The sequence below is a fragment of the Dermacentor variabilis genome, chromosome 2, assembly GCF_050947875.1.
Source record: "Dermacentor variabilis isolate Ectoservices chromosome 2, ASM5094787v1, whole genome shotgun sequence".
In the NCBI taxonomy this organism is placed as follows: domain Eukaryota; kingdom Metazoa; phylum Arthropoda; class Arachnida; order Ixodida; family Ixodidae; genus Dermacentor; species Dermacentor variabilis.
This window is the reverse complement of record NC_134569.1, coordinates 118,225,534-118,361,113: the sequence shown is the minus strand read 5'-3', so window position 1 is coordinate 118,361,113 and position 135,580 is coordinate 118,225,534. Positions and strand designations below refer to the sequence as shown.

The window sequence follows — 135,580 nt, the reverse complement described above, 5'->3', positions numbered from 1 at the left end:
TTTTTTGTTAGTATGATGATGAAGTTATCAGACTAGTCGCACCCAGTAAATATGTCATTTGACTTAGCGGAACCTTGTCATTAATTATGGTGAGCTCCAGTGAAATAATTTTGATGACTTGCAACTGTTGCTAACGCCAGTGTTCTTCGCTTCTGCACAAGGCAAAAAAAAAAAAAATCCTGTTGTGGATTGTCTGCTGCGAAAGTGAGGAGAAATGGCAAAAAAGCTCAGGGTCAAATTCTTTTTAATTTAAATTAAATTATGAGGTTTTACGTGCCGAAACCACTTTCTGATTATGAGGCACGCCGTAATGAAGGACACCGGAAATTTCGACCACCTGGGGTTCTTTAAGATGCACCTAAATCTAAGTACACGGGTGTTTTCGCATTTCGCCCCCATCGAAATGCGGCCGCCGTGGCAGTGATTCGATCCCGCCACCTCGTGCTCAGCAGCCCGACACCATAGCCACTGGGCAACCACGGCGGGTTAGATTCTTTTTGAAGTCTGACAACGAAAATTCAGGAAAAGCGATCATTTTGCATGAACTTTGCGACAACTTGAAGTGTAGTTTGGGGGTTGTTGCATTGCCAACTGAAAAAGGGTACTAGCGGAGAAATGCTGTCGAAATTTAAATGAAATAAACGAGTCTCGCGGTAACGTTAAATCGGGTCTTAGCGAGCTTGAATAGTTTATTTACTCAGAAGTGGCCAGCAACTTATGCCGCAACTGTGTCTTCGGCTCCTCCAGAAATAATATATTGATAAATGATTCAGGCACGTACTGAGGGGAGGGCTCGGAGGAGCCCGCACCCCCCGCCCCCTTCGAAATTGAGTGGCATAACTCCCCCCTCCCCCTCCTCCAACTTTCACTCGACCACTCCTCAGACACATTCCTAAAACGCCGGCAAATCAATCTTGAGACTTGACAGCTATTCGGCGGCCAACATTTTGCTGCCTTTTCGAACCTTGTGGATGGTAGTAGTTATCGCCATCTCCTGGGGTGTGAAGGCCAGTTTTCTCATCGATTCGGTGCCCGCGCGATTAACTCGAGATGCGTTCAGTTGTCACCATCTATTGCAACGGTCACCCGCATCTCTGTTGCTTCATTAGTTCAACCTTCTTTGTTTAAACTGATCCAAGGGCCAGGAAAGGAATTAAATTCGTGGTCAGCTGGTTTGTATGCTCGTGGAATGAGTTGCGGCCGTAGAAAACGCTAGTTGCATTTAACTTTCCCTTTTGCTTCACTATTTCCACGAGTGACGGCTCGCCGCGATGCTGGCAGATCCTCGGAACCATATACCCGTGATATGAGTTAGATAAGGTGGGAAACAAAATCATACAAAACTGTGTCCACCATGAAACCCTGCAATAACCGTTAAATCCCTAAGCAATATGAATGTCACCCGTTACCTCGTCTGGTTTTTCCCTAATTGTACAGCACTTTTCATGCAAAATTGGAAAATGGGAACAGGAGTTGCAAGGGTTGGAGAAATTAAGCGACCTACTACGGAAGACAGCCGAGACAACATCCAAACAGCAAGGAAAATCGAAAATTAACAAAATTAACCGTTGTTTGTGAAAATATTCATGGATCAACATCTTTTTATTTAAAAAGGGAGGTAGAGACAACGCCGCCAGAAGTTGAGAATGATTTCGTGTGTTTTGAATGACGCTCCTACAGTTATCAGTCGAACCGCCTGACGTAGCCACTTCTCTGCTGTGCTTATGTGGGTGTTTTTCTAACTTTACGCGGTGGGCGCAGTACGTCTAGGACCGCACTGTCCTGCGCTCTCCGTGGTTGTACATAAATGGCGGCCACGAGTCGTTACGCAACTTCTCAAATAACAATGCGAGTCGGCTTTGGCACTTAACTTGGCAGAGCAGTAAACGACGGATTCAAATGAACTGTGATTATTCCGCAAATATATATTTCTCTGTCATTCTTTCAGAGGTAACTCAAAAAACACTAGTAGAAATTTTTATTTTACACTTTCGCTTGCTTACTTGTTGTTGGCAGTGTTCTTCCTTCGCTTCTTTCCTGCGCCGAGTAGCAGATCAGAATATTGATTCAGGCCGACCTCTGAGCTTTTCTCTAATAATAAATACCTCTTTCTTGCGCTAGTCCTTTTAATGTGGTTCCTTGTTTGACAAGTAAAGGAGAGGCTACCTCACAGGCGTACCTGTGAGATACACCCTTCTCTTTTTCGGGTTTACATGTGTTTATAGCGAATGGTGGGCATTATTCATATTTGTGCTAGTAAAGGTACCCCCCTAAAGAAGATCCTGGGTACGTGCCTGAAGTGACTATATGATGATAACAGGAAATGACACAGTCAAGAGTTGTTTTTCAATACTGGCCGAAGCGCCATGCCTCACGTAGAAGTGACCAAGTTCGAAGCGCGCTTCTCACAGCCATAAAACTAACTTTTCAGGTCAGAGATAGAAACTCTATCACACTACCGTCTCAGAACCGCTCCACTTTAGTGCGTGCTCAATCCACATACTTCTCGCACTGATCGAGCCGACGTTTGAATTAAGCAGCATAAAAAATGACGCGCGATTGTAGAGGGTTTACGCATTTACCATGACTATTTCATAATTAAACAGTGCGTTAGCAGCCGAGCCCAACTAAGAAACCATTCGCTTAAGAGAAGCTTCAGTTTTAGCTATCGAGGCCAACTCATATTTCCATGGTCATGCAGATTAGATATGTAAAACACAGAAATGCTTTCATGAGACAGATATTGAAATTATTTGAATTAAATTTCTTGCATTTTAGGGACAAAAAACTTGGAGGACGCTTAAGCTTCGCCTTTAAGAGTGGAACGCGATATCATTCAAATATCTAAGTCAGCTTCTCGCACTTCCCGGTAACTTCAGCTTATGTAACCGTAATGTTTACCTGGAAACGGTGGTGGCGACCGCTATGCACGAAGACAAGCTTTCTGGTTGAAACGCGGCCTCTTGCGTGAGCCGATTGCGGAGGTAGTGCACTACCACGCCAAAAAAATTGCATCTTTTTATGGTTTCTGTTATCGTTTAGCACTTCTAATGTTGTTACGGGGAGAAAAGACGTTTGACAATATATTTACAAGATATATACAATGGGCAGAAGAGGGGCATACAAGTTGGAGCCCGTGAACGCGAATATCGGCGATCGTCGTCTTCGTCAGTCCTGCATCGTTCGCTACTGCAGCGCCTCGTAGCATGACCCCCGGCGGCGAAGGCGCTGTCCCGGCGCTGGCCAAGTTTGAGTGATATCACTTCAGTCGAGAGACGTGAACGATGTCAGAGGAGGATCGCGGTGTGGAGGTATCGAGAGGTTGTAACTCGCAGGTCACGTCTGTCACTTCACGCAAGACACGGTATTGGCCTGAGTAGGGCGAAATCAGCTTCTCACAAAGTCCAACTCGCCGTGCTGGTTTCCAAAGAAGCACGATTTCAGGGTTGGAGTGGGCATCGCGGTGACGAGCGTCATATATGCGTCATTGCTTTTCTCGGGAAGTGGTCAGACGCAGGCGTGCAATCTCGTGTGCCTCGGTAGCTCTAGATATGGCATCTCAGGCGTATTCTTACCTAGTATCGAGAACGCCTGAGGGGATCGTGTCAAACGATAGTATAGGGTCTCGTCCATACAAGAGAAAAAATGGAGAGAAAGCAGTAGAATCACTGCGGGCCGTATTGTAGGCGAATGTGACGAACGGCAGAGCGGCATCCCAGTCACGGTGGTTGATGGAGACGTACATAGCGAGCATTTTTGTGATAGTTCTATTAAGCCACTCTGTGAGGCTGTTGGTCTGAGTGTGATACGCCGTTTTAAACTTGTGCTTTGTAGCGCAGGTGTGCAAGACGTCCTGGACAACCTGTGAGAGAAAGTAGCGGCCCCCGTCGGTAAGGGGTTGTCGGGGAGTGCTGTGGTGAAGTATCACCGCGTCGAGAAGGAAGTCAGCGAGGTCGGCTGCACAACTGGTAGGGAGAGCCCGCGTGATCGTGTACCGGGTGGTGTAGTCCGTAGCAACTGCTATCCAATTGTTCCCACTAAGCGATAGAGGAAAAGGGCCAAGGATATCAAGACCAACTTGAAAGAATGGCGCAGATGGTATTTCAATGGGCTGAATACGGCCAGCTGGTAGGTCTGCTGGTTATTTTTTTTTTGGGTGCTGACAAGATTTACAGGAGGCGACGTAACGGCAAACGGACCGATAAATACCGGGCCAAAAGAAACGACACCGAACACGGTCATATGAGACTCCCAGATGATTAGTGGCTGGGACTTCATGCAACTGTGCGAGCACAGTCTCATGCATATGCTTGGGAACGACCAGTAGCAGTCCAGGGCCATCAGGGAGCATGTTGTAACGGTACAATATGCCACCTAGCAGCACAAACATATACGTTGGCAGGTCCGTCAGGCTGAGAATGATGTATCTCAGGGAAGGGTGCGTCGTTGCTCATCGGCGATGTCACCAAACGCGGTAAGCGCGAGGACGCAAGTTGATTCGCCGGTCTCCGGCTGGTCTGGTGGGTCTACTGGATGACGTGACAAGCAATCAGCGTCCTCATGGAGTCGGCCTGTTTTATACACCCCTCTGTAAGAGCCGTAGAGCTCTGTGGAGCCGTAGAGCTCATCGACCGACACGTCCTGCTGGATATTTTAAAGACGAAAGCCAGCATAGGGCGTGGTGATCGGTGATAACCGTGAAAGGCCGTCTATGGAGGCAGGGGCGAAATTTAGCTACTGCCCAAACGAGGGCACTGCCCAAACGAGGGCGAGGCATTCACGTTCGGTGATCGCGTAATTGCGTTCAGCTGGCGATAGAAGCCGGCTAGCGTACGCAATGAAACGGTCGCAACCGAGCTATCGCTGTGCCAAAACAGCGCCGATACCATGGCCGCTGGCGTCGGTGGGAACCTCCGTTGGGGCGGACGCGTCAAAGTGGCCGAGAATCGGTGGCGACGTGAGTGACGTAGGCAGCTCAGCGAATGCACTAGCTTGATCGGGATTCCAGACAAAAGTCGCGTCTTAAGAAGTTCTCTTATAGGGCGTGCGATTTCAGCAACATTTATCATGAATCTGCGTAAGTAGGAGCGGAGGCCTACAAAGCTTCGAACGTCGGTTGCACAGGTGGGCGCAGCGAAATCCTTGACCGCGCGAACTTTCTCCGGATCGGGACGAACACCGGAAGAGTCGACGAGGTGTCCGAACACGGCAAGTTGCCGGCTGCCGAAGTGACATTTCGTCGAATTGAGCTGGTCTCGCCTTGTGGAACACTGAAAGAACTGTCGAAAGACGCTCGAGGTGTGTGTCAAAAGACGGCGAAAAGACAATGACATCATCGAGGTAGCACAAGCAGATTGACCACCAAGGAGGGCGTCCATCACTCTTTCGAATGTGGCGGGTGCACTGCATAGCCGAATGGCATCACCTTAAACTGATAAAGCCCATCAGGTGTAATAAATGCCCTCTTTTCATGATCCATGTCGTCAACTGCAATGTCAATACCCGGAACGAAGGTCTATCGAAGAAACATACTGGGAACCGCAGAGATAGTCAAGGGCGTCATCTATCCGAGGTAAGGGGTACATGCCTTTTTTTGTTACTCTGTTAAGAGTCCCGTAGTCCATAGAGAAGCGCCAGCTGTTGCCCTTCTTTCTAACGAGCACTACAGGTGATGCCCATAAGCTTGAAGAGGGTTCGATGATATCACGGGCAAGCATTTTGTCAAGTTCATTTGTATAACTTGGCGGTCAGCGGGGGAGACCGGATAGGGACGTCAGTGTATGGGTTCGGCATCGCTGGTGTGAATCCGATGCTTGACAACAGTTGTTTGGCCCAGTGGTCGGTCACTGAGATAAAAAAAATATCCTGGCACGACATGAGCAGGTCCCGACGCGCGTGTACGTGTTGGGCCGCAAGGTCAATGGCGATCATCTTCGTTATATTATCTAACATCTTGGTGTTCGAATCAATAGCAGCAGGAGGCGGTGCAGCAGGCTCAGTCAAGACGGAAACGTGATAGTCGCAGGCTGAAGCTAGGGTTGCAAGAGAGATACCCTGGGGTATCACTTGAGGGCATAGTCCAAAATTCACAATAGGGTGACATGCGGTATTGCCCTTCATACTGATGACCGAGTGCGGGAACATGACATTCTGCGAACAGAGGATGGTAGCGTTAGGCGACACAATGTAATCGCCGTCATCCACAGGAGGATCAGGAGAGACGTCGATGTACGTCACGGCTTGCTGTGGTAGACGGATGTAATTCTTGGAGCACAGCCGACTCGGCGCAGGATCAGAAGGCTCAACGACACGACACATACTTTAAGAACTTGTTTGTATAAATTTCCCCGAGGAAAGTATTCCATTTTGCATCCTTTCCCCACCAACATACTCACGACGAAAGTACTGGGGCCGATGTAGGATACATTGTCGCAAACATAATTAAGTTCTGCTGAAAACTTCGCGCAAAATTCGCGAAATCGTAAAAATTGTCCAAATTCGTAAAATTTACGAGAAATTCGGGAGCCTTGGCAGGTATGCATCAGGCTTCCGCACTGGGCCAACCACTTTCGGAATCAACCATCGAGCACGTAATTTTCTTTCTCCCTTGAGCGTGCTCGGCGAGACAGCCGATGATGACGACTCACCAAATCGCATCGCGGGTGGTAGGCAACGAAAACTTGGATTTAAAACACATAACTAGCCGCTTCCAGACAATAACCGCGGTGCTTTGAAACGTACTGTACATGAGGACTAGTGTTTTTGACTTGGTGTCCTGGCGCTTAGGAAGCGACAAAGCATTTGAGAGCAAGAGTGGCGCAGGCATGTGCAGCGAACTTCACGCTCGCGATCGGTCTCACTGGCAGTGACAAGAAAAGCAGGTGTGACGGCTCATGATAGCGACAAGCGGACTGAAGAACGCAAAATCAGAGCTTCCCTTTCACTAACCTCAGCGGCCGCGGACTATGTTTCAAGCACCTTTTCTCCATACGCACTGTGTTTGAGAGCATCGCGATCGCAACGAGGTTGACAGGGTTCTTCTTTTTTCTCTCTCTCTCTCGCGAGCTTCTTCTAGTGCGCGGAATAATTATTGCGTAATAGGCAGCAGTAGAACTTTTCTGAATCGGGTGTTTTCTAAAATGCTGTGTAGAACTATCTAATTGGAAGCTTCGCTCTAAATTTCACACTTGCGAAGTTGGTTAACCAATCTTCCCTAGCTATGCGGTTAGACAAAATGCAAAACTAGTGTGGCTTGACCCTTACGGTTGCCGAGAAACATTCTCTTACTCGCGTACTTCTATAACGCAGTGGTGTATTTTAACATCCTGGCTCAGGTTACCTGGGACACACTGCACACATACAATTTTATGTTCACATAGCGCAACTTGCTGTGACTGGCGTCTGGCACAGCGCCCGTGCTGATACAGTGTAGTTGAGCAAAAACCTGTTTGACGGGGCACTTCAATTAGTTAGATGGTGCAGGTGAGTAAATGAAGCTTTAAACGAGTGAGTCAGTGAATACGCGTCAAGGCAATACCTAGGTAACAACACTAGTGCTGCCGCATGACGTACCCTTGGGCAGAAGTCAATAAAGTCTAACAGCCATTTATGACGCGGAATGGCGTTAAAAGCAAGGTTTAAGGGCATTTCTGTTCGCCCTCTTTTCAAGTATTAAAGCCCATTTCGCCATGAAGTCAGATTATTTCGTTTTCTGTTCTTTTCGCCATGTTTGTGTTCTACGCTGTGGTAAAATTTGCTTTGAACATATAAGAATGGCATTTTCGAAACGCATGATACTTCTTCCGACGTTTAGAACGAATTCCAGTCATTCCGTATAAATGTCGCTCATATGACAAGAGATCTTACATCATGTCAAAACCAGGGTGCTGGCTTCTCTGCTCTAAACCTCTACTCACAGCAAAGCCACCTTTACAGTGAAAGCCAGCCAGTCTAGAAATTCCGTGGATTCATTTTGCAACATAAAAAAGTTGGTTGTCTACCTCAGTTTACTCAGCAGCAAGTTGCCAGCAGTTGTTTTGTGTATGATGGCAACGCATTCTTTTTTCACACCTCCAAGTTGAGAAATACGGAAATGGAGGAATTTCTGTATGTTTGAAACAAAAGTAGTGAGTATGGTCTGCCTAATTCCTCCAAGTTTGGGGGGAAAGAAATGTAGCTGAAGTCTTTTCATGGCGAAAAAGATAGCGAATATTTGCTTTTTTGTCGATGTAGTAGCATAGCGTATTATATAGATTTAAAACTACAAAATGGACGTTCAGGCCAGCTGGGGTAAACTCACGTTTCCTGGAAACGAGCTAGGCACAAGAACAAATTGTGCTATACGGTGATAATCTAGAGTCGTCTTGCGTAATAGTGCTGTTCTTGACGTAAAACTCCATTAAAATTAGTCACAGGAGGTCGCTTGCTAAAACCACGTCTAACGAAAACGTGTTATACTATTATCGCCTATATCTTTGAAAACCGACCTACGCGCCTTACTTTGATATTGCTGTGCAGAGAAAAGAAGCCATTACTCGATCATGTATGTATATATCATGCCCAAATTGCGTTCTTGTCGTGCCATGAAGGAGCTAACCTTAGCCACATCCTCGGCGTTCAGATTTAGGCATAGCTCAAGAGTACGTCTATTCATCCGAGCGTGAGTGGTCACGTTTGAAAGAGACTCAAAACGTGCTCATCGGGAGATATAAGGCTTACAAGTGTGCCTTTTATTACAGAAATGTGGCGATTGCTCGGTCGGATATGGCACCCCCGCGTTCGACACGTAGGGTCTAGAAATGGCGCGAAGGCTCGGGAAGCAAGGCAGAGGTATGCCAAATCGTGCCCACGCACTTTGACCTCGGCGCGCCCACTACGAATAGGGAGAGAACACGATTGCAGAATTAGACCATAAGACCCCCCTTAGATGTAGCCTAAGCTAGGCATGTAATCTTTCTAATACGTGAACAAATGTAACTTGTGTATTTGGTTACGTCATTTTAGAGGTTACACCCTCTGCAGCGCGCACAAGATGTTTCTCGTACCCCCTGCGGAGGCGTCCTTGGTACAGCCTATCCGACTTTGGTTGCTAGGCTGGTTTGTTTAATAGCATCTGGGATTGTGGTGCCTCTCGTGCATGCGCCTATAACTCATTTCTTAGTGATTTGTGTCTTGATGACCAGCTAGTTTATTTATTTTTGGTTGTTCTTATTAAACTTCTTTTTCCATGTGCAGTTGAGCCCTTATTTTATTATGCTTTCGGTTGTTTACATTGCATGTTGTTCTAATGCCGCGCTGCTTTCCAGGAGAGAGACAGAGAGAAAGCAAGGAGAGGAAAGCCAGGCAGGTAAACAGATGAGCGCCCGGTTTGCTACCCTACACTGGGGTTGAGAAAAAAGGTGAATAGAAAGAGGAAAACAAGGAGAGAGTGTCCACTGCGCGCATGCAGTGGGATACAGCGCGCGCGCAGTGGGATACACAGCAGGACAACAATCGGTCACTGAAGCCGCTGTTCCTCAAAAACTGCAATAGCGCACGAATAGCTTTCTGCGTCATCGACGGATGTGGCCACGATCAAATAATTTTTGTTTCAGAAAATGTTTTGCTAGAGTCCAGTCGGCTTAGTGTGGTCTGTAAAGAGATGCGCTGGACGTCGCACTGAGGTCAAGTGCACAGCAGGTTTTCGATATATTCTTCAGAACCACAGCTGTCACACATTGGTGTACCGGTCGTTCCAACACCGAAATAATACGCGTTCGTAAATGCCACAACAGGCCATAGGAGGTAGATCAGTAATGAATACCCGCGGGATGGGCTAACTGGTATTTGAAGCCGTAACAAAGGATCCAGAGTACGGCATACAATCGGATACACTCGGAGAGCTCCACAAAGCTAGCGTCCTCGTGCAAAAAAGCAAACGAGTTTATCTTGCAGCGTCCATCCTTGCCAGTGGAATTTAATTAGTCTGCGGCTGCCTCCGTGGGCACACCGGACCCAGAAGCCACTGAAATATGACATGGTGCCCTTTTTCCAGAGCACGATGTTTACTTTATCTTATTTCAGATATCATCTGCTCATATATACTGTGACGTAAAATAGAGTTCACGCTCTGAAGCGCGGCTTTTGAGTCACAAAACACGATCTGTTTCTCTGATGATTGTTCAGTGATATAGTTCACAGCGGTGCGGACTGCCTCAAGTTCTGCCGCCGTATACATATACTATATGGGTTATGTCTGACACCTTTACTTTCACTGTTACCTGTTTTGCTAGAGATGAGCAATGCATTTGTGTTTCCGGAACGTTGTTCCCAACAATAGCCGGTGTGCTGAAGTAGACTTGACCAGAGTGCTGTCTGAGGCGTCTTGGCTCAGACAAATGTAACCCGTACCAACACGTCACCTTAACGATGACTAGCAGGAGAAGAGGAAGAGAGAATCATTATGCAAAAAAAAGGGGGGGGGGTGAGGCGTGCAGACAGGACACAAGAGAAGTGGACAACACGAACGCCGACTAGCAACTGAAGGGAACACTGAGGCGAAAAAAGAAAGAAGACACAAAACTCATCTGCGCAATCTCTGGAATGGTATCACCACGTGTCAGTCGGGTACATGAGTCGGTGTACGTGAGAGATAACCGCTAAGGCACTTAATCTCTTCCTTATGTAAATTAATCGAAGGCTGACTCCCGCACACACTTACACCATTATAGATATGCCATGCCTCTACCATAAGACGCGTAACTTCATTGTAACTCTGGCGTGCAGTTACAATCTTGGCAATGAAGGGAAAGATTAGAAGGTGATGCACCGGTTAACGACCTTTTATTATGTTCCATTAGCCTCTGATTGATACACCGCCCCGTTTGTCCTACGTAGTACTGGGCACAGCTAAAGGGAACTTTGTAGACCGCACCCATACGGCAATCAGTAAAACTGTTGTTCTTATTGTGCTTCACTGGACAAATATCTGGGTTTTTTTTGCGTTTTACTTGCTCCTTTTTATTACTCTGCATGGCAGCGTATATCTTACCTAACTTATTGGCAGCAGTGAAAGCAACATTAACATTATATCTATTCGCAACTTTTTTAAGCCTGTGCAATACTGAATGAACGTACGGAATAGCCATTACTCTGGTTTTTTTTTTTTTTGCTATTACTGCGTTCTGTAATAATGTCCGTTCCACTCGAAACCGACTCCTTTAGGCGAGTGGCCACTGCTACGCTAGGATAACCTGCTTCTAATAGGCGCCGGACCTGTGCATTAAAACTGGCGCTCATTTTGGGCATGCAGGATCTGGTGAGAGAAGACTTAAGGCACGACATGGCAATTCCGTTTTTTACTACTTTGGAATGCTTGGACCGAAAGTTTAACAAAGGCTTCGAAGATCTTGGGGAGTACTGTCAACAAACGTGATTTTATTCGAAGACCAAGGAAATGTCTAGAAATTGAGTTACGCGTCGCTGAGGAAATTCCTTCGTAAACTTTAATCCTCCTCCATAAAGTTTAAATTGTACACTTACTGAGGTAGCAGCGGAATCGAATTCTTCCCTATTGCAGAAAATCATGCAATCATTAATTTAACGAAACATCTTGATAACGCAATCACCTAAGGCTTTCTCTAAGCAGTTGTCAACCTTACTCAGGCAAATATAGCTAAGAATAGGGTCAACCTTTGAGCCAATACATATGCCTGATTTCTGTATAGTCGGCGTTCCGTGTTGTCCACTTCTCTTCTCTTGTGCCCTGTCTTCACGCCTCGCCCCCCCCCCCCCTTTTTTTTTTGCATAATGAATCCGCACCAACTAGCTCAGCTTTCTGTCGTTCTAAGGAAGAGAGAAGTAAACTTTATCACAGGCGTATTAGTTAATGAGACTTTGGCAGAGGAGCTAGCGTGGAGGCCATGTGGCCGCGACGTGGTTAGCCTACTCTGCCAGCATGACTTGGCATTTTGGGTGATCAGCATTGATCGTTCGCTCCCAGGCCTCGAGCATGGGAGCTTGCCGAAGGATCGTTCTTGGGGGGGAGGTGGGGAGGGGTGTGTGATGGGCGCCCCCAAAGTATGGGATCGTGGTGAGAAGAGGAAGAAGACATGCCACGCACACAAAAAACATTGTTCCAAACGGCATGTCGGCCGCATGAGTTCCCTCTAGTTTATATAACGTCATTTTGGTTCAACTTTATCACCTTGAAACCTACTATTTGCACGGCAGTTGGGTGCCAGCCACGGGTCAATTATAGCAGCCATCCATAAGTTCATTAATGCATTCGGATGGTTGCGCTTTTAGTTGTGGCAATCATGACGTCCTTTTCTTTTTGTCTTGTGTGCCAAATTCAAGTTCATTGTCGTTGTGTCACGTCATGCTTAATATAAAAAAAAAAAGATAAGTATTTTTTTGGCTGCATGTGGTTCATATCCTCCTCTGTCAGCGTCAATTCGCCTTGTGGGTATTTTCAGGCATAAGAACAACGGTGGCAGCCTCACTAGCTGCCGCACGCTTTGCTACGCTGATAACAAAATAATTGTGCTAAAGCCAAACTACTCTGTACTAATAGAGCCTCTAGCGCAAATAATAATCTCGCCAATAATAAAGCGAATTATATCAAGTTACCTTTTTCCTCCCATAATAACAAGATGAGTGCTGTATTCTAGGACTTGAACACCGGTGTATCTTTACGGAATGTAGTATTTAGGGCATGGACATGAAAACACCGTGTTGATGTGCGTGTTCGTGCCTTTCTAACTTCTATAAATTTGTTTAGTTTCCTTGCGGAGTGGATTAGGGTTCTAATTTTGGCTACGCCAAAGTGTGCAAAATGGCTGCTGCTGTGATTTCCTTTCTGGCTGGTCACAAGAGAAGAGCAAGAAGTCTGCTAGAAGCAGGCAAACTCTTTGCGTGTTGTACAGTAAATGCCAGCCAAATCCTGCACTGGAAAGCGCAAAGGATGTTGAGAAGGCAGCAGCTGTTGGGATTCAGCAGTCACAGTGCTTCCGACTAGTTGAAACACGATATTCGAAGCTCCCAAATTTCTGATGCCGCCAGCCTCTTGACAACATCCCAGTGGTGCCTGTTAATTCCTCGGTGATAAGCTGTTGCGTTTGCATCCCCCAATGCGCGGGAATTAGTGTAACCCAGCACTTCCACGATCCAGCGTTTTCTTTGTCTGTTATATGCGTCTTTATACTTTCTTGTTTTTCTGCACACCTCGCTAATCGCGCTAAAGCTGTTCAGATGTCGACTGCTTACAGTGGTCTTTCTTGTTTTTCCTTTCCACTCGCACTCGCGCGAACGCACACACACGTCGATCCCCCTCTCCCCACGCACACACACTGAGATAGAAGTTCAGAATATTCTTGTGCAGAGGGAGCAATTAACCGCCTGGTTCGCTTAACACAACCTTAATTTCTTTGTTTCGCCCGCCTGTTTATTCCACAAAGAATCGTAAGTACTCACCCCCCCCCCCCTCCCGCACTATGGGCACGCCCCTTCCAAAACCGGGGAAAAAAAAGAAACAGTCGATTTTATCAGTGAGGCTTCAGTGGCATGCAGTTTTCACTATACGACGCATAAACCGCTCCATATGCTGTTGCTCCCGTGAAACCTGTTGCGATCTCTTAAAACAGATCACGCAACTGTTTCCTTAATTGAGAAAATCGGCCTGTTTCGTAAAGCATCGCCACTCGCGGGCGGCATATACTTATGAATCGTTCAGAATACGTTCTGCAGCGACAGTGATAAATTGGCCTTTGTCTATGAAATGAATTCACTGCGGTAAGCTTTCAACGTTCTTCAAGAGAACGGCTTGCGCGTAGTCGCACCAAAAAAGATTTTGAATGTAAGGTATTGCTGTCTTGAAGGATGGAAGGAAATTTCTGTTGTCCACACTGCAACTGTCTACCTTAGCAGCTGAACGGTGGCCTGCAGAGGGGAAGGAAATGTCAGGGAAAAGTGATAAATGAGAAGGTGCATAAGAGATATAAAAATGCTATATTTAGAACTGTACACTGCTAAGCCTCTAGCGTTCCCCATTAGATCGCGTGTTGTGCCGCACGGAGTACTTGTTTCACGGTACCGCGCCCCGTCTGCGTCGGTAGAGAATCCTGAACTGCTCTAGAAAGTCACAGAGAGTTCTGTGACCTGTTTCCTGCGAGCGCGAGGAGCCGCTTGTCCGGAGGAGCTCTCCAACCAGCTTCAACCACTGATTTTTACTATATAGAGAGAGCAATTTTAGTGAAGATCAGTGGCTTCGCAACGTTGCCCGAGGCCAACGTTCGGAGCAAGTGTTCGTGAATCAGTTAGCGTTCGAGTACACTTTGCGATGCGTGCAAAGGTATGTGAACAGTTTGTCCCAGTTTACGCCATATAGTGGCTATACGTTCCAGGTAATGCTATGTAAGACGTAAACTCCGCTCACGGAGTTACAAGTAACATCACCCTAAAATCAAGGTTTCAAAAGTTCCCGCCTATTACAGACGGCGCTACTTGTCATGCCGGATTCAGTTGGTTTGTTTACTACGCCACAGCTCCACGTGCGTTGTTCGCTTCGCTGCTTTTCGTGCGCGCGCCAGCGCCAGTCGCTCGTGAACTTCCTTGTAAAAATGGCGGATACCGCTTCAAAAATGGTACTTCGTACAACCTTTAAATATACTACGTTATGGGACAATGTGTCTAGTTTTCGTCCGTGACCGTCTTGTGTCCTAACGTGACGTCCTGTGTTTGTCGGGGTATTGGTTACAGAAACTGTCGATACGGGTTTTCCTTTGATTCGCCGAGTTACAGTAAGTATGCATGATAAACCTCTGACCGATCAGCTGTAAACGTTGCATGACTGTGTACTTGCTCTATCGCACGCTTTACCCTTGGCATGAAGATAAATCGCATCAGTACATTTACTACCATGGTGTAGCGCTGCTAACAAGCCCTCGTTGCATTCGTAGGTGGTGCTGCGAGAGAATGCTGCTCCCAATATCGGTGGCCTTGCTCTCGGTCGAAAGCTTTGCGAGATTATCTGAGGTGTGTCAGCTCTTACCAGATTTTTTATTGTGTTCTGCTAACCTCTTTGATTTTATTTCGAACGCTATTTTCCTGCTGGAATTTTGAGCGACGTTGGAAAAAAAATTTTGTCGTAACGGAGAGGGATCTTGCTGATGCAAGAGACCGGGGATTTCAAGCATTGAAAACCTTCTTTATCGTGGTCGGTTTTGTGCTTGTGTTACTGGCGTCAGAAGGTTACGGGACGCGGGTGGTACTAAAAAAGCTGAATTCCATGTCCGCGGATTTGTGTTACTCCGATTTGAAATCTGTAGGGGAGAGGTGGCAGGAACGGGACAGTTCTTGTTCGAAGTTCTTGCTCAGATTATTTGACACATAGATACAGGCTTAACTGCTCTAAATTTGCATCAGAAATTTGCTTACAATAACACAAACTTTATCTTCCAAGGTGTTCTGAAAGTTTGCAGAAAAATATTGACGAGCAATGAAATGTAACCCATTCCACCCTTCCTGTTGGGAGGAGTGGGACATCCTCGCTAAAGGAATGAGTCACATTACATATGACCCTAAATGTTGCCTCCTCGGCCTTATTTGTGGGCAAGTCAACACTGCACCAACAAGGACCTTTGCCTTTTGCAGCCCCGGCCATTTGTCTCTCTGACAGCTTTAGCGTAATGTCCTTGCTTAACACTGAACATCTGTCCAGAAGGGCAGGAAAGAAGAATGTCCATGTTTGCTTTTTCTTTCATGACCTTTGCAACTATATCCATGTCATCAATGCTCGTCCTTGCCCTCGAAAAAGGATGACTTATCTTTTTCTTAAATATCATAAAAGTATGTACAACCTTACAAAAGATCGTGTTTTTAACCTGCTCTGGGGCCTCTTGATGGTCTGTTGCTGATGTGCTTTGTGGCTCATTGTCAGCGGTTAAGGCACTCTCCAACTCAGTTTCTTCTGACGTCATGGAAACGGACTTGTCACTTGATGTGCTAGTTGTCTCTCAAACGTCTAGGTTCCCTTGCAGCACCTTACCTTTATTGCTATTCTTTATCCAGTTAATTTATCCCTTTGTTTACGTGCTTACATCTGGTAATTGTGTTCTAAAACTGATATGGAGAATGAATAGGTACTTAGAAAATTAATTTGCAATGAAAATAACCAAAACACGTCACACAGTTCAGGAGAGGTGGGGTAGACATCCTGCTAATCTCTGCATCATGCTGCCTCTTGCTCACAAGGGTACAGGACAGAGCAAAATCACTTTTCATGTGGAACATTCTTTGATTAACGCAGTGGCAGAAAACACTCCAGAAATACATGTTTTGAAGGTTTTGATTCATCCCTACACATGCCCTGCTGTGTTGGCTTTAGAGTGTTAACAAAACTGCAAATGATTTTCTGCTGTTGAAAAGGCAATTTTTCATTCACTTGCACTTCTCCACACTGAAGCGAGGACAAATTACTATAGAAATTATAAATATTTCGGCGCTATCTATGACAGGCTTCTTCAACTGCATAGCTCAAATGGTGTCTTGAACTATGTTTATATTGCTACGCGAAGGACGAGTCAGTAAGACGAACAACTATTTACAGGTTATATTTACAACTGCAGTTACAGCGCTGACCGGTTGGATTCACAGGGCGAGCCCAGTTAGTTCTTCCTTCTCTTTTCTCGAGTGATGGTGCCCACGTGCCTCATTCAAACAATCAAGTACCACACGTGGGTAGCATAACCCCTCGGCGGCAGAAGTGACGTCCTGGAGCGTCTAAATGCCATCACTGGGAGGGTGATACTGCTTCAGTTGTGTAACGTGCACGGTATCACTGGACTGGGACGCAGATGGGGCGTCAGGGGCGATCTCGTACGTGACGGGAGTCACGGGACGAAGCACTCGGTATGGGCCTGTGTAACGAGACAGCAGTTTTTCTGACAGGCCGACCTGATGCGACGGAGATCATAGAAGCACCAAAGAACCAGGTGGGAAGTGCACATCTCGGTGTCGCCGGTCGTACAAATGCCTTTGACTCTCTTGGGATTTCAGAAGGCAGTCACGGGCAATTTCCCTTGTGTGGGCACAGCGGGTGATGGTGTCAAGTGCATATTCACTGGTTGGTGCTGCGTGAACAGGGAGGGTTGTGTCGAGGGGCAGTGCTGGTTCTCTGCCGAACAGAAAGAAAAATGGGGAATAACTGGCTGTGTCATGGTGCGAGGAATTATAAGCATATGTGACAAACGTTAGAGCGAGGTCCCAGTCAGTGTGGTCTGAAGAGAGATATTTCACGAGCATGTCTGTGACAGTGTGATTGAGATGCTCTGTGAGGCCATTTGTTTGTGGATGGTATGACGTGGATAGCTTGTGCCTCATGGCACAGGACTGCAGGATGTCCGCGATAACTTTTGATGGGAATGTCCAGCCACGGTCTGTGAAAAGTTGTTGCTGAGCTCCATGTAATAAAATCACGTCGCATAGAATAAAATCGGTGACATCTGTGGCGCAGCTTGTAGGAAGCGCTCGGGTGAAGACGTAGCGCATACATGGCCACAGCGATCCACCTGTTTCTAGAGGTAGAAAGAGGAAAAGGGCCAAGTAAGTCCAAACCAACCCGAAAGAATGGTTCCGTGGGAATGTCGAGTGGTTGAAAGTACCCAGCAGAGAGCGTTGATGGTGTCTTGCGTTGCTGGCATTTCTCACATGCAGCTACATATCTTTGAACGGAGCGAGGAAGCCCTGGCCAAAAGAAGTGTCGGCGGATCCGGTCGTAGGTACGTGACACATCCAGGTGACCGGCAGTGGGGACGTTGTGAAGTTCGTAGAGAATAGCTGGGCGAAGGTGTTTAGGGATCACAAATAAATATGGGCGGAACACTGAAACAGTCCTGCGGGTAATCAGGAGGATCTGGAGACGCGTCAGCTGCAAAAGCAGTGACGTGGTTGTCTGTCACTGACCTGAGCGTGGCCACCGCTACGCCTTCAGGTAACGCTTGCTTCGTCAAGCCAAAATTGATAATGGGAAGACACGTCTGATTAGCGGCAAGGGTTACGACGGAGTGTGGCACAGAGATGTCGTGCGCCAGGAGGACATCACGAATAGGTGCGACGACATAATCGCCATCAGGCACGGTTGCCGTTGAGGCCAATTCGATGAAGGTGTGGAGGTAAGCGAGCAAATGCTGTAGTGTAGAGGGTGTTTGGTTGTTCGGGGCGAACGTCTGAAAGAAGAGGAAGCTCGAGGCACAGCGTACCGGTGGAACAGTCGATGAGGGCAGAATGCGTCCTCAGAAAGTCGAGCCGGAAGATTAGGTCATGAGGGCAACTGGTCAGCACGGTAAACAAGACTGGAACTTGGCGGCCAGCAATTCCTATGTAAACAGTCCACATACCCCTGACGGCAACAGTGGCGTCATTGGCGACGCGTATGGCTCGAGTGATGGCAGGCGTAAGAACTTTTTTGACACGACGACATAGGTTAGCACTCCTTATGCACACTTGGGCTCCAGTATCAATTAATGCTCTAAACGGAACACCATCTCCGTCTACTACAGTTAGGTTCGTGTTGGTGAAGACCGCCGATGGAGAATTTGGACAGGACGAACACGATGCAGCACTACCTCCAAGAGCTGCATGGCCTAGTCTTCCGTCCGTCGGTATGGCGAGGAAAAGCAGCGAGGTTGTGGTGACAGGGAGCGACGGTGTTGAGGCGACGGCGATCGCACGGAGGAGTGGCCGTCAGGGGCATCAGAAGTAGGGTACAGAGGGCAAGGTGAGTAATGGCGAGCGTCGGCGTATGGGCAAGGAGCAGGGAATGAGCTACAGTACGGCGGCATCCAGGTGGTGCGGCAGTGTCAGGATACATGACCAACGCAGTGGCAGCGGAAGAAGATCGGTTTGTCGTCTGGGGTTCGCCATTCAGCAGGATTGCTTGGTCTGGGAGTGAAATACGGGTCATTACAGGTTGTGGACATGGGAATGGGTGCCGAATCAGGTCGGGAGACAAGGAAGGTAGTAGGAATGCCAAGGTTTGCAATTTCTTGCCGCACAACTGCTTGAATAACGGAAATAGTAGGGGCTGCTTGGTTGAAGGTACCGTCCAGGGGGTCATGGATAAAGGGGGGCCGGACTCGCCTCTTCAATCTCACGGCGAACAATATGTGTGATGTTCTCTTGAAATGATCATGTGGCGGTAAGAGCACAGCAAGAGGACGTGACAGGGGTGTTTGGGAGCCGTGAAAACTGTGGGACGACACGGCGGCTTTTGGCTACCTCGAAGCGGCGGCATTCTTTGACGATGGCTTCGACGGTAGAAACGTCGTTATAGACGAGCAAATTGAAGGCATCGTCCGCGATGCCTTTTGGGATATGGTCTACCTTGTTAACCTCAGTCATGTGCTCGTCGACTTTCCGGCAAAGCACGAGCACTTCCTGTATGTAGGAGACGTATGATTCGGTTGACGACTGGACACGGCTGGCGAGCTCTTTTTACGCAGCCTGTTGATGACCTGACAGGTTGCCAAATAGCTCGTGAAGCTGCTCTTTGGAGATGTCCCAGCTGGAGAGCTCGATTTCATTGGTGTGAAACCAGACACGCGGTGTCCCGTCCAAATAAAAGATCACATTGGCAAGCATGATAGCAGGGTCCCAGTGGTGGCTTTGGCTAACACGCTCGTACATGCTGAGCCAATCGTCGACGTTAACATCATTTTGGGCAAAGAATGTCCCAGGATCACGGAGACTAGGAATCGTAACGTACGTTGTGGTTGGCGCCGCAAGTGTAGGTGGCGACGGGGTGGTTCCATCGCAAGCCATGGCTTAGAAGATGACGGTGTGGCCGCTTTGGAGCTTCGTGGCGAGGACGGGGAACATTCCACCTCCACCACAATGTTACGCAGAGGACAAGTAAATAAGACAAGCAACTATTTACAGGTCATATTTACAACAGCAGTTCCAGCGCTGACCGGTTAGATTCACAGAGCGAGCCCAGTTTGTTCTTCCTCCTCTTTTCCCGAGTGACGGCGCCCACGCACTTCGTTCAAACAATCAAATACCACATGCGTGTAGCAATATGTTTATATTTGGGTTGACACAGGCATCCAACCATCCCTCTCTTCCTGCCTCTCACGTACTAGTGTGTGCAGTTTGTAGGTTCAACTTTCTCACGGAACCTACGCCACGTAAAGATTTAATGCCGGCGATACAAATTCCCTGACGGGGAACTGTGGAACGACCATTTGTCGCCACTTAGATGAAATAAATTCTCCTGTTAGTACCACTTTCATGAATCAAGATTGCGATTACATTTGTTTGATATTAAGCAGGTGTCAACTCTCATCATTTATCCATGGCTGTCAATATCTGCATGTGATATAATGGTGTTGTGGCATTTTGGAGTTCTGGTTCACTCATGCAAACATGCAGAAAATATTGTAGGAAAACTGTGCTGCAGCAAACACTTCTGCGTCTTCTTTCAGGTTACAGTTTATTTAGGAATGCTGCTATTCATAATCTTTCTCATATGGAGGTGCTTTAAGAAAGCTCCTGTCTACGAGGTGCCAGCATGGGACATCACCAAGGGACACCGTTGGTCTGTAACGGACATCCTTAGCCGCACAGGATACTGTAGCGTCTGTGAGAATCTCATTGTGGATGGCCTCTTCTGCGACTGCTGTGGCATGTGCGTGGATCACTGCTGTCGGGGTGCGGCTGACAAAAATTTCGGATGCAAGGTTCTGTCCTGTGGCGGCGATTCCATCAATCATCATTGGGTAAAAGGTATGTTATGTTCAGATGTGGTTTAACGTTTCTAGCTCCACATTTTGTTGCACTTTCAGTCATTGTTTACATATTGTTGCTATTGTGAGTGCATTTATATAATTCTTAGCTTGATAGAATGGCAGAGCATCTTCTTGGTACTTTTTACAACAGGATTCGCAGTGGCTACATGCGGGACTTGCCTGATAACTGCACTCTGTTTCAGTAGTTCCTTGCAGCAGAGCCAAGGCTACAAGATTTGCTATTGCAGATTTGAGCAACGAGATCAGCTATAGTTTAGAACCTGTCGCTACAAGTGATCTTGTAGGCAGGTGTTTACTAAGAAGCTTCTCTGCAAGTTGCAGCTATGGTATATTGTGCACTTTTGCTTTGTTTTTGAATAAAATGTTTATTGAGGCTTGATACTGATGATAGAGTTCTCCACTTGTTCGAATGATATCTTGCAAGGAACAAAATAATTCTTGTAATGGTGCCATATAGATATTAATTTGCATATTAAAAGTACAGACATTTACTTTCTTTGACAGAGGTTAAATTCATACGTGTGATCGGGACAGCCACAACACTGTGGAGGAGTCCTTCCTGGGTAGTGCTTCGTGCTTCACAAAAATGAAATGACACTCGCAGACTCACTTGTGTGGTATCGTTCCAAGCTGCTATCTTAATGAAAGAAATGAAAAAGTCGGCATTGAACACGCTTGGAATTGTGTGAAGTGGGCGTGCTAAATGTACATGAATTCTAATTAAGAAAACAGTTGCACTTACGAATGTCAGTGAGTGCACCATGTACAAGTGGGTGTTAAAAGAGGGGTTAAGAGGTGGCGCCATGATTCTGTGCGACACTTGCCCGGGTGCTCCATCTGAATTCTCTGCTTCTGTGTTTCTGCAATGCTTTGTGATGCGTTACTACCTGCATTATGGCTGAGACCTGCTCAAAGAGGGCACCACAGTCTTGTAAGAAGTAGTAAGAAGTGCTGACAGCGTGTTTTCTCTTTAGTTCTTGTAAGTGTGAGTGCCTGTGTGCCCTAATGTGTCTTTTTATTTTTGATTATTGTTCTTATTTCAAATCAATTTTAGCTTTTGCTTGTACGTGAAAGGAAATAGCTAGAGATGGTGCTGCTTCCAACCTATCCAGTTAAGCCCCATTTAACACTACATACCTAAGTCCACCAGCAAGTTATGCAGTAGGAAAGTACAATAAAATTTTTCGGACTGAATTTGAAAAATGTTATTGCAGAATAATTAACTTGTTATTATCAGTGATTGGCTACAGTTTGCCAGTTATAAATGCAGGCATCGTGAGGAGCAGGCACTGTATTTTCACAGTAGCGTTACTAGTCCTGTGTTCATCAAATCCATTCTCGGGGTAAACATGTTGCTTTGGAAACAGTGGAGAACTGACCTATTGGTACAGCTTAACTTAAATATTTTGCTTTTAGTGTTCCTTCAAGGGCATTCAGGACACCTCTGGTTCTTATCTCACTGAACGTGCACAGGCAATACCTCTCCAAACAGCCGGTGTACGGTGTGCGACGAGCTGTGCGGACTGGAGGCAGCCCTGACTGACTTCCGGTGCTGCTGGTGTCAGCGGACGGTGCACACCGGGTGCACGGGCAAGCTTGCTGAGGTGTGCGACCTGGGGCGGCACCGGGCATGTGTGGTGCCACCATACTGCGTTCGACTGCGCATGGTTGGCTGGAAAGGGAGGCGTCATCTGGTTGTGCGCGGCGTCAGCCCTCCGAGCTACAGCCCCTGGAGCCCGCTCATTGTAGTGGCCAATCGTCGCAGTGGCAACAATGATGGCGAGCATGTGCTCAGTGCCTTCCGTGGCATCCTCAATCCAGCACAGGTCATTAGCAGTTGCTTGATATGGAAAGTTGACATCCATTTGAAAGGGAACATTGAAACTTTATTGTGAACTTGAATGTATGCTCTGAATTACCATATGGAGAAAGCAGACAGTGAAGCCAGATAAAACATAGGGGAAATTATTCATGTTTAATTGAAACATAAAGATAATAAAGAAAAGAAAAATGAAAGTGGACCAAGAACTTCCCACAAGTGGGAGAAGAACCCACATCTTCCCTATTACGCATGCTGTACTTTATCAATTCGGCTGTTGTAATGGCCATCTGCCCGCCCACTTTCTTGGATGTTTGTGTATGTGTACAAGATTAGCCCTGGGATTGTTAGCCGCCACTGCTCATGGCCATGGCAGCAGATGTGAAGTGTCCTTTTAACCATTGGTGTCACATAACAGATAACTTCCCCTGTGTTTTTTCTAGCTTCATTGTCTGGTTTTCTCCATGCAGTTCTAATCAAAAAGCAAATCTGACCCCTCAATTCCCCTTATTCTTCTCACTAAAAGTTTATAGTATTTTGAGCAAGCACTGTCCATTAATTTTCTGTTTTTTTTTTCTTTTTTTGAGGTGAAAGGAAGGTCAAGATTTAGGCCACTAAACAGTCCCTAAGGTAGCGGCTTTGCCTTGTTAGTAATCTATATGAGCTGTATATGTGGCATGTTGCTAACAAGAATTTCCGAAAAGGCAACAGGACACTTCTGTTACCTCTTTATTCACCCTTATCTGCAATGTGCTATGTTCATTGCTCATATGGCCCACAAAAGTTGGAACTCCAGTGCCACAGGTAACAGCAGTAGCTGTTTCTCAGCTTGGCTTTAGCAACAACCTTTTTTTTGTCATTTGTTACTGCGACCTGTTGCTATAATTACCATGTTGTGTTAACCTTGTGCAAAACTAAAAGCCGGGCATTGCTTTAACTATAATTCTTTACCATTACTATTTGTCAACATTGTATGTTTTGAAGAAGGTTAGACAGCCTCTGTGCAAGCACCTGATGCAACCACATAGGTTGTGTTCGGTGCACCTGGTGACATCTTAAGAATTTATGACAAGCTCAATCCAGAAAGCCACTCGTGCCTGCTAATTGTGCTTTCGTGCTCCAGAACATAGTTGCTGAAAGGTGTCACTATTGAAGGAAGTTGGTTTTCACAATAATGTCACACAAATGAGTTACTGCAATGATGCATCTGTCCAAATTCTTCTTGTGTTGAACCACACTGTATTTGCGGCTGCATTCTAAGGTTGTTGTTCCTGAACCGCTGTTATGAGTTGTAGTATTCAGCCATTGAAAACAGTTGGTGGATAAATGCTATCATGATTAAGTGATTCTGTGAATTCTTTGTGCAGGTGGTGGACTTGAATGATTTGCCACCAGAATCGGCACTCGAGTGGTGCCACCTGATCAAAGGTCACACATGTCGGATCATTGTGGCTGGGGGTGATGGCACAATCAACTGGATTTTTACTGTCATAGACAGGCTGAAGCTAGAGGTATGTTCTCATTGCATTTGCTGTGACTGCATGACCGGCATTTGATCATCCTTTATGAGGTACAGTGTCAGTAGCAGGCAAAACTTGTGTGGTGTACCACCGGTTGCGAAATATGCACTGAGAAATTTGAAAAATGGCAACATTTCCTTGGCATATGGTAAATGGGCCTCAGGGTTATTTTTTCTGGCTTACAATGTGCCATGGAACTTGGAGCTTAATGAAGGACAGCTTTTCTTTAGCATTGTTACATGGAAGTGCATGCTAACCCCCTCCCCCCCCCCACACACACCTTGAAACTTTGCAGATGTGTCTGCTGAATCTTTACGAATTTAATGTTGACAGGCAGGCAGTGGCACGTTTCAACACCACAAAGCCGTTAATTGGACGTTTGCCACAAAAAATGCACCCGCCCATCCATCAGCGCCTATTCAGACGTCAGTGCAGCATGGATACTGACCCTTGACGGGTCCCACAAAAGGCCGCAACCCCACCATTACGTGGCAGCCTGAGCTAAGGATGAAAGGGTGGCCCCATCCAATGCTACCAAACAATGACGGCGAGCCTGGATTCACAAGTTGCGATCTTGCCTTTGGAGGCAGAGTTACTGCGGAGTGTTGCGAGCATGGGCGTGGTATCGCAACAGAGTCGATGATTGTGATTTGCTGCTGGACACACTTCAGATTTCCTAGGCGAGCCTACTAGGGAAGACAACAATATTAAAAGCTGAGACTTTTCGAGCAGTGGACAGAGGGTCCTGATGTGAATTCGGATGTTTAACTTGCTCCTGCATGGAGTGGGCTTCCGTAACTGGAGCCCTAGCCGTAGCTGTAGGTCTGTAGCAGTCAATGGGCTTGGTGGATTCCTTGCCCTAACGCCACCCTAGGCTGCAACAGCAGATATGTGTGAATGAAAGCTTGATTTACAAGATGCAAAATAGGAACCCAACTGGCAATGCCACATTGAAGTTATTGCTGCAGCATTCTGTTATGCCAGAGATTTCAGCAGAAGAAAGAAGCTGAAACCCCATACGATTTCAACTTTTGGTGTCATTGCATCTGCCTTTTACCACACATCTAAGTGACTGGCCATGGTAGCTCTGTAGCTATGACATTCTGCAGCTGAGATCAAGGTCATGCTTTACACAGTCGAAGCCCACAATAACGAAATTCTGAGAATGAAATTCTCGCCACAACACAATATTTTTGTGTGCCTGGCAAATGACCATAGGTTCAATGCTTTTTGTATCTTTCAAAGACGAAACATCACTAAACTGAAATCCTGCATCAACAAAATCTGCCACTACATTAGATCCAATATTGTCTACACAAAAGTACGCAAAATTACTTTAGTACCAAGCTTTGGGGCATGTTGAAGAACCCTTTGTCGGAGACCTCTGCTATGGTGTTTCTAGCCCCTGTGTTACTTGGGGACATTAAATTCCAGTTCAGTCAAACCTCTTAAGTGCACAAGTAATTCCATGTGGTAGGGAGAAGTGACGCCATTGCATTGCTTGGGGTTTGCAGCCTCTTCCTCCTCTCTGCGTCCTGCCACTGGGCACTGGCAATGACTTTGCACGGGTCTTTGGCTGGGGCGAGGGCTACAGCTCATCAGACATCAATGTCATCGACGTCGTGGACAGCATTAACCAAGCTAAAGTGGAGAACATTGACCGGTATGTGAATATTATGCAGAAAGTAGAAGAACGTTGCCAAGGTTGGTGGTATTTTGGAGAGTCTTTCAGATAGAGGCTGACAAGATTAAATTAGAACTTGAAAAATGAAAGAAGTAGTTTGATGTTGCCTGTAGACAAGTTGAATCTTAAAGTACATTTAGGTACTTAAGTGACAGTTACCATAGCAACTACAATGACGATTGTTAAGATAATTTTGCTGCTCAATTGCCATGTTTATCCTCTTGGTGAATCACCATGAACTCATGTTAAAATGTTTAACATAATGCAGTGTGGAGCCGATTACTGCAGTGGGCACCTGCACAGGTCTTGGCATATTTTGATGAAAGCATGCGTCATGGCAATGAATCAATCATTGCTCTATGTTAAAGGCCTTAGTTAAATATAGTAAATACTGTATTTACTCAAATCTAATGCGCACTTCTTTTCTGATAAAACAGGTCCAAAAATTGCATGTGCGTTAGAATAGAGTACGACCCTAAATGTGCGTTACCATATCGCCATTGGCATTTCAAAATGGCCGTCTCGTACACGCTTCAAGCCTAGCTGCCGTAGCTTTCTCCACGTGCTGCAGTAGGGGTGCTTAGGCATTGCTTCCTTTGGCCTAAGTTATTGCACCGTCCATCTTCTCATTTTCTGCGTTTGCTCTACCATCATGGAAGTGCCAACTGCAAAAACATCCAGAGTTCATCACGATGCCACAATTAAGAGGAAAGTGATCATGTGTGCAGAGACAGATGGAAATCAGGCCGCATCACGGGCATTCAGAGTTCCTGAAACTAGCGTGCGGGACTGGTGCAAACAGGAAGGGCGTTTTACACCGGCGGCAGCTACGTAAGGCGCGGCTGCATGGCTCCTATCTTGAAAGTGATTTGCGGCGGAGACAAGAGTCTATGCATCTAGGTGCACCGCACTGTGTTCTCGTCGCTCAGTTCACTTTGAAGGGAGAGGCTGAACAAATGTCAATTCCCTTGCTCCTGCTACTGCACTTCGTCGCTCCAGCATTTTGATAAAGAGTTTCCGCTGTCATTGAGTGAGACGTGTTCACGTTTGCTTGTGTGTGCGTGACACCATGCTTGTTAATTTAGCTAGTAAGTGAATGTTTAAAGGTTTGTATGGCTGATAAAACTACTATACTTACTTTTCGTATAGCTGTCTACTAATTTGCTATTGTAATTGATGCTTTGCCTTTCGGGTGAAACTGACTTTTTTTATTTATCGCAACTTTAGTGCATTGGGAGTAAGTCTTTGTTTTTTACAAATGAGAGAAAGTTGTATTTCTGCATGAAAGCATGAGGTGCGCGGTACTGTAAAGGAGTTTTCTTTTTTTTAGGTCATGGCATACGGGTACGCGTTACAATTGAGGGCACTTTACAATTGAGTAAATACGGCATGGTTTCTTTATGACATTGTTAATTTCAGTGAGAATCGTTACACCGTCCTCTGTTTTCAGTAGTTTCTCCTTGCATTCTGTTCATGCAAATGTATGTTACTTCCCATGAGAATGTCTCTATTGAACAAATATGTTGTTTTTTGTACATTATATAACTACACTCTTAAACATAGTCTAGCTTCTTATTACGGTTTCTTAGACAGGCCTAATTTATGTAGTAAATATGTTATCTGCATAGCTGATACGCAACTGTCATTAATATATAACTGAAGAGCCTCACCTCTGGGCCTGCCATTGCATGCGTAAGTAAAAAACCAAAGTACAGTTGAACCCGACTATATCGAACCCGTTTACATCGAATTATTCTATATATCGAACAATTCCTGGACACGATATAGTTACAATGAGTATATATCGCAAAAATTACGCTTACATCGAACAAAAATAGCAGCGACACCCGATATATCGAACGTCAAGCGGCGGAAAGTGCCCCCGGAAGTTGGCTTTCCCTCGCGGTGGCGGAGAAAATCCGGCTGCGCAGCTCCATCCAACCGCTCTCCCTACCGTGACCGCGCCCGACCGCGCTGCCTCGGACAAGCCGTCGGCACCCTCCCTGCAAAAAATGACCCTGGCCCGCCCACAGCGCTTGCTCAGACAGCCAATCAGATGCTCTTGTGCCCTCGTCATGCAAGATGGCGAAAGTGCGACTTGTCTCGCTAATTTTGTGTGCGCCTTGTAGGCCTCCCGCAGTGTTGCCGTGATGAAGTGGAAGAATTTGCCTTTCGTCGTGAAGCTCGCAATCATAAATCGTGTCGAACGCGGTGAGAAGTCGGATGTCCCCGCAGAGCACAAGATTCCGAGGAGCACTCTCGGCACGATCTTAAAGAATAAGGGGGAGATTAGGGCTAAAGCGTCCAAACTCGCAACCCGGTGCCCGTGGCGCCCGACCCGTACGCACGGCCGTGTACGAGTGGTTAATCTGAAATTGCTTCAGCCGTGCCGACTTCCGCGTGCTCGGTGATGACCGTAAATTCTGATGAATGCGACGAAGCCGTTGGCAGTGTTGCCGAAGTTTGGAGCGAACTGTGAGAATTTCCGGAAGCTGTTGACGAATCAACGGTGGATGAGTTTGTGAGCGCAATTTATGTGTCGCGACCACGTGAGAGCCCGAAAACGAAGACTACATTGCCAACATCGTACCGAGCACAAGTGAAAGTGGGCACAATGAGGAAAGCAACGACGGTCCTTGGCCCACATCCTCCGAAGTGATTGGTGCGCTCGCACTAGTCCGGTGCTTCTGCGCGAATGCGGAAAGTTGCGGCCTCAGCTGCTCCGACTCCTTAATGTGGAAAAGTGCGTGCGTCGCAGGCAGCGAAATTGCCAAAGCAGAAGAAAATGCAGGACTATTTCGTGCGAAACTAAGCTAGTTTAATCAATAAAGTGATTTTATAAATGGTATGTGCTTTTATGACATCCAATTATTTAGCAGGCTTATATCGAATTATGCTCTATATCGAACTGATAGGCGTTTTTTTGCGAGTTCGATATAGCCGGGTTCGACTGTAGTACTGACGCCGTGCCTGCGTGTGGCCTTCGACGTTAATGGTTCGGCACATTATTTTTAATCTTATAGGGCATTGCTCTTGATGAGGAACTCATGATAATAGATCGAATATTTTTTTTTTCCATGCCGCTCCATGCACTGTAATGCAGTGTGTGCAGTCCGTACAGCTGCTGTAGGCATTGGCTCTAGCCATTGTGCTCCATAAAGGCGTCTTGATGCAAACGAAATGTCTGATGCACAAAAGCTTGTTTTTTTTTTTTTTCACACAAATGCTAGAAGTCATGCACACTGCAGAATGGTCTTCAGTATACTGGTTGCAACAGTAACCCCAAATGCCTGTGTTGCAGTGCGTGCAGCGCAGCTCCTTGCGTGCATCAAAATGCTTGTGGTGTGCTTTTATTTTATACGAGATGGAAACTGGCATAGTGCAGTAGAAAACTAGCCTCTAACGAAACTGCACCATGCTGGCACCAAAGCACCTCAGTGTGCCCCTTGTATCCATTATAACCACTGTGTCGGAATGAAAAATAAAACTAAAAATGAAAAAAAAATGATAGGTTTTACGAAACCACAACCGAAATGTTATTTATTATTTTGTTTCGGAGTGAAACTAAAATATCTTTTTATCAGATTTTGGTTCAAGGGGAAAGTCGGCAACCTGAAACAACTGCCATGAAGCATTGTCAGAATTAGCGCTTATCTTAGGGGTCTGCGTAAGTGCGTATCTCAGGCAGAGATAGTGCAAGCGATAGCCGGTTGAGCGCTCTGCTAAGCTACTGCTCAGTGCCCTAGCAGATCAACGTCATGGCAAAACCCAAAGCTTGTGGGCTGAAGAGCTTATTGTTTAGTTTTCTGTGGGTACAATGCTTTGTTACCAAAGTTTTATCACTCGTTTAAGTTTAAGTTCGCTTTATCAGAAAAGGCATTGTCAAATTTTGACAAGTATACTCGATGATGTGCCACTTCTGAAATCATGCCCAGTGCCTTGACTCAAGACACTGAGCATGATCTTAGAATTCATAATTTACTTATTGAGAAAAATAAATACTATGTTTTTATCATTACATTGCTTTGAAAATTTGTGTGTAGAGCAATACCATTATGAACCTTTCAGGATAATTTTTTTTTTCATTCTGGAGCAGAGCCGCAACAGAGTTTTTTTTCAGTGGAACGGAGCTAAAGCCAGAACGAAAAGCATTTCATTCCAACACCCCGGTTATAACACATTTGAATGCCTTTACAACCACTTACAACAACTGGTTCTAAAACGAAATGACTTGCATAACGAAATATTTCAGATGTTCCAGCTAAATTCCCATCTGCCATGTGTATTGTGAACACCTCTATAGTAAAGACCACTACAGCGAATGTGCCTTTACAATAAAAGAATATAGGCGTCTCTGAGGGCTGATTTGTTGCTTTACAACGAATGTGCATAGCGGTATCACCATATCGCTCCGTAGCCACCACTAAGTGGTAGTGCGTAAAGGAAGCTCCACCGGGCCGAAGAGTCCAGATATTACAGTAATGGTAGCCGTTCTCCCCTCCTCCTACTTTCAACTGACGGGTTGACCTGCTCGGAACTAATGAATAACACCCTTGAAGCTATGAAGAACAGAATGGGGAGGTGAAGGCCAATGAAGGCAACAGTGATGAAGAGCCTGCAGACTACCGTAAAAACCCACGTATAACATGAACCCGCATGCAGTACGAGGTAAAATTTTTGGGATGCAAAATGGAAAAAAAAGTTTTATCCACGTATATTGCGAGTTAGGAAAACTGGAGGAAAGCATTTACTTAAATTGTACTCCGCACTTCAATCGCTGTCTTCCTCAGCTGTGCTCTCTTTGGATAGTTCCTTGTCGGACATATCTTCCCAGAGGTACTGATCCTCTGTGCCATTGAGTGCGTTCGAGATGCCGCACTTCTTGAATGCGCGACACACGAGGTCCTCTGGTATGCTGGCCCATGTGTCCACAGTCCACTTGCATTGCGTGGCTAGCGAAGCCCGCTTCAGCCGCCCGGTCGGCGTCACTACAGGCTCACCTGAGCGCATCCAATCTGCATAACACCACTTGACTGCATCCTTGAACAGCTTGTTCACGCAAACGTCTAAGGGCTGCAGCTGACAACAGTGCGCCGGGCCGCCTACACCAGACGGACTTTATCCAGTCGAGCACAAGATTCTCTTTCATCCAGCCTTTCTCATGGCTTCTCATGACTGCATTTTTTGGCAGCTCCTCACCTTTAGGCACTGTCTTGTGCTTGAAGACGACATTGGGAGGGAGCTTGCCTCCATCTGCCGTGCACGACCACATGACGGTAACTCGCATTTTCTCATTGCCAGTGGACGGGACATAAAATTGTTTAGAGCCCTTTTTGTTCATGGTGAGGGGCGATGGCATGTCCAGATAAACCAGCATTTGATTTGCCCTAGCTGGAAGTTCTTGGACTGGCAACGATTCTGGCAGCTTTTGCGAAGTCGAAGTTCGGTGGCTTAAGGAAAATCCAGTATGGCACATGTAGCGATAAATCCAGTGCTTGCTCGCTTTGAAGGCGGAGCTCAGTAGCCCTTTTTCTTTTACAAGCTCTTTAGGTTTTGCCTGCATAAACTCCATGCTTACAGCTAATGAACGAGAAGAAAGGGGGTTAACCGAGGGGCCCGATTTTTATTAGTCATATCATAAGAAGCCAACAAGCACTGACACCAAAGACAACACAGAGGAAATTACATGTGCTTAATAAATGAAATAAAGAGACGATAAATTATTGGAAATTAAAGTGGATGAAAAAACAACTTGCCGCAGGTGGGAACCGAACCCACAACCTTCGCATTTCGCGTGCGATGCTCTACCAATTGAGCTACCGCGGCGCTGTTTGCCCGTCCACTTTCTTGGGTATTTATGTGTCCTAGTAGAACCCTGGGAGTGTTAGCCAGCGCCACTACTCACAGACCTTGGCGGCGGATGTGGAACGTGCTTCTTGCCGCAGGTGTCACGAGAACGTCACGGACACATAAATACTCAAGAAAGTAGATGGGGAAACAGCGCCGCGGTAGCTCAATTGGTAGAGCATCGCACGCAAAATGCGAAGGTTGTGGGTTCGGTTCCCACCTGCGGCAAGTTGTTTTTTCATCCACTTTAATTTCCAATAATTTATCGTCTCTTTATTTCATTTATTAAGCACATGTAATTTCCTCTGTGTTGTCTTTGGTGTCAGTGCTTGTTGGCTTCTTATGATATGCTTACAGCTAGGTGCACGGCCTACGAACTCAGTCAGGGCGAATTTGATGTCTGGGAATGTCTCGCTCTTAGGGCTGCGAAAGCTTCTTTGCCTTCCGCTGCACGCGAAAGGGGCTTCCTTCTCTTGATGCCATCTGCGAATGCTTCCCTCGTTGACGCCAAACTTCCTCCCGGCTACACTGTTGCCGATGTCCTGTGTGGGTAAAATAACCTTTCTCTTGAAAGCAGCCGAGTACTGTTTTTGTGGTACAAACGTCTTGGTCCTTCAATGAGGAATAAAAAAGATGTACTTCGTTTTGCACATGTGCAGCCAAGGTGCGCACTCAACAATAAAAAAACAATGCTGTAGTCACGCAGCAATAACGAAACCAAAACTTCTAGCCCAAATTTCTGACTGATATTTTCGTTTCGATACGCATATAGTACGAGGTGAAAATAAGGGATGCTAATAATAGGAAAAAAACTGTATTTATGCAGGTTTTTACGATCACCAAGAATGTTGACAAGACAGGCAATCATGGCACTTGACTCTCTGCAGATTCACCTTGCGTTACTCCTGAATTTCACTGCTGAGCAAGCCACAAACCTTGTTTCCATAGCGTTGCCTGCAGTAGCACATTTCGTTGAACGATATATGAAGAAGAAAATTAGCTATTTATTTCACTAACTAGAAGGTTAGAGCACTTTGTTATAAAACTGTTTGTGTGGTGTTTAAATGGCCAATATCGTCATCTGTTGGCAACAAAAGCCGACCAGGCAGGCTCCGCTTAATTCGGAAGTGGCTCTCAGCTTACAGAACCCTGCTCACTTCTCACAAACTGCCCTCGCAAGCATGAAGGAAAAGGGCTCAGCACGGAAATCTTGGGCCCGCAAGTTGCGCAGTGATTAGTTTTGCGCACCTCTGTCATGTAAGTCTTTTGAGCTAGCTACCATAGTGCGGGTGTGACGTGCTATGGCTTCAGTAAATCCAAAGTCCAATGCAAAATTCTTCACTAAAATGAGAAATTGTAGAAGTGAATGGGAAAACAAGATGGGGTCGGATTTGTTCTGATCGTGCGTGGAACCCTGAAATGCCGTTCTCAGAGCCCAGTTTGAGAACTTCAGCCGAAGAGAATATATGTCACATGGTAAGAGCTCGCTTACTACGTGATGCCTGTGGTTAAAAGGGTGCATCCACTGCAGTAGGTGTTAGAGGGTGCTGTGGCGCACACTCCCGAGAATATCCAAGTACAGTGAAATTTTAATAATTCAAAATATTTTCTTTCGTTTGGATGAATAATTTGGACTGCTCTGTTGTTCCCAGCAAAGGCCTGTGTATTTGACTAGAGAAAAGCTTCCAAGAATTTGAACTCTCAAAACCATGCAGCAGTTATTTTGAACAAAATCTCTCACTCCCATACACTGCTCTTCGGACAAGGCCAAGCCAAAGGCAAAGGTTCTATGCGTCTAGCTACCATGATGTTGCGTGCCCTAAAAACGATGAAGGATCTTTGAGACGCCGAGACTCAACCAGAGCAAGCAGAGCAGTGTGTGCCATTCTTTCCCATCAGGCTTAAAAGGTGCAGGAAAGATTAAGCACGCACTTGCATATGCATCTTCCCTCCTTCCCCTAGAGCACACTTGATCATGCTCCTGTGCACTTTGCTCCCTCCTCCACCCTCCCTACTAGTGTGTGCTTTATCATGTTACTGTGCACTCACCTACGCCCCCCTCCCAGCATGTGCTTGATCATGTCATCTCCAACATTGGGCAGGCAGTGGCATGCGCGAGTCAACCCGCTATCCTTCTTGGTTCACCTTTACACATTTTCCCTTGTACCCACAGCAAATGGTGCACAAGGCATGATCTTATCACACTTGGACTTTATACGGAACCTAGGCTTCTTCCGGCACATGTCGCATGCTGATGGAGGAAAGATAAGGCGTTTTCAATGTGAGCTCAGTGGCAGTTTTGGTTTTGCATGCTGTAGTGCACAATTGATCAGACCTTATACAGTAAACTTCTGTTATTCGGCTCCAGTTAATTCGATGTTTTGGTTCATTCAATTCAACCTAACGTCCCAGCCGGTGCCCATACATTTATTTTTATCTGCCCGAACTTCCGCTATTTCGATCTCAAAGTTGGATTTTGCCATGTAATTGGAACTTCACTGGTCATTTTCGCCTCAGTACAGCTGTATTATGCAGTGAAGCTTACAAAAAAAAAAAAACATGCAGGAGGGTCACTGCCACAACACATAGTACATGCACCGTCTCCGGTCACAGTATGAGCACCTAGACGTCTAATAAGCATATTGGCAGCCATTCAGAGCTGTCTCTGACGTTGCTGTGGTGATTTGAGCTCTTGTTTTGCTCACCATGCATGTCTCATATATGAGACCATTAGCGGGGCCTAGTAGGCATACCTTAATTATATGCGTGCACATGCACCATGCACTGATAAGCGTAGAAAGATCGTCTGTGTTTTGGGAAAGCTAGTGAAAAGGAAGGCATTAAATGAAATATTTGAAAAAGTCGAGCGGATATTTAAAGCCAACAAAAGAATGGGGGTCTATATAAAACTCTGAAAGCCTGCCATTCAACTTATTAAGAGTCTTGGTGCTCGTACTTTGACAGGAGATAGCACATGTGCGGGTGTCAATTAAGGAACACATGCTATGTCCCGTAATAGTGGCACCGTTCCTTGCTTAGTATGCTTCACTGCATAACACACTGTATTCGTTGCAGATGCTGTATTCCGCACATGTAATGCGGAATATGCAGGTTCAGCTCTCACCTACTGCAACTTGTCTTTTTGTCCACTTTCATTTCTCTTTACCTTATTATTTCTACATTTTAATTAAACATAACAAATGATTTCCTCTTTGCTTGCTCTGGCTTCATTGTCCATTTTCATAAAGTGTTCTTTTAATGTTTATATGCAATCTACTAAATTTGTTCTGAGTGTTAGTGTTACAAGTGGTATCGACTGCATAATGTGACCTGACATTGTACACTGTTAGTTAAACAGAAATTATGTTCTCAGAATACTCACAAATGTATGCGTCTAAGCACTTTGAGCTATCATTTATCTCTGCTAAGCTGCTGCTTACGTACTGTAGGCAGTGGAACCTGATAAATGTTTAAACAACCATCACACTGTGCTGCCACTGTTGCATCGCACTGCCCTACTACACACCATAGCTGTGTGGGGAAGTCTGCTTCCCTATGTATTCATTGTTACATTGTTCATGTGCTTCATGTCAGAGGCACATGTCACCTGCCATGGTTGCTTAGTGGCTTTGGTGTTGCACTGCTAAGCATGCGGTCGCGGGATCGAATCCCGGCCACAGTGGCCGCATTTCGATGGGCGCGAAATGGAAAAACACCTGAGCATATAGATTTAGGTGCACGTCAACCCTCTCACTACCACAAAAAAAAAAAAAGATGAAAATTTTACCAAATTTACCAGAAACTTTTTCTTCCAGTTTGTAGAGACATTACTTCTGAATAAAACGGCACCATTATTTCAATTTAGTGAGTTTCCTTTATTTCACAAATTGCATAAAAAGATAGCCTGAAGAAGGCTTCACTGCAGGGCTCTATTGTCTTGCAAAAAGCATTTTGCAGGGCTCGATAAACTATGAAAAATGATAATACAAAGAAAAAATAACATAAACAATGCAACGACATGCACATGAATATTGGCTACTTTTCTACTGTTCCTAAACCAGTTGATAGGCTGTCTTCGTATGGTAGACTCACGGGCAGCCGCAAGGTCCTCCGGTCCATCGACAGAATCGTCATCATCAGACTCCTCAGATGAGAACACATCACTTTCCGTTCCCGTACAAAACTCTACAGAGCTGTTGTCTAATGAGGAGTCGTCAAAATACGTTCTTTCACGCATGCTTCCATTGCCTCGTTTTGCGGAGGTAGCCATGCTTTACGTGATGATGTCACAGGCGGCAATATAATGAAAGTCAGGACACAGATGGCACAACATGGACAAATGTGGCCATCTAGCATCAGGAATTGCAACAAGATGCAATAGCATGGGTATAGTCATCACAGGTTCACTGTGTGACAAATTTTTGTTTATGGTGGTTATAGTCGTCATTGATTACATTGGTACAAAATTTCAATGACTGTACTGGCAAACGGAATGGAAACGGTTAACCCCAGGTGGCCAAGTTATTCCGGAGCCTCCCATTACGGCATGCCTCATAATCAGATCATGGTTTTGGCATGTAAAACTCCATAATCTAATCTGGAGGCCCATGTTACTGTGCACAGAAACACAAAGCAGCAGTGTCTTTTGCACGCTTTTGAATCTAGTGTGAGGTTCATTTTTAGACATTATAGAAAAAGAAACCCTCATTGTCATTTGTGGAAATGCATTATGTGTTTTTTCATAGCAAGCTTATGTGGAACTCTGTGCGGAATTAAAGAGAGCATTTTATACTTATCCCATTAATAAAAAAGGAAATAGCCTCTTTACAAGCTAGTTGATGCTTACGGCACTCACAATGAGCTTTTTGCTTGTTTTTAGGTGGAGAGTCCACATATCTCCCCACCGGCGATTGGGATTTGCACCACCATGTCAAGCAAGTAGTTTTATTCTGTAGTTCTGCAGTTTTGTATATACTGTAGAAGTATTCAAATACATTTTTCATGTTATTACAGATACAGCAAGTAACTGCTGCATTTGAATGTTCTCACTGCATTTTTTATTCACTAGCAAGTCCCATCAGAGGTATTCCTGCTCTGCAGTATCAAATATATAGAGATTTGCTTTATAATTTAGAGTGCATGTTCTTGTGAAAAATTGATGCAGGCAAATAAAGCTCTGCCAAATCAAGTTTATTTATTCATTTTTTTTTAATATCTCAATGGTCCTATCAAAGGGACATTACATGAGGGTTGGGTATAAAAAGAGCTCGATCTACAGCAGCGATATTTATGATGGAAATTGGTCTGCTTCCTCAGTAGAACTTTTGAAGTGCGAGAGATTGTTAATTAGTGCTATTTCACTTGGAAGGTCATTCCAGTCCCGCGCAATGCACAGAAGGAAAGATGGCAGAAATGTGGTGGTGTGGGTACGGGGCGTTATCATGGGGGTGGGATGACCTTTGTGATAGCCTCAGTGTACTGGTTGAATGAGCTGGTTGTCATGTGGGGTGGAACAAAAGAATTTGTAATCTGAAGGAAAACAATAAAAGACTGAGGCATGAAAAACTATATAAGGGCAAAAAAAGTATACAGCTCAGTCTCAACCTATACTGCGACAATGGAACTTGGTCAGAAGGTTAATTGGCTGCATACATGTTGACCATGCGAGTTTTTGTTGCTCCTAAAATTCTCATGGGATTTCAGTACTCTTTAAACCTCAGAGTCATTAAAGAAGGCGTGGCAGGTGCCTAAATGGGCTAGAAAGGATGCGAGCGAAATTATTACAAGCAAGCTGTGTGTTCTATCTTTTTAGTTAGACCCAATTAAAGAAAAAGAAGAGCATAGTGCAGTTCAGTCTGTTGACATGGATTACCCAAAGACGTTGGTATTAGCACAATAACTTGCAATGTTGAGGTGGGCAGTTAAAGACATTCACTAGTTAGCTTTCTAACTATTCACTTTAGGGACATGTGCGATTGCGGAACTGAAGACGAGCAGTAGTGAAGTCATGTTGGCCTAGTAGAAATCAAAAAATTAGCATCACTTTCGAGATATCGTGAGTACTCTGTGCAATACATCGGTATTCCAGGTGAACGGTTCCCAAAAGTGTAGTTCAAGCAGTAAAAAATGCCATTGCATGTTTTAGCAAATTTTTGGGACAAATTTGGCTCCGGTTAACCTGATTTTTTGGTTAATCTGATCCTGACCAAAGGTCCCAGCAACCATGCATTCTATGGGCGCAAACTTTCATTATTTCGATGCTAAAATGGGTCTTTGACCCCAATGACCTGTTTAGTTGCAGTGCCTGTCTCAGCAGAGCTTAGAGTACAGTGAATGTGTTGAACACCAATCAATCTCCTTTCGAAAACACCTATTTTTGGCCTGTCCTAGGAAGACTTTCATTCAATATCACAGCTCACAATATCTGATTATGGTATTTACCCGATTATAATGTATGCCCCCGTCTTTTTTTTCTTTTTTTTTAATTTGGCGGAAAATTTCTTGTGCAGTGCAATCAGAGACGAAACCAAAACTGCCTTCGAAGCATTCATATTCTTACTGCATTACATGGATGTATTGCGGCGAAACGAACTTTAGGAAACCAGCCACCATTGTGCGACACATAAACCCTTGACCACTTTCCTTGCTAAAAATATCGTGCATGCATTAGATTTATGCCTTTTTTAGGTTTTTAGGGGCTTTAATGTCGTTTTTATTTTAGTTTATTTTGTACTCATAGGAAATGGGCATGGATTTGATTTGGGGGTGTGTTAGAATCGGGCATATAGTACTGCCAAATGAATTAGCGCTTTGTTCTTGCATTTTTTTCTGAGTCTTATTTACATCTTAAGTCTACCTAACAAATAATTTGACCTATTTTATTGGTCCCGTCGGTGTTGAATTAATAGAATTCGACGTTATCTTAAAAGTGATGCAAAGTATTAGAATAGTTCTGCTAAGCAGGCATGACTTCACTACAGCTTGGCTGTAGTGAAGTCATGCGCCCTCAAGGGAATGATTAAAGAGTTAATTAGTGAGTATTCTTAATGAACCAACTGGACATTGCAGTTTGTCACACAAGTAACACCTGCCTCTTCCAAAAGTATACTTAAATAGACGGAACAGTGCTATCTGTCGTTTGGGATCTTCTTAAAATCTGTTTCTGATGAAAAAAAAGAAGAAAAAAAAAAAAACAGGTGGTATATCTCGCTTCTGCATGCATGCTTCTTAACTTTCCACATGAGTTGAGCATTGAGATATAGATCTTTGTTCATTCTGTGGCAGATAAGAGTCTGCACAGTCAGTTGACAAGTGATTGCAGAGGCAATACCTTCCCACTTCTCTATGTTTAAAATAAAATATTGCATGTAGTTTAAGTTCCCTTTCAACATATAAACTGGAGAGCAGTATTCCATTATTGATGCCTTCACACTTCTATTTCGATTTCTGGAATTTCTTATGCATTTCTCATCCTGGTTAAGCCTTTGTTAAAAAGAACCCACGAAATTGAATTATTATGCCATCGCACGCAGCATCATGTTGACAGCACCGCTAGCTGCTGCGCCAGTATATCTCCCCTAGCAGCATGTGCTGATCACAGAGCTGCTACTTCTTGCAGAAATGTACAGTGAAACCTCGTTAAGCTGTAGTTGACTGGAGCTCGGAAAAAGTACGTGTATGACGGTAGTACTGCTTAACCGAAATAGCATGAGATCGCCCACTTACCTGTCATAAACGAAACTCAGAGAGAGTGCGATGAAAGGGGAAAAATACATGCAGTAGTTATTCACTTCACGCGACAAAAGTGTTATTCTCGTTTGATGTCACGGTGGCCTAGCAGCAACCACAGCAGCCTCAAACTTACTGAAGCTGCGAGCCAGCGACACAACTTCTCAGCAAGCACTCGCAAAGCAGATTCCCCGTTGGCGTTACATATTCTTCGTGAACATGCACAGTAGCGCTGCAGAAGTCGCAGGGTGCCTTTTTCATTGCGGGGTGCTGTTCTCGTCGCGATGATTGCATTCGTGAGGCTGACTTAATGTGTAGCTTCTGCCACTGTCGGGCCTGAATCGCCCGTGCTGTCACTTTCCGTGCTGTCCTCATCACTGTCGCTAGTCGACACTTTGGCAACGATAAAAAGCCGAACCTCGTAGCCGACATCTCTTCGCGGCCACAGCAGTGCTGCCGAGCAACTTCTTCGCATTCCAAATGCCACACACCGTAGTCAACAGCAGATCCCGGTCGCGTGCCAGCACTGACTTCTTTGTGTCACGTTCGATAGCACGAACCATAGTCATGAACAATGTCTAATTTTTCTTCTATGCTGAGCACCCGGCGTCTTCTTTATCCGAACTTCGGCATGACGCGAGTCCTTGGTTGCACGACGCCACAACGCTCTCTAGCATGGCCTCCAACGCACAGGGTGCTTGGAGGTCGTTGTTCCGATCTCTGAGGCTTGTTGTTCTGCTGGGCCGCCTGATGGAAACGACGCACTGTTTGCGCGATGAAAAGTGGAAACTCTACGTGTTAACTGACACGTACGCAATAAGCTGGTACGGTTTATGCGGATACAAAACACATTATTAACCCGCCCTGGTTGCTCAGTGGCTATGGTGTTGGGCTGCTGAGCACGAGGTCGCGGGATCGAATCCCAGCCACGGCAGCTGCATTTCGATGAGGGCGAAATGCAAAAACACCCATGTACTTAGATTTAGGTGCACGTTAAAGAACCCCAGGTGGTCGAAATTCCCGGAGTCCTCCACTACGGCGTGCCTCATAATCAGAAAGTTGTTTTTGCACGTAAAACTCCATAATTTAATTTGAAACATTATGTTCAATGGCCACTGAGTCGAGGATTTGACTTAACTACTTTTAAAACGTAACTACTGTTTAAGCGGGTACGGTTTAACGAGGTTTTACTGTACCACACTTTAGAACCTCCCCATTCTAGCCACCCAAACGTTATCACAGGCAACTAGGCAAAAACTTGTTCTGTCACTTTCTTGTGGTGACAGTGGTGGTGACGTTGTCTTTGAAAGTAGGCTTTTGAATGGCTGTTACCCATGCTACTTTTGGGGGCTGTTCAAACACAATGAATGCTTGCACTTTGTTTGGTCATAAACATTTTCTTAGTGTCAAAGCTCACAGGCGTAGCTCTTGAGTGATATCTTTTTCTCTGTTGGGGGCGGTGGTGGTTTTTAAAGTACACCCATCACAGTTGACTGTGGTGCATATTTTGATGCATTAAGTTCTATTGGAGACTGATGTGGAAGAAAACTTATTTGTTTGTTGTGTAGGGATTTGATTGTATGCAGAAACCCCTTCATTTGAGTAAAACCTAGCAGTCACTTTTTGGATGTGCTTCCTTCTTTCATATTGCCTGGGATTGCAATTTTCTTGCAGGAAATGTACATGACCAACTATTTCTCTGTTGGCGTTGATGCCCTGGTTACCCTCAACTTCCATAAGACACGGCAGTCCTGGCTCTACTTTTGGAAAAATCGCCTTTTCAACAAGGTAAACAAAAGGCGATGGCACTGTTGCTATGTTGACTGGGAATTTTGCGATTAGTACGCCATGACCATTTCATGAAATGTCGTGCCGATTTGGTGTGAGACATTTGGTGGTGTGTTTGATAAAGTACTATCAATGCCGAAAACTTACAGGGGACAGGTTCCAAGACAAAGCTCAGTTTTGCTAGCCTGGGCATGAGGCCCGTATTTTCAGAGCATCGCATTGCTTGGATGCTCTGCAGACTAAACCCCAAATCAGTGGCTACATTCTCAAGCTATTCAGCAATTCAGGTTTTCTTGCATACCCTGTGAACTCCTGTGCTGGTACATTCTGGCACATACGAATTCCTGAAAATGCAGCATAAGAAAATTGAAAAACAAAGTGCACGAGTTAGGAATCAATGTAAGGAATATGTGCTTGGACTGTACTCATAAACATATTCATCTGGTGATTGTAAAAATTGACAGGCTGTGGCACTTCAAGGACAGAGGTGATGTAAAGTGCTTTATTCTTGCAGCTTTAAAGACAACCTCAGCAAAAAAAAAAAGGAAAAATTCACATGTGCAGCCCATATATATACAGTAGAACCTCGTTCGTAAGCTTTAGAAAAAGAAAAAAATTCTAGCAAAAACACACTAACTTGGAAAATGTGGGATCTGGTGTCACTAAACAATTTGACATACTCAACTGTAATTGACATCTATGTAATGCAGAACAACGTTGCGATAGTCATTGTAGCACAAGACGTTGATGTGTGTCGAGCTGGCGGTGGTTGATTGACCCGATGCGCACTTTGTCATTTTTCTATTGTGTAGTGTTAATGTGGCTATGGGAAACTGAAACAAAATTGAGCTATTCGCTGATGGCAGAATACGATGCCACCAGAGCAAAACGTGATGCTCACTTTGCAGCACCTGCAGCAGGAATTGTGGCGCATTTCGGTTATCACCTATTAAAAGCATGCAGTACGCCTCCAATGGCGCTATGCCACATATGCTGTGGCACAGATCGGTGAAGATGTTTATTGCAATAAAGTTGGTGTTGATGGCTGTGAATGCGGCTGGTGACAGACCCTGGAGGTGATTTGCTGGTAATTGAATAGGAAATTGGGTGCGGGCCGGTATTTTCACGTGACACAGGCAGGTGAGTACTGCGAGGAAGCTTCTGGGGGGGGGGGGGGGGAGGTGACTACAGTTCGTGATCGCATGTGCGTTCTTGTTTACATGTGATCCAGTGGTAGGAAAATGTGTTGTGCGATCGTAGTTTGGCAATGTACTGAATGTTAGTGCCAAGAAATGTATTTTCCAGGAACGCATCAACCAATAAAAGAGAAGCGTTACTGCATTGGGTCATTTCCTGTGTGCTTGATTGTGAACGTTGGTGCTGGGACATCATAAAAAATGGGATTGTATCAACGAGGTTAAACTGTACAGTACGACCTTGTTATTATGTACCTGGCAGTAACGCGGAATAGCTAAGCTCCAACTAGTAAGTATAAATTTGCATCTCTTGTGCTACTATGAACAAAAATAGAAATGCGACACCATAGTACATGCTGTCTAAAATATGCACTAAGAGGCTTTATAGCAAAGCTTTCTTTAGATACTCTACCAGGTTTACTTGGTGGTTTTCTGGCGCATCTCAAGCATTGTGTACACAACGTATAGTACAAGAAGTTCATGCAAGAACACATCACTCATGCCAAGCGATGCACTCACATGGAAGTCTGGCGTCTCTCAAACACAGTGCACACAGCACACACAACCCATACAAAACTACTCAAGCCGAACGCATCGCTCGTTAACTCACGCCAAGCAACATGCTCACATGGAAGTCTGGTATCTCTCGTGCTCACTGTACACAATGCATGCATCATGCAGTATGCTAACTTGTGACACTATATACTAGAGGTGTATGAATACTGGGGATGTATTCTGTAAGAGCCCACTTCGTGGACATATCCATTTCGTCTGCTGCTGAAGTGCTGATTGGCTGTGGTGCTTGGTTGCTGCGGACGCAGAGCGCAGCCCTGCCAATAAGAACTTCAACAGCAGACGAAATGGACATGTCCACCAGGTGGAATCTTACAGAATACTTAACCTGGAATATCACTGAGTTGAACTGAATAACAAACGTTCGAATAATTTGGTTCGCGAATTGAATATATGCTATTAGATTTTTCGAATATTCTATATACACTTGGACCCACTTATAACAATATTTAAGTGCCGCGAAAATTCCATTGTTATAACCGATAATTGTTATAAACAGGTTGCATGAAAAGATCAAAATAGGGGGATGGCAGAGCTTATGTGAAAAAACTATATAGGCGGTGTTGCAATGCCTGTTTCTCGAAGCTTGACTGACGTTACAATTGGGTAGTGTGGCGCTATCGGCGGGCTGCAGGCGTCCGGTAGACCATGGCGACCAGGCAAGGACCAGACGATTTCTAGTGCGAAATGTGCACTGTTTATTCAATATGTTGGTGAAGGATAAGATGAAGAGAAAGATGAAGTTAAAAGTACATTGCGGGGCCCCTCAAATAGGCCCCCTAAAACCGTAAACGGGATCTTGCTCACTTCAACGTCATGTGACAGGCACTGAGTGTAGTAGTGGATGGGCTGCTGATCCCTGTCCCATGTGATGTTTGCACGTACTTCCCTCCATTGGCGGCGACACGCGGGTCAGGGACCGTCGTAGGCGGCTGATCTTTTCTTCTAGGTGACGTTGGTTCACAGAAAGCGTTCCCCCTTGGAGTTAGACAGTTCGTGGAAAGGGTTCTCCCCTTGGTCGCACACACAACGAGGCCTGTCATCACTGCGGGGCGCCTGCCAGATCGGCATCCACACGAGACAACCACAGCAAATTAGGAATCCATCTTCCGTTTCGGTTGAGCTGGGTCTTTCGAGCATCCTTCTGCCCAGGGTGTTACATGCCAACCGTCACAGCGGGGAGGCCAGTGCCGCTCCCCACCACCTTCCGCTGCGTGGCTGCTGATTGTATTAACTTGTTTAACTGCTACCTCCGATCGTGTGTAACAAGTCGCGGCTGTCGACGTTAAAGAATGGCACTGCTATAACAGCTGCAAAGAGGTGTCACGGGTGGCAAGCGATATGTGAGCACTGCCGAGGCATCGCCTTGGTTGCCCCAAAAGGGGCCTTTTAAATATTGCGAGAAGGCTGTTGCGGCAGCCTGTCAGCTTGAGAAACCCAGAAGAAATGCTGAGGAGAGATCGCCACGAGCATCTCACCACATACTTCTTGCTGGCTTGCATGAGAAAAGCCAATGTTCGTCAGCCATGCGTGCCTTACGCAACGCTTGCTGACATCCTTCTCCAAGGCATCCAAGAGCTCCACGTAGTGCAGCGGAAGGTTCCTTGCAAAAACTAAGCCCTGGTGGGACTGAATCATCTGCAGGGCTTCCTCTGAGGACATCGTTGTGGCAGCCTGTCCTACCACGTTGTCGCTGCCATCGCTATCTGATGCAAGCACATTCACGACAATCGTCTCATCGGTTAGAAGCACTTAGTTTCCAAACCTATAGCTGTGCGCTTTGTTTTCACCGGCAACATTGTGCATTGCCAATGTTCAGTGAGCGGATCAGCCACATTCCGTTTTGGCGGCGAGTCAAGCGAAGGTGACAAGACGCGTGGCCAGGAATGACTCCGACGCAGCCAACAAAGACTAATGCAAGCGATTAAGCTGTTTGCAGAACTGCGCTGAATGACGAGACAGTGAGAAACTTGCAAGGAATCTGCTTATGGCACAGTTGGCACGCTCCATTTGTGTTTGAGAAGGTGGGGCGGCATAGGGCTATGGGTGCAACCCATTTGTGTTCGGAGGGGTGGAAGGGCGACGGGAGAGAGCTGTGCAGAGGTGGCTGGAAAATGAGCGTGCGGCGGCTGTTGGAACAGCGACCCATCATGCAGCGGCTCGAATTTCTCGTTTTCCTTTTTTCTTTTGAAGGATTTCGCATTTCAATACCTTTCGGCTCGGACACCCAACAGCCAGACTTCATCGTTATAACAGATAATGCGGCATGGAGGTGTTGTAGTATGTGGGCTATTTCGCCATAGAAAACATACAAAAGACGACAGTGCAGCAGCTTCTCATTGTTCTAACCGATATATTGTTAAAACTGGTAATAAGTGGGTTCGACTGTATTCGATGTAGAGACCTGTGCAGTGCCACATGTTGCATGTGCCGTGGAGCCCCTTGTCCTTGATGCCATGCAAGCTAGTGTTTCGCTTTGTTTCCAGTGCAAAAGAAGAGCAGAGCGAGCTGCGGCTGGGCCAGCCGGTCTGCTGCAGTAGTGGACTTCGTGAATGCTAGCGCTCCTTGATGTCAACCCGTTGCAGGAATCGCGCACAACAGCGCTGCGTTCTGTTGGTACAAGACACGTTCGGGTCGACAGGGCCGATCAATATGATAACGCGGTGCGGAAAGAGGGAACGGCAACAAAAGCTGTGCATATTTCGTTAAGTTCGAAGATTGGGATGGTTAGCTGCTGAAAGGCATGCAGGATGTGTTGGATATCTGCCAACGAACTCCACGCCGAAGAACTCCATGCCGTTTTAAGCCGTCAATGTAACCTGTACGTGTGATCTCGGGACCGATCACCGATGAGCCACCCGTGCGAACATATTAGTGGCAAGAAGCACTCCAGGACGGCTTGTGGCCCATTATCATATTGGCCTAAAGCACTGCTTCATTGGGCGTGGGTGATTAAAGTTACGGTTTGGTGCTGAATCGATGCAGATCTGTTCACAGCAGCTGTGCGACACTCAAGAAAGCTGACAAATCGCCTCGCAAGCGAAAGTGAATGCACAATGTGGCAACAAAGTTCTTGATGGCTGCCATTTTTACGACACACCCTACTGCGGCCTCTTGTTCCTGATGCCGCTCGCGAATGCTCATGGGTGTCTTTTTATAGCTTTGAGCAACCCGTCACAAGGGTAGCGTTGGATTTACGTAGCGGGTGCGAAAATGTCATGACCCAATTGCATGAATTTGCGCAGACAACTGGTGAAGAAAGTGAGGAAGGGGAAGGGGCTGGTGGGCATCGCGCAATCTTGCCGTGCCCCTCCAGATTTCTAATCTTTAACAGATGGCAAATCACACTGAACCTGACAATGAAGCGGAGTGGACGGCACCTGTTCTTTACTGTCGGCACCGGCTACACGCGGAGCGGGGACGCGAGTCATGTTATGGCTGGTCCTTTCGTCTGTCGCGCAGATTGGCCTTGGGATAACCCACCTGCCATAAAGTTGGCATAGCCTTTTTGTCGTTCCGAGGAAAAACTGGAAAGCAAAACTTTCTATGCAATTGATAAATGATTGCTGCAAAACACTGGCCAACTATTAAACTGAGAACGTCTTTGGTATTCAGTACAACGGAATGTAACTGATTTATTAGTTGCAGGAGGAGAAAAAGCATTTGATTCTTTTCAATATAAGTTTATTGATAAAAAAATTTTCTAGCTGTAATCAATGCTGGCACACTAATTTAATGTTTCCTTTAACAAGAGCAGGTCATACTGGATAAATTGATTTCTATGTACTTAAGTTACTGATACTAGCTTGCTTCTTTGTTATGCAATGCCACGAGACTCCCAAACATGTGCAGCACCATAGTTTCTTGCCCAAAATTTGTAAGCATTAGAATTTTTGAAAAATTTGGTGATATTCTATATTCAATTTGCTATTTGGGTTTTTTTTCTTCATTCGATCTGATATTCAATTCGAAATCTACTATTTGGTATTCGCACACCCCGCTATACACTTGAGCATCAGCATATTCATTGCGCCAAGCATTGCGCTCTCATGAAAGTGTTGTGTTGGTGAGACCACCAGATGCCTAGGCAGATGAATGCCAAAGGAGAACGTCTGTGCTGTGCAGTGTAGAAAACATCAGGCAACAGCATCAGGCATCAATGTTGATGTAAGCACTTCGAAAGCTTCGAATTTTCACGGTTCTACACGGGCGTCGTACCTCAGAACAGTGTGTGTGGGCTACATATGTGCTCAGCCGCGCTGGCATCCAAAGACTCTGCCGAAGGGGTCACTGAAGTCTCCAGGCCTTTTCTCAGGCGAAAAAACCACGCAAAGCAATTGGAAGCGAGGTGAACATACATCAGCATTTTAATTCTTTAGGCATAGGCTATCCATACCGTTAGAAATAATTGTTTTTGGGCTACCTTCTTCTCTTTAAAAACATAATAAACTTTGTCCTGTGTATACAGTAAAAGCTCATTAATTCATCTTCTTTGGCGATGCTACAAAAATTCAAATTGTACAAAATTCGAACTAATGAAAGTCAGAGAAAAAAAATTTGAATTAAGTTGTGAATTAACAGGCTTCTGCTGTATATTTATATAAACCTGGCTCGCCCATAATCGAGAGTAGATGTAAGCATGAAATGGTTATAGGCAAAGCAGATTGGTTGGAGACGATACTAGCCACAATATTAAAATGGGTATAGTGCATGTTTGCAACGGCACGCCCCACGCCACCACACCACACCATATTGCGTACTGGTCCATATGGGCGTAATTGTTCTCTGTCGCAAACAGTGACAGGAAAGAGTTGCTGCCGGATGGCATCTTTTGCTGCCTGTAGTGCTGCCGCCTATAACTGCTTTTCTTTTCCAACAGTGCAGCACACTCAGCGTCTGTTGCTACTTTTTATTTTTGTCGCATCGAAGTGGTTTGCTGCAAATGTGTGGCCTTATGTAGGTGGCCATGGTCCATGGTGGTGCTGTCACCTTCGTGAATGGCCGCATATTCTTGTCTGTCAGCACAGTTGAGCAGTCTTCTGCTCTGGTGTATTCTTCTGCTAAGCAATTCGTTTCTGGAAAACGCTTCCTATCTCTCCTTTCATTGGGCTGCATTTGCTCGGCTTAAGCATTTGTGACGGCGACCTCATAGAAATGAAGAAAGATGTAGAAGTGTATTATGCGGCCACAACGTGACACAGGCCTGAAAGGTTACTGAGCCGAAATGAGCCTGTTTTGAACTGAACCTCATTGCAAGTCTCGTATTGGCCAAACAACCATCCACGGTACGCCGGATGCTGCTTGCTTGGCCACGCAGTGTGGTACCATCTCTCGAGGGGGCGCAAAGCCTGTGCCACGGAACTCACAGACCGCTGGTGTTGAAAAGTGCACAGGCAACCCTGTTTTAGTGTTAAAGATGACAATCAAGTGCTCTGTATCTGTCTGCCTTTTGAATGTTGCTATTGGAGAGGACAAATTAAACTTCAGTGTACTAGAAGTTACAGTTTGAGTGATATTGTGAACAAACATTAGGAAGAAATTGGAAGCAATATTTTTGTAACTTGTTTGGGCAGTAATCTGTGTATGTAATGGGGTCCTGGACAAAGGGTTGGGTGCCAGAGACCGCATTTTATTTATTTATGACTGTGCCCAGATTATCTCATTTTGTTCTCGCAACAATGCCCAGATGTTCCCGTTTTGTTCTCACTTCATTCTTGTCTTTAGTGCCTGGATAATGGCTCTGGATTTTGGCTCGAAGTCTTTTAAAGGTTGTCGACAATGGGAGGTAAAAGCATTTCATGCTTAAAATATTGGGTCTGTGCATGGTGTTCGCAGTGGGAATTACAAAAAAAAAAACATGTTGAAGGGAATAAATATGGATGGAGTAGATGCCACTGGTGCTTCTAATGCATTTCTCGTCATATAAGGCGAAAGTATGAATGAAAAGGCTTGCACTTCACCGCCAACAATGATGCGGTCAGCGTTTAGCCACAATAAAATTTTGAGTGAATAGGTAGAGGCAACTCGAAAGAAACCTCAAATGATGTAACAGAACTGCGGTAATAACACTTCAAGTGGGGGAGGGTGAAGGAAGAGGTAGGCTTCGGCATCGCTGGGGGGGGGGGGGGGGGGACGGAGTGCTCTGCTTCCTCCGGGAAGCTTTGGAGGAGGCTTGGGCCCCGTAGCACCGTCCCCCCCCCTTGCCCTCCCCCGTAGTCAGCACCTATGCTACCACATTCTCCCAGGTAATTCTGTTTCTCTTTAGTAAAGGTTGCCACACCCTTTAGCGTAGTGATATGCAATACTGTGGTTATAACCTCTGCAAGAAGTTATTAAAAGAAGATTGAGGTTCACAAGAAGATGAGGTCTTGAAATGAGCAGCGGGAATCAAACAAGTGATGCCTCTCGTTGGTCCCAGGGAGGCATCCTTTGTTCAGCCACTATATTAATCTTTGTAAGAAGATGTGGCCTGTAGGCTGTAGGCACTTAGTGGGCATAAAAAATGAGAGCTGTACTGAAACAGTTTGTCCTGCATACAAATGTGCAAATTTGTACATGCAGTTCCTGTACATCACGTATGGCACCCGTGACTTGCTTGAAAAAAAGTGCCGGGACCTTCCGCGCAAGGTGCGCCTTTGGCTGGATGGAGAGCCCAAAAATCTGGAGCATCTGGAGGCTATCACCGTGCTCAACATCCCTTGCTGGGGTGCAGGTGTACGACCATGGCACATGGGTGCAGGAGGTCAGCTGGCTCAGCCTCAGAGGTATGCACAGGCCCTGTGCTTGCTATATTTGTGGACAACTTCCTGTCGCCATGAAGGGACAGCTGTGGGAGGGCCTTCTAGGAGTGTACGCTTATTTATCACATTTACCACTCTTCTTTCCAGTCAGACGTCTGCAGTTAGCACTTCGAGATTATATTGAAATTATAATTTTTACTATTAAGCCTATATATAACAAGAACCTTAGCACAAGTGGGGGACCAAACATTGCTTCGCGTAAGACAATTTTCACAGTGCATGGGATCTTCTTATTGAAGAAAACTGAAAAGAATGATCCATTTTCATAAGGGCAGAAGATTTCCTGGACTAAAAGCAGCTATCTGCAACTTACAAGGTCCAGAAAATCTGTCTGCTTTGCAGTGTGACAGTTGTATAATGCAAAATGTCATTAACCTTTGAATTATAATGGTGTGTCATATTTCACGAATCCCGGTCATGGCGGCCGCATTTCGATGGGGGCGAATTCGAAAACACCCGTGTACTTAGATTTAGGTGCACGTTAAAGAACCCCAGGTGGTTGAAATCTCCAGAGTCCTCCACTACGGCGTGCCTCATAATCAGAAAGCGGTTTTGGCACGTTAAACCCCATAATTTAATTTCAATATTTCACGAATGCAAAGTTTTAACAAAATTGTCTTGCACCAGTGTGGTTAATTGACCTTACAAAGCCTGTACACCATTTCAGATCACAGAAAATTATAAGTTTTTAACATTTGTTTCTGGCCATGGAGAGTATACAGTCAAATCTCGTTACTGCTAATCCCACATTAACGAATTTCTCAAATTTATAAATATTAAGAAAATTCCTGCCAGACTGCAGATATCTTCAATGTAAAAATATTTCAGAACTACGAATTTTGATACAGTGCACATTTCAGAATAACGCACATAGTTTATTTTCCCCTTTATAACCGAACAACATCAGTATTACAAATTCGGCTAAAAGTAACAGCGCCGCAACTCTCAGGTGAAACATAAACTGCGAGTGCAGTAGCTACCATCATCACCATGTCGAGTGCCAACTGCTTCTCCTCAAGCTTCACCAAGAACTTCACGACAAAGGTTTGGTGATATTCGCGCGAGATCCAACGATGAATGCAGCTAGCGATGGGGCCAACAAGAAGCGAAAGCAGTTTTCGCTGCAGGACAAATTGGACGTATTGCACGAAATCGACGCAGAGCAAAAGCAAATCGACATGTGCAGACAGCGTGGCATTGCCCCATCGACCGTCGCAACCACATTGAAAGGCCGAGACAAGATTGTCAAGCTTCACTGGGAATCACAGTTCGCTCCTACGAGGAAACGGCTGTGACTGGGAAACTTCAAAATGTGGACCAAGCTGTTCTCGCGTAATTCAAACATGCCAGACTGCAAAACGTTCCCGTGTCTGGCCCAATGCTCCAAGAAAAAGACAGTGAATTTGCCGATGCACTTGAAATAACTGGGTTCGATGCCAGTGCAGGTTGGCTTTTTCGTTTCCGCGAAAGGAACGGAATAACTTGGCAGGTAGTCTTGGGCGAGAAAAATGCTGCTGACAGAGAAGGCGTGGATTCCTGGCACAATGATTGTTTGCTAGAGGTGGCTGAATCGTACTCTGAAGGCAATATTTTCAACATGGATGAGACCGCATGTTTTTATCAGCTCCGGCCAGACCGGACGATGTGCACTTCAAAGGGCAGCAGTGCAAAGGAGGGAAGAAATCACATCTTCGCATGACAATCCTGCTCTGTTGCAATGCAACAGGCACGAAGAAAACTTAACTGCTCATCATCGGCACGTACGGGAAGCCTCGCTGCAGGAAGAACGTCATGTCGTTACCGTACGACTACCATGCCAACAAACGAGCCTGGATGACTAGAGAGCTCTTTTCCGAGTGGCTCATCAAACTCAATGACCAAATGAAGAGGGACGACCGAAGGATTCTACTGGTTGTCTACGACTGCTCTTCTCACATTGTGAATGTTCGCTTGATGCACGTTCGCTTGGAGTTTCTGCCGCCAAGCAACATGTCCTTGCTGCAGCCCCTAGACCAGGGCATTATTAAGAGTGGGAAAGTAGAATTTTGTAAGTGCCTTGTGCAGCGGTTGATTATCAACCTCTGCCTAAAGCAGCTGACTGCAATCAACATTCGTCAGGCAGCAGAAATGCTCACAGGAGCTTGGTGGAACTTGAAGGCGTCCATCATTAGCAACTGCTGGCGAAACGCTGGGCTTGTCAAAGCGGCTGTGCAGCTTGAAGATGACCTGGAGGTGACCGACGACAACTCAGAAGACCTGTGGACCGAGGTTGCGGAACTGCTGCTCGCCGTCTCTTCCTTTGACAACTACGTGGAGAGCGACAGCGCAGCACTAACAGCGGTGAACCTGACAACCAAAGAGATCGTTAACTGCGATTGCGATGTCTCCAGTGACGATGACGACCCGAAGGAAGATGACTGTGGGTCACCGAACACGGAAGATGAGATCGCGTCGAACAATGATGTTTTAGTGCACATGGACAAAGTCCGCACTTTCATAGCTCGGTGTAATGACGTACCCGATGAGGTATTGTGCAAAGTGGAAGATGTAGACGCATTCCTGATTGGTCGTGCAAGCTGCATGCGCCAGAAGAAAATTGCCGATTTCTGCAAATAAAGCAGCTTTGAAGTGAGTGAAACATTTTATTTGAGAGTACCTATGCTTTGAGAGTATGCTTGTCTGCACACGCGTCTCCTGCCAAGGTACGTCATTCTTCATTCCTAGGTTTGTTCAATAGCTTATAACCGCAAGCCTTTCATTGCAACAATATTTCAAAATAAAAAAACGATTTTCAGTGGTCCTGCGTGATTCGTTATATCGAAGTTCGTGACTGTATTTGATATGAACAAAAGAGGGAAATTATAGTTCATGAAAAAATTAATTACTACAGTAATTATATAGTAATTGATTTTCTGAACAAAACACCCTTCAGCATTCAAAAATGCTAATATGTGCTCTACATGGGGTTTACAGTGTTTAAATCAGAATTTTTGGGCATCAAATTCAGCATATCAAAAATGATATGTTGTGCCTTGTGGGGTTAAAACAAGCTGGAATGCATTTGGTGCTTTAGGCATCACATAACATGCATAAAATGAAGCTTTGTGCATTGGCAAGGGCACACTTATTTGAACATTGTGACCCCTCATATGAAGTAAATGCTTACTTCTTCAGGTATGATGATGGTCTCGTCGAAGTAATAGGCCTCTACTCATCCTTTCACGTGGCACAGCTTCAGGTCGGTATATCTGAACCTGTACGACTTGGGCAAGCAAAGGAAGTCAAGGTGAGTCATGTTCATTGTTTCACACCTGCCCTCATGTGCAACTGTCTACAGTGAGGTCTTATACAGTCGAAAACCTGCCACAACAAAATTGACAAGGCATAAATAATTTTGTTGTCGCAGAAATTTGTTACAAACCACAAAACATGTGGTCTAGTGGCACAGAATGAACTTCCAAAAGTCTGTAATTTTGGCTTGTTCGTGCTTGCTAGCAGTTAGCACTGCGATGTGGCTTCTGCATTCTGTCAGGTGAGCTATTGTGATGTTGACATAGTACATTCTGATGAAATTTCATGTTGTCTGAAAGGCGCTTATACATGATACGCTACTGGAATGGGCACCAACTCTGTGGCAGCAGCTTCACTGTCTGCTGAAGTCATTGCAAGCAATTTTGATAATTTCTAAGGATGGTGTAGGAGTTGGCCTTGACAATCAAGTTGGGTGCCGGCACGGTGATTGCATGCTGGCAAATTAGCCGGTTCTCTTAAACTTTCTGGAACACTGGAAACATCTGACACAGTGCTAGCTTAGCAGCTTGGCAGTTTAAAAGCTTGGAAGCTTTACCTACTTTATAATATTTTTCAGCTTATAACTCAACACCGCGTATAACCCGCACCCCTGATTACAATTGCCAGAAAAGGAAAAAAAGAATAGTGCACATGCTTCACTCGTTGTCTGCACAAACGGTGCTGAAAAATTCTCCTATCAAACCCACTTGACTATATGCATGGGCATTAATGGAATGTGGCTATGTAGGCTTTTTATAAATGTTTTTATTTTTTAACAAATCGCCAAGCATCGCGGCATGCGATGGGCTTGTCGATGCCATGTCACGCATTCTGTAAGCATGATTCTTTTTCTCTACGGGGGCGAACCAAGGGCGCTGGTGACATTTTCGTGTGGAGAAATGATGCAGGCTAAATAAGCCACAGCTGCACAGCCACTGAGGCTGGTTACGATGCCCGCACAGATTAGTCTCCCAGCTTTTTCGCTTCCAGTAGTTCTTTGTGCAGCCCGTGACTGCAAACTGTTCACCTGACATAGCAAACTGTGTGCTGAAAATTAGCTAGACTGGTTCTGAAATGCTTGACGTCCTGTCCACACAAGGTAGTGCAATTGCCTCAATGGCAGATTGTGCAAGCTAGATAGGAGGAAAGCAGCTCTGCAATGTATGCAGTGACATTCAGTGGGCTGGGTTGGAGATTAGTTTCCTTCTCGCCATAAAAAAAAAGGTGTATAGTGCTCCTTTTCTTCAAGAAAGCAAGTTAAAATAGTGCCTGTGCATTACAATCGGATACAAAACTCAAATTGCATTTGCTGCATTGTTAAGAGCCTACTGATAGCGCTAGCATCATTGCCACTGTCATTGAAACATAGTGAAAAAAGTGTTCTCTGCACTGGTTTAATTATGAAAAATAATTCAAAGGTAAAATTATTTTGTATGCTAAGCTAGTCACAAAGCTGCCATGTGACATGTTCTCATTGTGTCGGAGTCTTGCATGTCTTGCAGGATGAACAGGTGAAAGTTGTTAGTCTAGGTGTTAGACACCATCTTGGTGATGGTTATGGTGTAGTTCAAGAAATGCAGAATATCAGATGTAGTGGATCACCGGGTGGATAGAAGTTTTGACCCATTGTGATAAAGAACTGCCTTAAAATGACGACAATGTACAGGAAGCATAAATATATTGCTGTTCTGTAAAAGTAAATGTCATAGTAAAGGTATTTGTAATTGTCAGATTCAGAGGCATGATAAATTTTTTTCTTGTTATACAATCATGTGCACATTTGGATCCACCTTGTTTTCTACTGTGACCCTATTGAAACTAAGCGTGTAATACATTCAGGGAGTTCATTGGAATTGGTTAAAAGCCTATTATGCCTCCTCTTTCAATTTGACACGCCAGACCGGCTGGAACACTGCAGAAAGTGCGAGCACAGGCTAGGTGATAAATCAAAGCTGTGATTAACTTTTGGCAATATTGGTCTCAGCTTTGGACAGCAATGTCACAACAGGTATGAGGATTACTACCATAAAAATTAGTGCGAAAGAGGAGGATACCAACAGATGTCACACTTGGTGAGCACATTTCATAGCATAATGGTTTGTTAGAACCTAACTGTTTCACTAATAACTTCATTCAGTGCCTCGTTTGTGCTTCTTGATATCATAACATGCGAACAGCTTGGAGGTTGGCAGCCTCACCTTTGATATTCAGAGTAACTTGTGAAGTGTAGCAGCTTAAAGGCGTATTCACACCGAAGGCGGGGCGGGCAAAGTGGGCAGGCGTAAAGCGGAAAGCGTCGAAAACCTCCTCGCCGAGCGGGAAAAGCAGGCGGAAAACGAGGCAGGCAGCCCGGTCACTCTCGGACTCTCGTGATTCAAGTCAAGAAAATTCATGATAAGAGGGTAGATGACATGTTCCATGATTTTGCAGGGGACGCTTGTTAGGGAGATGGGTGGTAGTTAAGAGGCGAGTTTCTATTACCTGATTTGTGGACTGGAATGACCTTCCAAATTTTCCAGTCATCTGGAATGAAACCTGAAGAAAGAGACTGGGCAAATATCAAAGACAAATATGCTGCAGAAATAAGCTTAGTGTTTTTTTAAGTTTTTGAGTTAATTTTGTCTATGCTGGAAGATGATGAACACTTGATTTTGTCAATGATCGCACAAATACCGTCTACATTGAAAGCAATGGCTGGCATTAACGAGTTTATACTAAGTGATGACAAAACGGGAGGCGCATTAGATTCGTTTGTGAACACAGAAGCAAAGGCCGAATTAAACATTGGCGCAATCGGAATCATTAATAATTTCGTTCGATTCGTTAGTTATCTTAATAGTGCACGTATCGCTATTGTTTATAACTCCAAAATTGCCTCTGCTTATTGATTAATAGGTTTGGTAGATTATTGTGATAAAAGGAGTGTTTAGCGTGACGCAGTGCGTCAACGTAGCTCTGTAATATTCATGTAGCTTCACAATATTGTTCGGCTTCATAACAGGTGCAAAGCCTGTCCTGTGCATGTTTCTTTCAAGTTCCTTGTTTTTTTTCTGCTGACCTGTTACATGTCCAAGAATGCACCAACCAGGCCAAACAAGAGCTTTACTGCACCTTGGAATCTTTGTGAAGTAAAGAATTTGTGATGTGCTTAAATACTATGACTTTGTTCTATGCGAACTTCTTAACTTTAGTCCAATGTGATGTGTAACCTCATGCAATGTTGATTCCTCACACTTTCCTCATTATTACCACATCATATTTATGAGCAGCACCGTACCATGCAAAGTTTGTGCACTGCACAACCTAGGTCAATATGCAAACAGGAGTGGAAGCGAATTCATACTGTGAGACGTCAGACCAGTGATCTTGAGGAGAGGAATTGTGAAGAGAGGAGCAGGCAGGCAAAAATGTGGCACATGAAAACACATCAATGTTTTACACAGACTGTGCGACAGCAGCACATACTTTGTGGCACAAGAATGGGGAAGCTACAACATTATATTTAGTACTCATGCACTACACGTAACGCATAGTAAGTATACCACACTGTATGTAGTGCTTTTAAATACATTGTTGAAGTACGTGGATTGGAGGTGTTTCATTGCAGTATACTGAAGATCAACAAGCAATGTAAATTAATACCAGAGTGTGTACACATACGTTTGCGTGTCAGTGCAAACACATGGCACAATACTGATAGACAGACATACAAACTGACCAACATGAAATTGTAGCAGGCTAGGCAAAAGAAACTTTGCTTTAAATATGTGCGCTGCATCTGTGCATGTGCGTGCAACAGTAGTTTCATAGCTATGCCCACATTACCTGGTCGAGTGGCAACCTGTGCCGTGCAAGGTGACCAGAGCTCCATTGTCGGCACTGTCAGCCCTCCAGTTCCCATCAATCAGGTTGCCTTGCCAGTCCTCAGTGTCGGTGGTACCCGGTGGACAGTACATGGCTTTTGAGTCTGGTGATTCCTTCAAAAGGAAGTTGTGCAGTACTACACATGCGGACACTATCCTCCTGATGTTGTCTTCCTTCGCCTTAAAAGGCCGGCGAAGGATCCGCCATCTCTGTGTTAATATACCGAAGGCATTTTCTACAACTCTGCGAGCCCTGCTTAACCTGTAATTAAATATTCTTTTCTGCTGCAACCCCTCAAATTGTGTGATTACACTGCTGTCTGCACTGCAGGCTTGTGCTGTTGCAGTAGATGAGCTCCCTAACAGAAGAGGGTGAAGAACTGTAGGAAAACAGGTGTTTTAGAATAGAGCAGACTCACCAAGATAGCAGGATTTCAGAGCTACAATGACCTGCACTTTTATTCTAACATTTTAGTAGCATTGCACTGAAATGCTACGTATTGGCTCAAATGTTTCAGGATCTCGTTTTCAAGATCCATTTACAAAGAATGCAAATCACCGTTCAGTGTATTGTGTTTTGCTTCCTTACAACTTTCTCTGATGCAAAGGTCTCCCGTGATGCAAAGGTCTCCCATTTAACGTGGCAGCATGCACAATCTCACTTGAGAACTCAAACTATATGTTATGCTATAGAGTGCCTACATATGTAGTGAAAGGGCCACTACATGTCAACATATTTTGGAAGTCTCTTAGTGCCATCAATGTTATATATATCAGCTAAATAAGGATGTGCCAGCTACATGTCTCAAAGAAGACATTTTATGATCTGCACTGCAAATTGTGAATATTGCAAGGCAGCAAACCATTACAGTTACGTAAACTAATGCTGGTCATGGCTACAAAACTTGTATGCATTGTGTTGACAACATCACCACTCACTTTTTTTTAATATGGCCTCATCATGTACGTCTTCAAAGGGAAGGCTTCATCGCCGATGAAAAAATAAGGAATGTCGCCTATCATTCCAAGACTTGCGCATGCAAGAACACCAAGAGTGCCGTCAATAATTTTCGTTTGTAGGTTGCTCCTGCTAAAGATGCCACCATCTGATTCACTTCCATGGTGGCCGATTTCAGCATACAGGAAGCTAGAATGAAAACAAGTATGCAGAAACATATCATTGATACGTAAGAGATCTGTCATTCATCAGTATAAGAAAAACTAAATTGTACAAAATTGACAAACAATGATGTAGTATGCAGGATCCGTTACCAAGGTTTCTAACTGTTCCTGGGTACTTTGCACAATAAATGAATTGAAATGAATAATAGTGTATGCAGAAAAGTGGTAGAATAAAGGTCATATTGCTGTACCATTATTATCCCTCTATTTTAGCTTCAGTTTTGTCTCACGGGCTGTTCCCATTTGCTGCATTCTCGCAGATACTGATGTCTATCTGGCGTATAACCTCTCAAAGGTTGACTTCTTGACACTCGTTGATTTATTGCACACAGGGTTGCGACTACAGCTGCTCACAGGTGGGCACTGATATGTACAAATGCTGCCGCCTTGGCTGCACATTTCCTGTCTTGAAACTCACGAAAACTGATTGCCTCTGTAAATCATATTCATTCCAGTGCATATACTATTCTTATTCTAAGTTTCTTTATTAATTTTATTCTTATTATTCAGGGATAAACAATACATCTTTACCTCAAAAATTATTTTCTATAAAAAATTATGCTATTTTTTTCCAAGACAGCTCTCTTCGAAGATTTCAAATCTGGACCCGCATTTGGTGAAAGAATTGCCCCACAAAGGCTGAACAACTATCAGATAACTTGCACAGAATTTTTTATTTAATGCACGATTTCACATAGCTTCAATTCTCACCACCTTGGATACTGAAGTGCAAAAAAATAGCGAAGAAGCATTGTGCATAACTATATCAGTGAGAAATGCCGGGGACACCATTTGGCATCAAAGTAACACCAAACAGTATTCAATTGTGGTCATACTGGTTAGTTAAAGCTTAGAAGAACAAACAAAACAACATTTCTATAAACTAGGCTTCTTGCTCAAACTGTTAATAAGCGAGATGGTACGATTGATTAAACGTACCTGTAGTTGGCGTCACTCAATGCGAGTATCGACTTGCTGAGCAAATTTTCGTAGTTTCAGTCTCTGCTTCCAGAGTTTGCCGGACACTCAACATTTGTGTGTTTTCCGTTTATCGCACCCAGGCAATGTGGCATGTTCCACTTGTCTTCAAAGTCCCTCGCAACCTGTGGTAAGCGGTGCAAAAGGCAAGAAATTGAAATCTAGTTAGTCCTTTGGAGACGCGGTACAAAAATTAATTTTTCATTATAAATAACTTTCCTACCAAATGTTGCAATTATTTGTGCAATACAGTCAGTGTGCAGCAATATCTACAGCAACATTAAGCATGCATAGACGACAACGAATAGGTTACCTTTAGTTTTTCATCCGGTGTGGACGGCTGAGCGACGTAAATCGGCCCGAGGACGTCCGAAGTGGCCTGGCATACTTTGGCGACAATCATGCAAGCCGTAGAGCGGCCAGATGGAAAATTGAAAGATGAGGAGCGCAGTGTCTCCCCTGCAGCCAGGAACCTGAGCCAAAAGACACGTTGAAAAACACGAAAGTGTATGCATGGTCCCGCTCGGTCACCGTGTAAGAAAACACTTGCTTAGAAACTAGAAATAACAAAAAGCCCTAAATTAATAGCGCTGAAGCCTTAACTGACAGCTAGCACTAGCCAGTGCTCTGGAGGAATTGCCCTTCGGTAGTTTGTGTCAGCTTTCTGTATCCTTGGTTTCAGGAGTTGTAATAACGTGTCGAAGGAGCACGGGGGCATCCTTAAATAACTGCAGAAAAAGCATGTGTTGCGTTACGTACAACTGATTCGCTCAAGAGTACATGTGCGTGCCTGAACTAAAACACTACAGTAAATCACAGGAGTGCAGAATGGAGACTCTCTCTGTAGTATTCCACATCCCACGAACGAAGATGGGGCAGCAAAGCATTGGCATGACCCATTTTCTCTCATTCTTGCAAGGCGGGGCGAACCCACCAGCGGCGTTGGCGGGCTGTCTTCCTTCGAGCGTTCTGCTGCTTGTCTTGAACAGCTGCTACGAGCAGAATGCAAACTATTTCGTCTTCTTCGTCCGAGCTGATCATTCTTCACAAGTGGTTAGCAAGCGAGAGCAGCAAAAACGCGCAAACAGCTGGTTTGTCGAAAGCGGTGCAAGCTCTCGGGGCGTTTGTGAAAGCGCGAGGCTCCGTGAGTGGCGGCACGGGCAGCTAGGCCAGGCGGGCGGTCTGAACAGCTCCTCGCGTGCGCCGCCACGCCGCGTTGAAAACCCGCATGCTTTTTGCTGCTCCCCGCTTTCCCGCTTGGCCGGTGTGAATGCACCTTAATTCTTTTCATACCGTGCCCATTGGGCATCATTAGCCTGCTAACGATGGTTTGAAATGCTGCTTTATAGACATTCTGTGTTGCTCACGGACACACTGCCTTATCGTACTTGAATGAGCAGAACTATAGTTTTGTCTTCTAAACAGTTCGCTTTTTCCCCCCAGGCTGTGATTTTTGAATATGCTTCGATGTTTTTGCGATCGTCAAAGTAGAAAGCAAAAATGACCGCCCACTATCGATGGTTTGAAACGGCGCTTTCAAGACCTTCTGCACTGCTCACGAACACACTATGCTACTGTATGTGAACGAGAACTATATTTTTGTTATCTAAGCAGTTAGCTTCCCCCCCCCCCCTCCAGTCAGTGATTTTTGAACGTGCTCCAAAGTTCTTGCGAGCGTCAAAGTAGAAAGCGAAAATGACTGCCCACTACCGATGGTTTGAAATGCCGCTTTTGAGACCTTTTGCGTCGCTCACAGACACTCTATGCCATAGGAAGTGAAAGAGGAGAACCATAGTTTTGTTTTCTAAGCAGTTTGCTTTTTCCCTGCTAGCAGTTAATTTTTGAACACTCTCTGAAGTTTCACAATTGTCAAATTAGAAAGCAAAAATGGCTGCCTACAGGAATGGTGCGCTCGCTTCGAAAGATAGCAGATCTCGCGATTACGTTCCATCAGCGGCTTATTTTATCAATGGATTGAGCAACAGTGAGTCTGAGGCTGCTGCCTTTTTGTTAGACTCTGACTCTGGGAGCGATGACGACGCAAGCCAGCCCAAAACATCGGTGACTGCAGCGCATCGTGCCAAACTGTAGTGCTTGTACTTAAATTTTTGTAGTGGAATAACTGTTCAATGAAAAATTTTGATTTTTTTTTTTTCAGAGGTAGTGCCTATTTGATGGCAATACATTTTGTATATCTCATAATTTTTGTTACATTTTTGTCTTAGTAGATACAAGCATGCCTTTACAAACTTTGTTCATATTTATCCCACAATCTTGAGTTTGGCAATTTATACCTTTTTTATGACGTACATCTCGTTGGAGAAGTATGGGAGAGGCCTTTGCCCTGCAGTGGGCGTAGCCAGGCTGATGATGATGACATCTCGTTAATAAAACTTTTACGCCTAAAAGTGCATTCATTCTGCATTTTGTTTATGTACGTATTACATAAAATATTAAGTACAGTAGTTCCTTCAGGGAAAGAGAAATCTGGTGTTACCTACAAATAACACCTATTTTCTCAATGGTAGGGAAAGAGTTAAACACCACAGAAACACATGCTACACCACAGCAACACGTGCTAATTTTGTGCTGCGACCAGTGCATTTCTCCTCTGGACTGTCATCTGTTTCACATGCTGTGAACAAAGACTCCACCACAGGTGGCACTGCTAACTAAAGGGCTGGTGACACCATACTATGGAGACACAGTTGGTCCAATATGAAGGCATAGCTGGTCTAATATGGGCCTATAGCTGGCTCTCTATGCTGCACACGAAGTGCTCAAGATCAGATCACTTTGGGTTACTTTGGCTTGAATCGGCAATGTTGTGATCTGGCAACATTGTAAACTTACCAAATGCGATATCGTGTGCTTGCGCACCACCTGTGCTATCCTCATTCATGAAACACTGCACGTGTGACTGTCCCCATGACAAACTGATCAATGCACACCAAATTGGTGTGGAATCGGTATCTTATGCTGTATGTCTATATACATCTTTAATATGAGTGTTCCATATGTGCAAATTATCTAGATTTTTTATTTAAGTACCATATTAAAAAGGTTTCACTGTAAAATGCACCATTGGGTGCTGTCATGTTTACTTATAATTCAATTTTCAAAGGTTGTTTACTTTTCACAGTTTTAAAACCAAAAATGGTGAACAGAAGTAGCTGCAATTTTATTGACTATTGAGCTAACCAGTGTTAACCTGTCAGGTGTGAATATTGCTTCTTTTGCTCTGGGCAGTTGGAGTTGCTGGAACATCTTCCTGTGCAAGTGGACGGCGAACCCTGGGAACAGGGTCCTGCCACCCTGCTCATCACATTCCACTGCCAGGCAGCTGTGCTTGTGAACCAGGGTGAACCCCAGTCATGAGCATGCAACCTCACAGATGGAAGTGTTGGTGTCTGGGAGAAGCATGGCACTTCTTGCTCACCAGACCATGCTACCAACATGTTGGGTTAGCTTCTGCAACCTGCGCTGCTTCATTGCAAGACTTTCGACGCCTATGCTCCCATTCTAGTATATGTTCGTTAATGTATTTAGACGTTTTCATGTGCTACGCGGTGACGTGAAATTGTTGATTATGGGAAGTAACTGCTGGTGGACGCAAGTGTCTGGTTGTGAGCAACATTCTGCCTCATTATTTTTTGCTGGAGGCACATCATTCCAAGTGCTGATTTGTTTTACGGTAATTTAATTTTGTGGTCTTGTGAATGTTTCTTTTCGCCCTGCAATACTCAGCTTTGTGAAATCTAAAGCCTCTTTTGTTGCCACCTGGTTACAGGGTGGTTCGCAGAGCCAGAGCATTTGCTTTTATGAACGTATTTGTTTTTTTTTCATTTTAGCTATTGCGGAATAATTTCGAATCGAAACATACAGAATAAGTTTAATGGTCTTTACATGTTTACATGTTACAGCTCAGGGCTGTTTGAGGCTGGATAAACAGAGAAGAACAAATATAATGACAGTGGGATGAGCTAATAATTTGTGTTTTTAGTATCATATGCATGGAGGGCCTTGGCCAACGTAATACCAGAACTAAGCGCACACTTTTCCATGAGTCTAGTATACGTTCATGTGCCCCACTGGGCGTGTATTGAGTAGTTACATTCGCTTATGATACATGTTTCTCGAGTTATCACTGAATGGTGTACAGTAAAAGCAAGTGTCAAATATATGAAATATGTGCAGGTGCTCGTTGTTGCTGCTGACGGAAATTTTGGTTAGTTATGCTAGTATTTTGGCTGAGGTTGAACAGCCTGAATAAAACAAGGACAATAAGAAACAAATACCACAGACAAGCGATAATTCAACCTCCCGCTGTTCAACCTCAGTTCTAAATTTCAACCAACTAGCCCTCATCAAGATCTTATTAATGCAAATATGTTGGCTGGCATCGACAAGATTTGCATGCAGTAAATGTAGCCGCAGTGTAACAGAGTCAACAATACGCTTATTGCACCCTTTGTTTGTAAAGGATGACGAAGTTGCTATTTATTGTTGCTAATAAGTGTTCATTTGATTGTGATGCTGTTCATCGGTTTTGTTGAGCAGTTAGATGTGTGAAATTATACACAGCATCTTTTATATTGCTGTTAACATTTGCATGCAAAGTTATTTGTACATGTTGTTCATCGAAGTGGTAATATGCTACTATGTATTATTTTAATCATCACATTATGTGTTGAACACCATGTACTGCAGTGCAGTTTTGTTAATTTGCTATGTGAGGAATTGTGTATTCTCATATAGTTCCCTTGTACTTGTAAAAAAAAAATGAATTGCAATTTATGTTTGTTTGTACTTTCAATAGGCAAGCACTCAGGCCAATACTGTTGACATGCCTTTTGTTGAAGCCCTATCACAAGGCCGTTATAATTCTTATCGGGCATACCTGTATACCATAGGTAATTGTTCGAAAATTGCATTTGAAATCAAAGTAGTTTAATGTGACATTATGAGGGATGGACGAATAGTGAACTTGAGGTTCAAAGCGAACTTGAAGCAAATAGCGATTTGATCGAATAATTTCTAATCGAATATATCACTTATTATAAAGAAAAAGGAGCAATTTTATCATGACCCGACTTATCTACACAATTTTTTTTTAAGAATTATAACTCATTTAGGCACAACATACTGCTTTTCTTTACTGCATTCACAAGTGTTCGTGCAAAAATGCTAGCTGCTCCCCATGGTCTGGAAGCAGCAGTTTCTGTCGACTGCTAACATTTCTTTCTGTTGAAAACAGCCTCTCAGTCCTTGCCTGTGTGGCAGGAATCGAGAGGTACTTTTGTGCCACCTTCATCCGGCTGCCATGGCTCTTCCAACACTTCAAAGGGTTTTCTCACCATGGAAGCGCAGGAGCACCGAGTAGCCTGCCACTTGGCAAGGAACACTTTCAAGTGCACTGTTTTGCACTATGCTAGAGCTCAATGAAGAAAGAAGACTCCACAGTGTGTTAATTGGAGGCTTCTCCATCTCTGGGCTAGCTAAGAACTTATTTGCTGCAGTCACAAGTGCAGCTTTTGCCAACTTTTGAAGCGAAAAGCTTCACTACGCTAGTCAACACCGCGCTTTGCGCGAGCCGGCGTGTCTCGGAATTGGCTCCGTAAGCGTGTTCGGAGTCGGTGCAGGTGGCCACCGCCGGCTCCGTTGCCTGACCTTTCGCTGCTGCTGTGCGTGACGTCACACGCGGCGCGCGCTATGTTTCATCGTTTGACGTTCGCCGCAAGTGCATGTTTATCGGGGAGGCCGACTATATTACCGCTTGCCAGAGAATAGGCGTGCGCATTCAACATGGAAGGAGAAGAGAGTAATACTACTGATACAGAGAGCTGTGTTTATGGCTGTACAGAAATCGTAAGACAATGTGCCCAACAGTGATGAATAAAGAAGTCTAATGATCCTTCATAACTTATGGTATATATCATTGATAAGCAATTTGCATAACTACACAAGGCACACGTATAGCATAGCCATAAGCTAATCAAAGCATATTCATAAGTTAAACCGTCAGCATAACAATAGGCTAAATCATAAAGCATGACGATAAGCTAATCCGTAAGCATATCCATAACTTAAACCATAAGCATATCCATAACTTAAACCGTAAGCATATCCATAGGCTAAATCATAAAGCATAACCATAATCTAAACAAACCATAAGCATCACCGAATTTTTTCGCTTCGAGATATCCAGGTTTAACCTTAGCTAAGCCCCAGCCAATTTTTTTTACTCTCCAATGTAGCAAATGTCTTTGTTACGAGGGCCAACCAGCATTGCGTTTGCTGGAATATGTGCCATTTTAAGCCAGGAAACCTCGTTCCAAGACTGCGCAGAAGGCTCTTTGCAAATCATGCTGCTTCATGACCTTCAGACACGTGCAGCACCACTTGTGTACAGTGCACAAGAGGTATCAATTGGGAAAGTGTAGGATAGTGGTCTGTGTATAGTTCGATCGTTGCTTGGTCTAGGGGCTGCACTGCTTTTACAGCCGCAACGATTAATTTCCATTCTTTGGAACTCAAGTTGTACATGTCAGATTCACAAAGCTCAACTGAAATTGGGGCACAGGGCTTGAGGAGCCTTTCCAATCATGGCGCACTCGCTGTTCCTGCATGTGGGGATGTCTTGAATCACTTCATGCTGGGCCATGTGCATGTTCTTTTGGACGTCCATAAGCATTGACCCACAATCGGTCGATACTTTGCACAAAGCTGGGGAAAGCTTGCGACTTCCGTTTTGATAATCTATTTTTGACTCTGTAAAAACGTACAGCCTTCGAGATTTAGTTGTTGTAGGATAGCCATTACATATAAAGCATAGCCTCCAAGACTTGCCCTGTCTGTCCGTGGCTTCTGGCTAACTATTTGGGAGCACCGAACGAATAACTTGAAAAATTCAAACACTACCTGAATTCAAATCGAAGTGAATAACGAATAGAGAACAATTTGATTTTGAATATTCAATGACACTGTATACTATTCGCCCATCCCTAGACATCATTGAATGCACACTTAAAGTACATGTTTACACATACTTAATTTTGAAAGTTTGTTACCAGGCACTTGAGTGCAACTTTCAAACAGATGTTTTGTGAAAGCCCATATTATATCTTCTGTTAAATGTCACACCTCACATATTTGTGTTTGTCAGGCTAATACTACATATTGAAAAACGCTGCTGTGCTACTGTTAGTAGCAGTAATATCCTGACAATTGGATTTATATGCCAAGTTATTGCACTAGGTGCATGTGTTCAGTTCTTGCAGGTTGAAAATGGGCTAATATTACACTGTATAAGGTGACTGCATACCATTGCATCTGTACTTTGTGCGACATGGAGGTGACATTTTGCCTTGTATAACAATGCCCCTGTATACTGCTGTGTATGTCATAAATTCTAAGTTGTCACATATTGGAATGAGCAGCCTAAATATGTGTGACATTTTTATTCGGCGAGTTCAAGGCAGATGACCAGGGCATGTAATAAAAAAGGCACTTGCAAAATCTGCTTGATCAATATCGTCGTTAATTGACAAGAATTAGTAGATGTGGCCATTGAAGGATATGTAGGGAATTTTGTCTGTGAAACTTGAATCGCCTGGAATGAAACACAAGTCCTATACACATCCATAATTGGAATAACTCAGTGGTTTCGGGGAATATTTAACAGGATTGGTTACTATTATTTATATTGTCATGTAGTGACGATGAAAGACAGTAGGAAAACTGCAAATAACGAAACCAATATTTTTATCGGTCGGACCTGTGTTAGAAAAACAAATAACAGTCAAGCACAGCGATAGCGGCGAGCACAGTCGACGATCAACGAAAATCTAATCTGCATGTCAAGTGCCTTGGCTTTTATACAAGACTTGTCCAAAGTTCCAGCGTAATCACTGGTGCCTGTGTGCCTTCCAGAAACTACTACACAATTCATGTAGCACATGCAATCTGATTATATGAGCTTCAGCGAGAACATTCACAGAAGATTAATGCTAACGTTCGAGTAAGTTCCACATCATGCAGGCGCGACTTGCACTGAGCGATAACTTTAAGTAGTCCCCAAGAAAAGGATGAATAAGTACACGTTCCAAATGCCTCCCTCTTAAAAAGCTTTGTCCCAATGCTACAAACATGAGAGCAAAAACTAAAGCACACACACACTAATGAAAAATAACCAACAAATAAAAACTATGTAATACGTTGGTAAAATACATAATAAAAGTACAGTCGACTCCCGATAATTCGAAGCCGCTTAATTGGAATTTTCGGTTAACTAGAAGTGAAGTGCTGGTCCCGTCAGTTTTGCATGTAATCCTATAGAAGAAATCGCTCGATAATTCGAAGTCCTCATCCAGTAATATTGTTTAATTGGAAGTTAATTTTCAGCCGGGATCCTCGAGGTGACCGTCATTCTTTGGTAGAATGTGCAATTTTTCAAGTGTTGCAATAGTTCCGTGCTCCGCGTTGGTGTCATCGCCACCGCAGCCGCCCGCAACGCCATCCTTATCGGAGCGGCGCGATTATTCATTGCTACGGCTGCCGTGGCCTCCGCGATCAACTCCGGCGGGAGGCGAAGCGACTCCCGCCGGAGGCCACGCGCGGCTGCCACGCGGGTGCCATAGGTGCACGCAGCGCTGCATACTGGCAGTGGTGAGATTGTGCGAGATTAGTCTTGCAGCGTGTGCAGCGTTACGTCGAGGCGTGTGTTGGTCGAGCGCCTTTGTGTGGGAAGCTCGTAGGCTAGGTTGTTCCACGAGTGATTCGGAATTGACTGTACCTAGTAGCGCAGTTTATAGCCAAGGCAAACCGTGGCTCTTATCGCACGCTCGACCTGGCAACGAAAGTCGAGGTTTTGAAGGAAGTTGAGAAGGGAGGTGCCGCCAAACAAGACATAGCGCGGAAGTACGGGATCAAGCCGAACACGCTCTCTAACTACATCAAGAACAAGCGCACAATAATGGATGCATTTGAGAACGACAAGTTCAAGACTTCTCGAAAGCGAATGCGCACCGGCGCTTACCCAGAGTTGGAGAAGGCTCTGCTGGTTTGGATTAGGGAGGCCAGGAGCAACAAACTTCCTCTCAGTGGAGACATCGTTGCGATGAAAGCCCGAACGCTTGCAGCAATGTTGGGGATCGAGGACTTCATTTCGTCAGATGGATGGCTGACGCGCTTTAAAGATTGCCATCACCTGGTTTTCAAGAGCCTGTGTGGTGAAAAGGCGTCCGTTAACCAGGAAACATGCGCCACATGGAAGAACGGAAAGCTGCGTGAATATCTCTTCGAATACAGACCGGAAGACATCTTCAATGCAGATGAGACTGTACTCTTCTATCGGCTTCTACCAGAGAAGACCCTGACATTCAAGGACGATGACTGTGCTGGGTGCAAACGCAGCAAGGAGAGAGTGTCGGTGCTGATCGCGGCAAACATGACTGGCACGGAACGATGTCGGTTACTTGTGATCGGGAAAGCCACGAAGCCGAGATGTTTTGAAGGCGTGAAGACGCTGCCTGTGGACTATGAGGTGAACAAAAAAGCGTGGATGACGGCCGAAATCTTCAAGAGCTGGATAAGCAAATTGGACCGCAAGTTTGCTGCTTTGAACCGCAAGGTGTTGTTCCTTGTCGATCACTGCCGTGCTCACGGGAATGTGCCAGCCTTGAGTGCAATACGCCTCGCATTTTTGCCTGCAAACAAAACGGCCGTTTTGCAGCCAATGGACCAAGGCATCATCAAGAATGTTAAAGTCCTGTACAGGCGGCACCTCCTCGAGCGCATGATTTTGTGTATGGATAGCTCCACAAAGTACGAGGTGAGCCTGCTTAGTGCCATCCACATGTTGGCGCGAGCATGGGATCGTGTGAAGCAAGAAACAATCGCAAACTGCTTCAGGGCTTGCGGTTTTGTGGCAGCTTCTTCGGAGGATGCCTCTGAAATTTCAGCGGAGGAAGCGTCAACAAGTGAGCTTGACGGCACTGATTTTGGTGATGCTCTCGGGGACGTCAATTTTGAAAATTATGTCGCCGTAGAGAAGGCGGTCGAAACGTGCGGTGCGCTGACGGATAGCGAAATTGTAGAGATTATTCAGCCCCAGGAAGCGACCCAGGAAAGCGACGATGACATTGAAGGCGAGCCGCAACCTAAGGCTGCCGATGTAGCTGCGGGCCTTGCTCTTGCGGAGCGCTTCTTTGCCGCTAAAGGTAACGCAGAAGAAGCGTTCCGCCACATCTACAGCCTGCAGAACTTGCTTTCAGCAGCGCGATTCGGCAAGAAGAAGCAAAGCAAGATGACCGACTATTTTTCTTAGAGAAAATACTCGATTCGCCACAAATAAAGTGCTGTTTTTTGTGTTTTGTGCTTAATTGGAAGTTCGTTTAATTCGAAGTTTTTTGCGGTCCCCGTGAACTTTGTATTAACGGGAGTCGACTGTACATAACTCGTCGAAAGTTCCAGGGTTGTCACTGGTGCTCGCATGGCTTTCAAAAACTACACAATTCATGTCGCACATGCAGCCTGATTATACAAGGTTCAGCAAGCACATACGCAATAGATAAAATCAATGATAACATTCAAGTAAGTTCCAAAATCATGCAGGCTCGTCTTGCACTGAGCGATAACATTAAGTTTTTAGCTGGTGAAATGCAGTTCCTGAGAACAAGATAAATAAGGACGTGTGTCGACACACTCTAGCAGCTTGCCGATGCTACATGTTTGCTTGCTTATGGGAAATGTGAAAGTCACATTGTCGTATAAATCATGCATCAGAGTAGAACAATATCCTTTTGAGATGTCATTTAATTACATCTGCTGATAATTTAAGTTTTGCATGTTTCTTGCATCAGCATTTTTAAAACAAACACCAGCAATCCACAATATATTTTTAAAATTTTACATTAGCTTTTGTTGAGAGTGTAAACACGGGCTCCGTGTCTTGAACTTCGAACATATCTGAGGCGCAGGAAAAATGGCCCAATTTTCTAATGCTGTATACCCAGAACAAAAACTGGCATTAAAAAAAAATTGCTTAGTGTCACTTACTTTGCAGCTTATGTAAGCAACAGACTTTAAATGTTTTTCTTTTTTTTTGGTGCTTGTGGCTCTTGGATGCTACTTTATACATAGATACAGTGCCCTGTCGGAGAAAAGTGTTAAAGGTAAGACTTCAATAATTTCAGTACTGTGTAAACATGGAGCACACTATCCACAACTTATTATAGTTACCGTTTTATTTATTTATTTATTTATTTATTTCACGATACCTTACAGGCCCATTGAAGGGCATCAAGTAAGGGGGGAAACATGACAGAAAACTTGACATTACATGACAGAAAAATAGCAAAGTGCAACATCATTATAGTACAGTATTAACACTCAATGAATTCAGGTTATCACGGAATGTTTCACGATTGGAGATGGATGCAATGGTATCCGGGAGACCGTACTATGAAAGAGGTGACAAATAAATATATGTATATATACGTATTGTTGATCCGAAGCGGCCAAATATCGCCTTCAACTGTGCATGTCGGTTATCCGTAGGACAACTAGACAGCTGATTCATGTCAGCCTAATCAGGCTAAACTCTCATCCTGCACTCGGCTGCATATATTGCATAGAGCTCCTATCCTGCATAGAGCACCACACTCGTGCTCCCATTTATGGTGAAGATTCTCCCAGCTTTCCTACGCAGTGCAGGGGATGCGTATATGTCACGAAAGTTACGACATTCTAGTACACCAATGTCTTCAAACTTCTGCTTGAGTGTTGTGAAGGCCTGTAGCTCGATCAGTTCAATCTGTATGGAAACCACGCCTTCTGCTTGCACCGAGAACGGCAGCAGGGAAAGCTTGTTACATTTTAAGGAGGCCAGCCATGTCCCGGAATCGGCCTTCGAATTCTTTTTTGTAGATAGCTGAGCAGTGCACGAAAGCGTCTTGAACTGACGAACACATGAACTGACGATGGTTCAGTGCTTTCAACTGAACAAAGTTCACCGTGGTAGACACAGTGTTCTTCATTTGCAGAGATGCGCTGTAGTGCTTCTTGGTGCAGAATGCAGTGGACGCCAGCAGAATTTATGTTTAGTGCTGCAAGCTGTGTTCGGCTCACCGCACGAGTCCATTCCTGTGTCTAACCATTGATGGGGCACCATCAATTGTGAGGAAGACAAGCTTCTCCCATAGCAGTTCTGCCCACTTGACCCTTTCTTCAAGCACCGACGAAATGTCAGCATCAGTGGTTATTCCTTTCATTGACACCAATTCAGCAGTTTCTCTGTGAAGTTAGGACTTCTGTCAACACCTGCGCTAAAAACGGCACGAGAGCGATTTCAGTAATGTGGGTACTCTTATGCTGAGTGATTGCAAACGCGACAAACACTCAGCACAACTTTTTAAGACCTCTTTCAATGTTCACGCTTATTTCATTAACACGTTCAGCAACAGCATTTGTAAAAGGCTAATCTTCTATGAGGTCAGAACCGTTTAGAAATTATTCTGTTTTGAGTTACCCATCGTGATCAGCAAAGCACAGCTATCGCAGATAAATCAAGAAAGTTTTTAGGCATGTAAGATCCACTGGGCTGAAATTCTCTGCCATAAGACAGCCTCACAGCCTGTAGAGTTATCTGACTGAGCTAACTTGTATGCTCTGTTATCGTAGGTCAGAAGTTCGAATCTTTGACTTTGTTTTTTCTTTTTTTTAAAAATTCTGAACGTGATAATTTGGAATTCACAATCTCCGGTACTCGAACGTCTCCAGGCTTGGAGTGGGTGTCAGGCTTGGCACCTGACATCGGCTAAAACGACGGAGAACCAGTGGGGCTATACTAATCGAACTAGGAAGGCCCACTAAGCTTCAACAAAGACACTCCTTCACCAGAATAGGAATTGGCCTCCCTGGTGCAGTATTCGGCCACTACCTCCCTCCTGACTCCTGCAATTAACACATGGTACTCAGTCCCCAGCAGCTGCAGAGCACCTGACCAAGGCGGTGGCCAGACCCGTAACGCAGCAGAGGGTGCTAAGAATCTCGGGGACACGGACAGGCCACCAATGGAAATTGACCCTTGCAACCTTTTAACACCCGAACTCTTTCGAATGAGGCTAACTTAGCAGGATTCTTTGAGGAGCTATAAGACAATGTTTGGGATATCATTGGCCTTAGTGAGGTTAGAAGAACTGGTGAGGCTTATACAGTGCTAACGGCCACATCCTCCGCTATAGAGATCTCTCAGATTGGAAGTTATACGGGGTGGGATTCCCAATACATAAGGACATAGCAGGCAACATTGACGAATTCTACAGCATTAGTGAGAGGGTAGCAGTAGTCTTAAAACTTGATAAGAGGTGTAGATTAAAGGTGGTACAAGCCTACACTCCAACCTCCAGTCAAGATGATGATGAAGTAGATCAGGTTTGTGAAGACATGGAGTTAGCCACGAGAAGAGTGCAAAGTCGGTACACTGTAGCAATGGGCAACTTCAATACAAAAGTGGGGGAAAATTAGGCTGGTGAACAAGAAATTGGCAACTACAGCATCGGCTCTGGAAACACTAGAGGAGAGATCGTAGAATTCACGGAAAGGAATAAGCTATGAATAATGAACACCTTCAGAAAGCATAGCAACAAAAAGTTGACCTGGAAAAGCCAAGGAATGAAATCGATTTAATGTTTTCTGCCAATCCCAGCATAGAACAGGATGTAGAAGTGTTATGTAGGGCAAAATGCAGTGATCATAGGTTAGTAAGGTCTAGGATTCACCTGAATTTGAAGAGAGAAAGAGTAAAATTGGCCAAGAAGAAAGAGGCCAACCTAGACGCTGTAAGGATAGAAGCGGACGAATTCAGTCTGGTACTTGCAAACAAATATGGAGCCTTAGAACAGCGAGGTGTAGATGACGTAGAGGTAATGAATGAAACCATAACTAGGCTGGTTTCAGAAACAGCACTTGAAGCGCCAGGCAATGCATCAAGGAAACCAGCAGGTAAGCTCTCCCAAGCAACGAAAGACCTAATAAAGAAACAACGAAGAATGAAACAGTCCAACTCGAGAGATCAGATGGACTTGGCAGAATTGTCAAAACTGATCGATGAGCAGAAAAAGTGTATTGGAAATTATAATGTAAGAAAGACTGAGGAAGCAGTAATAAATGGACACAGCATAAAATTGGCGAGAAGAAAATTTGGCACAGGACAAGCAAAGGTGTATGCACTGAAAGATAGGGCTATATCATCAGCAATTTCAACAATATCGTAAAAGCAACAGAAGAATTGTATACTAACCTGTACAATACTCTGAGCGGCCAGAACACTTCCTTTGAAAGTAGTAATAAACAGATTACAGAGGCCCCTTCTATAACTTGCAATGGAGTTAGAAGGGCCTTAAAAGACATGAAACGATGAAAGGCGGCAGGAGAAGATAGAACATCAGTCGATTTAATCAGATATGGAGGAGACATAATGCTTGAAAAACTGGCGGCCCTTTAAGTGAACTATCTATCGACTTCAAGGGTCTTAGACAACTGGAAGAATGCCAACACTCTACTAATCCAGAAAAATAGAGACGTTAAAGAATTGAAAAATTATAGACCCATTAGCTTACTTCCAGTATTGTATGAAATATTCACGAAGATAAGTTCCAATAGGATAAGGGTAACACTTCAGTCAACCAAGGGAACAGGCTGGCTTCAGGAAGGGATACTGTACAATGGATCACATTCATGTAATCAATCAGGTAATCGAGAAGTCTACCTGCCGTGGTAGCTCAGTGGCTATGGTGTTGGGCTGCTGAGCACGAGGTCGCGGGATTGAATCCCGGCCACAGCGGCCACATCTCGATGGAGGGTGAAAACACCCGTGTACTTAGATTTAGGTGCGGGTTAAAGGACCCCAGGTGGTCAAAATTTCCAGAGTCCTCCACTGCAGCGTGCCTCGTAATCAGAACTTGGTTTTGGGACTTAAAATCTCATAATTTAATTTTTAAATCGAGAAATCTGCAGAGTACAATCAACCTCTCTAATGGCTTTCATAGATTATGAAAAGGCATTTGATTCAGTAGAGATACCAGCAGTCATAGAGGCACTACGTAATAAAGGAGTAGAGGGGGCTTACGTAAATATTTTGAAAAATATAGACAAAGATTCCACAGCTGCTCTAATTCTCCACAAGAAAAGTAGGAAACTACTTATAAAGAGGTCGGAAAGGAGACACAATCTCAATGTTATTCACTGCGTGCTTGGAAGAAGTATTCAAGCTATTAAATTGGGACGGCTTAGGGGTAAGGATCAACGGTGAATATCTCTGCAACCTTCGGTTTGCGCATGACATTGTCCTATTCAGCAACACTGGTACGAGTAGCAACAAATGATCAAGGACCTTAACAGAGAGAGTGTAAGAGTGGGGTTGAAGATTAATATGCAGAAAACAAAGATAATGATCAATAGCCTGGCAAGGGAACAAGAGTTCAGGATTTCCAGTCAGCCTGTAGAGTATGCGAAGGAATATGTTTACCTAGGACAATTACTCACAGGGGACACTGATCATGAGAAGGAAATTTACAGAAGAATAAAATTGGGTTGGAGCACATACGGCAGACAAACTCGGATCCTTACTGGAAGCTTACCATTATCTCTAAAAACAAAGGTGTACAATCAATGCATTCTACCGGTGCTAACATATGGGGCAGAAACTTCGAGACTGACAAAGAAGCTCGAAAACAAGTTAAAGACCGCACAAAGAGCGATGGAATGAAGAATAATAGGCATAACGTTAGGAGACAGGAAGTAAGCGGTGTGGATCAGAGAACAAACAGGCATAGCCGATATTCAAATCAACATTAAGAGAAAGAAATGGAGCTGGGCAGGTCCTCTAATGCGTACCATGTAGGTTAGATAACCGGTGGACCGTTATGGTTACAGAAGGGGTGCCAAGAGAAGGGAAATGCAGTCGAGGATGGCAAAAGACTAGGTGGGGTGATGAAATTAAGAAATTCGCAGGCGCAAATTGGAATTGGTGTAGCACAGGGATAAATAGGTTGAGGATGATGACAATTAAAATTCTAAAAAGTTCTATTCATGCTGTGACATCGTGTGATATCGTCGGCCTTAGTGAGATTAGAAGAACTGGTGAGGTTTATACATTGCTGAATAACGGATGTGTTCTCTGCTATAGAGGTCTCCTGGATAAGAAGCAATACGGGGTAGGATTCCTAATCCATAACGACATAGGAGCAAACATTGACGAATTCTACAGCATTAATGAAAGGGCAGCTGTAGTCGTAATCAAACTTAATAGGTATAGATTAAGGGTAGTACAAGCCTGCGCTCCAACATTCAGACACGATGATGAGGAAATAGATCAGTTTTATGAAGATGTTGAATTAGCGATGAGAAAAGTGTAAACTCAATATACTGTTGTAATGGGCGACTTCAATGCGAAAGTGGGGAAAAAGCAGGCTGGTGAACAAGCAATTGGCAACTACGGAGTCGATTATAGGAACGCTAGAGGAGAGATGCTGGTAGAATTCGCAGAAAGGAATAAGCTTCGAATAATGAACACCTTTGTCAGGAAGCATAGCAACAGAAAGTGGACCTGGAAAAGCCCTAATGGTCGAACAAGAAATGAAATTGACTTCATACTTTCTGCTGATCCCAGCATAGTGCAGGATGTAGAAGATATGGGTAGGGTAAGGTGCAGTGATCATAGGTTAGTGAGGGCTAGGATTCACCTCAATTTGAAGAGAGAAAGAGCTAAATTGGTCAAGAAGAAACGGGTCAACCTAGAGGCAGTAAGGGTAAAAGCAGACAAATTCAGGCTGGTACTTGCAAACAAATATGCAGCCTTAGAACAGAGAGATGATGATGACATAGAGCTAATGAATGAAATCGTAACTAGGTTGGCTTCAGAGGCAGCAAGTGAAGTGGGAGGCGAGGCAACCAGTAGGCAAGCTCTCCCAAGTAACAAAGGACCTAAAAAGAAACGAAAAAAATGAAAGTGTCCAACTCAAGAGATAGGATAGACTTCGCGAAACTGTCAAAACTGATCAACAAGGCAAAAATAAGGGATATTCAAAACTATAACGTGAAAAGACTGAAGAAGCTGTAAAAAATGGACGCAGCCTGAAATTGGTGCAAAAGAAACTTGGCATAGGACAAACCAAGATGTATGCACTGAAAGATAAGCAGGGTAATATCATCAGCAATCTCGAAGATATTGTAAAAGCAGAAGAAGAATTCTATACTGACTTTTACAGTGCCCGGAGGAGTCGGGATACCTCAGAAACAGTATTGAACAGGATACAGGAACACCTCCTATAACTAGCGACGAGGTCAGAAGGACCTTGCAAGACATGAAACGAGGAAGAGCGGCAGGAGAAGATGGAATAACAGTCGATTTAATCGAAGGTGGAGGAGACATAATGCTTTAAAAACTGGCAGCTTTTTATATGAAGTGTCTATCGACTGCAAGGTTCCCAGAAAACGAATGAAAACATTATAATCACTAAAAGGGAGACGTTAAAGAATTGAAAAATTATAGGCCCATTAGCTTACTCCCAGTATTATATAAAATATTTACCAAAATAATCTTTAATAAAATAAAGGCAACATCGGACTTTAGTTAACCAAGGGAACAGGCTGGCTTAAGGAAGGGATACTCTACAATGGATCACATCCATGTGATCAATGAGGTTATCGAGGAATCCGCAGAGTAAAATAAGCCTCTCTATTTGGATTTCATAGATTACGAAAAAGTATTTGATTCAGTAGAGGTACCCGGAGCCACAGAGACATTACGTAATCAAGGAGTACAAAACGCTTACATAAATAGCTTGAAAAATATCTACTGAGCTTCTACAGCTGCCTTAACTCTACACAATAAAAGCAGGAAGATACCTATAAAGAAAATGGTCAGACAGGGAGACACAATCTCTCCAATGCTATTCACTGCGTGCTTAGAAGTATTCAAGCTATTAAACTGGGAAGGCTTAGGAGTAAAGATAGACGGCGAATATCTCAGCAACCTTCGGTTTGCCGATGACATTGTTCTATTCAGCAACAATGCAGACGAGTTACAACAAATGATTGAGGACCTTAACAGAGAGAGTGTAAGAGTGGGGTTGAAGTTTAATATGCAGAAAAAAAAGATAATGATAAAAAGCCGGGCAAAGGAGCAAGAGTTCAGGATCGCAAGTCAGCCTCTAGAGTCGGTGAAGGAATACGTTTACCTTGGTCAATTAATCACAGGGAACCCTGATCATGAGAAGGAAATTCACAGAATAAAAATGGGTTGGATTGCATATGGCAGACATTGTCAGCTCCTGACTGGAAGCTTACCATTATGATTGAAAAGGAATGTGTATAATCAGTGCATTTTACCAGTGCTGACATATGGGGCAGAGACTTGGAGACTGACAAAGAAGCTTGAGAACAAGTTAAGGACTGCACGAAGAGTGATGAAATGAAGATTGCTAGGCATAACGTTAAGAGACAGAAAGAGCGGTTTGGATCAGAGAGCAAACAGGTATAGACGATATTGTAATTGACATCGAGAGGAAAAAATGGAGCTGGGCAGGTCATGTAATGTGCCGGTTAGATAACCGTTGGACCATTAGGGTTACAGAATGGGTACCAAAAGAAGGAAAACGCAATCGAGGACAACAGAAGACTAGGTGGAGCGATGAAATTAGGAAATTCGTCGGCGCTAGTTGGAATCGGTTGGCGCAGGACAGGGGTAATTGGAGATCGCAGGGAGAGGCTTTCGTCCTGCAGTGGGCAAAGCAGGCTGATGATGATGATGATGCTGTGACAAACAGCATCCCATACTTCTAGCAGGCACTCATTTATGAAGGCACCCTCTGTAAGTGTATTAGAAGGTTTAGCTGTAGGCCATGAAATAAGAAAGCTTGCTCTCATTGTGTCGTCATTTGTGTGGGCTGTTTTCTGAAAGAGCCGTTGCCATTTCTCGAGGGATGATTTCAAGCCCTGTTGAGCCCTGTGCTCAGGAGGGCTATGTGGGCTGGGCGGCGAGCTTGAGACCTCTGTGTTAAACTGTAATCAGGGAAAACAAATTTTACAGCAAAGCTGCTAAAGGGAATCATTCCCTTTAGCAGATTTAACACTGGGAAAATTGGGAATTCTCGGGGAACTTGATAATTTGGAAATACCAGGGAAAACTCAGGGTATTTGTGCTTCTATCAGGGAAAATGAGCAGTAATTTTGTTTAAAGGGAACAAAAATTGTGGTAGTGATGGCTCGAGTAACAGAGGAATCGTAACGAATCCTCTTTGATGCGTTGTCGTCCGCTGGAGGAGTCGCCAGTCTACATTCAACGACAGATTTTCCGGACGCCCGATAATAAGGAAGGCGTCACGGCACCACCACCACCTAACCCATAGATGTCAATGCATAAGAACGTCTGAAATTTCGGACGCGAGAACCCTTCGCCGTCCAATTTCCGAACTTTTTGCCGTGACCGCAAGTTAGAAGCGGCATTAACCAAAGCCATTACCACCGCCGCCATTTTGATTACCTTGCCTCCCCGAACCGGCGCTCTCGCACGCAGACCTGCCGACTGCAATCAGAGCCAATGACACCGGCAAGGTATCTAAAGGGGCCGGCAAAATTCTGCAGGTAGGCAAGGAGAACGTACCCAACGACCTAATTAGAATAATATGGGCGCCCGCCCATAGTGAACTCACAGCTAGGGAACGAGATCGCCAACGAGGTCGCCCGAGGACTCACACACCGGGCCCCAGCGCAGGCAGACTACTCCCTGTCCAAAAGGCGAGACTTAACTACATACAGAGAAAATCTAAAACACTATAGAATGGGCGCAGGAGAACCCTCCCTCCCCCCCATAGATCTCTCACAAAGAAGGAAGAAGTAATCTGGCGAAAACTGCAGACGGGTGCCTTCCCAAGCCCGCATATCCTACACAAGTGACATACTGAGGTGCACTCTTCCACATGCAAAAAACTGTGAAGGCATAGCGGCCCTAAATCACATGCTCTGGGCTTGCCCAGCACTAAACGGTCTACATGGAAATAAAGAATCATGGGGATCCCCGCTCCGTAGCCAGGAAGAACAAGTCCAAAAACAAGTCATCGGTCAAGCCCAGGCCGACGTCTAGGGGGGAGGTCGACGGTGACAGGGGTACCTGCGTCTCACCCTGATCACCCATACTCCATGACGGGTGCAAATAAAGTGCTTTCTCTCTCTCTGGCAGCCATAGCCACCACCGCGGTCGATATTAAGCTTCTTGCCGTTCTGTGCCGTGCTTTTCATTGAAAGAATTCGCCGCTGTCGGGCAATGGCACCGACTGCGTCTTTGTGGTCCTCGCGATTGGCTTCGAAGCTCGGAAAGCACAACGCGTTGGATAATGCCGGTTTTTGAAGGTCAGCTTCGCCTCAGTACAGCAGTGTTACGCAGTAAAGCATACGCAAAAGTATTGCAGTGAAGCATTAGAATTGTGTGAAGGGGCAATTGTCACGGGAAAAAGTATGCATTCCTTATTTATACACGCGCGCACCCGCCATCTCCTGTCACAGTACGAGCAACGATATGCTAAATAAGTGTACTGGCTTCAGAGCTTTTTCGGATGTGCCTGTAGCGATTTGAGCCTTTAAGGGCAGTAAAAGACATGCAGTAATGTTTTCGAACTGCCTGATTTGTCGGACGTTTTCGCGGCCCTTAGGGAGTCCAGAAAGTCGGACGTTGACTGTCCAACTGACTAAGAGGATGCTTAAAATGTTCCATGGGGTGAACGCATGGTGGAAGGAGGACGAGAACAGAAAGGACCTGCGCATTGAGGAATGAGCGGGAAAGGAAGCGTGCCGCCGCTTCTTTGAAGGAACTTGAGCTCAAAAAACAGTGTAGGCTGACGCCGAGATGCAGGTGTCCCTCATCCAAACCAAAATAAACTCTTTAAAGCAGTGAAACGCAACATTGGTGCGTTGTGCGTGGGCTGAGAGTATGCCAGGACAGTTGAGGTTGACTTTCCAGCTGCTGAGAAAGAATCTCACTTAAGTTCGAGCCTTATACCAATGAGCTTGCTATCAGTTCATATATATATAGCTCATATTCGAAAATATTTGCTTCCGCATGCATCTCGTCTTTATTCGTATATAGATAATGTTCGACTCGATTTGCAATGGGCTTTACAATTTTTCTTCGAAGATATCTTCGAAGAATTTTTCGAACACTACAACTTACTATTCAAACTGGATTAAGTCGTTATTTATTTTTTAACATGATTACTAGAGAGTGACAGCACTGGGCGCCATATAGTTTCAACCCGTCTTGACATAAAATGAAGTTCTGTGTCACTCAAGGAAAATCTGGAACACTCAGGGAATTTGGACATGTTGGTAGACACCCTGGAATGCCGCATCAGTTTTCGTGCGGCTGTGGTGATGTCTGGCTATTAAAGCTGACGGTGTTGTACGGCACCACTGCCGGTATCAAAGGTCAAACAGCAGCTGCAATGGGTGCTGCAAAGCGACTGTATGACCAAGGCGTCAGTGATGGATCACCACTAAAAACTGCCAGAAATGAAGCCTTTTTCCCAGGCCACCAGAACGCGCATCTTGAGGCTGCTGCTGGTAAAGCCAGCGCAGAATGCAGAAACATACGTCGGATATAATGGAAAGTATAAAAGTACTAAGCGTGGATTTGGTGAAGCGTTTGAAGACATATGTTGCGAAGGTGTTGCACTGGGCATACTGAAGTGCTTCCAAAGTTTTGGGTGCATTTTAGGCACTGGCAAAACACCCCTTCAACTTCGGAAAGGAGTCGCAATTCTCTTATATACCGTATGTACTTTTGTAAGGGCCGCACCCCCACTTTGGAGGGCAAACTTCTGGGGGCCCGCCGGAAAGCGAAGTTAGTTCAGTTGCCGCTAGATGAGATGACCCTAGCTACTTTTTCGTCGACGCCTATCAGGCTGGCAGCGCCGCGCCATTATTTCTTGGTGTGGCCTGTCGTCTCAGCTGTGTTGGCAGTGTTCACAGTCAGATCGGTGGCACTTCGCTTCTATAGAAGGGAGCCGTGTTTCGGTCAGCGCTGGTCAGGGACGATGGGCCGGCATCTGAGGTCGTTTACTGCAGCGTTGAGTCATTTGTTCTTACCCTCTGCTACAGTTGCGGAAACAGTACGAACATTTAGCGGGCTTTCATCGCCCTGATTCGTGTAAGGGCTGCACCCCAACCAAAGTTCTAAAAAAAAAAAAAAGTGCGGCCCTTACACGATTCTATACGGTAGCTTCACTGTCTGATGTATTTGTTTTTGGGAATGGCATATATCTGCAACTTTCTTTTTTCTTTATAGACTTTTTTCGCTGGGAACTTTGTTTTATGAATGATGACTGAACTGAACTGTTGTAGCCGACCAAGTATATTTTCTAAAGTACAAATTTATGACCAGTGCTTTGTATGCACGAAAAGCATAAATACGGATTGTGTCATATTCTCTCAATTGGTAATAATATTTGCTTTCTCTTCTGTCAAAACTTGCAACGTCTCTACTACGGTATTATGGTAGTAAGTTTCGTACCCTCTAATAAACGGTACATATCTGATAGTTGTGCTACTTCCAAGAGATATACCAAGTTATAGAGGGAAGCTCGTGCATCACTTTTGTAGTTTTCTTGTAGTCTGAGACTGTGTGCTGTTAGGGTATGAAACTAAACTGCATATTCAATGAAAGGGTTCTGACCTTTTGCTGTCACCAGTGGGCTGAGTGACAGCGTAACTGAAGGCGTGGGTGGGCCGATCCTGATGCCCGTGCAGGATAAGTGTTCTCGTAAAGGTTGCAATGTGACAGAACAATAAAAATGACAAAGTAAGTGTGGTGCTTAATATAATGCTTTGCATGATCGCTTCCTTTGCGCAATCCCCACTGTTGCATTACTGATGGAATACCAACAATGGTGGATAATCGCCACTCTGGTAGAGACATGTACAAATGATACATCATAAGTATATAAAATCAGTAGATTGTAAGGTGATGGCAAATGGGTATGCAGTGATTGTAAACCAAAGTCTCAATGGGTTAGTAGGCAGCATCAGTAGATATAAGGTTGTGATGGTTCACAGATGACTGGGAGGTGGAGGATTAGCATGTAAATGTTAATCGATAATTGTTGAATGGTAGGATACCATAATGCTATTGAAGTACAGCCACCTCGCTGTACTTAGCATGAGGAACAGTGTTTTTCTTTTTGAAATGACACTTGATGGATGTCCATATAATTGCTTCATCATTAGTGTCTGTAAAATTCTTTAGTTTGTTCCTATAAGGATAGTGTAGTCGAGCGTGGATCCAGTTTTTTTTTTTTTTGAAGGATGGGGTCCAACTTGGAGATAGTGATTGATAATGATGATTAGTTTCTTATGTGCTGGTGGGTTATCTTCAGTAAACATGAGACATTCCTTGTCTCTCTAGAGCAAAATAAAGCTGCAGAAGAAGAACTTCATGAGGTTTTCACGTGTTGCACACTGGCGTTCCACACACAAATTCGAAGGGGAGGGGGGTCAGCACATACGGACATCTCCCCTGGATCAATTTCTTGTATCGGCTGTATTTTCAATGAAAATCATCAGAATTTCTTAGGAGTTGCAGCACAGCATGCAATAAAAGCACCAACACAATTAAGATATAGTTAGACGGAATCCGAATACTAGACATTTGCATACATGTCCAGTATTCGGATTCATAGGTGCAAATTTTTATTAGGCATGCTTCGTATATGTGGAATTGCAGCTCAGTTATGAAAACTGTTGTACTAAATAATAAGTTCACATAAATTTGACATCGCTATATATTAAGTCAAAATTGCTTCTTGCTTTAAAACAATCCAATTTTTGTCATGCTACAAAAGTAAGCTTTTGCCCAATCTGGCAACGAGAAAAATTTTCTTTCATCATTTTGCTGTGCTTGTTTCTCAGTGCCATGCATGTTATATCTGGACGATACACTTTCTGTGATGCAAGTCAGATGTCTAAAAGTGCAGAATCAGCCAGCAGGAAGTAGTAGTGTCACTAAAATGATAAAATGTCTGCAAAGAACACAGTGTGAACAGCATTTAGTTTTGTTTGATCGCTCCAGGAACTACATAATAGTAGTGTCTCGTATGTGCTTATGTTTGCGCTTTTGCAGTTATAGTTAGAAAGTTCAGCTCTGATAAAGCTGCAATTCAATTGCAAAGCATTGCTTTCTTGCGATTTGGCTTAGAGTGCTTTGAGAGGCAATTCATACCTCCTTTTAGAAAGCATATTCAGAGTGAAGACATACTGTTTATGTGTAATAAGGAAACACAACACACAAGTGCGCTCTGTGTATAACACATTTTTTTAAAATTCAGTAATGCAGTTGGGTTTCATTACCATAGGGTCCATAGGCATATAAACCTATAACCCTATAAACGGCATTCAATTAGCTATAGTTCAAACTTCGATAATTCAGGCTTACAATTAGTTAAAAAAATATCAACATTTTGGTCGGCACATTGTTTTCAACGTATAGTGAAGCTGTCTATTTCAAGCAAGTCTTTTAGTTACTTAGGGTTATTCAAACTTTTTGGCCCTCCAAAGCAGAGAAGAGAGACAAAGAATGGCTGGTTAAATTAAGGCAGGGGTGAAAAAGGGTAGCATCAGGGTGGGAGGGGGGGGGAGGTGTGTGTCAAAACGAAATAAATAGGGGGGCGGGGGGTCTCTGACTAAAATGTGTCAGCCCATAAATTTTTTGCGCAACATGTATACGAATAATAACTAGTCTACGGCAAGCTCAAGCACGCTCAGTAGTGTTAACGCTGAACTTTTGGCATATCGTTAAGAAAGGGGGAGGGGGGCAGGTCTGCCATGGAGTTACTCTAATCTGCCAGTGGCTCGAGCGACATCCCATGTCTTATCACTGTTGATCCCTCAAACCTCAATCTTCCTCTCTTATTTGGATATGCGAGGGTCACCAAAGCACTGGTACCGGAGGGAGACTGTTCGCGCCAACAGCTGCGTCCGTTATTGCTTCCCGCTCTCCCAAACAAGCCGCCGCTCAGCCCACTGGCTCTTGGCTGCGCAGTCGTTTATAGTGGAGCGCCCCCTCGTCGCTACCGCCAGGGGCAGAGTTCGCGCATTTATTCATTTTTTGAGCGCAAAAGGCATTCAAGATATTGAAATACATAGCCCATTGATGAATATAATAATTTTTACTTGGGATGGAAAGTCGTGTATGGATGTCAAAAAAAGTTTGTTTCGCGCGAAAGGCGAAGCATTGATTGCGATAGCAAATTATTAGACGGCTATATGAATTAAGTAAAGATAGTAGTTTTATCGGTCCTATAAGCTCGTAAACATTCGCTTACTAACTAAATTAACTAACGTGGTGTCACGCGCGCACAGGAAAACAAACACATCTTAATGGGTGACCGCGGACACTCGCTGTCAAAACACCGGCGTGAGGAAGAGCGGCGGCAACAGTCAGCAAATTGACCTTCGTGCTGCTAAGAGGAGAGAACGCAGCGTACACGAAGCTATCAGCTCTCTGCGTTCATGGACTCTGTACCCATCGCAGATCGCTTCCAAGATAGGGCCCGCGCGGCCGCACTCAGCCGCGACACATGCGGCCGCCGCCGGAGTAGGTATGTCGGTCTTCACGAAAACGCTCCACCTCACGTCACCCGTCAAACCGTTGCAACTCTCCTGCAACACTTTGGATGGGACATCATCTACCCACACTATAGTGCGGACTTGGCGTCCTCTGGCTACCACTTGTTTCCTAAGTTGAATACATTTGACAGGAAGGCGCTTCAGCAGCGACGATGACGAGACGAAAGGAGGTCGAACGCTTCCTCAATGACATGGCGGCGATCTGGTATGACATGGGCATACATAAGCTACCCCAGTGCCTAAAAAAATACATCACCGAAATGGCACTTATGTAGAAAAATAAATTCAAACTTCAAAATAATAATACATAATTCGAAATGGCAGTTATGCAGAAAAGAATGACAACCATTCCACTCTGCGAAGATAGAATGGTAACGAAAGCTGACGTCAGCTAGCTGTCGTCAGCTTTGTGAGTCAAAGCTCTCAAACGAAAAGCAAAGTGCCATCGCTGCCATTCCATCTTCACAGATTGGAATAGTCTTTTTTTTTTATTGCGAGTCTGACGTCGTTGCTCGTTCGGAGGCGTCCGGGCTCGCGATTGTCGTTTTCGTTCAGAATCACGAGAACGTTCTTCGTCGGGGGTCGTTCAGCGTAAGCGCCGTTTACATTCTCGTTGCTGTTCTCTCCAGCGCTCCTCGTACGCTTATTATTCTTCGGGTGTACGAACTATACGCGTCCACCCCATCGATAACGCAGCTGTTTTTAGCGCCGATGCCTCTCCTGCTTATATACTGCGATAACCTTGACGTCACGCTATTGTTCACGGTGAGCGTTCTATCCTGTTCCGCATTTTGACATCTGCGCCGCCGCACTGCACCCGTATGGTTTTATTAGAAATCGCTAAGCCCGTTTTTGTTGCCGTACGCCGAAAAAACTACGGAAGGTTAGTCATATACAGCTCTTGCTGTGAAATAAATTCAACCTTCAAAATGACGTAATAATTATTCAAAAGAAATGTTTATTTATATTCATAGAACAGTTGGAGAGCTTGCTTTTGGGATTACCCTCGTATGTACCAGAATGTCTATGTGACGACTGCCTCCCAGAATTTGGAAATTGTTAAATTTATTAAGGGATCCGAGGGAAAATTAATTGTACTTGTTGACAAAGACCCATAGTACTGGCAGACGTCGGAATTTGTGGGATATATAGTCGCCAATACAATAATGAATCGGTCTTTTCGCTTTTTTTACTTGTGTATGGTGGGGGACATGTAATTCCAGTATCTAGTTTAGCCAGTACGCAAAGTATAACCGTGTGTTAAAAATTGTGCCTATCGCCTTGTTTCGAGAAACCGAATGGTTTGCTGTTTGAACATGCCGTTTCTTCACTGCGGGACACTGCGGTGTGTAAAAATATTAAACATCACGGCGCACAGGATGTATATTACACATATTGGTAGAAAAGGCGTGACAACCCAGTGACCAACAATGACGCCCTATGGATATCCTCTGGACATCCACTGCCAGGACGTGGACATCTTAGGGATGCGTTGAATACGTCCTGCGAACGTCCCTCACATGACCGTTTGTCGACACTTTCCATGTTACATTCCTTGCGTGTGCGCGAGGGGTATTATAGGGTCGTGCTGCGTACATTTTACGCACATAAGTCAGGGCCTTCTACAATGTGTTAGGTTCGCAGCACATGGTGTGTGACAGACGCCAGGGGCAGAGCGCCCACGCATCGAGAACACACACATCATGTCACACATTACGCACGCGCTCGCGCAAGCGCCATACGTACTAATTCTTCCGGGCTTTCCGCCGCGCGTAAGTGGCTCATCGAACTAAATGAACTTTTCAATGTGAATTGCGACAGCGAATTCGCAAAGTACGACGTAAACATGAGCTGCAAACATGATAGCATCAAATTGTACTTCGAACATGAAAAAAAAAAAAAAAACTCAATTCTGTTACGAGGAAACTTAAAGAAAAAGCCTCTTATAGAGGACGTATATTGATGTGTATGAAGAAAAAAAAATTCATGTGCGATATCCATGAGACGTCCATGGTATCCGAATCTGATCTGGCGGATGTTTCCGACGGTGATGATTCGGACGTCCTGATTCCAAATGATGATGATCCGAACGTATGAAGTGTTCGCTCTGGGAGGCGTCTCTAGAAAGTTACTTAACTGAGCGTGAATCTTTCAAGGATGCAATTGCCAGGCCTCAAGAACACCTTTGTTAAAAGGAATTGCAAGCGCTCAGGCTAGTGAAAAACACATAAAAGAGCATCTTAATTTCCTGCCTTGTCTTTCCGCACCACTTCTACGCTCTCCTTTGCAAGATATGTCGAACCAACTAGCCTAACAATTCGGTGAAGTGGTTTTCCCAAATTTACCTACTGCCACAGTAAGTACCCGCCGTGGTTGCTCAGTGGCTATGGTGTTGGGCTGCTGAGCACGAGGTCGCGGGATCGAATCCCGGCCACGGCGGCCGCATTTCGATGGGGGCGAAATGCGAAAACACCCGTGTGCTTAGATTTAGGTGCACGTTAAAGAACCCCAGGTGGTCAAAATTTCCGGAGTCCTCCACTACGGCGTGCCTCATAATCAGAAAGTGGTTTTGGCACGTAAAACCCCAAATATTATTATTATTGCCACAGTAAGCGTTGAATTCGATTATATATTTCCTAATAACGCTAAGCTTCTGCCTATTTGATACCTAAAGCTTTTGTTATATGACCACTTTGATAACTTCCTTATAGATACAGCAGTCGCCACAGATGCTTCTATCAGGGAAGATAAGGAGGGAGTGGGCCTTTTTTTCGCCATCATCAAATTGGTCTTTCTCGCTTTGACAGCCCGACTTTACTTCAATATTTCAGGCAGAGTTTATCGGCTATCATTCTAGCTCTACGAAACTTCCCTCATCTATTTATTCAGCCGTAATCATACCTGACTCCTTATCCGTTTGTTCTGCTCTATAAGTGCCAAATTCATCTACCATTCACCGAGAATTTTATTAAATAACGCCGATTTTTAGGACCTTAGATTCTCTTGGCACAGCAGATGAGATTCAACGGGAAAATTGGAAGTTTCATTCATCAGAATGCGTTGTCGAATACCAATGCTTAATTTTTATTCCCACAGGTCTGGCTTGACACTTTCCTCTCAATGCTTGTATTACAGCGAACCTGAAACTAAGAAGCATTTCTTTATAGACTGTCACAAGTTCGACGTGCAGAGAAAACGACTTCTAGAAGGTCCCCTTCGCCAACTTGGATGGGTCATCATGCTTCCTATGGTACTGTCTCTTGGGGTGTCGGCACTAGGACATTGCAATAGGAACGTATGTGATGCTATATTTAATTTTTTAAAATTAAACAAAGAGACTGTCATGTGAATTTTATCGTTTTACATTCCTCAATATGAAAGCAAATATATTAACTTAAAATTTTAAAATTATGTAGCCTGAAAATTGATATTAACGATTAGTATTAATTTAATATCATTTCTAAATTACGTAAATCTGTTTAAGTATTCTTTCCTTTTTACCTACTGCCAAACGATACATGGCCGATCCCCCGTAGTGGGGGGTTGAGCCATATCCGCAGGCACCAAACCAAACCAACAATTTACTGTTCTGAAACGTTAAAGAAGTCACGTGTTGCGATGTCCCGTTGTTTTGTGGTATACTGCTCGTTACCATCCACATAGAACGTATACGGATAACTGTCAAAGCCAGATCCCAACTCCCCGGATGCTCTGGGTGCGAGGTTAATCCACGTGGCGTTGTTTTTCATCGCCCTTGTGTGACAACACCGCTTTTAAACATTGGAGACTGCGCTCGACTGCGGAGTGCATAGGACGTAGCTCTACGGTAGAGTAAATGCTGACAGGTTGTGCACGCATTGTGTGGAAGTTATTTTCGATACAAAATAAGCTACCCACTTGTCCAGGGCAAGACCAGCTTACATTTCCATACAGAAAAAGCACCTTGTTCAATCGGCACAAACACGTAGAACCGTTTTAATCAAGCTTTCATAAGTCCAGAAATATTTGTGAACAAGAAATCGGTAATTTCGTCAGGAAGCAGACGAAATCCCGCATACAGAATCTTCCAGCTCAACAGGTCGGGCTGGTAGATCTTGCTGGGATACGCTGTTTGCACGGAGTCCAGCATTTTCTTGGCGACGTCTAAAACAATCGGGTCCGGCTCTTTCGCTATCGTTCGCCGGATGTTGTCCTCCATTTCGTCTGCGTAGCCCTGTTGTGTGAAAAAAAAGAAGAAAAAGACCTTTGGCCACACCGTAAATCACGCGACACTGATATCTCGAACATGCAGCCGACGACGTAGTCTTACAAGTCACGTATCTCTCTAAAGCCCAGTGACTGGCTTCCTAACAATTCGCATTTTACAGTTTAAACTACTGGTTAAAAGTGCAGTATATGTTTAGACCATCGGTAACGTCGGGTGATTGTCGCGATTACATTGTTCTAAATTTGTGGGTCTAGGAAAAAAGAAAAGTTCTGCGGCGAAAGCTGTTCGTAGGCGACAGCCGATAAATTCGTTCAACTCGGTTCGTACGGAAACTGACCGGCATGTGATTAGATCGTGCGTGAATTCGACGAGCGTTTTCACGGAAATGTCATTTTCCAAATGCCACCATTCCGAAATCGATTGAGTGTATTATTTAATCGAAAAAGATAAGACCGGTAAGAGTAAGTCGCATCTGTACTATACCGGGCTTTCTTTAATTTAAATCAGTGTTTCTCAAACTTTTCCGGTACGTGGACCCTTTTAGTAGTACCTGAGTAATTGAGTAACTGACAAGCTTCACTAATTGATAGGCACGTATACATTACTACTTACAAATTGAAGCCGATAAGTTCGCAACGCGTATGCGTCCAGCTAGAAGAAAATCATGTTGTGTTAAACTGACTGGAAGACTAAAGAATAGCTTCCGTTTATTTTCAGGGCAAATCGGTCTACGGGTGCACCAGTTGCCACCCACCCTCTTCCAGTCGTGACCACGCGATGCTTACCCTGGAATAGATTTCCTTGACGTCGTCAGGGAGCTTGTCCCACATGTACTTGTAGGACTTCAGCAGCGAACTGGGTTCCGTCTGCGGCAGTCGGTACAGGTTCGGCTCGATGCCGACCACGTAGATGCCGAACTTGAGCAGCTCGCGGCGCAGAACCTCGGTGAAGCAGCGTACGGCGTACTTGCTCATGCAGTACGGTCCGGTACCCGGAACGGCCATGCGGCTCCACACGCTGTTCACGATGACGAATCGCCGGCCGCAGTGCGGCGACTGGCGCAGCAGCGGCAGGAACACCCTGGCCACGCGCGCGACGCAGAGCACGTTCACCTGCAGCGGGCGGCGGGGAGTGAACTCATGTTTGCCGTGCGTTTTCGGAAAGATTACAGGCATATGTTATTAGCTGTGTTTACAAGGAAACCGGAGGCGAGATGTAGCACTTATTCTGAGATGCAGTATTCTGGAACAAGGTCACTCAAGTTAGGTAGGGATAGCTAATTATTTCAGGGTTTTACATGCCAAAACAAAGATATGATTATGAGGTCTGATATGATGTGAGGTCTGGGTAAGAGATGATTATGGGTCTTTTTAATGTGCACCCAATGCACGGTTCTCGGGCGTTTTTGCATTTGGCCCTCAGAGATTGAAGTGCTTTAACTGAACTGGAATATCGCAATTTCATTGATATCTCTTTATGCAATTTATGCAGACGCGGTTGGTGCGCGTCTGCAATATCGGGAAGCTGTTTTGCAGCTGCAAAAGTTTTACTGCAAAGAGGCATTTGAACATGGGGAGGGGGAAAGGGGTGATGTACGACTTGTAAACCATGGAAAATAAAGCTGTTTAGTTGATTTATACCTATAAACAACACAACCATGTACATCTGAGCCAAATACTACTAAAGTACTTAAACCGCGCGATACCCGGTTAGGATCTGGACGTCCGAATATCCAAACAGGAATACCTGCGTTAAGCTTCCGAAGGGTACGACTCGTATCTAATGAACATTCTATGGAAGTCCGCATAAGCTTTTGAGGGACGCAAAGCGGGATAACAGAAATAGTGCAGCTGTTAATGCCTCACCCAGCTCGAATGTGTTCCGTCGGGTTCGCAACAAAAGTGATCGCCGTCATGTTATCATACCTACAAAATCAAACGTAACAGTTCAAAAAAGGGACCGCAACCGGTATCGTACCTTGAACGTTTCCGGCTGGAAATTGACGCTTCACAGCCGTCTGCAGTATACGATAATGTCGGCGGAGTGTGAAGTGGCAGTAAAGCGGCAGCGATGCGAGAAAATTAAGATGTGCTGGCAGTGGTTTTCTATAACATGTATAGCCGCTAAACCTAGTAATGTGTTAACATTAGGAGTGTTAAGGTGGAGAAAAGTGTATGTGTGTGATAGGTGGGAAGCCGGTCACGTGGTAGACAGAGGAGATGGGATAGCTTAGAAGATGTATATGTATAGGGTGCTTCACTTAACTTGAGCCAAAGTTTAAGAATATGCAGGTGCTGCGTAGCTGGACAGAACCAAGATAATTCTTACCGTCACATGGGAATAGATTTTTTTTTGCCTTTCGCCTAATTAGATATGTAGTCTTGATTAAGGTTTCTCTTATAATTAGATTAAAAGTGTAAATGAGAAAATTGTAGAGCAACATGAAAAGCTCCCGATACAGCTTTCTGTTGCTCAATACGTACTAGATAAAAGTTTTTCCGAGCGTGAAAGAAGTCCGCGAATAAACACAAAGTGCCTCGAGCGGCAATTTTTGCGTGTACTCGCGGGTTTCTTTCACGCTCGGAAAAACACTTATGCAGCACGTATTGAACAACAGAAAGCTGTATCGGGAGTGTTTCGTACTGCTATACAATTTTCTCATTGACATTTTTGATCTAGTTATAATAATTCAGAAGATGATTAATTAAGGCTAATTATGTAATTTAGCGGTATGCAATAAATAATCTGAGCATCTCCAAGCGACGGCAATCAACATCACCTTGGTTCGGGCTAGTTTCGTGGCATTTGCACATTTTCAAAGTTTGGCTCGTTACGCGAAACACCCTGTACGTAGTGCAACTGGCGGTGGTCTGCTCCGGACCGCATTCAGTTGCACTTCGCTCCTCGATGAGGCAGGGCGTGTGTCGAGTGAGCTACTGAACGACACTTTGCATTGGGGGTGAACGCCGTTGAAATCATGTATCCGGGACCTCAGAGAGTTGCGAGGTAACGCTAACGCATTTCTCTCGCATTTGCCACTAAGACAGCGGCTGAATATTTTTCTTCGCAGTTTTCCGTGGGCCGCAAAGGGGAAGGACAAAAAGGGCAGTAGACGCGCAAGCTGACCTCGTAGGTCCAGCGCATGTCGTCGTCGTCGTACCACTCCAGCTCGCCGAGGGACACCACGCTCAGGTTGATGATGACCGCCCAGAGGTGGCTGTCGCCCTTGCACAGCGCGCGCACGTGCTTCTCGAACTCGGCCAGCGACTCGGGCTGCGTGACGTCCGTGTCGACCACGTGGATGTTGGGCTGCTGCTTGAGCTGCCGAGAGCCGGGACTCCCCTCGCTCACGCAGCCGGCCACCACCTGCGTGGGTTGAAGGCGCAAATGTTAAGGTGTCTGCGTACGTGAATGAGCAACACGAGAACGCCGATTTTGGGGCGCAGCTCTTAAGCGCCCGTTCCTGGGTTGAACGTCGACGTCCCTCGGCGTAACCGCGAGAACACGTTCGTGCCGCTGCTTGCGCGTTCGTCGTCGTCGTCGTCTACCACAGCTGACTCAGATGCCGCTCATCATGCCAGCGTTTCCATACTGCTTCTCCCTCTGCGAAGGCGCTGACGCCACTGGCCCATTGCAAGTCGGTGCGCTGATATCGGTCTCAAATTCTTTGCCTCAATATATATCGAAAAAAAAAAAACGTATACAGCTGCGCTCAAATTTTGCATTAGCGAGTATCGTAATCGTCGGACATTTTTTTTTTTTTAGAGTAATTACTTATGTAGTGTGGATTCGAAAGTGACATGTTAATAGAATTTTTGTATCACGGAAAACTTTTACGATAACGTGGGTATGCACATATCCGACTTCTTACATATTCGTATGTTTCCTTTCATATTGCTTACGGGAGTAGCTTTAAGAATAAATTTCTTTTTCCTTGCGTCATATTCAGGGAGCCTCTCACTGTTCAGTGCGTTCTTTTTTTTCCACGCGAGGGACCAGCTCACCGCTGACGGAAACAAAACACCGCGCGTGTTTTTCGCACTGGCTCCGTGTCGAAGCAAAGCTTTCTTTTGTGCTGGCTACGTACAGGGAATCGCGAGAAACTATGGCTATGAACTATATCGGTGAAGCCAAGTGAATGCTAAAAAAAGAATTTAAATTTAACCGCTCGGTTTGAGCAACATGCGTGCGTTGGTTTGTTTTTGAACAGCTCAATCACCATCCGTCGGATTTGTTCTCGACGAGAGAGATCTACGCGGGCGCTTTTTCAGTGTATACAAGATCGGCCATGACTCGCGCACCAGACAAATGTGCAAATTAGCCGAGGTATGAATCGCAGTTGCACTTAATTATGTTACGTTGGTCTTGTAAAGGAAGGTCCGAGCAGCAACTACATGACGGAAATTATACACCCTTTCCTCTACTGCACATACGATTATATATGCTGCCAAGTACTTGCACTGAGCAACGTCTTGGGAAAGAAAAAAAAAGTGTTCGGTTACGTTACACATTGATATAGAAATGTGGCTGTGATGTGAGCTATTTTCCGGAGCCTTGCGCCGAATGACGATACATCATAGCAATACGTCTTGCATGTGTACTTACTACACGCCTTTTAGACTTCGTTAATACTACTCTACTCTCACAATCGAAACAGCTAGTATAGAAGCAGCTACAACATAACTTTCAGCAGTTGCTTAGGGACGTTGACTTTCTAGAGCTGGTAAACTTGTTAGCTCGGAATGACGGCGGGTGGCAATTACAATTGCGTGAGGCAATTCGCTGCCTTCACTCCACCGCGGCGTCCGTACTCCGTCGCGCGTCAAGCACATTTTATGAAGGTGGCCCCACTGGATGCCTTTTGCGCTTTAAGACGCAGATGAAGTCACGCAGAAGGAATGTGGCATTCCGTAAGGTTCCCTTGCATCGTAACGTCTCGCGCATGCTTATATGTACTAACACGCGCATACCCTTGTTTGAGTTGTGCCTATAGAGCGAACTGTATACATGCGTATGTCGCCTAATAGACAAGGATGGTTCGAAGATCCGGCGCGTACCCTGAACCCTCGTCGGTCAAGCTCCTGAGCGAGTCTGTTGCCGTAGCCGCTGTCGCATCGCGTGACGACGACGATCTTGCCCTTGGGCGGGACCGCCTTGTAGGTGAGCGTCTTGAGAAGCCAGAGGGTAGCGTAGTGCGAGACGACGACGACGACCAGGGCGAGGGAAATTACGTGCGCCGCAGTGTGCACTAGAGGCGCCGTGTAGAGGACGCAGAACAGGGATACGAACACGGCGAGAAGCATGCTCGCGTAGCCCTGCATGGTCCCTAGCTGTGCGCTCGCGAGCCCCTTTCTGTTCGAATGCGCCTGCTTCACCTGGCGCTGACGCACGTGCACGTGACCGCGCGTGCCTCTTCTTTTGTCCCTCGTGAAACTTGCGCAATTCGGGGCCCGCTTTCAGAAAACTTTTCTTTCGCCGCAGAGTTAGCTCATTGGCTGCCGTCACCACCGATGATGTGCTCGAGTAAGATAAGGTTTATGAATACGGGCTTCCCTTTCTCGACGAATTCGGACAAAATGTCTCGCAAATCTTGATATTGCCCTAATAACTCGTCGATAAAAATCCTATATGAAAGTTACGTAAGATCGTGCGCAAGCTTTACGAACAATGTAAGACGTCTATATTTGGTATCAAAATACAGTAACAGGTAATATACAGGGTTTCCCAGCTAACTCTAGCCAGAGTTAAAAAATATGCCGATGCACCCTAATATGACGCATGTTGCTGACTATTGTATGGAGTAAGTCGCACTATATTTTTGTATTGTGCTTAATTGCACAATTAGCCAAGAATAATTAACTTCGGAATTAAGCAACGAAGTTACGCGAAAAATTTCAATTGGAAAGTTATAGAGCGCTTTGCAAAGCGCCTGATTAGACAGTTTCTAACTTTCCGTTCATTAGGCATTAGTGCTTTTCTGCTGAAAACAGATGCCCGAAAAATACAAAAAATTACCACGTAACATGTCCGCTTGCGCGCCGTCATTTCAGCGCTCCCAAACGCTCCGCGTACCTACGAACATATCAATTAGCCGGATGTGCTGCCGCTGCGCCTGCTGATGGCTATCAACAACCGCCGCGAGGGAAGCACACCAGTTTGCGTAAATCGCACAGCCATCGTCTGCGTCACTGCCCTAGTTCCATATTAAGCGGCAGCACACACTGCTATAGATGCTATGTTCGTTTGCACGAGAAACGTTTGGGAGCGCCGTAATCACGACGCGCAAGCGGGAATGTCACGTGGTATTTTTTTTTATTTCGCGAGCATCTGTAGTAAGCGGAAAAACACTAATGCCTAATAGATAGTTACAAACTGTCTAATCGGACGTTTTGCGCTCTACTACTTTTTAATTGGAATTTTTGCCTAATTTTGTTGCCTCCGAAGTCGGTTAATAAACGTTCACTAGTTATGCAATTATGCAGAATACAAAATATAGTGTGACTTCCTCCATACAGTAGCCAACAAGATGCATTTGGTTGAATCGTCTCAGCATTTTAAAACTCTGGCTTAAGTTAGCTGGGACACCCTGCATAGTGGGACTATATAGCCCTTCGGCTGTTTGACTGCTCGTCTAAATGTAGTGTTGCCCAATTATAAGCGCAATCAACAAGGTGTTCACTTCGGATAAATTATTAGGTTTTACACACCACGAGAGCGCATTGATCTTGGTGAACCGGTTTCACGAACTCAGCGTTACCTTTGTGCGTAAGAGTGCCACCGATGAGGCTGCCCATAAAACGAGCATAAGCACTGACTTCCCCAAGCAAAATTAGGAATGCAGGCGTTTGAAACATTCTCTGTTCTGCAAATTCTACTGAAAATATACATATGTACTGCGCACAAATCCAGAGGGTTGGCAACACTGTTCTTCACCAATTATGGTCATGGCATGCTTCCTGTAATTTGCTCTTACTTTGTGTGTTGAACGGCCACGCAACCTCCATGTAGCTGACAGCTGCGTGGAAATACGTCGCACGCCGACGGGGCAGTAAGGTACGCAACACAAGCACCGACGACCAACTGCACGGAATCGAACCCGGCCTCGGCAAGCTGTGAACGTTAACTCAGCCGCAACCGGCAGCAGGTGATTACGTTCCTTTAATAATCAAGCCTTCATCAGTCCGGATATCTCCGTAAGCCAGAAATCCGTGATCTCGTCGGGTAGCATACGAAAACCGGCGTACAGAATCTTGCGGGTCAACAGATCCGGCTGGTACAGCCTGTTGGGATGCGCCGTCTGTACGGAGTCGAGCATTTTCTTGGCGACTTCTCGAACCACGGGGTCCGGCTCGTTCACTATTATGTTCCGGATGTTGGCCTCCATCTCGTCACCATAACTCTGTGTGAGAAAGGGCAAATGGAAAGAAAAAAAATGATCGATATACGCGGGTTACATGCAGTTAGCAATACATGTAACAATAACGCTATTCGATTTCGAATAATAATAATAATGATACGTATACATTGTATTTGGATCGCGACACTGGAGCGATCTGTTGGGAACTCGGCGCTGACGCCCGTGGTTGTACCTGGGTCGCAAGCCCCAAGGGTAGCGTTGGCCTGGCGGCCTGGGGTACAACTGGAAGCATCCGAAGGTCCCGGCAAAGCATGAGTCGACTGGTAACAACGAAACAACTTGTTTATTTTAACATCGCAAAGAGTTGGCGGTCAGGTTTGACCGAAGTAGAGAGACGGGAGAGCACTTCACTCAACGGAAGAAATCGGAGCCCTCCTCTGGCGTCCGGGGGCAGCTGTTTTTATACTCTCGCAGTTGAGGGCAAGAAGGAACCCCTCAAAAGACGAGCACGTGAATGTACAATGGGCTAATGGTGACGCACACTGTCGTAGCGATGCCGTAGCACCATGTCGTGGCGCTGCGCACGATCTCGTAGCACCTGGTCGTGGCGCTGCGCAGCACACTGTCGTGGCGCTGCGCAGCATACTGTCGTGGCGCTGCGCAGCACACTGTCGTGGCGCTGCCGGTCGGACACAATGACTGTAACGAGAAGATGGTCCCTGCTTTGGCATCGCCTGTTTCGGGCACAATGACTGGAACGAGATCCCTGCTTTGGCATCGCCTGTTTCGGGCCCAATAACTGGAAGGAGATCCCTGCTTTGGCCTCGCCTGTTTCGGGCACAATGACTAGAACGAAATCCCTAGGCGGTCGCATCGCCGCAGACGCGCCTGGAAACACCTGGCGATGAGTGTTGCGGTGACGACGATCGGGCCAAAATGTCCGCCGCCCCGCCGCCGTCGCGCCGGCAAAACCACGTGTCGCAGGCGAAACGCAACAGACCGCCCCGCCGGGGAAAGGAGATCCCGATGGACAGGGGACTGCATCCGCTGTCCGGAGGGATGTCGCTCGATGATGCTCATAACCGAAGTCGGGCGTCCCTTGACGTTTCTTGAGCGCAGCGCACAGAGAAGGCCTCGTTCTCTCGTTCAGGTTCGCACGGGACACTGCAAAGTGACTTCGGGAGAGTTCACATTTTTGTTCTCGTTCCCGGCAAGCGTTAGAACTACGCTGAAAACTCAACCGCTCAGTCAGCAAGCACGGCACAACCCTCACTAAGCCCTGCCAGGCTCTTTCCCCTTTTTATACCACTGCCTAGTTCCTTACAGTAGTCTAGCATCACTCAGAACGCGTCCACAAATTGAAAAATTGCACTAGAAAGCATATCATCACTTTGAAACACTAAACAAAAGCAATATGTTAAAAAAAATCCTGCCTCAGGAAGAAAAACATCAGTAACAAACAATTTTGAGGCTGATTCCTACGTTAGGGGCTTCGACTTAAGCCATCGGCGTTACCGTTGAGACTCCCCTTTTTGTAACGCACCTCAAAGGAATATTGTTGTAAAGCGAGGCTCCAGCGCAGGAGGCGGCCATTTTTGGGAGAGATGGTCTGCAGCCATTGGAGAGGGCAGTGATCCGTCTCAATGATAAACCTCGAGCCGGCTAGATAACATGACAATTTCTGAACGGCCCACACGAGACATGCACACTCTTTCTCGGTGGCGCTATACGCCTGCTCACGACTGGTCAGCTTACGACTAGCATACAGGACGGGGTGTTCTACTTCTCCATTTTCCCGTTGGCACAGTACAACGCCCATGCCTCGCTCACTAGCATCGCACTGAACAATGAACCCTTTTGTATAGTCTGGCGATCGTAGCACAGGCTGGCTTGTTAGGGCACTCTTTAGGGCGCTAAAAGCTCTTTCCTTTGTCTCGTCCCAGACGACTGTTTGAGGCTCTGTCTTTCTTAGAGCATCCGTCAGGGGAGCCGCGATATCAGAGTACCTAGGGATGTACCTCTGATAGTAGCCGGCGACACCTAAGAACGACCGAATATCGGTCTTTGTGCGCGGTTGCGGAAAGTCTCGCACAGCGGCCACTTTTATTTCAGAGGGGCGGCGACGACCCTGACCAATCACGTGACCGAGGTAGACAACCTCGGCCTGTGCTAATTGGCACTTAGGAGCCTTGACTGTCAAGCCTGCTTCGCGCAGGCGGGTTAGCACTGCCCGCAAGTGTGTCATATGCTCAGACCAGGATGCGGAGAATATCGCTACGTCGTCTAGATACGGTAAAGCGAATTCTTGCTGTCCCCGCAACACTTTATCCATGAGACTTGAAAAACAGTATGGCGCGTTCTTCAAACCAAAACTCAACACTTTAGGACGGAATGTTCCCATTGGTGAAATGAACGCCGCATACCTACTAGCCTCTTCTGTAAGTGGAACCTGCCAATAACCCCTGACAAGATCTAGGGTGGAAATAAACTGAGCGCTACTAACTTTCTCAAGGCGCTCCTCGATGTTAGGGATCGGATAAATTTGATCCTTAGTGATGGAATTAAGCCTGCGGTAGTCGACGCAAGGACGAGGTTCCTTGCCCGGTACCTCAACTAAAATCAAAGGGGAGGTATAATCACTCTCACCTGCCTCAATAACACCGAGCTGTAGCATTTTCTTTACCTCAGCCTCCATAATATCGCTCTGGCGGGGTGACACCCGATACGCCTTGGATCGTACTGGCTCTGTGGAGGTAAGTTCTATATCATGAGTAAGTACAGAAGTCCTACCAGGCCTCTCAGAGAACAGACCTTGAAACTCTTGTAATAGCTGGTGTAGTTCGGTTTTCTGCTCAGGCGACAGCGGTGCTTTACTGATAAGGTCACTAATGACTTGACCGGTGTCTTCCCTGTTCGTCACTGAGCCTAGTCCCGGAAGCTCGACCGGAAGCTCTTCAGGAACGTTTACCATCATGCACACCACTGCTTCCCTTTGTCTATAAGGTTTGAGCAGATTACAGTGGTAAACTTGCTGTGCTTTCCGCTTTCCTGGCAGACTTACCACGTAGTTAACGTCCGACAGTTTCTGAACAATTCGCGCTGGGCCCTCCCACTGCACGTCTAGTTTGTTGTTTAGCGATGTGCGCAATATCATGACCTCATCGCCAACCTCAAAACGACGGGCCCTGGCTGTCCGATCATAATAAACCTTGGCCCTCTGCTGGGCCTTTGTCATTGCTTCACCTGACAACTCCTGTGCCCTTCTTAAGCGTTCGAGGAGCTTAAGCACGTACTCCACCACGACTGGGTCGTCGCCCCTACCTTCCCATGATTCTCGAAGCATGCGAAGCGGAGATCGAAGCGAGCGACCGTACACCAGTTCAGCTGGCGAAAACCCCGTAGCCGCATGCGGCGCGGTCCTTAAAGCAAACATCACCCCAGGCAGACACAGCTCCCAGTCAGTTTGATGTTCAAAACACAAGGCTCTCAACACGCGCTTCATGACGGAGTGGAGCTTCTCAACGGAATTCGACTGTGGGTGGTACACTGAGCTGTGTAGCAGCTTTACCCCACACCTTTCGAGAAAAGTTGTCGTCAAAGCGCTAGTAAACACTGTGCCCTGATCTGATTGAATTTCTGCAGGAAAACCAACTCGCGCAAATATGGACAGTAGTGCATTAACTATCTCAACTGAGCTGAGTTCTTTAAGCGGCACTGCTTCAGGGAACTTTGTCGCTGGGCAGATCACAGTCAAAATGTGTCTGTACCCCGTGGCTGTTACCGGCAGAGGTCCCACTGTATCAATAACGAGCCGTCTAAAAGGCTCCGTAATGATAGGTACCAATTTCAACGGCGCCCTCGATTTGTCCCCTGGTTTGCCCACCCGCTGACAAGTGTCACATGTCCTCACGAAATGGTCTGCGTCCCGAAAACACCCTGGCCAATAGTACTCTTGCAAGAGACGGTCCTTAGTTTTCTTAACGCCTAGGTGTCCGGACCACGAACCCCCATGTGACAAGCGCAACAGATCCTGACGATAGCATTGAGGCACGACCAGCTGATCGAACTCCACTCCTCGGCGGTCTAGATACTTCCGGTACAGGACTCCACCTCTTTCCACAAAACGCGCAGTTTTCCTGGCGATACCTTCTTTGACATTGCAGCGCACGTTTTCCAGGCTGCCATCCTTTTTTTGCTCGGCTATCAAAGCCGTCCGGCTGACTTTTAGCAACCTATCAAGTCCGTCTGACGTGGGCGCGATGAGCAAATCAGTAGATAGCTCTTCTAACTTTCCCGCGTCGGGATTTTCCTCTCCAGTATCTGGCGCCTTCAACGCTACAGACTCAATTTTATTCTGTTCGGGCGTGCTCTGAATATCAGCTTGCTGCGCCTCTGACCCTTTTTCGTTGTTTGATAACGTCGGCCCCGCAACTACCGCCTTTGCAGCGAGCTCCCGAACCTTCGATCTGGTTAAGGCCTGAACACTAGCTTCACCAAACAAAAGCCCCTTCTCGCGCAGGAGGTGATCGGACCTGTTTGAAAATAGGTACGGGTACTGGGTTGGCAGCATAGATGACACTGCCGCCTCTGTCTCAAGCGCTCCGAAAGGTCCTTCAATAAGCACCTTTGCTACTGGCAGACACACGCTATGAGCTTCCACGGCTTGCTTGATCCATGCGCACTCGCCCGTGAACATATGGGGTTCTACGTAAGACGGGTGAACTACATCCATCGTAGCTGCAGAATCGCGAAGCACTCGGCACTCTTTCCCGTTCACGAGGAGGTCTCGCATGTAAGGCTCGAGAAGCTTCATGTTCTCGTCCGTGCTGCCTATTGAAAAAAACACAACTTTTGGTGTTGTTTCCGGACACTGCGCCGAAAAGTGACCCGGCTTCTGGCACGTATAACAAACGCCCGCTCGCCTCATCTCGAACCGCTTTCTGCGTTCGGCTTCGGCTGCCGTCTCTTTACGTTTGGTCGGATTGCTTTCACTCGCATCCTCACTACGCGTGTCCCCCTTAAATCTCATGGGCGTGAACCTTGGCCTCTCAGACTTGGAGCCAAATTCACCCTTTTGACCGTCCTTAGCTCCGCGAGCTCGACGCGTCACAAACTCCTCGGCTAGCTCAGCGGCTCTAGCCACCGTACTCACGTCTGGCCTATCCAAGACCCAGTATCGCACGTTCTCCGGTAACCGACTATAAAACTGTTCTAGCCCGAAACACTGCAGAACTTTATCGTGGTCACCAAACGCTTTCTCTTCTTTGAGCCACTCCTGCATGTTCGACATAAGCCTATACGCAAACTCTGTATATGACTCACTTTTGCCTTTCTCATTTTCCCGAAACTTCCGACGGAACGCTTCCGCAGACAGCCGGTACTTTTTTAGCAGACTCGATTTTACTTTGTCGAAATCCTCTGCTTCCTCTCTATCCAAGCGAGCGACTACGTCGGCCGCCTCGCCGGGTAACAAAGTGAGCAAGCGCTGTGGCCACGTTTCCCGAGAGAACCCCTGCTTCTCGCACGTTCGCTCAAAGTTAACCAGGAACAAACCAATGTCCTCTCCAAGCTTAAACGGCCGCATCAGGTCAGTCATTTTGAACAATACGCGTTCTCCTGCACCGTGTGCCTGACTTCCATTACGAGCGCGTTCCATCTCTACCTCGAGACGCTTCATTTCCAAAGCGTGTTCGCGCTCTTCTTTTTCTTTCTGCTCTTTAAGTTCGCGCTCCTGTCTTTTTGACCTCTCCTCAATAGTCTCAAGGCATTCCGACAGCTCGTCATCCTCAGCCTCTAACTCAAGAATAGCCGTTATCAGTTCCGGTTTTCTTAGTTTGTCTGAGACATCCAGACCCAACTCTCTTGCAAGCTCCAACAATTTCGGTTTGCGCAACGACTTCAAATCCATGGCTGCTCTGAATGCTGCTTTCTCTACTGCTTACTATTGTCTTGCCGCAAACTAACCCGGCAGCAACGACAACCACAATTACCAGCTCTGTTTCTGACACTAACAAAAAGCCTGGCAAAGCTCAGTAGAAGAAAGTCCCGCACTCACCAAACCTCGCAGGCAGGAATTCCGCGCAGTCGTTCCGCTGCAGGCAACCAGTCGTCACACAGGGCTCGTTGCACTGCTCCCGGATCGACGTTGAGCTGCTCAGCATACAGTCAACTGCATCTCTTCGCTGCTGGCCTCCGTTGTCGCGATCTCGCCGCTGGCAGACAGTTGTTTGAAGTCGTAGGCGATCTCACCGCTGGCAACCAGATATTTGGATCCGGACTGCTGGTACGATCTGTTGGGAACTCGGCGCTGACGCCCGTGGTTGTACCTGGGTCGCAAGCCCCAAGGGTAGCGTTGGCCTGGCGGCCTGGGGTACAACTGGAAGCATCCGAAGGTCCCGGCAAAGCATGAGTCGACTGGTAACAACGAAACAACTTGTTTATTTTAACATCGCAAAGAGTTGGCGGTCAGGTTTGACCGAAGTAGAGAGACGGGAGAGCACTTCACTCAACGGAAGAAATCGGAGCCCTCCTCTGGCGTCCGGGGGCAGCTGTTTTTATACTCTCGCAGTTGAGGGCAAGAAGGAACCCCTCAAAAGACGAGCACGTGAATGTACAATGGGCTAATGGTGACGCACACTGTCGTAGCGATGCCGTAGCACCATGTCGTGGCGCTGCGCACGATCTCGTAGCACCTGGTCGTGGCGCTGCGCAGCACACTGTCGTGGCGCTGCCGGTCGGACACAATGACTGTAACGAGAAGATGGTCCCTGCTTTGGCATCGCCTGTTTCGGGCACAATGACTGGAACGAGATCCCTGCTTTGGCATCGCCTGTTTCGGGCCCAATAACTGGAAGGAGATCCCTGCTTTGGCCTCGCCTGTTTCGGGCACAATGACTAGAACGAAATCCCTAGGCGGTCGCATCGCCGCAGACGCGCCTGGAAACACCTGGCGATGAGTGTTGCGGTGACGACGATCGGGCCAAAATGTCCGCCGCCCCGCCGCCGTCGCGCCGGCAAAACCACGTGTCGCAGGCGAAACGCAACAATTGTGAGGAAGCGCTCGCGCGCAACGTAATGTGCGGGATTGAAGCGGGGTGATCTTCCGCGTGACATTTTGACGTCAAAAATTCCTGAGCTCTCAGCCGCGTTAAGTAGCCCATAAATCACGTAAATTTCATTTTGATTCGCTCCTTGTATCCGTGGGATCATGTGTCGTATCAGACAGGATGCACGTGTTACGGCCACGAAACGGGCCTACACAAACGCCCAAGACGCATTTCTTCACGTGGATAAGCCTGCTGCCTAAATAGTCCATATTATACAATTAGCGTTGTTAACGTAAAGGCATGGCCAAAAAGTCACTGCAGGAACAATAACCGCTGAAGAGGCTGCCATAGCTGTCGCAATCACCTCTACGCAGGAGCCCACAACCATACAATATAGGACTCGCAAGCTACATGCCGTCACTTCCAACTCGGCAGACTCACAAGCCCCCGCACTTCGCCGGACACGCTTCCCCGAAGGGCAGCATGCAGGCACACGCATCTGCTCACGAGCACGCACATCGGGCTGAGCCATATTCAGGCCACCGCGTATCAGGGGGCACATTAAACCCAGTGCCACAGCGCTACATAGAGATTCTAAGTCGCTACCATCTAAACCGCAGACGATACCGGATACCACAGCCCGCCCTTACGCGAGAAGAAACAGTTATGCTCAGGCAATTCAGACCAACTCAATATCCACACGGAACACTCCTACACGCCATGTTCCCTACAAAACGCAAACTCTGCATAGGATCCTGTATACACTATCCCATATGATGTGGAAATGCCCACGTGCCATACCCTTACCAACCAACTCCCAACCCTCCACTGAGCAGTGGAGCACCAGCTGACCATTATCCATCCGGATGACCAGCACAAGCTTGTGGGTCAGGCGAAGAGAACGGCTCGGTGCCAAGGATTCCTGGACTAAGGGAGGCGTCTCGCATAGTACGAAAACAACTGTCTGCTCAATAAAATGTTATTCATAATCAAGTAATAAAAAAATATTAAAGAAACATTGCGTAAGGGTACACTATAAAAATGCTGCAGTGAATGACCGGAGACATTTTGGCAGCGCTGTTTCCGAGCGTTTGATCGTCAAAATGGCGGCAGGCCGACATTTTGTGAGGCCCACACCACGACCGACTGCAGACGGCAGCCAATCGAATCACGATAATATCGCCAAATTTTTTCATTTTTTTTCGTGTGGTATTCGAGAGTCTGCTTGTTCACGACGACGGAAACGTCGGAATGACGCGGATGGCTTGTCAAAAAGTATGATAAAAGCATGACCGTTAAAGTGACGACTGGTGTTTACAGTATATGGGAGTTATACTACGCTTACAGTTTTACGAAGATGCTGCTTGATGACTTACTTTCAGAGTTAGGAGCATACAAATGAGGTGTTTTTTTACAAGCGGAATTGGAACAGACAAATAAATAAAATACCTAAAGGTATCGTAACTCGGAAGTATCTTCGGTGTGTTAAGACGGCATCGCCGAAACACCAGAATTTGTAGGGCCAAGGTGGCAGCCACCTTTTGCAGGGGCTGTGGGCTCGCTGAGCACGTTTTAGTCGCATGCGAGGCCCACAGCCCCTGCGCGTGCCGAACACTCTAGTGCCGACAAATGATGTTATGGTTTGAGATTAAGTGCGCTTGCTTTGGAGGCAGGCTCGAAAGCAAAACATTCTGGTCTTGTGTTGGTTGTTTCCCGGCGAAAAGAAAAAGAACACCCTGCTGCTGACCTTGACTTTGGCTACGAAAATGCCCTCATAGAAGCGGTCACCCCTGCCTTCGTTTTTATTTTTTTAGCCACTTCAGTACTGAAGTGTACTTTAGTGGTTTTTGCTATTTCAAAGTTATCGAAGGGCCCGACGTTTCTACAAGCACGCCGTATGTCCTTGGTTAAAGTGAGATACCGTTAAACAGCAGCAAGCAAGTACATGTCGAGAGGGAGAGAGCGGGAACGACGGTGACTCGGAGGCCAGAGAGACAGGGAGAGCGTAGCTGCTTCTTCTTTATCACGTCCCTGAGCTGTTGCCTATTTGCCTGGTGTTCCGGAGCTCAGGGCAGCGAGGTACTCTGTACGTTTCTTCTCTCGGGATTTGGAGCAATGAAAAATAAGGATGTACGGATAGCGAATCTTCCGAATGAAATCGGGTTCGAGTATTTGAGAAGAATGACCTTCGAATATTGAACCGAATACCGAACGTATTCACACTTAAAAACAGTGAAAGTCAAATATATGCGAAAGTGAAATGGCATAATAAGAAAGGGGTTTATTTGCAATATATGATACATGCATGTAATGCCGTTCACAACTGGACGTCTGGTCAACTTAGGAGCTTGAAAACGAGAAAATGTGTGAGGCTTTTTCTGCAGTGTAATAATTCACAGCACACTCTACTTTCATCCGAGCTTTCGGTCGTTCTAAACTTCAGTGAGTATCATGTTTCACGACGTTCGAAAAGAAACGAATATTCAACTGTTTCGAATATAGTGGTTTCTTAAATATAATAATAATATTTGGGGTTTTACGTGCCAAAACCACTTTCTGATTATGAGGCACGCCGTAGTGGAGGACTACGGAAATTTTGACCACCTGGGGTTCTTTAACGTGCACCTAAATCTAAGCACACGGGTGTTTTCGCATTTCGCCCCCATCGAAATGCGGCCGCCGTGGCCGGGATTCGATCCCGCGACCTCGTGCTCAGCAGCCCAACACCATAGCCACTGAGCAACCACGGCGGGTGGTTTCTTAAATCGAATACGAACTTAATAGTAAAGCGGGTTTGTATTAGAAATATCGAATATTCGCACACTCCTAGCGAGGACGATGACATAGCTTTATTAAAATATGGATGGCTCATCGGCCTATTAAAGGCAATGAAGTTGGAGGAATCGGGAGATGGGGACAGGGCCAGCCACCGAGGAATGCTTCCCCGCACGGTTATACCATGCGAAGAATTCCCTATTTCATAGCAAAGGCGAATAGCACTCGCATGACACTGTCGGTCTCCGCTGCTAGACAGATCCACTCCTCGAAGCTGGCCACTTGTGTTCGGCGCTTTTGTCAGAGGGCTGCGTACTTGGGGCCCTCTCACAGCAAGTGTCTGACGGTTGGCGCAGCTGCCGTTTTGCATACTGGACATCCTGCTTGCATCAGTGGTAGCTGTTCTGCCCTGCTGTCAGAAACACGACTTCTTTCCTTATCGTGCAAATACGTACGGCTTAAGTGCAGTACCGGCGCGGGCCTCGTGCACAAGTACTTGACACGTGCACGACAAGCACGCAGGCAGTTATCTTTCGGCGTGTATTGTACACGTTCGCGGAGCTGCCGTCGTTTCTGTTGCTGTTCTAAGAAGGACGTCCTTTCATTTACGTCATTTTACAGGGGTGAAAAAGCGGCTACGTGGAAATACATCCTGCAAAACACACCTAATCAAAACGCCAGAACAAGTCCGGCCCTGTGAACAGCGTATTCGGAACTCCTGACCAAGAATGGGCTCTTTGAAGATAATGTAGACATACGGCTGTACACGTCCTATAGTCGGCGCTTCGAAAGACTTACCCTAGAGTAAAGGTCTTTGGTCTCATCGGGTAGTTTCTCCCACATGTACTTGTACGACTTTAAAAGCGAACTGGGTTCCGTCTGCGGCAGTCGGTACAGGTTCGGCTCGATGCCAACCACGTAGATGCCGAACTTGATCAGCTCGCGGCGCAGAACCTCGGTGAAGCAGCGTACTGCGTACTTGCTCATGCAGTACGGCCCTGTGCCCGGCATGGCTATGCGGCTCCACACGCTGTTCACGATGACGAATCGCCGACCGCAGTGCGGTGATTCGCGCAGCAACGGCAGAAAAATCCTGGCCACGCGCGCGACGCTGAGTACGTTCACCTGCGCGAAGGGTAAGACAAGAACAGTTCGGCAACGTAGCTTCATTATATCTTGCCGTGCATGCTTATGGGGCACACATTTATGTATGACCTTGTCACGCTTTTGTTCTAGTCTTCGCAAACATTCTGACAGGCTTAACTAGTATAATGAGTATTTGCTCACAGTACGTTTTCGGTTGTTTCAGCGTCCTCGGCTTTACTGTGGGAATGTGACGTGGCTTGTGGAAAGCATCGTGTATACCAATTCGTCGACGCAGGAATTAAAACGTAGAAAACATGCATAGTAAAATGCAACCTCAAGTATAGATGCGGAAACATCCATTATGTTTTAAATGACATGAAGGAGATGCACAAATGGCACCATACATGTATACTATCAAGTAAATAACTGACCTGCAGTCATGTTCTAAATTTATTCGCCCGATCCAAAGCGTCAACTACGTGACAGTTCGGCGATTGCAAAACTCTTACCTACACTATATATTAGCAGTCAGTATCATGTAACGTTAATTTGCTGTTCGCACACGAAAGTTCGACTTAATGTCAAAGAGGATGCTTCTTCCTGCGTCCAGCTCCGTGGCTCGTTATTTATGCTTCCTTGTGACGACCTTCAAACTGTACGAGCCTTGGATACCCTACAAATGACTTTCGTTGATAGCCACATGACGTCAGTTGTTCTAGTTTTGTATTTGAAGAGGGCTCACAGTAGCCTAAGGCCCAAACAATGAAACGTTCCTTTCCTTCTAGCGCTTCCTAACCTTACGTGAGGCCTCCCTCCTTACAGCGAGGGACCGATGGAGGAAGCAAACGTACTCTGAAAGCTCCCTTCACCCGTCCTCACGTAAGGAGCGGTTGCCGCATGCTTGGGTTCGAGATTATCTCTCAACAGCTTTACGTGAACACCATTATTCAATAAAAAAATGTTGTATCGTCGCACAATCTTTAAATTGAAGAGCTAATATAGAGAAGCGTGGACGCTTTTCTTCTAGTTTCGTTCACTAAACTTTTAAAAAGTTGCGCATTACAGTGGAAACTTGATGTGCTCCATCAACGCTGGCACGCCGGCGTCGTGCAACGCCTAGCAACGCCTAGCAACGCTTTCATGCCGCACGCGTGACTGAAACGAACATGCCTGTCAAGACATACCGTGCTCGCGCTTCTACGCAGGTGGGCGACAGCGCGCATGCGCAAGCAAAGGTCACGTGCTTAAGCAGTGAGGTGAAGCGCTCGTTCAGGGCCACGAGTGGCGTAAGGACGCATGAAAGTAGGTTTGGAGCTACCTTATGCTGAGGAAGCACTAAGGAAGCCTTCACCGAGGGTCCCTCAGTAAGGAAGCTTTCAGAGTGCCATAAGGTAGCCTCACCGCAATGAATGCTTCCTTACTGAGGTAAGGAAGATTTCATTGTTTGGCGCTAAGGCGACGTCAGGCAAAATTAATATGCTTGCTTTTAGTCCCTGACTACTGGACACCTGAAAAACTGAACTGAAAAAAAAACTGAAAAACTGAAAAAAAACTGACTACTAAAAAAAAAAACTTTCAATAAAGAATCATGTACCTTAGGAACAGGCATTACAAGAAAGATAAAAAATGCCCAATGCCACGAGCATTTGCTATTCGTGCGCCAGAACAAACAGGCGCGCTTAAAGGCAGTCAGGTTGACAGAGCATACACCTTCCACCCTCCTCACTCCCTCCTTCCCCGTTAACCCCCTTCCCTTGAACCAGCGCCGTCTATTCAGAACAAAAATTTGCAAGAAAATGAAAAACGAAGATGAAGCGATCAACGGTTGTCTATGAAGGGATAGCCAACATTTCCACAAGGTGACTCCTCTCCGTCAAGCCAACTCCGTTCCTGAATAAACTCGGCCGGGAAAAGCAGTCGCTGCACTGACCAAGACCCTATAGTCAGAAAGACGTCTCCAGCGACATCCCTTGCTAGATCCCATGTGCCACTGAAGAGCCAGCTGACCTCGTAGGTCCAGCGCATGTCGTCGTCGTCGTACCACTCCAGCTCGCCGAGGGACACCACGCTCAGATTGATGATGACGGCCCAGAGGTGGCTGTCGCCCTTGCACAGCGCGCGCACGTACTTCTCGAACTCGGCCAACGACTCAGGCTGCGTGACGTCCATGTCGACCACGTGGATGTTGGACGAGCCCTGCATCATGAGTTGCTGTGTGCCGGGGCTCCCTGTGCTGACGCAGCCGGCCACCACCTGTGCCAAAGACCAGCTCACTGTGTGAATAGCTCAACCTGATAATAGTGTGAAACACTTGACTGCCTAGACTTAAGGCTGGACTATTCGATTGCCGCTAACTGCAGCATACAGCAGCAGCGGCGGCTGCGGTGACGCAGCTTTCAGCAAAGTCCGTGGGGGCTCGCCTAGAAAGGCTAGCTTTAAAACATCCAGTAAGTATCCAGTAATGTAAGTAGGATAGAGATGGATTCAAATGACTGTTGAAGAAAATCACACGTCTTGGCATGCAACAAAGCGGGACCGCTGCGCCAGTTGCCTCCTGCGAAGTGTATAAGGTAGCAGTTAACTGACACATTATATAGGGTATTTCAGTACAGTGGTCGCAACAGGCTTGCGAACGCCGTAACAAGTCGATTTGGTTACTTGTGTGCACCATGTTTTGCGTACGCTCATGTAAAACGCACGTCTGTACTGCAAGCCGCCGGCTATCACAACAACAACAACAACAACAACAACAACAACAACAACAACAACAACAACAACAACAACAACAACAACAACAACAACAACAACAACAACAACAACAACAACAACAACAACAACAACAACAACAACAACAACAACAACAAGACAGTGAAGTGGCTGGTACAATCGCTCAGCTTATCTCACCCCGCAAGAACAATTGCTCAGAAGTTCAGTTCCCAAAAAGTGACTTATTAGTAGCCACTCGAGCAGTTTCATTATTTCATAATAAAAGACTGCACAATTTTTATAACAAGGCTGTTTTGCCTGTCAAGCCGCTCTATTTACTTTTTTTTTCATCTCATATTCGATCACAAGCGGATGCTTACGTCTGCGCAGATTTTTTTTTACTATGTTCTCTATAAATGAGGATATATCCTTTTGTGATATTTTGGAGTAAACAGAAACAGTATATCGAAGCATGTGATGCACATGAGTATAGACGCGGTATTGCACTTTGCGGAGTATACGTGGTCAATGTGCGGTATGAATCCAAAGAGATGTTTTACTATATATATGAACTCTCAAAATTATGTTAAACGCTTAGCAAACGAGTATGTATGGTAGAAAGCCGACGAAGAATTGAACACTGCCGAAAATGTTAGTTGAGAATTGAACTCTTTATTGGGTGAACCTGTACACAAAGTACAGGGAACACTAAAATAACAACGATAGTGACGAGTACAATCGTCGGTCGTCGAATCTAAACTCGCGGATTGAGTCCGCCCGCAATTTATACAAGTATTAATGCATAGCGGAGTAATCGCTGTTTCTCGCGCACATCTGATAAGGTGCACCATGCACTATTCCAGCCGCATACGCAGTCTGATTAGATAAGACTCTCTCGCTATAAGTTCGGCGACAACGTTAATGGAACTCCGTAAGAATACCGCAGCTTCTTGCGCCTAGTGACTGGATAAGAGCGATAACACAGTAAAAGACGGTCACCGGCTAAAAGGAGAACAATTTAAAGCTGTCACGGAATGAAACGCGTCGATTTATGGCTAAATAATGCGCATACCTTTGTTTCCACTTTCTGCAGTTCGTGTGATATCGGCGTAATTTTGGGGCGTACACTCAGATCGGAGTCCGCGTCACCTTTGGTAGGCAGATTCTTAGCAACATGACGTGGTAGTCTTGAGTATACTTGCACATACACAAGCAATGTTATACTTGATACTCCCTCTCGCGTTTCGTTCCGTGAGCTCTGCACGGTCACGACGGAATGGCACGCGAACAACTGAGCGCGTGGCCCGCTCAACCGCGCATGTACACTTGCTTTTCGCAAACGCAGTTAGGCCAGTCAGACGGCGCTGCGTGTATACCAAAAGCCATGCGCTCCCCTATTCTCAGTTCATAGTGTGGGCACGGCAATATACATAAACGCGAAAGCAGCGTATCGCATTTTTCACGGCATCGCGGTATAATACTATGAGCTTATGAAAATCACGGAAAATGCTTTGCTACCACCGGCCAACATGTTCCACAACGATCGTTTATCATGTTGGCCAAGACCTGTTGCCGATCATCCTGTCGCACTACCCAAAAGCGTTGCAAAAACAGGTATATTTTATAGCGTCGACAATGGATAGGAGCGACAGCGTTTGCCGACACCTGCTGTCAGGTTCTTTCATTGGTATGTGTTTTATAGCAATTTTTGTGGCGCGTGGTTGCATGTCTTGAAAGCCTTGCATTCGGTGCTACAGATGCAGTTGTGCGCCGAACCTGAAATGTGTCTGACTCAATGTGTCGGCCGCATAAGGCGGAATGTTTATCACCGTATCAATCACATGGTCCGATCAGGGTGGCCTCATTATTTCCATACTTCCATATAGTAATCTGACGCATACTTATGTTAGCACGAAACTAACTAACTAACGGCAGAGGCTGGTGAAACCACTCTCGAAAGTTGTCCGATATGTTCCTATAGATGTTACGTGTGTTGTGAAACTGCTGGCAAACAACTCGCCCGCAGTCATTTAGAACACATCTCCCAATATTCACTGGTCGTAAAGTGGGACTGGGACGCCGATAGCGCGGTTCTCATGCTGTTGCGGACAGTGTTGACCAGATTGGTGCCTAGTGTGAATAAGCCTTATGCGATACCGATACACGTGGGTCCATCGCACCCATTCTCGCTCAATGAAATCATAAACAATTTGGAACCTATTTCAGGCGAACCTTTCTATGGTTAGCCGTCTGATTTAGTTGAACAGAATTAGGGGGATACAGGCGCCATTAGTTTCGACAGAAAAAAAGAAACATGAAGGGACTTAGGGATAATTACTACCTTAATGATGTGTCGTTGGTAGTGCCCGTCCGTGTGACAGCAACCGCATATGTTAAAGACGTTTTTTTTTCTAAGCCATACGCTATGGAGTGCAATGGCCGATATGCGAAATTTCATAAACAGGCTTTCCCGCCCATCTAACTTGCCCTAACCGAGATTGTCGCGTTCCTCCCAGTAGCACTGCTAAAGCTGAGACACGCGTTTTGAAAGCTTGGCTGGTGCAGGCAGCAGGGAGCGGCAGGGATGATGTCATGCTAACACGTATACGATTCTAGTCAGAAGTCTGTCACCTTGGCCGAGTCAAACGAGGTGCCTGAAGAAGTGTTCCTAATTACAAGGGCAAGCTAGATAAATCGTGAACAGCAGCTATGGATTACTGTAGTAAGGCTCAGTTACACGAAAAAAAAAACATGGCGGCTGTTCAGTTAGTCTTGGAAAATACGTAGGTATGACGTAACCGTGGTTATATTTTCCGTGAAGCTGGGCATAACCACGACAGGCGCCAGCGTTTAGGATGCAAAAGTGTATGGTTACAGGCAGGGAACTCCTTGGAGGACAGCACTCGCGGAGTGAGTCCACTTACCGTGAACCCTCGTCGGTCGAGCAGCAGAGCGAGTCTGTTGCCGTAGCCGCTGTCGCACCGCGTGATGACGACCACCTTGCCCTTGGGCGGGACCACCTTGTAGGTGAGCATCTTGAGCAGCCAGACGGCCAGGTAGTGCGAGACGACTACGACGACGATGGTGAGGGATACCAGATGCGCTATGGTGCGCACTAGGGGAACCATGTACAGTGCAGAGAACAGCGCAAGGAACATCGTGATAACCATGCCCGCGTAGCCCCGCATGGCCGCAGTTCGGGTTCCTTCGGTTCGAACGCAGCTGCCTCAGGATTGGCGATGTGCACGCGAATGGCACTTATCTTCTTCTCTGATCTTGCCACCCAGAGTTGTTGATGTTGATTCCTTTTATGATGGCAGGCAAACGTGGTGCCTTAGAAGACGAAAATGGTTATAGGTAGCGGAAAAAGCACGGTTGCATGCCTCGCTGCATATCTGTATTAGATAACTCGTAATATGAAAATCATGAGTTGTTAATTTGGTTTCATCTTATAATTCGTAATTTTTTAAAATGTTCTTTACCCCTGCTATCGCCCGATTCCTTGTCGATTCCTGGTCCTTAGTGGGTGCGAGCCATGACAGAGGATAATAATAATAATAATAATAATAATAATAATAATAATAATAATAATAATAATAATAATAATAATAATAATAATAATAATAATAATAATAATAATAATCAGAGTTGGCTGCACTGAGGAACAACCAACCAGCCGTCTTGCTTGGTAGCGGATGCCTCAACCGTAGTGCCGGGGAAAGGGAGATTGGGGGGAACGAAGAGAATTAGAAGAAATATATAAAGGCGGGAAAGAGTAGAGCGCAGCGAATGATCGACTTTATGGCCATTCTGTGGGTGAATGCTTGGATGAGGGGAGTCAGTGTTCATCCAGCACTGTCCTTCAATGTGGTTAACAATATACTGCAGCGTGAAAGACACTATCACAAAGAAAGACACACAGACACATGACACAGGTGATACTAACAACAAAGCTGTTAGTAAGATGTGACAGACATATCTGTGTGTCTTCTTTGGGATTGTGCCTTCGCGCTACATAAGAAGAAAAAGAAGCTTATGCCCTCAGAATAAAAACTGCGAATTTAGGAGGTGTTGCGTATGAGATTACCCGTGACTTGCGGATCTAATAAAAGCTTGTCAAATTAAATGGCACGACGAGCCGAACGAGTGACAGCGTTATTCAGTTACGCACACGCCCGGCTGCTCGCGGTCGCTCAGCAGCGCTGGCACATTGGGTAGGAGTAGACGAGGAAGAAGAAAATGTGACACCACCGGTCAGTGTAGGAAACATCTTGCGTTCTTAATGAGTATTTCAAATGTATTATCATTCGGAGCTGCGCAGTTTGGCTACAGCCACAAGGCAATATGCAATGTATACGTTTTGAGAAGCACAAATCATGATACGTTTCTAGGGGTTCTATCTTTCTGCAATATTTCGTCACACGTTCTTTCAATCATTAATTTAGAGAAATTCGTAATGTTGTCTTATTAAATATAAGCCTATTATTATACTTTGAACAATCTTGTTATCTATAGATGCATACTTAATTCCTCATTCGTGTGGCCAGTAATTCCCCCAGTGCATATCTTTCGTGTAGAAAAGAAATCAACACCAAACTGAGAATGTGAAAGCCTGTGACCAGCAGACTTATTAATGCCTCTTGCTGAGTATTGTGTAGTTTAGAAGCCAAGTTGTTGTCTCAAAACACATAGCTCACAAGGCAAGCAGGCGCAAACAAACTTCCTCTTTCACCTTTTCCCCTCGCCCATATGTCTTTAATCAAGGACGCGATCGTATCCTTAATAAAATAGAAAGAAAGAGATTATTATCATCGTCGTCATCATCATCATCATACGCACGCCCACACACACGCACACACGAGGGCGCTTATGATGCAGGCGAAAGAGCGGTGATCGAAGCGCTCGCGAGCGTGGTTCTCGTGCAAAACAAAACCTGTCTCCAAGGCGACCCGTCGTCCGATCTCGCCACCGCTAATGGCCAGCGAGGAGCCGGTGAAGTTGCGTCGTGCTCGAAAAGAATGGAAGCTGCTACTGTGGAAGCTGGTTCAAGGTAAGCATGGCAGGCTTCGGTGTAATAATGCGTAATAAATGATACCCAGCCAAGACACGTCTTGCTGTGCTTGAGAGTATACATATCTTGTGGGAATATTTTATGCTTCTCATCTGCCTATCAAGGGCAGTGAAGCCAGCAGACCACGTGTCTCGCGGACTGAAGGAGAGCGCCTCAACGAGGAACGTCGTGCGAAATAAATTCTAATAATGGCTCGCTATTTTATTATTATCTTTTGTTGAAATGAAACTTAAAGGAAGAGATGTAGTAGCCCTATAGTGCCTTCTTATTTTTGCTGCTGTTATCTGTTTGGTGAGGCGCATCCGCCGGCTCTGCACACAACTTTTCTTCTCCATTTATTTGATAGTCGTGTATAGGCCGCATAGAATAGGAAAATAATTTGGGAGTCGGCTGGTGGTCCTGCCGACTTGGTCGCGATTGTGCGATGATGAAGTGCCCTTAACATATTACGCTTCATGTACAACGAAAGAAAATTGTTAATTGTTATTTGTAATGTTGGTCTATCCTAGGTAGTTATAGTGTATAACGAATTGTATACAACACTTTAGGCACGACATGACTATACGTTCCACTGCAGGTGCCTCAGCGATCCTACACTGCACACCTATTTAAGTGTTGCTTAGAACGTCTACGATAAGCCTATGCCATAACGCTTGTAAGTACATCTAGGCCAAGTCACAAAACACGGCTATCAGAACCTGTGATAGCGTCGATAATACGCCAAATTGATTTTGCGAAAGTAGTTTACGAGTTTGTCAATTTTTTTTTTCGTAGAGTTCTTTTCTTTCCATTTTTGTCCAGTGTTTTGTTTGATGCTCCAAATAATTCGTACATATCACAAAAGGTCGACTTTTGCAATTTCATGATCTCGTTACTCTCGTTACACCGTTTCACAGCCCGGTCTCCACCGCATTCGGCGCACCCCACTCTACTGCGAGCCTCGCTGGCGCGAACGGCGATGCGGACGTGCCCACGGAGGTCGATAGCATCGGTCTCTCGGAGGACGAGCGCGGTGACTCCGCGTCGCGTCCTACTCTGGACTGCGACGACGGGGACGACGACAATTACGGGGGAGAGCGTCGTACCACCGTCCACGGCACCGACAGCGTTGGAGCCACTACTGCCCCGTCGTCGGTGTCGAGCACAGGCGACGCGCACGAAGAGGCGCCGAGCGCGTGGACGCTGTGGTACCTGCGCAAGGATCTCGAGTGGAGGCGACGCGCCCGGCACGAGCACGAAACCCGGAGGGTCGCGCAGAGCGAGGCGCGCGCCGCGGCCGAACTCGAGGCGAGCCAGCGGTCTCGGGCGGAGCGGGCCTTCGCCGCGTGGTGCGCCACGAAGAGGGAGCAGGAGGCGGCGAGGCGAGCCGAAGAGCGTCGTCGGCTCGCCGACGCCGAGGCCGAGCGGAAGCGGACTGAGCAGCGCACGTGTGCGCTCTCCGAGAGAAAGTGCAGGGAATGGCTTGCCAGGAAGCAAGTAGAGCAGGGTAGGGTCACGCCGCTTTCTGGTCGCGTGTTGGGGGATGTAACTTTGTAGGTGGTGTCGGTGGAAAGAAGGTGGGGAGGCTGTCTCAACGTAAGCCGCGGCTGACATTGTACATTATCGCTGAAGGAGACATGCTCAGGCGGAATGAAACGTGAGATGGGGGGGAGAACGCAAGTGGTTACTGCGGGCACAAATAAAGTATGAGAGTTACTAGAAGTATACCTGTATGAGAGTCGGACAGGAAGTAATCGAAGTGGAAGCGCGAGAAGGATAACATAAAGAACAAATTGGAGTTTGTTGGAGTTGTTTGAATACCTTAGCGAATCCGCACGTCCACTAACTGTGGTATCACGGTGAGCTGTTCAGTTCGGCCTAGCTACACATGGGTTGCTTTGGAAAGATTCAGGTAAGGTTATCTCGGTTATTCAATTTCATTGTGTATTAACGCAAAAAAAATTAATGAACAAACAATAATACTCAAATAAATAAATGTACGAAAAATGATAATGAAATAAATAAAAATCACAACGCTGCAACGGAAAGTTCACTCGAGGTCTGTGCATGCCGATAAACGAGATAGGAAGTGGAAAAAGAGGCAATGGACGCCAGCCTCTTTGACCATAAACATCACTTGATGTTTATGGTCAACTGACTGACTGCATCAACCCAACTAAGCTTATCGCACTATACGAGGGTCGTTTATTAACTGTGGTAAAAAACAATTAAAGATATCATGCTTTCAAAAAACAATATCTTATTTTTCAACATAGTTCCCTTCCAGCTCCACACACTTATTCCAGCGGTGCTCCAATTTTTTTATCCCCTCAGAATGTAAGGATGGCTCGAGGCCATTGAAGTGGTCATTTACCACTGACATAACCTCTTCATCTGAAGAAAATTTCCTTCCACCCACTCACCCAGGTCTGGAAAGAGGAGAAAGTCGCATAGGGCCAGTCGCATAGAATCCGGAGAATATAGGGTGGATGAGGCACAAGTTCGAAGCCTAACTCGTGCAATTTGACCATTGCAACAAGCGGGAGCGTTCTCTTGATGAATGATAAGTTTTTTTTCCGTGCTAACTCAGGTTGTTTAGTGCGCAATTCTTTCTTCAGTCGATCTAGGAGTGTTGCGTATTATGGTCCTGTTCTCGTTTTGCTATTTTGTAAGTAGTCTACAAAGATTATTCCTCGTGAATCCCAAAAGAGAGTCGCCATCATCTTTCCGGCTGAAGAAACAGGCTTTGCCTTTTTTTGGAGCACCTTCATCAGGCCCAGTCCATTACTGAGACTGCTGTTTAAACTCTTGAGTGTAATAATGTATGCTCATCTCATCAACTGTCACAAATCGACGCCAAAAGTTCTGCGGATTGCGATCAAGCATCGATAAACACTGCTTCGAGACGTCTTCCCTCATGAGCCTTCGCTCGATTGTCAGCAGTTGCAGCACCTAACGTGCACAGACCTTCTTCATGTGCAATTTCTCACGAAGAACTTTGTGAACTTTCTCTGTTGAGATGCCTACAATTTCAGCTATCTCACGTACCTTCACTCGGCCGTCTTCCATGACAATTCCATGAATTTTCGATACCATTTCTGGCGTGGTGACCGCAACTGGACACCCACTACGTGCTTCATGTTGCGTCGAAGTTCGGCCACGTTTGAATTCATTTATCCAGTAGTAAATGGTATTCAGTGATGTTACCGAGTCTTCATGAACTTCGCTCAACGCGGCTTTAATTTGGGCAGCCGTCCACTGTTTTAAATAAAGATGTTTGATCACTACTCGAAATTCATCTTTTTCCATTTTGCAGGAATCACCACACAGCTCAGTGGCAATGGCTATCAGGAGGTACTGTCGGTAGCAGCGTAAACAAATTCTGCCGTCATATGAAGGGTGCTTCTTGCATGCCACCTAGAAGAAAACAGAATTGTAGCACCGTCTCTTGTATTTTTACCATACTTATCAAACGACCCTTGTACCAGGCGTCTTTTTTCTAGCTGCACCAAAATTTTAACATTGCTGTGACGGATAGCATTATTCTAATCCTAGAATGAAGTACTCAGGTACTCTTAGTTGGATCTCTCCACAGCAACCCATGTATAACAAAACCTAACTGAACAGCTCACCGTGATACCACAGTTAGTGGAAATGTGGATTCGCTAAGGCACTCTGTCAACGGGTGCACTTACAAACGCCAATTACACGAAGAGGCGCTCATTGCATCTAAAAAAAATCAAAATGAATTAGTAAATAAATAACATAATTACAATAATTAACTTTTAACCAATTTGTGGCAGTTATTTCATCCCACGAAACATAATTGCAGTAATTAACCTTTTAACCAATTACTTTGTGGCACTTATTTCAATCTACGAATTTAGCCGGTGATTACGCAAGGCGTATCCACTCGGAACGAACTTTCAGGACTACACCAGTTTCGAGATATTTGAAAGTCTCTGACGAAATGCATTGACGTTCCAGTTACTTTTGTGCTTCAATGCATAAAGCACCGTTCTCGAAAAAAAAACAATAAGTGGAACAGTGCATCCTTATCGCAAGTTTTACTGCGCATATCTCGAAACCAGTGCCATACTGAGAATTTGTCCTAAGTCGATATTGCAAACTCCCCAGCTACAATTCATATATTGAAAACATGTGCCGTAATGTAATCAAATAATAAGTTAATTAATATACTGATGCTAGATATTCAATTAAGCATTTTGACTTCTCGTGGAAGTAATGGCTGCCTCATCTATTATTGTAGCTCATTGGTTAGAATTGTGCTATCTACCATAGGCAATTAAAAAAAAATTGGTGCTGCTAATGAAACACCCTATACAGGGTGCTAGCGCTGATGACAGTCTGTTACTGTTTTATAGGGCAGATGACCGGTAATGCATTATGGTTCAAAGTCCAGTAGAAAATTATTTTAGTAGGTCACGACCTAGAATTAAAAAGAAGAATATGTGGTGCTGAACGTCGAGGGAAAAAAAAAAGAGTCGTTGAAGTTTCCCAATCAGATGGAGTGGTGAGGTTAAGATAATTAGGGTCTAAGATCTCCAGTATAGCTGGGGTTCTCTGGAAGATATTTTTGTCCTGCAGTAGGCTTCAATATGCTGATGGTAACGCCTATAATTTATCAAAGGGTGAACAAGTGTGAATGCGTCATAGACGTGAGTTGAGGTGGAAACTGTGTTTGCAGGTAGCTCACAGATTGTATGGAGTGTAACCGCTTTGATTTCAAAAATAGTGAGTCACTACAGGCAGGCGCCTCTGTCATGAAAATCGTGAGTCAGCCACCACCTGCTAGTTGCAGGCGCGCATATGGTTGGGCTCTTTGAACTCTTATGCTGCCATCCACATTAAACATATCACGAGAATTGCATGAAACAGTGAAAGCCCAATGGAGTACAGCTGACGCCATGAAAAACGCGAATATAACTCGCATCTCTGGCATTTACGCATACTTTAGATACAGAGGCACTCTCTTCGCGTCCATTATATTGAATTTAAAGAGCACTCTTTTAAGTTTTAAATAACGTGATTTTTGATAAGCTCATTTCGACGTTACCATAGTGACGCCCTTCATAGAGCGCAAGAAAAATCTTATAGAATTGCTTTGCGCATTTGTTGCTTAATGAATAATTTTCAACACATCGAGACCATTCGCTTCAGAGAGGGTGGTAATGTTAACATTTACAGGGCGGCTAAATATTATGGCGAACTAAGTGCTATAGGACAGTCTTTCAGAAATACATGTTTGCAAGGTGCCGTTTATATTACATCCAAACAGCGCACAAACATAACTAGGCGCAACTTTCCACATATCGAGGGCAGAGACAGCAGCGTGAGAGCACACCAACTGGTGGTGTTTGCAGGCTGCTTATAACGCTGCGTCTCGGTAGTGTGATAAGTTAGATACACACGGGGTGGTTCGATGCGAGAATTTGTTGAAATTGAGTAGCTAGCAGCAATTACTTCGCAGCTGCAACTTTTCTTGCCCCCTTTGTGCTTTGCTTCACTCGCCGGACAGCTCCTGCGACCACTTGAATATTTGAAAGCCAGGGTGGCTGGCTCATTGGCTGTGGCGTTTTGCGGCTGACCACGTGGTCGCAGGTTCAATACCCGACTGCGGCTGCGGCATTTTGATAGGGGCAGGATGCAGTGACCCTTGCCTACTGGGTTGAAGAAACTCAGCGGTTACAATTAATCCGGAGCCTTCCAGACTGCCGTCTTTCTTACGTCACGTGTTGCCTCAGGTCCGTCCGTCCGTCCGTCCGTCCATCCGAGGAAAGACACAGAAAGCACATACATTACGTAACGGTGTTGTACTGGCATGGATCGGCGTACAGGTACTAGACCGAGCCACCAGTCTGTAGTTTCAGCTAATGCCCGACCCCGATAGCTGGTGTTTCAACGACGACTGTCTCTGAACATTACGCTAATTCAGGGGATTGGAGATAATACATTTCCCGGACAATATTGGTACCAGTCGTGAATATCAATCTTCGTGCGTAATTGCAAATAGCAATAATAAATGAAATATTTTTGCTTTCTTAGCTTAAAATTAGCATCATTGCTGACCATGTTGTAATGTCAGAATTGAAATCAGCCAGTACCAAAGCGTAACCATTTGCTAGGCGATCTGCTGCGTAGCACCTGTTTTGAGAAGTGCGGATACAAAATGGGAGGCGAAATGCATTGCTGCTTCAGTTAACGCATTGAGGCACTGCATTTTCCAGAGTCTGGAACCGTGTTAACTCGAGAAGCAATGTATTGAACAACAAATTTTGAGTCCGTATCCCATTTTTTCATTTTCTCTCCCTTTTCTTTTTTCTTTACAAATGTAGGTTGCTTTTAAAAACCAATTTATGTTTGCACATTGTGTTACAGAGGCCAGTTTTGCCAGGAAGCAGCGAACTCCGACCAGTGGCAGCGCAGAGAAGGCGACAGCGAACCAAAGCGCTTTCAACGCTTGGCTCGCCGGCAAGAGTACGATGCCTCCAACAGAGAAGTTCCACGTGAAGTGCATCGATGGACAACTGTTCGCATTGTGGCGATAGTCCACATGCAACTCCGGTGCATTGACATTGATATATATTTACAGGTGTCATTATTTCGTTCTAACAGGCACATCATTTCGATTATTAGGCTCGGTTTAGTAGCGCTGGCTTGTTCGCTATTGAAGAGCGCGCATGTTTCGCTTTGATCATGATTTCTAGTGAGGGCAGTCCAGGAAGCAGATATGTCGACAGATAAAGCGATGTCCAAGCCAGCCATTGCAATGAAGTATCGCTATAAGGTACCTATTACCAAACAATCACTAAGGCACCCATAATAACAAGGATGCATATTTATATGATAAATGTGTAATGTCATATTGTTGGATACAATGCGTACGTACTCTTTCATATGCTTTTGTATATTTGTGCTTTGTACATATCATACTAAAATTATTTCATTTATATCTTGTTGTGTGCTCCAAACTACATCGCTGTAGGGGAGGTTTGTTATCATGAAACTCACCCTCAAAACAGTGCCCTCACCCTCAAAGATTGCCGTGCGACTGGCCGCTCGAGACGCTTTGCGTGTATTTGCGGGCTTCTTTCACGCTCGGAAAAACACTTTCGTGCAGCGCGCATTGAGCAACAGAAAGCTGTATCAGGAGTTTTTCATGTTGCTGTACAATTTTCTCATTTACACTTTTCATCTAAATATATTTGAGAAGGTGATCAGTTAATGAAGGCATTATGTAATTACGCGGAATGCAAAAAATAATATGAGCATCTCCAAGCGACGGCAAACAACATCACCTTGTTTCTGACCAGCTACCTGGCATCTGCATATTTTTAAATCTCGCTGCATGATAGTTGGGACACCCTGTATACAAAAGGTTTTCAGACGTCAGCAAGGTGTCAGCAAAGGTTTTGATGAGGGGAGGAAGAAGCGAAGCTTCAGCCCAGAAGCAGTCTTACGACAAAGGGGATTCAAGTGTTTCAAGTCTTAGTACTTTTCTTTAAGGCTGCGGCTTCCCCTATTAGTCCAATTGACGAAATGAAGTCTCCATCTTTCTGTGACACCCTTGCCTTTATTTTTGAAGAACAAGGAAAGAAACTACAACATAATTGTATACAGACGAGAACACTATTCAACGCATAAGGGCGTTCATTTTAATATCACCCCGAAGCTCGCCGGCAGCACTTACGTGTGCAGCAAGCGTTCTCTCCTTCCTGGTGTGTATGCTAGCAAGACACTTGCTTTACACGTTTGCTTGCCATAGCGCTGCTACAATGAACTTCATTACTTGCGTTCTAACCGAATTGGCGCAAGGACATGGTTGGTGTATTTGAAAGGACACCCAAAAGCCTTTTGAAGCATTTGTTAAACATAGGAAAAATCACTGGTAGTAAGCCAAAGTCCGCTTTAAGTGGTACCGTTATGAGCCGGCTCGGCTGGGTAGCGGTTCTTAAACTAAACAGTTGATATATAAACGGTTCCCCGCAGCTTTGACTTTGAGGAAGTTTTGGCAATGTATCGGTCGTCCAGTACATGCCATCGCTTCATCAACTGCAATTTCGCTTGCAAACGCATTGGAAAAGACACTACACAAACTCTTTGTGACCCGCCTTTATTGTCATTGCGTGGATGATTTCCATGGCACAGCTAAATCATCACGTGTGTACTGCAATATGCATTCCAAGCATTGCGGCATCTGTGGCAATTATACATTTCTGATAATCAAACAATGTGAAACAGTTGTTCATGTTCTAAACGAATGAGCTACGAGCCACAGCTGCTCACGCGTTTTTGTATCGAACGTAAAATAATTACGATTCTGGCTTGTGCTTAGCAACGCCACTGTGATGTGTTGCTAGTCTAATGAGAAGTGCGCCAGCGCAGAGGAGGGGCTGCATTTTTTGGCGGTGAAGGCGCTGGCATGGCTCGCTTTGGTGTTTTCATGAAATGTCAATCGATACGCAGGGGTAAAAGCATGCAGTCTGTTCGCGTCAAAATGAATATCATTCCTGAAGTTGCTGTGCTTGACAAAGTGACTAGGTTGCCACGATCCTCCTGACTGCGACTGCGGATGTCGACCTTCAGGCCGACACAGGGATCTCGTTCTTTTCGCTCAAACCGTTCTTGATGGTCTTGAGGAGGATGTTGGGTTCACCGCAGAAGCCCCGGAAGTCGTCCAGATCATTGTTGAACACGTAGACACCACGGTAGCCCTCTTGTTGAAGGAAGTCAATCTGGAAGAATAAGCAAGCGCAAATTTGAGCACCTCTTTTACCTCTTAAATTTTTCGCGCAAAGTTACAAAGCCACTTCCTGTGCAGCTGTAGATGTCACCCGAACGCTTTAGGCAGTTCATATATACAGGTTAATGGTTAATTATAGCTTCAGGAAGGGAGAAACGAGAAACGTTGAGTTGACAAGGCCCTTACGTCTGATAAAGAACTGGCAGAAATTTTCCATTTTGAGCACTTCCTGTGATTGCAAGAGGTGCTTTCTTGTCAATGCAGCGCTTGTGTTGTTCAGTCTTGTCCGTGTCATATTTTTGCGCTCTTCTAATTTTACTATATTCACATATATAGGGTTCGCCACAACACTCCATGGATATTATGGAAATATTTCCGTTTTCCAGTGCATGCCATCACTGCGCAGCAAGAGCAGGACCACACTGAAACTTTTCCGGTAGCCAGAGACAGACGCCAGTTTTTTAGAGGTTGGCACGGATGCTAATTATGCGATTTAGAGCACGAGATGGACAGAACAGCACCCAATGCCATTTGTATCCTTGACGCGGGATTGTCGCAGCCCTAAGGAGAGGCATAGAACGTCACGGCGATTTCGTATCTTCTGTGGTACACGAACGCGAACGTCAGCAGTGAGCAAACGACCATTAAATCGAGCCGTGGATCAATTCATAACATTATGCGACATAAACCCCACGAAACTAAAGCAGTACGCTGGTTATTTTATGACGTCTCAACAGGGAAACCAGTTTTTTTAACAAAGCAATTGTTAATCAATGGTAAAATATGTTTTACTTTACGTTTCCTACAAGATGAAAACTACTACTACTACTAATAACAACAAGAACAACACCAGCACAGAATGACACGGGAGAGCCCCAACAAGGAAGGAGACTGACATTTTTGGCAAGAGTTGCAGGTGGAATAGTCAAAAAGTTTTTTTTTTTTGAGATAAACCAACTAGCTGTATCCTAACAAAATACGACCTACTTGCAGTCAGAGGCAAGAAAGAACGATTATTAAGCATCTAACTTGCAACTGATAGCTCAACTTCTGCTTGATTACTATAGATCAGCAATTGGTTGTTCACGGCGTCGCTGCACCTATAGCATCTGTCCGTTAGGGTAGCACGGGCATCAATAAAGTAAAGTAGGAATTTGCAAAATTGTCATGCCGATGCATAGTCCAGCTTGCGTTAGGCGTACGACAGGGGTTATGCGTACCTTGTGCTGAATGCTGACAGCATCCTCGTAGCCGATCCACTGGTCCCTGTAGTAGACGTACGGGCACTTGCCTTCGTCGTCGAACTCTCGTTTCCAGTTTCCTTTCAAGTTAAGGCAGATCTGAAATGTCGAACGACAGAACGAGATTAATTTAAATTATAGGGTTTTACGTGCCAAAACCACTTTCTGATTATGAGGCGTGCCGTAGTGGGAGACTCCGGAAATTTCGACCACCTGGGGTTCTTTAACGTGCACCTAAATCTAAGTACACGGGTGTTTTCGCATTTCGCCCCCATCGAAATGTGGCCGCCGTGTCCGAGATTCGATCCCGCGACCTGGTGCTTAACAGCCCAACACCAGATTAATTTATCGATATATGGCGTGCTGGGGGGTCTACGCGTTTCTTTGTGCGTCATATTCTTGTCAAAATGACAAGAAAGTACGGAGGAGGCTATAGACTGCGTCAACAAGTCAAGGGGTTGAAGGGAGTGAAACATTCTGGCACAGGTTTCCAAACCCTTGCGATTCAAGATTGTGGCTCTTGCTTGAGGCCCACATCAAAGAAAACGGAAATGTGACTTGCTTTGACATGGGGGTCTGAAATAATGCATGGCTATACATCACGGTGCGGGCATGGTGTGTCACGTCTACAAAGACCGCATGCAAGCATGTGCGACCACAAAGTTCGCGTCCCGGCAGTTTTAACAGTGCCACACGAGGTAGATATCGAGCTTGAGGGAGATATACAGGAAAGTTGTGCGTTTTCTCCGGGGCCGTGTTCTGGACGCGCACGACGAATTCGACAAATTAAGATTTTTACCGCTTCCCTTCCTTTGAGCAATATTTCGGGACAACACGTCAGAATTCCCCCGTGACAGCATAGGCATGTTTGTGCAGACTTTAGAGTAACGCCGTCTGTTGACCTCATTGTATGAATTGCGAGATGTGGCCCTTAAAAAAAAAATTCTGAGGATTTACGTGCCAATACCGCGATATGGTTACGAAGTACTCCCTATAGTGGGGTGCTTTGGATTAATTTTGATCACCTGGGTTTTTTTTTTTAACGTGCCCCTAAATCCAAGTACACGAGCGTTGTGCGAAAAATTTCGCAGCATTATCTTATTCATTCGTCCATTTCAACGTCATGCTTTAAAAAGCAATGTGGCGCTTCGACCGCCATTGTCAGTGTGCATCCTGAATATACATGACCGGCAACGTAACGCGCCGTTTTCGCAGCGTCATTATTTGCGCTCTGACGCATCTTCGCTGAACATTCAAGGTGCAGGTGCCGGCGAGCGAGCAGCTGTACAAATTAAATAGATCGAGAGACAGAGGACACGAGGGCGCGTTGCTTTACGTTGTGTTTGATCATTGCCGCTCGCACGTGAAATCACGTGCGAACCGCAATGTGAACCAACTGTGGGTGCGGAAATTAAAATAGAGCACCGCAGCCATGGACAACCTGTAGCGACAGAACGAAATGGACAGACAATGCACATGGGATAACGTTGGTGGCCCACTTAGAATCCTGCGAAGATCGATGTTCAACAATGATGAATCCTTTGCAGACAAGTAAAAGCGTTATTTCAAGGATGGGTGTATTTACAGTGCCTAGGAAACGATACCTTCTCCCAGGTTAGGCCGAGTTAATGTTTTTCAGTGTCAGTAGTTTTCGATACCGAAGATCTTCTATTACAATTCTTACACGTATCATTAAAAGCAAGGGCAGATGAAGTTACTCAGTGCTAACTGCGTAACCATCTTCAAATGTGAACTAAAGAGATTCACGAGACAAAATTCAATTTAACATTCAATAACTGATGTTGCACAGCTATTATACGGTCTTGGATGCCGAGTTTTAGGACTGGAGATTGTTACCGACAGGCTCTTACGCAGCGCCTCTTCTCGCCGTGCACGCTCACACGATCACGTGAAAGACTTCTTCGCATTCGCTTCTGTCGATTCGCAACCTGTGCTGTAACAGTCCGAACGTTCAGTTCTCGTGAAACGTGTACGCGTCTTTTGCGACATCCGCGACGGAGATCGAAGGAGAGCCGCTCGGTTGCACTGACCTCGTAGTAGGCGAAGACCTCGTTGCTCCTGACAAAAGGCCCGGCGTGCGGCGGCACATCGCGGTTGATGAGGGCGTGGAGGCCGTGCTGCTGCGGATCGAGCAGCGTGAATCCCCGGCCGAAGAAGGCGATGCCCATCACCACCTTGGACTTTGGCGCTCCGCCGCTCACGATGCGGGCAAGGCCGTCTTTCTGCGGGAAAACAAGCAAACGGGTGCGCGTGATCGGAAGGTGTGCCCGAGCAACAGATTGCTCTGTACTCGTAAAAGTATGCTGAAGGCTACACCCGCAAGGACAAACAGCAACAGCAAGAACAATAACGCTCAAAGTATAGGAACTTGTGGAAACGCCGAGAGGCAGAGGAAAGTGAACTAAACGCGAATTTGAGCTGCGTGGCTCTCTGCGCAGGGGTGAAGGCACTGAAATCGACAGTTCTATCAAATGATTTGATTTCAAAAACGGAATTTAAGGGCGATATCATTCGGAAGAAAGCCCAGAAGTCGGCATGATGAGTGCACGGTTCTGGCCCTCTACTCGGCATGGAAGAGAAAAAAGAAAAAAAGAGAAAGATGGTGACGGTAGAGGCAAAAAATAATTTTAACAAATGTAAGAGGGTGCTAATATCGAGCATGCAAATGTGTACGCAATTGAACGATCAATGTACTATAGCAGTGAAGCCAGGTGAGCACGTTGCGAATCCGGTTACTGTCCAAGATGAAGTGTTCTGGTAATGACTGATGGGACCGCCATTAGTGGCCATATTGGTCAGTGACACACATCACGTGCTCATTCCTTTTCTGGTATGACACGATCATAACAGTTGCGTGTGCGTAGACGTGCAAGCCACAACTACGGTGAACACTATCGTGTGTGTATGTATATATATATATATATATATATATATATATATATATATATATATATATATATATATATATATATATATATATATATATATATATATATATATCCCTGCTACGTTTGCGATTTTGAAGTTACGAGACTGCATATGGTATATGTCACGTTCAAAGAAAAAAATGCTTGTTGCATGTCAGTGTCCGGTCGTGCATTGCGATTTGTTTATTTGCAGATAGTGTTAAATGCTTACGTAAAATAAAGCCCTCTTCTGCACAAGAAGGCGCGTATTTAATAAATAAAGTAATCTTGGCTAGGCTGGTCTAAAGGCCCAGCTGTAAACTCTCATGTGCACTTACCACATTCAGCGTTACTTGCGGGCCGACGTCAATAGACCTGGAGTAGAGTGGAGTGTGGACGTCTGTGACACCGTTCCAAGCTCCCCTGAGATCGTAGGCCTGTGCATTGATCCAGTCGACGTACCTGAGGGCAGATGATGAAGAGCAACAAACCGTTGTACCTTCGACGAGGGGATATTTAAAGCATGGAGACAGCGTTGTTCATCATGAGATTCAATGTCAACTCATTTGTAGTGTGGAATATTTTTCATTAAGTGCGGTTTCCGGTGTCAGCTGGCTACATCCTATAGTTGCAAAGGGTGTAATCTCACTACGCCACAGGATCCCCGAGCACCCGAGACTGGATGTTATTTCTTTTGACACCCGTTCACAGAAAGAGCTGTTTGAGCAGCCCTGTAACTCGAGTGCAAATATTTTTGTCCATAAATGCTGGCAGTACGAAGTCTAGCAGGGGTGTTGTGGGTGCTTCGTGCTGTCAGTATACTTGTCTTTCAACTCCTTTTTCTTGCCGTTAAATAAGTTGAAGCATTTAGCCCAACAGTCGTGCTGCATTTAGGCGCTGGAATATTTAGCTCTGACTGAGCACGCTGCCCCATTTCAAACGCAACGTTCCACTCCGCATCCTCATTTGATTTAAGAACGACGTTTCTTTTCCAACGTTTTCGTCGTTATAGATACGCAAATTAGCAAACAGTAAACATAAAAAGAAATGAGCTGTTTCTTGGGGTGTAAGAAATAAATAAAGTGGCCTAAAATACGTATTACAGGGCTTATCAATGGCTGCCGTTAGTACCAGCGCATGGATTTATAGCACGCCACTCACTTGGAAATTTCTGGAATGTTGTATCCGGGATTAAGGAACTCATCGGTAACTGGCATGACGACCGTGAGCAACAGGCCTTTTCCTTCGAAGGCACCAGCCAGCTCCTGTTGGTGAGAAAAAAAAGAAGGTAGACTGGAATTAATACACACACCTTTGTTATTTGTCACAGGAAAAGGGTTCAAGCTCACGATCTCCGCACTCATAAATACTGCATGGTTACAGTGGCAAGGCGTTAACGCGGACGTTGTTTCCAGAGCACCAGGAGTACACCGCTTGAAGCTTCACCTTGTAAAGCGGCTTCACTTTAGTGAATGCATGTACCTATGCAGTCTTTGATTACTACGTGACGCATTTTATGCTGAGTGATAGGCCGACACATCCAAAATAGCGAAAATACTGAACCGAAGTATGAACCACGATTATCCTCATCCCTTATTGTGAGTGGGACAGAGTGAGATACACGCATACATAAGTATTTGACGGCCTGACGAAGACAAGTACCCATTCCTTGTTCGATATTTCTTGCTCGTGTGGCCATTCTTGGTAATGACTAACAGTTATCAAAACCTTTTTACTCACTTGCTTTCTTATGAGATCACGAAACATCTGACATAATTTTCAAAGATGCATTTGCTGCCAATGACATGGACGAGTAAAAGACGGCTGACCAAATAAAGGGCGAAGAGCAAGAAGAAAAACAATGAGAAAGAGTGCTTATATGATGAGCAGCAAGATTTACTTAACTTTTATCGCGCAAGAACGAACGCGACCGCATAACGCTCTTCAAAAATCCGTTTTTTTTTTTCGTTGTTGAGGTTGCAATTGCGCATTCACATGTGCATTTGTACTCATACTTTGTCGGTGTACATTTTACCATCGTATCGCATGCAATGCCACCCGACTGATGCTCACCAATGTAGTTTCTTCCTCAATTATACTTGTGACCAAACTTATGTTACTCAAGCTGCGGCAGGCCTGTTTCGCGCACTGAGAACGTTGCCGGCGATGCGATCAGGCTGGCGATTCCCAACTGGCTATTTTGGTGAAGATACGCATTGTAGTTTCGCAACGTAATCGTGTAACTCTTGTTTTTAGAGTAGTTCGCAACGGTCATCGTGTTTTCTGCAGGCCTAGTTGCAGCTATGCACTCGAGAAGCAAAAAAAAAAAAAAAAGGAAACGAAGTGCTACGCCTCTTTATTGCAGCCGCCGCCACGACACGACTCAAGAGAGCGCGTGACGACCCATTAGTCACCTTGTCTGGTGGGAACATATCGTAGCCTTGAGAGCTTGGGTTGCGTGCGTCGTTTTACGCAGTCACAAAGTTTTCTAGATTTTGTGCGACCAATTTTGTGCAGCATTACGGAAGCTGAAAGCGCGAGAAGGCTTAACCGCTCCTGAACAAGACAAAGCAGGCCGGCCACTCCGAGTGCTCCCAGATAGTGAGTGCGCCATGCACTGGATCAAGCCAATTTAATGGGCCTAGCTTGAAGGGTCGTAGATACTTAGCTCTACGTGGCCGCCAGCGAGGCAAAAGGAATATACACAGGTTAGGAAAGCGCGAGCGGTTGTTGCAATGTGATAATGCGATAATAGTACCATAGCTCCAGCTATTCGCATGCTAGAACGTCCACAGTGCCCTGGGAAATAGGAATAATAGAAATACGAAGGGTCTTGTAAGACGAATCTGTTTTATAATTGCTGACTATTTTCTCCGTCTCTTCGCTAAACTGGCAGTAGCCGATTGTTGCTTTTATCCTGCTGCACAGAACTGGTGGAACTACATGCGTTGTGCGTTCGTTTTCCCACTATCGCCCACTCCTCCTCACCCTGATGAGGCTGGCGTAGTTTTCCTTGTCGCGTGGCGATCCTCCGCGGTAGGAGACGCCAGGGAAGCGCCACGCCATGTCCACGCCGTCCAGGTTGTACTCCTTCATCCAGAGCAGGACGCTCTCGATGAAGAGCGCCCTCCTGTCAGCTTTACTGACGAGCGCGGAGAAGACGCCGTGCTCTTGCTGCCAGCCGCCAACCGACAGGAGCGTCTTCAGCTGCGGGTACTTGGTCTTTATGGCCGTGAAGTTTTTGAAGAGTTCTGGGAAGAAGGCATTAGGTATCGGTTGAGCGCTGAATATTCGCAACAGACTGCTCCCAAAAGGCACCGACTCGTGCAGGTTGCACATCATGGTGCCGGTTTCAGGAAAGGTGCTAGTATATTTGAGATTTGTAGCTGGTGCGTTGAGTACGTAGATGAGTACGTACGATGAGAGCTGGTGCTATACAGGACGCACGGACACAGAAAACTTAGTGTCGCGCTTGGAACTGCCGAAGCAGTAAAACGGCTCAAAGGAGTCCCTGCGCCTTGCGCTCGCATTTCTACGTGACACCGGCTCGCAGACAATTTGGTCGATCGCTTCTATTTTGACTTCAAGCGCATGAATTGGCTAGCTTGCAGGCCTTAAACACAAGTGAAATATACCATCACCACCAATACGGCCGACATTGATGGATACCGTCAAAAGGTTTGGATTATAGGACGGCTAGAGGCGCGATCATTCGACCTAAATGCTGGTACGTATACAGGGTGTTTCACGTAACTTGAACCAAAAATAAAAGAAAAAATGTGCTTAACCGCAACTGAATAAAACCAACGTCGTACAGCTTGCCGTCATGGGGCGCTCCTTAGGATACATATATATTGCGCTTACTTAGTTAATTAACTAAGATCAATCATCAAAATTTTTAATATTCCCTTTAGGGCCAAGCGCGTTTCGTTAAGTTGTAGAGGGGATTCAGAAATGGCCGATTCAGTTATTGTGTGGCACCGTACATGCCGACTTCTTCCGGCGTTAAAAAAAAAAAAAGCCGACGAAACATTAAATAAAACCACGTGACTGCGCTCATGCCCTATCCTATTGCTGCGCGCTCAACCGTACGGCGGTGCTTCCTGTGTACCACCGCTAAAGGTGCTGACGCACTGTGAAGCCGATGCGTAGAGCCACAGCCGCCCACTTCGCCACAGTCCGCGCGCGCGGTTATTTCGCACGAAGCCCGGTTGAGAGCGCTGCAATAGGGTAGCGCAGTCACGTGGTTTTATTTTATATTTCGCGGGCTTTATTTTAACGCCGGAAGAAATCGCCACGCAGCGTGTACGTCGCTACAAAAAAATCGGATTGGTTGTTTTCGAATGCCCTCTACAAGTGGCCGAATGCACTTGGCCCTAAAGCGAATGTAAAAAAAAATCAATTAATCTTCGTAATTAACTAATTATGTGCAATACAAAAGAAGCGCTATGGAGCGCCACATGACGGCAAACCATATGTCGTTGGTTTCATTCAGTTGGAGTTAACGTTTTTTTTTTTTCAAATCCTTGGTTCGAATTACTGAAACACCCTGTATATGGGTCCACGGCTTCTGAAATTGGGGAACACAAAGTCACGAATTTGCCCATAGATTCGCAGATTTTGATTACATTTAGGTCACGTGCCGGCGCAACCTACGTCACCGTGGCGCACAGTCCTTGCGAACATGCGCAGACGTTGCCGGCGAACTGCAATGGTCGGAGCGAGGTGACAAGGTTTAGCACCTCGCAATTCTCTCTTTACAAGGAAGCCAATGGATGCGCATTTATGTTGCTGTGCTTATGCGGGCAGACCAAAGAAGCACGGGGATCGGCTACTACAAGCACAGCCCTGGTATCACAAGGAATGTATCACTGCATTCCACCAGGTAATGACCGCCATTATTACAACACTGACTTAAACGCGCTCGACAACGCTGACTTGAACGAACAACCTAATTCTGTATCGGTGGAAATTTGACGTATACCGTTATGATAAATATGTTGTGTAAACAAAAATTATCTCTATGTTACTGCCCCGTGTCGTATCACTTTTTGGCGGGGTTCGTTTTTTTTTTTGTCAATTCGAAAGCTTGTCCTGCGGCATAAAACGTGTGATTAAAGTAATTTTATGTACACGTATATAATTGGTTGTGTTCGATGCAGTCCAACAGCGATCTATGGCGCGTACTATACATCCAAAGATGGTAGCCAGGCGGGTGGCTTCGGTGCAATCTCCCGATTGCTGCTGTCACTTCTATGGCGAAGCAGGCGTGTATGATCAGACTGCAGGCCCGCCACGAATAGGGCTGTACGCGTACGCCAGCGATTCATCCGGAAAGTACCGCAATACACGTAGAAGGAAGGGACGCATTCTTTTGCCCGCGTGATTAGATTAGGCGACCGACGACAGCGCTGGCCGCTATCAATGTGAGTTTTGTGCTACTTGCCTTTTCTGGGCAGCAGTTCGTCCAGTAAAGAATTAGAGTATCATGTGGAATTTTGTAAATGTGTTTAGTTCTTTACATTCAATGAAGGGTAGTATATTCACGCAGACCGAACATTCTTGGGCCGCCGGATATTTTTTTGGCTTTATTTCAAGGCTTCGTTACGATGTGTATACAGAACTCACAAGAAATAGCGTTTCGGTGCTTGATTACTCATTTTACCGTCATGCTTTGTCTGCGCCATGTAGGACAGAGGGCCGGACTATGCGAAGGAAAAGTGATAACCCCTACATGTGATAGCCATAGACGGTACCCGTGGCATTCCATGCGAGACATGACACTCGAAACGTGCTATGCGTCTCCGAGCCGCGAACACTGCACACACAATACTGAGACAATTGGCCGCCTTCGCGAGAAGATCAAATGGCGGCAGGATTTTCTGCGCCGCAAGAACCGGTCAAGGCTGCTCACCCCTGTTGCTCTCGTATTCAGGCACCTCGCTCCTGAGCTCCCAGGTCTCCGGGTCGATGCCCGCGTAGGCGAAGTTGACGTGCGTGCACAGGTCGCCCGGGATGTTGTTGACGCCGTAGTTGGCAGGGTGGGGCCGCGTGTTGGCCCAGCCGTAGTAGTAGCACACTATCGGCGCCGGACCTCCCGACCGCGCGCCCGAGCGAGTCGTCGTCGATGTGGTGGCGTTGGCTGACGCTGGGGTGGACGACGAGACCGCCGCCGTGCTTGCTGTTGATATGCCTGTGCCACTACCTAAACAAAACAAAAACGAATTGTAGTTACACACGTGATGTGTTGAGTTGGACTATGAACGCCACCATAGCGTACGCCGCAAATCATAAATGATTGCGCGCTATTTTTTGGGGGGTTCCGATGGAAGCTCTATCTGGCACCAGGAGCTACATATTGTAGAAAGGTTGCCATTCAGACCAGTTGGTACATAGTTGAAGAAAGAAAGCGGCGGCAAAAGACAAAGGACAAGAAGAGATGCACATTGAGTCTGCGGCTTTTCTGAGAACTTTCATGCACGCTCCCACTGAAGCGGTTTGAGCTGTTTTTTATTGCTGTGCTGTTGAAGCTCAATTGTCATGATGTCAGTACCACGAATATGGGCGCAATGCCTCGTTACGAAAGCGTTTTACTGCACAAGCTGCACGACATCTTAGCAGCGCAGCTCGCGTGCTCAAGCTAAGTGCACAGAACAACCTGTGCACGCTGAGTGATGGTGCACCTGGAAATTAAATTATGGGATTTTAGGCGCCCAAACCACTTTCTGATTATGAGGCACGCCGTAGTGGAGGACTCCGGAAACTTCGACCACCTCGGTTTCTTTAACGTGCACCTAAATCTAAGTACACGGGTGTTTTCGCATTTCGCCTCCATCAAAATGCGGCCGCGGTGGCTGGCATTCGATCCCGCGACCTTGTGCTCAGCAGCCCAACACCTTAGCCACTGAGCAACAAGGGCGGGTGATGGTACACCTTTCTCCATCTCCTTGTCATCAGTTTAAGTGCTATATCGATTTGGGCTCGTAGGAATAGGAGGAATAGGGAGGAACCGATTTCTCGTTGCAGCGCGAAACTAAATGTTTTTTTTTTCTAACTGATGATTATCTTCTTGGACTAGTGCAGGGAAACTACCAGTTGACAACGTCACGAGTTGGCTTATCAAATCAGTGACATACTATTGTCATTCTTGAGGGCGACTGGCTTATGTGAACGCTTTTGACTCGCTCGGGCCCTCCGCGTGCGTGCGCGAGCTCACCGCAGCTTTCCCCATCCTTCTCTCTATCTTATCTTTCTATTCCCCCTTTCCCGTCCCCCAGGGTAGGGTAGCCAACCAGACGCATCTCTGCTTAATATCCCTATCTTCTCTCTTTGTTTTCCTCCTCGTTCGCCCTCTGCAGGAGATATCGCAAATAAAATTTACCGCCCATGGCCACTCTCGCATCGACAATGATATAGTCGCTTATCGTAGATATGGTTGCACTGGACTTGGGCTCCATCTCGGTACGCTTCTGTAGTGTTCAGCCTTCAGACTTCCAAGCTCGCCTTACTTCTGCGTCTTGTTCGTTCGCGCTCTGCCTGCTATGCTTATTATACGAGGTTTAACTGCAGTTTGCACGGCTTCCATATATTCATTTTCTTTAATCGAATTCATCCACTACATGCTATGTCCGTTTCATAGGCCAAGCCAGTCAGTTCTTTCTCCTGTATATCCATACGATAGCATTGTATGTA

General features: G+C 45.6%; 5 protein-coding genes and 1 non-coding gene across 8 annotated transcripts in view; 3 read left to right on the top strand and 3 right to left on the bottom strand.

Annotated features, from left to right (window-relative positions):
• Nucleotides 1-14,545: 14,545 nt before the first annotated feature.
• Dgkepsilon (diacylglycerol kinase epsilon) lies at nt 14,546-67,538 on the top strand. Of its 3 annotated transcripts, none has more exons than XM_075681826.1 (11): nt 14,546-14,621; nt 14,937-15,012; nt 20,460-20,760; nt 22,257-22,609; nt 23,970-24,113; nt 25,637-25,785; nt 36,533-36,587; nt 41,056-41,169; nt 49,500-49,702; nt 52,913-53,024; nt 62,302-67,538. In XM_075681826.1, the coding sequence occupies exons 2-11, from the start codon at nt 14,953-14,955 to the stop codon at nt 62,428-62,430; spliced, it is 1,620 nt and encodes a 539-aa protein (XP_075537941.1). In that variant the 5' UTR covers nt 14,546-14,621; nt 14,937-14,952; the 3' UTR covers nt 62,431-67,538. The 3 variants fall into 3 exon arrangements, with proteins under 3 accessions (XP_075537941.1, XP_075537940.1, XP_075537942.1); XM_075681825.1 differs by having other exon boundaries at nt 14,560-14,777; XM_075681827.1 differs by lacking the exon at nt 14,937-15,012 and having other exon boundaries at nt 14,560-14,777.
• Nucleotides 31,809-31,881, top strand: TRNAL-CAA (transfer RNA leucine (anticodon CAA)). Its single transcript has one exon. It is a non-coding gene; the product is annotated as a tRNA-Leu (tRNA).
• A 19,795-nt stretch (nt 67,539-87,333) lies between the features above and the next one.
• On the bottom strand, nt 87,334-95,195 carry LOC142572604 (retinol dehydrogenase 5-like). Its single transcript, XM_075681824.1, has 4 exons — nt 93,994-95,195; nt 92,063-92,302; nt 89,722-90,048; nt 87,334-88,942 (listed from the first exon to the last, which is right to left on the bottom strand). The coding sequence occupies exons 1-4, from the start codon at nt 94,255-94,257 to the stop codon at nt 88,709-88,711; spliced, it is 1,065 nt and encodes a 354-aa protein (XP_075537939.1). The 5' UTR covers nt 94,258-95,195; the 3' UTR covers nt 87,334-88,708.
• Nucleotides 95,196-95,249: 54 nt separating this feature from the next.
• On the bottom strand, nt 95,250-113,558 carry LOC142572603 (retinol dehydrogenase 5-like). The gene is made up of 4 exons (XM_075681823.1): nt 112,831-113,558; nt 109,208-109,453; nt 106,913-107,239; nt 95,250-96,335 (listed from the first exon to the last, which is right to left on the bottom strand). The coding sequence occupies exons 1-4, from the start codon at nt 113,092-113,094 to the stop codon at nt 96,102-96,104; spliced, it is 1,071 nt and encodes a 356-aa protein (XP_075537938.1). The 5' UTR covers nt 113,095-113,558; the 3' UTR covers nt 95,250-96,101.
• Nucleotides 113,559-123,074: 9,516 nt separating this feature from the next.
• LOC142572595 (endochitinase-like) overlaps nt 123,075-135,580 on the bottom strand; it is a 14,422-nt gene continuing 1,916 nt past the window's right edge. Inside the window, exons 3-9 of the mRNA XM_075681818.1 lie at nt 133,803-134,093; nt 130,877-131,139; nt 129,050-129,153; nt 128,227-128,350; nt 127,013-127,204; nt 124,941-125,060; nt 123,075-123,712 (exon numbers count right to left, since the gene is read on the bottom strand). Of these exons, the coding sequence (XP_075537933.1) occupies nt 123,560-123,712; nt 124,941-125,060; nt 127,013-127,204; nt 128,227-128,350; nt 129,050-129,153; nt 130,877-131,139; nt 133,803-134,093 (1,247 nt within the window). The 3' untranslated portion in view covers nt 123,075-123,559. The remainder of the gene's footprint in view (nt 123,713-124,940; nt 125,061-127,012; nt 127,205-128,226; nt 128,351-129,049; nt 129,154-130,876; nt 131,140-133,802; nt 134,094-135,580) is intronic.
• LOC142572598 (uncharacterized) overlaps nt 132,596-135,580 on the top strand; it is a 291,788-nt gene continuing 288,803 nt past the window's right edge. Inside the window, exon 1 of the mRNA XM_075681822.1 lies at nt 132,596-132,773. Coding sequence (XP_075537937.1) covers nt 132,664-132,773 — 110 coding nt within the window. The 5' untranslated portion in view covers nt 132,596-132,663. The remainder of the gene's footprint in view (nt 132,774-135,580) is intronic.

Coding starts and splice junctions, on each gene's coding strand:
- Dgkepsilon (XM_075681826.1), top strand. CDS start 14,953: ATGCTGCTCCCAATATCGGTGGCCTTGCTCTCGGTCGAAAGCTTTGCG. Junction 20,761..22,256: donor CAATCATCATTGGGTAAAAG/GTATGTTATGTT, acceptor GAACGTGCACAG/GCAATACCTCTCCAAACAGC. Junction 41,170..49,499: donor AAAATCGCCTTTTCAACAAG/GTAAACAAAAGG, acceptor TTGTACATGCAG/TTCCTGTACATCACGTATGG.
- LOC142572604 (XM_075681824.1), bottom strand. CDS start 94,257: ATGCAGGGCTACGCGAGCATGCTTCTCGCCGTGTTCGTATCCCTGTTC. Junction 90,049..92,062: donor ACATGCGCTGGACCTACGAG/GTCAGCTTGCGC, acceptor CGCCCGCTGCAG/GTGAACGTGCTCTGCGTCGC. Junction 88,943..89,721: donor TCAAGGAAATCTATTCCAGG/GTAAGCATCGCG, acceptor TTCACACAACAG/GGCTACGCAGACGAAATGGA.
- LOC142572603 (XM_075681823.1), bottom strand. CDS start 113,094: ATGCGGGGCTACGCGGGCATGGTTATCACGATGTTCCTTGCGCTGTTC. Junction 109,454..112,830: donor TCGACCGACGAGGGTTCACG/GTAAGTGGACTC, acceptor TCTTTGGCACAG/GTGGTGGCCGGCTGCGTCAG. Junction 107,240..109,207: donor ACATGCGCTGGACCTACGAG/GTCAGCTGGCTC, acceptor CCCTTCGCGCAG/GTGAACGTACTCAGCGTCGC.